The sequence below is a fragment of the Aythya marila genome, assembly GCF_965140915.1.
Source record: "Aythya marila genome assembly, chromosome: 25".
In the NCBI taxonomy this organism is placed as follows: domain Eukaryota; kingdom Metazoa; phylum Chordata; class Aves; order Anseriformes; family Anatidae; genus Aythya; species Aythya marila.
In genome coordinates, this window is record NC_139066.1 from 4,253,288 (window position 1) to 4,393,186 (window position 139,899).

Genomic DNA, 139,899 nt, shown 5'->3' on the forward strand with positions numbered 1-139,899 from the left:
GCCAGTGCTGGAAGGGGACAGGCCCAAGTTCTTCAGCCAAACCCACTCTTCCCCTTTCTCACGTCAGCCCAGTCACCACTACAACAGGAAACCCTAACAGCAATATGAAGATTTCCAGAGATACACAACACTGAAAACTAAGGAAGAAAAAAACCCTACAGTATTATTAGGACTGTTTAGACAATGGAGGCTGGAGAGCAGAACTAAGAGAGCCAAAATGGAGCACCAAGAGTGTCTGTATACGGATTTGCATTCCAAAGTCTGCATATAAAACAGTATGTTCTGGGCAGTCTTATATTCAAGAGTGAAGTTGCCATTGTACTCTTTCATACCTACTCATAAGGGACCTTCATAAAGAATTCTTGCTACCAGCTTTGCTTTGAAACAAGGTTCACAAAAGAAAGTGAAAATTTCAAAGAAAATGTAGATTTAAAATAAACAAAGTCCATCTCTACAACACAAAGCACTCTTACTGGCATGTTAAGACCAGTTCATGATCCCCCCCTTGTCCCTCCTTCCCCCACTCTCCACCCTTGTTGCACAAAGAGATCCCGAAAGCATTGAATGGATTACCTAATGGTTTCTTTAAATTGGGTAAAACTTGTAATACAGGACTGGTAACTCTTGGCTAATTAACAATGTCCTTCCTTATGGCTTACCAGATCCAACAAGCCAGACCTGGTGTTTGTAGCATCTGGACAAAATGTGCCTAGGTCTTGTATGATTTTCTGTGCTATTTAGAGATACATTTAGTTATCAAATGTACACAGCCTATCGGCATTGCTGTGATATAAATAATTATAAAAACTTCTAAGTGGTTCCTTACTTCTAAATCAAAGCAAAGGATCTGTCCTGCACTAGGTTTTGATTGTGCTAAACTACAAGGAATGAAGAAAGAAAACTCAGTAATTGCAGGCTTTTACAGAACAAGCCTGTTTTTATTTCACATTCTCGTGCAGTGCGTTGGCTTCGCTCTGCCCGAGCATCCTCCCATGCAGAAGCGAGAGATGCACTCCCTGCACGCCTGTGCTATGCTCAGCTGTGGTGCAAACAGCACTGGCAGAGGTGTAAAGCACAATTCCCCTTCCACCCCACTGCTCTGAAGATGTTAACCTTCTCTTGCAGCTGTGTCACTGCAGCCTGTAATGGTCAGAGCGGTGTGGCTCACTACGCTGGCCTCAAGATCATGCACTTTACCAACATCATCACACAGTGGTGGCTCTAATACCTCCATTCAGACTGCTTTTAATAATTTAAGTAAACCAATTAGTCCTGAAACATATAAATATTAGTCACACTACACTCAATTTTCTAAATGAAGGCAGGTATTTAATGACAAAAAATGCTTATTCTGGGCATTTCTCCTGTCTTCAGAACGCTGCGTTTCACTGCAGATTTCTTTTTGTTGGACAAGTAATGAACGATACTGTGTCACTGGCCACGTGCTGCCCTGTATCTGGTGGTTATCCATCATTTCTGAATTTTGGTTCTGTGCCCTGAATAATAACTAATGATTCTAATATCCACCTCTTACATGCACTGTTCACATTCTCACAACACAGAGAGATGAAGTTAGGGCGATAATGAGCGGGATAGTATTATCATTCCCATTTTATTGCTTGAGAAATTGGAAAAAGAGATGACACAACTTGCTCAAGGCTGCAAAGAAAGTCACTGATAGCGACTAAATTAGAATTCATCACTTCACAGCTTCTACTTAGCTCAGCTATTAGATAATTTGACTTCCGCAAAGAGCCACTCTCGGTTCCAGCAATCCCTTCAGTACCTGATCACGCTGGAGAGATAATCTGACTGTTTTGTTTCAAGGGTGCACTGCTGGTCAAGACCCTGCACCTAATTTGATCACGTTCTTCAATTTACATGAGTCAGTAGCGCTACTAAAATTAGTCATGTAAAAAACATTATGACAGTGTGGGTTTGCTGATTTTGTGGTATTTGGGACATTCTAAAAATGAGACGCCTTACGTGCCTCTTTCTCTAAGTCTCACATCAGTGTCCTGAATGAAATGAAATCCTCACGAGTGTGGTTCTGTATGACTTTATTTTATTATTTTAAATTATTTTGTAATTTTATTGTAGTTAAACTGTTTGAACAGTCTGCTAGCTGCAGTTTCTCAGTATTCGACATCCACAGAAGTGCTGTTTCAGTGTCAAGGAAGTGACTGACCCAGGCCCAAAAGAAATTGCAATTTTTTTGATTTGAAGTATCGTAAAAAATACCACACTCAAAATGAATGTCCACAGATAATATTCCATAGATGGAATAGGAGAGCAGAAAAATATCATTGGGAGATAATGTCATTTCTAAGTCTTAGTGAATGATGTAACAAAACTTCTGCAAACTGACAAGACAGAGGAACTTAGAGTCTATAAAAGGAGGCTGAAACCATCAGCATTCTCAAAACACTTCTTGTAGTTTCACCTGCCATTTAAGGAAGTCCTGCACTAAATAATCCTCCAACGTGATTTATAACAGACTTGAATGCACTCCAGAAGGTGTTATGACTCACAGCTCATTTCACTTGTAGAAATGTTAAAACTTATTAAGGTGTATTACAATATGCAGCTTTGGTAAGTGAATTGTTGATCCTCTGGAAGAAGTTTGCAATGAGGTAATGCAGTAATGGTTTGTGCTATTAATCACACATTCTTTCTGGTGATGTGGCCACACATTGGCAGGTTTGTTTCTTATTTATGAGCGAGAAACTTCTCTCGAATGCAAAATTTTGCTTTGTACCTGCCTTGTTAATACAGATGGAAAATTAAGCCAGTCATTTCAGTAAGAGAAGAAAACAAAATCTAGCATCTACAACACTGCTAAAAACACTGTTTGCATACTGTTATTGAAGCACGGAGAATAGGTGGAAGAGCCAGTAAAGCATTTCACAATGTCCACACCCTGACCTATAAAGGTGTCTAAAGTTTTGCTGTGAGATGCCTGTTCCTGTGTATGAATCACGTAGAAAAAGGAAGAATCTATGAACAGGAAAGCAAATAAGAATAATGCTGGAGAGGCTTGCACCCCCTGCCCTCCACACTTCCTGTACTATAAAGCAAAAGCATCTTAATTACCGACTCTAATGCACACTTGGCTTCGTGAAATCAGAAATAATCTGGGGCCTGTTTTACTACATACTGCTTCCTCTTCATTCCTTCCTCGGTATAGTTCGGCGTTTCTTTCCAAGTTACGTTTTAAAGATATCTTTAATTGTATAACTATGCTGAAATGACCTATTTGAGCCATACATCTAAGGGTTGGCATAAAGGAATTGTTTGCAAAAAAAAACACATTAAACACAAGTATCAATACGTTACAACTGTATTTTGGACTGTCCTTATGACAGAAACTTAGAGCTGACAAAGTACTAGACATGACCTCATGGTGAAACAGGTGCATGGCTGCTTCTTCTAGACATATTAAATTGCCTTTTGAATGTCTGAATATGCATCAGAAGCTTAAAGGCATAAAATCATAACATCAGCTGTGGTAAAGACGCTTTCAATAACTATCTAGACTTCAGGGGTAAATTTTTCTGCAGTGCAACGTCCTAAGGACAAGTCAAAAGGATTTAATTTGATAGGCTGTTATTAGGCTCTAATGAAAGCAACGAAAAGGAGGAATATAATTTAATTAAAGAAAACTTAATTTAATTTAGAGGAATAATTATTTGCAGCAGGCAGGGAAAAGAAGAAAGAAACAAGCCAACAAGTAGCTGACAAACTGTACAGTACTTCTTTAGTACTGATAGTTCCAGAGAAAAAGTACCCATTTTGGCTCAAATCTACACCTCCTGAATCATGCATGCAAGAAACTAAAGCATAAAAGGCATAACACAACTAAACTGGAAGCAACTCTTAGCAGAGCAATTTCAAAGCAGGAAATATGTAAATGCTCTTAGAAGCAGACAGAAAACTGTGATTTTAAAGTTACCAGTGCAGGAAAAAACACCACCACTTCTCTCCTTCCTTATTATAGAGACAAATAATATTTTTTTAAGCCATTTCAGTGTCCAAGCTCCATTTCTTTGTTAATCTTCCCACAGAACAGTTTCAGAGCGGTTACCTTACTGTGAATTATATGTTCCACTGGAAATAACATTGCCACAAAAACATAAAAACAGAAACAGACAGACAAACAAAAACCCAAAGGAACAACGAAAAAATCCTTTAATGTCTAGAGCTTTCAGCTCTCTAAAAATTAAGATATTCGAGTATCAGTCATGAAGAAAGGGGCATCATTCAGAGGGGTAATGAACACGCCTATCACCACAAATTCAGCTTTTGGGATTTAGAAAGATAGATAATCCTCATTGCCATTGCTTACAAGCTCCCTGCCATACACAACGCTAAACTCTTTGTAATTACAGCTTGTGGCTGTGAAGATAAACACAGCTTCACACATTTGGCCGCAAGAGCTATGCAAAACATTTTTCTTCTGGACATAGGAACAGAAAAGTGGGTAGTATGTGAACTTTTGTTATGTAATACGCCACTTGCATTAACTGTGCTCAGCTTCCAGCACGGCTTCTCCAGCTGTAGCAAATACTGCACGGCCTCGCACACGCAGCTCTTTTCAGAAGGCGTGTGGTGGCCTCTAGTGACAGCCAGCTATACACGCATTGCACCTCTGCTCCAAATGGCACGAAAATGGGACTGCTACGCCTACGGTATGACAGCAATCTGTGCCTTCTGTGCGATGCTTAAGGCTAATGGGGCATTTTTAACTGGACGTTTCTGTTGAAATATTGGTGTATTGCACATTCCTGAAACGACAAGGATTGCTTTCTTAAAAAAAGCTAGGGAAAAATTCTACACAAACGTGAATGCGTGCGATGCAGTGTGTTCATACACGGCTTTTATGGTGTACTATCAGTGTGTGTATATATTTGCACAGGGCCACGAAAATGGTATTTGCTTACTGAATCATACAGATAGGTTTGAGGTAGTCCTGTGTGGAGCCAGGAGTTGGACTCAGGGAGTGTTGTGGGGCTCTTCCAAGTCGGGATATTTCATGATCTGTGATCTCGGAATATCTGCTCATGGTTACTGAACTGTTCCAGCTTTATGCTAGCTGTAAATGGTTTGATATGACTGTATACAAACCACACATTCATGTTCACAGATGTTCAGTAAATGTTGCTATTGGCTGTTGCCACACCTAGGAAAAATGCAAAATTCACCGGCTTACTGCTTTTCTCAGTCCACCGTTGCACATGATTTTTACAAGGGAAAAATTCCTGCTGGTAGACTTTTAGATTATATTAGAACTGATATTCGTGATACTTTTAGGGGAGAAAAAGAAGAGAAGGCTCATTTGTATGGCCTGGAGCTGTTTTCCTTGGCACTGAAATCTGATTCTGCTCGAGGAGAGCAGCTAAGACAGGAAAGGCAGCTCCCAACTTTCATTTGCAACCTGTGGTTGGGGAAGGATGTATCCTACACACTGCCGTGCGCACCACTCCGAGATCTGGAATACTTCTACAAGTATCACACAATTTAAAGGGATGTTTTAAATTTACCTCTGCTCAAAAGCTCACCACAGAAAATAATAAGGTGAGGTGTTTTGATGATTAGGATATTTTCACTGGACAAAAGATAAAAAGGAGAGGGAAATAGGGAAAAACTATATATGTGAGGAAGACAGTGTAAGATCTTGGGCTGCAGACGTTCAGGGCTTATGTGCAGCTGGTTAATTAGTGACATCACCTGGTCCTTGCTCTCATCTGATTTGGTTACGGTGCTTTTGGAGCTTGTCCAAGCTCCATCCACTCGTTCTGTGGGAAAACCTCTATTCTTTCAAAAGACTAAGTAATGACAATAGTGAGAAATCTTTTTTTCTTCCCATGAACTTTAGTCAGACCCATACATTTCCCATTTAGTGGCTCCCAGGTAAAAGAGACCAGCATGGGACATATCCTAATAACAGGTGCAAAGGGAAATTTCCCGCAGACTGCAGGGATTATTGCTCCCTGTAACTTCAGCGATCAGGGAAATCATGCTTTCTCAATCTATATTGCTACACAGTGCTCCTGGATCACAGTCTGCAAAACACAAAACACCTCTGTTTACTGTTTGCGTTCTAGGGTGCAGCATTTGCATTAACAAATGGTGCAAATATACATTCAGGGTGGAGAATTGTCCTAAGAACTTTTTCAGTCTTTCAGGAAAAAATAAAAAGAAAGAATTCAAGATCTGCTATTGGTTCATATCTACATAAGAAAATTATTTAATTTTTTGCCCCGAAAGCTCATGTTACATGGTTTCCTTTGTTGTAAACTGGATGACATAAATCAGGAAGCAATGTCTTCTCGTAAGTAGGCTACGAAGAGAAGAAGGGGAAATTCTCAGTCACAGAAATACTGAATAGTGGAATATGGCCAGAATATTGAACATGGAATTCCTCTTCCTTGAATGCACTTTGTACAGTGGAAGTCTTTTTACGACATCATTATAAGAGATCTTCGGGAATCAAACTCTTATGGCACAAAACCCAAATGGAAATCAACAACGTAGTTACCAGGACTACTGAACAGGCACTGGATTTCACTGTGAAAATGGATCATCGCTAAAGCCCGAATTAAAAGGCTTTTCTTTAGTTAAATCCTCAAGTCAGCCAAAAGAAAAGCGTATGTTCCACCTAAAGGCTGCAGAGACACAGAACCAAAGCTGGGTGTGTCTTTTTTCCTTGAACTCTCATGACTGGTTACATATAACTTGTTAGTAACGGTGAGTAATACGAAATGGCATGCACACGTTATCAAAACCCTTCATGAGTTATCTTCATAGCTCTGTAATAGGCACTAAATGTCTGTCATATAGGCAAGAGATCTTCAGGACATCAAACAACTCACTGATGTTGCTATGGACATTTTGTTAGGACTCCACGCCAACCCTTCAGACTGACCACACCACCGCAGGCAGCGTTACGCAGGGTTATCCCCATGCTGTCCTCAACGGAAAGCGCACAGCGGAGTCTTGAGTTGGAAACTGCACTACCAAACTGAAGCACTAGCAAAGCATTAACAGCACCTCTTCCACTGATCAAAGCTGCAGATATCAGACAATATAATATTTTTGATGTTTCTCAACAGCTATTTAGATTATCTCCTGTTACAATCATTTCTGTGAATAAAAATAAGGCGGCCCCTATTCTTCCAGATAACACCTGGGCATAGTTCGAGTGGCAGCAGGAGCTATCAACCACTCCCAGCTGAGTGTAACTGTGCAGCTGTGAGCCATGACAAGTCAAATGCCCTCCAGCCAGCTGAGGGACACAGCCCACATTACATTTCTGGTACAGATACAGCCTTTCCTGTTCACTCTTGCAGTTTTCAGTGGTTTATATATTCAATGATTCATTCAACATATTCTGTGAAAATCTGGATTGAGGAAAAAAAAAAAAAGGAGTAAAACCCACCTGTGGTATGAATTATACCTATACCAAACCTCATTAATATTCTTACAGATATTCCAGGTTATTTTTTGGAAGGAGAAGCATATATAAACTGATAAGACCAGAGAAATTGTCAGTAAGCAAATTGGAGAAGAAAAGAAACAATGCTAGGGAAATTCAGCCTGGTATCTTTCAAAGCTATGTCAACTTGACACTATTGCTCTGTACATCCAGCTGGGTATGCCTTGAACACTTTTGCTTAAAATCAAGAGGATTTTGGAAGAAATAGGACTGCTGAAGGTTCAGCTCGACCTTAAAGAGCAGAGCCTGTGGCCAAGACAAAAGTCTGATCCAATCCTGTTGTCCATTTTTATTCAGGTCACTGTACAAGACGAAGTCAGAGCAAAGTTTATAAGGTTTTATGTATCGGTGAATTTTATTTTGCTATCAATCTGAAATGTATTTTTTTTATTATTCTTATGTTTCTAGATAGTCTCCAACTTCTATAAATTTCAAACATGTGACATTCATTTAACAACACATGCAGTTAGGGTTTTTTTTGATATTTAAACTCTGTATCTGCTTCCCCATATGGAAGTAAGGTAGCTGTGAATAGAAAGATTAAGAATTTGACCCACAAAAGCCAGTCTAGGCCTTTGATGACATCCTGCTGCATTTATACGCAAACATAAAAGTTAACAAATAGCCTTTGGCTTTTCCACAATGAAAGAAAGAATGAAACCTTCAAATGAGGTTTAGAAAAAATACCATCAAGGTAAATGGAAACTAATTTTAATGAATACTGAGAAGACAAAGCAGAATGTTTACTATCAAATAGGCTATCAGAAAATATTGTAAGAGATCCAGGCAGTGAAGTTCATAGCCAAGAGATGTAACCGTAGCAGGATATTTGCTGTATTCTTCTTACAGTTGTAAAGATGTAAGCTCTGCCCTGTCCTATCTAGTCTGAATGCTTTCAGTAAATAAAAGACCCACCTTGAGTTTCTATAGCAACAGCCCAAATGACTGGGCTAGTGTACTTTGATTTGAACTGTCATAAAAGTTTTTCAGACATTTATCCTTATCGGTTACACCCAAAGATGTTCAAGGTCCGAGACAATTCATACAGCTGAACAGCATCTTCATGCAAAAAAAAAAAAAAAAATCTGCCCTGCATGCTGATCACTGTGGTTTGGAGACATGTACTTTCAGAACAGCTAACGATGACACCTTAACTCTTGCCTTGCTACAGTACTGTTTAAACTGATCTGTTGCACTGTGATCTAAAAGCAATTTAGCAGAATTGGTTCTGCGATATCCCAGGCTTGGCTGTTCTCAGAAACCTAAGGATGCTTCCAAGATACAATCCAATGCCCCCAAGCTTTGTGTCTCACCCATTTCCTTGCCCCACGGTGGAAGACCACTGTGTTCAGCAGCTGCTTTCCACTAGCACAAAGAGCACTTGTTAACTGTTCTACGTGACTAGCTGTACATTAATAATACACTAAGTACAGCAAATGCAGTGCCCCAAGGAACTACACCTCTGCTTTGTCCTGGTGCACACCTGCTACAGGCTTTCCTGCAGCACTAATAACCCCCTCAGCAACCAGCTTTGTCCCTTGCCTTCCATTTCATCTCTGCATTGTGCATCTCAAAAGCACGCACCACCCTGGCTTTAGGAACTATTAGAAACACAGCCCGTTGGGTTTCTTCACGCACTGAACAGAGGCAGGTGGTTTCCTGGTAATGACTACAACACCTGTGTTTGTGGCAAAACAGCCAGCAGTGGAACAGGTCAGCTGGGGGTATCTTAGCCCAGCGCACTGACAGGGCAGAGGCACCCTTGCTTTGCTTTAACTCCAGCCATGCAGGAGGGCTGGGAGCTGTGCTGGGAACAGAATCTCAGGGCCTTTTATCACTCCATGGATGTCCGCATCTCACACGTAAAATGAAGTGGGCAACCATGATGATTTATGATACTCTGATTATTTTATCTCTCCACAAAGCCATACTCTGCTTAGTTTCAACTGCACTGAAACCCAGTTCAACTTGTAAGGGTCTTCTAATACTCAGTGACAATACATTCAATGCAAGCTAACTACAACGCTGTTCATTTTTAAAACTGAACACCACTTTGTGCTTACTAGGAAATGAATCAGCAGGGTAGGTACAGATGCCACCTTTCTAATAATTTATAGGCAGTTCCAAGCTGTCCTCAGGCCTAGACCATGGCTCACTCAAGAGAAATATATACTTGATTGAAGATATAAATATTTGAAGTCTCGTCACATATAGTCAACTCTTAATTTTATAAACTGCACATAGGGGTAAGAATTGACTTGGTTGTTCAAAAGGGCTATAGAGACAATGGGTGCAGATACACTGCTATAAATGATTCAGCAGTTAATTTGTTTTATCTTTTATTCAAAATGGTAACTAAGCAAGCCAAACTATCAAAAAAAAAAAAAAAAAAAACACCACCCATTGCATTACCCAGAGTGCGGGGACAATATGCTGTGGGTTATTTGCGCTGACACCAACTACTTTATGTGTCAATAGAGGTGGGGTTCATGACATTGTGCTTCCTCTTTGAGATACAGTATAAAGGTTTACGGAGCACACGCCGCTCTTCACTTCAGCTGCTCTGTGTGTGTGGAGATTTAGCCCTTTCATTTGAAGAGGAAGAAAATGGCATTCTCTAACCGAAGCTTCCAGATGGGTTCAAGCACCCGCTTCCAAACTTTTGCACCCAGTGTCAGTGGTTTATCTGTTAGGAGCTCAGCCATCCAGAAGCTCCAGGCACCCAGCGTCTATGGTGGAGCCGGGGGCTATGGCACCCGCATATCCACTGGCAGCAGCCTTGGACAGAACTTTGGCAGTAGCTTCCAGCTTAATGTTACTGGTAACGATGTGCTGCTCGCTGGCAATGAGAAATCGACCATGCAAAATCTAAATGACCGGCTGGCTTCCTATCTGGAGAGGGTGCGCTCTCTAGAAAAGGCAAACTCCTTGCTTGAAAAGCAGATCAAGGAGTGGTATGAGAAGAACGTCACACACGTAAGGCAGGACCACAGTGCTTACTTTAAAACAATTGAGGATCTTCAAAATAAGGTAAGATTTCATACAGCTATCTATAACAATATGAATTGCAATTTGGGTGGAGATGGGTAACAATCTGTTGTGTTAACCCTACTTGTTCAAATTGTAATTGTCTGACCAAGAACAATAAATGCTTTACTATGACCAGATACAAATTAGTGACAGATTATATATAGCTCATACATGCCTACAGATGTGAGTAATCTAATATGTGAAATACCTCAGAATGAATTAATTCTATTATATTTGCCTTAGGTGATTTTAATAGTTTTCTGACTATTAAAGTTTTCTGGTGATCAAGTGAGAAAGGGCTTTCATTTACATTAATTCATCTGCTGGATTTTGTCCTCCAGATACGATAAGTCCATTGGACTTACATCCAAAATCCAGACCCCTTTTATGCACTTTAAAGGGAATTTAGCTTAAACCCAGACGACTAACAGACTGCTAAAGTTTAGAGGATGAAGTCCGCATGCAGAATTAATTTCTAGGAATAGATGTGTCCGTTTATGTGCACAGATTCTCATCCTCTCCTTCTCCTGCCTCAGAACTTTTTTCTATTTTCAAGCAGATTTGCTTCTATCAGTACCATAATGTGCAGGAAAATATAATACATTGATAAAATAATGCATTTCTCAATACATCATCTAGATGCATTATATGCACTTCACTGAGATTATATATATATAATTTTCTTTTGAGATTAAAAATATTTTTGGTTGCTGATGCACATTCAGTTTCATAAATGCCAAACAAAGCTATCTTCTATAATATTTAAGAATCACTCGGTATCCATTGCAAGTCGTGCTGTCAATGCTTCATCCATTTCCAACCATTCCTTTCTAGATTAGTGCTGCACAGTTGGAAAATGCAAGGCTCGTCCTGCAGATTGACAATGCCAAACTGGCTGCTGATGATTTCAGACTGAAGTAAGTTGCATGAGCATTTCATACTTTCTCCTTTTTTCTGTTCATGAAAGCTTCTAGTTACATATATCAAAGCTGAGAAGTAAACCTTCTCTAATGCAAAGTTTAGTAAAAAGAAACATTTTAGGACTAAGGCAGTAGTAGTTATTGATTCTGTCATTTTCATCAGACAGCTGCGTTTTGGTGATGACAAGACAAGCCTTGTTTTCCAGGTTTGAGAATGAACTCCTTCTCAGGCAAAGTGTTGAGAATGACATCAATGGACTGCTGAGAGTTCGTGATGACTTGACTCTGACGAAATCTGATTTGGAGTCACAGATTGAAAATGTGAATGAAGAACTACTTTTCCTTAAGAGGAACCATGAGGAGGTGAGAGCAGCAGAACACTGTTGTGGAGAGCTTTTTTCGTCAGTGGCATACATAAACTCAGCCGCACTCGGAATAATGAAATCTTCATGAAGAATACGAAAGAATATTGCACTTACGGTGGGATTCAGCTCCAGATTAGCACATCAAAATTTAGGTGTCTATTCATATATTACCTATGTGAATGCTATTGCCTATGTTTCTGTTACAATCAACTGAGAGACCAACAAAATAGACATAACCTGGAGAATGACTCATCTCACCACAGAGCAAACACCCACAGGCTGCTCGGCTGAGATGCCCTCTGGTCTCTGCTGGTTGTAACAGGAGCTCGGCTCATGCAGAGGTAGCTGCGAGTCAGATATCTGTACTGGGTATCTCCTAGGTTAGAAACTAAGCAGTGAAGGTTTTCTTTAAGAATAATTTATGTTTTATGAGTTGCTACCACACAAAAGCATGCAAATGGGAACTATGACTTCTACACTCATTCCATGGATCTGGTCCTGAGGAAATCATCTTTTTATAATATGTTTATCTATTATATAACATGTATTGCTACAGAATAAATAACGTTTTATAACGTTTTCTAGCATGGCAGGTAGTAAACAGTATTTACAAGGCGATTAAGTTATCTTGCCCTGAGAAGCAATTTAATAATTACTTCTATTTCTGTAAATTTTGAATTTCCTTCCAATATTCAGGACTGAAAGTTCCCTTTAGCTGATGCTGATACCGTGCTCTGTGTTGTAGGAAGTGGGCAGACTGCAGAAACAAGTGGGAGGCTCAGTTAATGTAGAGGTGGATGCTGCTCCAAGTATTGATCTTGCAACTATTATGGAAAACATGAGACGGCAATATGAAGAAATGGCAGAAAAGAACCGTCAAGAAGCCAAAGAACGATTTGAGAAGCAGGTAAGGTCAATGACTTAAACATCAGCAAGAACCTCAGTCATGTTGAGTTCTAGCTTACAGTCCTTCTATTTCTGTATTTCAGACTGAAGAACTGAACCAGGAAGTCGCAATTAATATGGAACAACTGCAAGAGCAAAAGGGAGAGATCACAGAGCGGAGACAGATCTACCAGAGTCTGGAGCTAGAATTACAGTCTCATCTGAACATGGTAAATAATAAACAGTACTTAAATTTCACAGAATTTCACAGAATTTTCTAGGTTGGAAGAGACCTCAAGGTCATCGAGTCCAACCTCCAACCTAACGCTAACAGCCCTCCACTAAAAGCTTGTGTTAAGTAGATAGCTACAGAGAAAAATACAGAAACCAACACATTTTTCAATCAAAATGTAAGGACAAAATGTATCCTCTTGAATAATAATACATCTCTGTTCTTTTCACCAACTGTAGAAGAAGGCTTTAGAAGACACGCTGGATGACACTGAAGCACGTTATACTTATCAGCTAAATCAAATACAGGAAGCAGTTGCCAGATTAGAGGCTCAGTTGAGGCAACTCCGCTCTGACATGGAGGCTCAAAACAACGAGTACACCATACTGCTGGACATCAAGACTCGCCTGGAAATGGAGATTGCCACATACCGCCGCCTGCTGGAAGGAGAGGACAGCAGGTGAGGATACACGGGCACGCTGTCAGCTTCGGGCAGGGTGACAGCTGACAGCATTGCAAAGATGGTCTGTATTCATGGATGGTGAAAGTGGTACAGTCTGCTCCTTGGGAACTGGTTTCTGAAGGAAAAAAACTTTCTATTGCCCAGCTCCCAGCTGTAGATTCCAAGCAGGCTGCAGTTTGTGCTCGGTTTCAGAAGCTGCCGTGGAAGTTGGTTGAGTCTGTATCTGTCATCCTGTGCACAGGTACATAGTGTGACTCTTCCTGAGCTGAGCAGCTTGATAGCTGTTCATACTCCATAACGTCAGTGATGGGACTTGCGATTGACTTTTCCATGACTATAATGACTGTAACCCAGGCTAGATATTTTTTAAAACTCCTTTAGACACAACAGGCACCTGGTCACATTACAGCAAGGCACTCACCCTGACCTTCTGCAGCCTGCAATGGATTCTGTTCTGCTGTTCTTGTGTCACTAGCAGCCAAGCTACTAAAATATGTAAGAAGTGCAAGTGAGCCCACACTTAACATCTGGATGCTCCAGTATCCCATATTCCATAGTGGAAAGTGCAGAGATCTGTGAAAGAGCACAGAGCAAGACAGGCAGAGTGATGTTTCCCACAAAGACTCAGTTCAGCAGTTCTGGCTCAGGAACTAGTTGGGGCATATCTGCATGAGCTGAAGTTGTAGCACTGCAGGAACTGCTCTGCAGGTTAATTTCACCTACAGTTTATGCTTAACAAATTCTACTTTAACTGAGAAAACTCATTTAAACACATGGTTTCACATCCTGATGAAAGGGAATCACCTACCTGAACGTACAGGGAATGTACAAGGTTGCTTCTTTAATATATTAGGCACAATATATTTACATTTGTCAATTTATGATTTGAACAGGTCTGTCCAAGTGAATTTACCTGCAGAGGAGACTGAAAAAGGTACGTCACACAAACATACATATTTTTTGATGGCTTCGTGTTGAAATGTTATGGCATTAAGTAGCCTGATGTAAAACAACACAGTTTCAGAGCAAATTATTGACCAGTGAAATATTACGTAACATATAGCATGTTAGAAGGAAGATAAACCATAAACTGAATCTCCCAGAAGTTTACTTTTTAGTAACTGCATTGAAAAGATGCCTTTGTCTGTTTTCTCATTAGTGGAACTGCTGATAGCACTATTTTTCTGTTAATATAGACTGCATTTTATTAATTTAGTGTTCAATTTCATTAGCAGAATCAAATAAAATTAAGAAGATCAAAACAATTGTTGAAGAGGTGGTTGATGGCAAGGTCGTCTCCTCTGAGGTAAAAGAGATTGAAGAGAAGATATAAACAGCGCCAGCAGAAGCGAGACAGCCTCTGAGCTCTAATTACATCATTAAACTTTATACAGAGTCCAATCTAATTCTCCAATTCTCCCTGAAATCAGTGGTGGAAAAATGCCAAATTATCAAATCTCAAACATTTTTTTTTTGTTGGGGGTGTTAATAAAAATTATGTTTTGCATCAGGAAGTTATGAAGTGCAAGGTTTGGAGTTTACTTGTGCAGTGACTAAATATCTTGATGAAAGAAAACACAGATCAGCCTGTTACAAATGTGTTATTGTTTCCAAGACAAATAAAAGCTGAAGTGTTAGTCTTCATTTACATCAGAGTCTTAATATTACACTTAAAGAGTTGCTCAGTATAAATTTGAAAGTCAAATGTCCTGTAGTGTGAATTTACTACAGCTTTGAAAATCATAAAAATTGAATTTAGAAAAATATCGACACAAGTCTTCATTACTGAAGTTCCAAAGCACTGAACTGGTGCAAGCCATTAGATGAAGATATGGGACAAAATTTGTTCATGTGCTTGACAAACTGGAAGTTTTTAAAAGATACCTGTTATTTCTGAAACCTTAATGGACAACTTATCAAAACTTTAAAAGGAAGAATTAACTTGATAGGTATGATATGCCCCCTATCAAATGTGCTAGTTTAACTGCAATCCAGAGGTTAGCAATCTATTTTTCTCTAATGTGCTGGAACATTTAGAGTAGGTATTTTAAAAAATATATTAAAATGCTGATTCAGTGGATCTTTTCTGAACTTGAACTACCATCCAAACGCAATGCAGCCTCACTTCAGTAAAAAATGATTTTCCAATAAATAAATGTCCATTTACATTTCATAATGAAATAAAATGTAAAATTTAATAAGTCTTTTTATTATTTTCACTCTCTTTCATCAGGGACTATACCAAGCAAAGGTATTTCATCAAAATAATATATTTTGCCTTTCAGTTCAGAAATAAGGAGTACCATTTCTGTTGAACCCCTCTCTATCAAAACCCACATGAAGCTTTTCCCATGCAGTACAAGTCTCCTATGCCACACCCAGATCTTCAGTCCAAGGAGTCTACTTTTTCCTCTTCACAACATAAACACAAAAGCTCTTCCTTTTGAAATCTCACCTGTCCAGTACATTATTTACTGTACATATAAAGCTGCCAAACAAAATAATCTTCTGCTTTCACAATCATGAGTCACTGATACCAGGCTATCACATCATTTCTACACAAATGCTTTACTTAAACCTTTGATCTACTGCTCATAATACAGGTCTGCCAAAAAAAAAAAAAAAAAAAAAAAAAAAAAGCATCTGTACTTTTAGACGGAGGTTAATTAAAAATGAATAAATTTCTGTTGACAAATCCAGTGGTATAATGAAGCCAGGACAAAGAAAAAGCAATTTTCCGTTTATCAAAATAACTTCAAAAGGGAAGTATAATGATTTGGAAGGGTTTCCATGCCAAAACTTGTAACCTGCAAGAGCTATCTTTGATCTTTAGATTTACATTATAAAAGGCACAAAAAAAACCTAGTCAGGTGTTTCTGTGATGGTCTTTCATGTCCAACTGCATTAGACTTAAAAAACCATCAGTGACAAAAATGCAGTTGTAAACCATCGTGCTGTGAACTTACACAACACCCTCAACTGAGTTGTCCTGTGAACCCTAGGTAGAGGGCAGCAGGAAAAGACCTACGGTCAGATTGATTTGACAGCATTTATAATTTCTGCATGGACCACACATGGATCCATACATCATAAAGGCTGAGGAGCAGACATACTGTTGGAGCACCATGGATGAAAGGTGCAATCAGTGAGCCACTGCCAGACAGAAGTCTGATGGCTCCTTCTTCTCTCCCTGCACTTGAAAAGGTGTCTGGAGGTCCTTTCTATCTCTTTAAGCACAAAGAAGATGTTGTAAGAGAAACATTGGTTTCGGCATTAGACAGGTATTCCAGTGACTAAAGGTTTAGGGAAGAAAACAACTATAAATTATGTATAGTGTAATCAAGAATATTTTGTGTTTTCGTATTAATGACCAAGCTGAGGATCACTGCTTGTCCGCGTCTCCCCACATACAAAAAGTGTTGACCGCTTTTCTAACTTCTTATCAAACGCACCGAGAACACTAATCCGGCAGAGGTTCATGCCAGAGAAGTACTGTGAAGAGAAACACATTTCTGACACGCCAGGAAGTCTGATATGAAAGGCATCATTCTACTGCCTTAAGCATACTTCTACAATAATAGCCCCAAACCAAGAAAGCAAAGAATATGTAATGACAAAAAAAATTATTTAAGATGGATTTAAAAGTGAAAAGAAATTTCTGTGCTCCATTACACATGGCAAAACATTATCAGGATGTCTTAGCTCTACTCCACCCATTCCTCCTCATACAGCAAACACCTGGAGGGTGCCAGATTTCTGCTCCCATGGGCAATTTAGATTTGCACGCATTATTTAGCTTGGTCAGGGCATACTAAGCTTACCTCCTTCCCCCCTCCCCAAAGAAGAGAACAGGGAAAGAATGAAGGATTTTGGTAGGAGGTGGGGACTGCTGCTGCAACACCCACGACATTCCCTATATAAAGGCTTAACGGTTCCCCGCTCGGCGGTGTCTGCTGAGCAAACAGAGCATCTGGAGCACCATGGCCCTTTCCGTGCGCACCAGCGGCGGCTCCCGGCAGTTCTCCTCTCGGAGTGGCCTTGGCGGGGGAGCTCTGCGGATGTCCAACGCTAGCGGCGCGGGAGGCTTCGGTGGCAGCGGGCTTGGCTTTGGTGGAGGAGCCGGGGGAGGTTTTGGTGCCACTTCTCTGCTTGGTTATGGCTCCAGCTTCAGTGGGGGATTTGGGAGCAGCTTAGGTAGTGGTTTTGGTGGGGGGTTTGGCGGCGGTGGAGGTGGTGGCTACGGCAGTGGCTTAGGCGGTGGTTTTGGGGGAGGCTTAGGAAGCGGTTTTGGTAGCAGTTCAGGTGCTGGTTTTGGAGGTGGCTTCGGCGGTGGCTCAGGTGCTGGGTTTGGAAGTGGTTTTGGTGGTGGCTCAGGTGCTGGGTTTGGAGGTGGTTTTGGCACTGGTGGCGGGGGGGATGGCGGCCTTCTTTCCGGCTCCAAAAAAGAAACGATGCAGAACCTCAATGACCGTCTGGCTGCTTATCTGGACAAAGTACGATCTCTGGAGGATGCCAATACAGAGCTGGAGCGCAAAATCCGAGAGTGGTATGAGAAAAATGGCCCTGGAACTGGTGTTCCTGGGTCTGGGAACGACTACAGTAAATATTATCCAATAATTGAAGATCTTCGAAACAAGGTAGCAAAGCAATGTACTTAATGCATCTTTGCATTTGTAATTCACCTAATAATAATTGGAGACAAATAACAAATTTCTTTCAGAAACCAAGCACAAAATTCTTCTATGTTAACGACTCTTGTAATAATCCTCCGTCACACTGCACTAGTACGTGCTGAATTTGTCTTGTGTATTGACCGCAGTTCTGTAGCTGTATCACACAATGCTGTGACATGACTTGGTTTAACTGGAATAAAGGAGAAGGCAGTGATAGAATCCAGTTGTACTAGCTCTTGTTGATTGAAGTGTTTGCATTTTAGCAAGTTTCATGTTTTTTATATTACAAATTCAGTTCCTGAAGCTGAGAGACTACCTGGCAAGCTCTTCAGAGATTACAAACCACAGAACACAAACGTGTATTCTTCCATTAAATGAAACATTCTGATTTGCGAAGTTGAAAATCTGTCCTATATATTTTCATATTTAGCAAATTCTATGAGAGTCTAACAACTTCCTTTTATTACAGTCATATTTAAAATTACAGTTATGTAGAAAGCTCTATCGATCTGCAAAGCCACTAGGCTATAAAATCACTCTCTGGACATTGCTTGCATTCCAGATCATTAATGCAACTATCGACAACGCAAGAATCATTCTGCAGGTCGATAACGCCAGACTGGCTGCCGATGATTTCAGACTGAAGTAAGTGCATTGCAAACTTGTAATAAAAAAAATACAATACAAAATACAATTAAAAATATACAATAAAAATAAAAAAAATGTAATATTGCAAAACCTGTCACTATTATTTTAAGGGAAAAAATCCTATGTATTTAGAAGTATCTCATTGCAGAATATGTTAATTATTAATATTGTAATAGTTTTGTGTATTAAGATTTCATATTAAAAGCTATATAAGCACAGAGTAAGTTTGCATTTGACCTCATCAACCACATAAAAAGCACATTTAATTACTTTCTTCACAGATATGAGAATGAAGTGGCTCTTCGCCAGAGTGTGGAGGCTGACATCAATGGTCTGCGCAGAGTTCTCGATGAGCTGACCTTGACAAGAGCTGATTTGGAGATGCAGATTGAAAGTCTGAATGAAGAACTGGCTTATCTTAAGAAGAATCATGAAGAGGTACTTTTTTTATTTCTTTGTATATTCATAACAAGGTAGATGGAAGTGCGAAACATCAAATTATTCCCTTATTTATGCCAGTGGGAGTTTCTTGGTTCCATTATTTGGTTTGTTTGCTGTTCTGAGTTTGCTAAGAGAAGGAGGGAAAGAAATAGGCACCCAAGCTATGGGCTCTAGATGATGCAGGATTACTGTTCTTCTAAGTTCTGCCACTAGAAATACTGCCAGGCCATTTCTCTAAGAACGCAGAAGATATCTTCATGTACACTCAGGGCTTATGGAGTGCTGGCCCCAAAAAGTTGCTGTTCTCTTAGCTCCTGGCTTAGCAGAACTAAACTTTTCACATTTTCCTCTTGACAAATCAACTCAGATGCCAGTTGCTTGTTTTATTCTGCCTATACACTACCACCACAGCAGTCACTGTGTTGCAGAAAGTTGATACAAAATTTGCCATTAAAAATTATAAAGGAAATGGGAGCCAACTCAGATGCTTATCAGTCTTCCAGTTACTATTTTTACTCATAGCCTAGGTATACAGGCTAGAGAAGAATCAAAAAGTTAAATAACAAGACTATTGAGACAAATGGAACAGACAGGCAAGATCTATATTAATATTTCACTGTTTTATATTCTTCAGAGATGAAATAAAACTTAATTAGGAAGGATTCTTGTTGCAGAAGAATTTACATCACTCATATTTCTCTATACATATTTCTGGTAGAACTATTTTGCCTTTCATTAACAGAATCTTTTATTTCTAATCTCTCCAGGAGCTTCAGGGCTTCCAGAGCAATGCAGTTGGCCAAGTCAGCGTTGAAATGGATGCTGCTCCAGGAATTGACCTCACCAAGCTTTTGAATGACATGAGAGGACAGTATGAAGTCATCGCCGAGCAAAACCGTAAAGAGGCTGAAGCATGGTTCAATGAAAAAGTAACAGCCACATAAATAGCAAATGCAGCCAAATGCATGTAAAAGAGAATTGAGTATTCGAAACAGGAGAATTACAATCTGCTTCTTGCCATTTCAGAGTGGGGAGCTGAAAAGGGAAATCTCCACCAATACCGAGCAGCTTCAGTCAGGAAAGAGCGAGATCACAGATCTAAAACGGACTCTCCAGAGCTTGGAAATTGAACTACAATCCCAGCTTGCCATGGTAGGTTGAAAGGAAACTGCTAACTTGACAATTTTCCAACTTAAAAGCATTTTTTATATCTTGCACTATTCTACGGGATTAGTGACTTGCATTTATTTCCTATTAAAATCTACACTCTTTTAGTTCCTAAATAGTAGTCATATATATATAATTGGATTGCAAGTAGCATGTTATAAAACAAATGAGCTTTTATTTTCACATTCAGCAAAGTAGCAGCAAAGGCCAATTACCAAACTAGTATTTCAAGAAAAAAATAAATGTCTCTAAGTATTGAGGCCATAGTTACTCCCATAAACTGTTTCAGTTGTCTTTGCATTTGTAAAGAATCCTGGTTTCCTCAGTCAGATTATTTAAAATCCTTCTTACACAGAAAAAATCCCTTGAAGACACTTTAGCAGAAACGGAAGGAGGTTACTGCGCTCAGCTTTCACAAATGCAACTTCAGATTGGGAATCTGGAGTCTCAGCTGTTTCAGGTCAGGGCTGATATGGAACGGCAGAATGCAGAGTATCAACAACTTCTAGACATCAAGAGTCGTCTGGAAATGGAGATTGAAACCTACCGTCGTTTGATGGATGGCGAGTTTGTGTAAGTAAATAATTCATATAAAATATCTGTTTTACTTTCTGTAGCAATATCCTTTCCAGGAAAAGAGGGATAAATAAGTGCTACGTTCACCAAAAGACAGGAAAGCACATACAAAGATTCTGAATAATCAGCTCTTCTTTACAAATACAACAAATGAACCATTTTGCTCAGTGACTATATTAATCAATGAATGGCAGCATGAAAAGGGAGTAATACACATTCTCGTGCACCTGACAAACATTCTGCAATACAGCACGTCTCTCATTCATTTTTAGGAGTGGAGGACAAGGACTCACATTTGAAAGCTCATCTTTGACAGGGTCTAAATCACAAACACAATCACTGGATTCTTCTCAGGGTAGGTAGAACTCAACTGAATACATATTTATCTTACAGCTGTTATAATAGTTCTGACCATTACCATTCAAATAAATGTGTTCCCATGTTAATTATATGCACTGCTTTATATAACCATTAAAATTAGTAGATACAGAATCATTAAGTACTCATTTAGAATTCTCAATACTGTCTGAATGAGGGATGAAATGTCCCAATAATATTATTTCTAAAGTCATTATTGTAAGTAAAATAATGTATGCTATTCTGATTAACTACATCACAGAGTTCATCATAGCAAGTAGCCAACTTAAAAGGAAAGAGGATGTAATTGTTGATGCAAGGCATGTTAACAATTTCATAATACTTTCTTTTGTCTTGTTTATGCTGTTTAGATCCTACCAAAACTAGAAAGATCAAGACAATTGTTGAGGAAGTGGTAGATGGAAAGGTTGTTGCATCCCACGTTAAGGAAGTTGAAGAGAAGATATAAGGCACAGCCTGATATTGCAAAGGATCCATTCATTCCATGTTGCTTTCAAAGCAGAAGTGGATAAATAACTTTTTTCATTAGTATGAAGTAAAAAAATAGATTGGCTTTTTAACTAAGATTCTTTTACATAAAACATGCATTTTCATTCTTAGCAGGCATGCAATGTACTTTCTACTTCAGTCTATTGGTGTTACCTGCATTATTTTCACGGTGTTGTTTAATTCTATCATCAGTTCTTTGTTCAGTAACTAGAAATGTGATACAAACGTTAGGCATTCATTTAGATGTGCTTTTCTATATTTTTGAGCTAAAATAATTTCGCTATTCTAACCTAATTTTCCAGATTTCTTGGCTAATAAAAAAGGACTCAAAAAGCTTTAAGGTATTAGCCTCCTTTCATTCTTCATGTCATAATTTAAGACTGTAGATCCTGAGCTGTATTTGCCATTTTACTCTCATTTGCTCTACCATATATTGTGCCTACGGTACAGTGCACCCCATTTTAAGAAGTTAATCCAACAGTAGAAAAAGCACATGCTAAAAAAATACTGTTTACATGTGGGATTAAAGGAATACTTGATACCATACAAATTAAATATACCAATTTACAGCAATACAAAAGATTAAGAGGGAAGTTTTTTTGCAATCAGAACAACGTAACGTAGAGACCACAAGTTCAGTGGAAAAGAAGCTATATGCTGATTTCAAAGCAGCTACAAATGTTGGTTAGATGTCCCGGAGTGCCATCTGGTGGGAGCCCAATACAATATTTTGAATCCTACATTGGACCTCCGGTTGTCCAACTATTTAAAAGAACCTCTTATCCAGAACAAAATTAGGAACCAGAACACAATCCCTTTACAATATATGTCAGTCTTTTTTCTTGAGACAAAATGTTGACAATTTTTGTGTGAATACAGATACGAGTTACTGTGGCCTCTTACATGCATATCATTGTTTCTCTACAATACAAATGTTCTCGCATTCTATCACATTCCTTAAACAATTGATTCAAACTAAAATTTTTATGTGAGCACGGCTTTTGTACTGCACTTCCTTTTTCCCCTTTGCAAACCCAACCACTAGCATTTTTCTGCTTCCTGTTTGGAACCAATAAAAGGCAGGGTAGTTAAAACAATAATCAAAGAACTGGTAGAATCACATCTAAAATCCATTCAGTTAAATAAAAAACAGTGTGATAAATAACACAAAGAAATTAAATACAAGATTCTTCAATATATGTCAGTATGAAGAGGGAAAAATGTGAAACCCTCGAGTAAATGCACCATCTTCAGCAGTATGAGGAATTAGTTTTCTAAAAGCACGCAACTCAAATGTACCTCTTTCATTTCCCGTTAAAAAACAGTGCTGATAAATAAATGAAAAGAACGTAACTACAATCAATGTATTTCAATAACATTTTTCTTGCTGCAGGCTGTATTTTTATTATTAAATAAACACTACATAAAATATAATAGTGACAGCAGAAGTAGACAAATTGAAGTTGTTTATGTAGCTGCATTTGATTAATAAGAGTACCATTACAGACAACGTTTTTAAAATACAGACTAAAGGAAATTTTTTTCTCCTCCTAAAACAGGACAGCATTTGTCATCTTTCTTTCCTACCCTAAAATTTTCTCTTGTGTGGAAAAACTGAAACCACAGAATCTTCACCATTATTGACAGCATCTCCATTCTGAAGAGAAAAATGTGTCTCTTTTGTCTTCCTGCACAGACATATGTATTTTCATTATAACTGTTTATAAAGAAACATGAAATCTATCCACCCCTTATTCCGTACCATTTATGTCATGCTCAGGTTACACTCTTTTCCATACATTCTAATTAGTCACCTATAGTAGTCATGGTAGTGGTAACATACAGTATTATATAGTAATTAACATGGTACAATTCAGTTCATGGGCTATTCTCACCCAGTATTAAATCTCCTTGAGGTACACACCGGACCTCTCCGTTCTTTTGCATCACCCACCAAGTGTATCCAGGTCCCTGAGCAAAAACAATTCCACGAATAGGTTTGCCTTTTCCTGAGGCAGGATTAGCCCAGACTGTTTTACCCAGCATATTTCTTACATGCACTACAGGAACTTTATCCCCATCTACAGTACGTAATAGGTTTGATTGGGCAGGTCCAGCTCGGTTGGCAGATCCCCTAGTATTGACTAACCAGGTGGCCTTTGCCAAGTGCGTATCCCAATTTTTGAATGTCCCAGCGCCCATTGCTTTCAATGTAGTCTTTAACAGTCCATTGTATCGTTCAACTTTCCCGGAGGCTGGTGCATGATAGGGGATGTGATACACCCACTCAATACCATGTTCTTTGGCCCAAGTGTCTATAAGGTTGTTTCGGAAATGAGTTCCATTGTCTGACTCTATTCTTTCTGGGGTGCCATGTCACCATAGGACTTGCTTTTCAAGGCCCAGGATAGTGTTCCGGGCGGTGGCATGAGGCACAGGATATGTTTCCAGCCATCCGGTGGTTGCTTCCACCATTGTAAGTACGTGGCTCTTGCCATTGCGAGTTTGAGGGAGTGTGATGTAACCAATCTGCCAGGCCTCTCCATACCTCAGGGGCTGCGACTGTGATTGCTGTGAAAACTTTCGCATCATTAGGAATTCAAATTTCCAAATTTCAAACACGCATTTGTTTTAATGTAGATTATATTTACACTGAATAATCATGCACTTTACCTACATGCACAATCATCCTGAATTTAATATTATGATCTAAAAAATAATTTATATATTATTATATTATAAATTGCTTAGGATATGTAGAAACCACTCCAGCGATGGTCTTGTGTGAAACCAAAGCAGTTTGCAATCCCAGTAACATTATCACAGAATCCAAATAATTGACATATGATATCTAAACTACAAAGTTAACTCTCAGACAATACCTGTGATAAAATACAAACTTTGAGAGTAGCTAGGATTGAGAATTACATAAAACCTAGTGAAGATACAGTTGCTTACACCTACCTTAAGGCTTCAAGGATGTCGCAGCTGGATGTTCCCTTTACACCTGGAAAAAAAGAGGAAAAAGAAAGCATTGGTGCCAATTTATTTTTAAAAGCTTTTAGAAATGTTATCAACTGACAAAATTTTAGGTCCGGTAATAATAAGATTCATCCACAGACACTGATTGAAGCATAAATTTTGGTTTGTGTGAACAAATCCAGTATCCCTACAGAGCTCTGTATATTGTGTTTCAAACTGATACATTTCTGGGTTCATTTCTGGATGCTAGACAGCCCTGACTTTGTCTGATGGAAGCAGAAGTGATTCTGAGTCCCAGGGAACTGAAAACAAACTGCAAAGAATCAACATTGTGATGAAAAGAAAAAAGGAAGATTTTAAATTACATTTAAAAGTTCTTATTTACTTAGATACATAGGCTCTTCCTTTCAATGTTTGGATTCCTGTTTGTTTGTTTTTTTCCCTAATATGATTGTTCTCATACCATCAATGAAAAACACTGTTGATATTTTGTTTTTAGAACTATGGAAAATTAGAGTGATTAACACAGTTGTAGAAAATGTAGTGGACAACAAAATGTTCTCATCTCTACCCAGGCCAGCAGAAGAACAACCAGCTAAGAAAAATAAAATCAGTACACAGGATCCTTTTACACATGCCAGCAGAGAGAGTCAAGAACAAGGAAGCCTTATGCACACAAGGAGACTTTTAAGAGGTACAATGCTTCAACTTCTTAAAAGGAGTGTCTTGTGAAAGTTTACTGCCTTTTTTCCCTCATTTTACTGATGCACATTCTAACTTGGAGTCTAAAACTGCATTCTATTTAGCAATTTTTTTTTTACTGAAATTAGGACTTTTTACTGTCTCATACTCTATATTACTGAAAAAAAAAAAAAAAAAAAAAAAAACTTTGAAAAATTGGTAAGAGAAATACTTAGTAGACAAGATCATTGCAATTGTCAGTACACAGCAGTTAAAATAAGCCAGGAAATGGATAATTATTTGTAGGAATTACAGAACATCAGACAACCTTTGCTTTCTACCTCTCCCGTAGCTCTGAGGAAAGGCATGAGGAACCAACAAAATCCACCCATTCTGTGAACTGAGCCCCCTGACACAAGGCAGAGGTACTGTAAACACCTTCAGAGACGAACACACACCTTTTCTGACAGCAGTTAGCTACGTTTGAGGTATTCATTCACCAGAATTTCTTAGTGCTCTGCAGAAAGGGAGCCAAAGCCCCCTTGCCACAAGGTGTGAAAGCATTCCGTGCCGCTAGCGGCGCTGGCTTCTGTCCCTCCTGTGTTCCTGCCCACAGAAACACAGCAGTGTCGGGTGAGAGGACGCCAGGAGCCCAGCTTCTTCTTAAAGCAGGACAATGCCCAGCAGCACAGCAGGTCAACCACGCTTTGCCTCACTGAGCCTTCAAGGAGGGAAATTCTGCGTCATCCCCAGATATCTGGTGCCGATGCTTCACAACCGCCTGGCGAAGGCACGTTCCAGCAGTGCTGCCGCCAGCGCAGGGGTCCTGCTGGGAAGGTGTCCTCTTCCCTTTCCCTGTGCGACTGCACTCTCATTCTGTGCAGCTGCAATTTTGTCCTTTGTTTTGTATCTCTTAACCCCACAGGTTTTGGCATTATAAAAAAACTAGGTTACAGTGCAACAAAAGCATAAGGACACTGTATGAATTCATTTCAGTACATAATTTAGGTATCATCATTTCACTGCTGCAGAAGAGACATCTTTGCATTATTAAACATTTTCAGAAAGGACTGAAAGCCCCCGATCTTCCAGTGCTTCCTCAGAAATACAGCTCTGCAGCTTTAAAATTTGCCTGTACTTTCCCTCTCGTCTCACTGCAGGCAGGGAAGGCTCTGCAGCAGCCGCCTCACCCTATCAATAAGGTTCGGGCAGCCAAGGTGGAGGATGGGAGGGGAATGGAACTGTCCCAGCTCCTCCGTGAGATCAGGGCAAAGTATGAAACGCTCATCACCAGAAATCAGATAAAGACCATCATCTCAGCAAGGACCCAGGTAATGACTTCATGCAGACATACACCTTCCAGAGCAAGGAGACAAGCCTTGTCTGTACAATTCCTCCCTCGGCCTCTATGAGGTACAGTATTTCCTTTTCGATGCAGCGTATTTTTGGGGAAGGGATTTTGATTTTACTGCAGTAAGATTTGAACGAGAAGATACGGAAAAGGTTTTGTTTAGGGTATGAAATTCACACTAAAGGAGTGCTGTGTAATTCATCCGGATGCTTTTCTGTACCTGCAACAGTGATATTGCTGGGATTTAAAAATGACGACATATGCAGTAACACAGTAACCTCTAGCACCTTTCAGTTATCCCACAGGAACTGAGAATCTTGAAAATCAAAGGCGATGTAAAGAAGCCATGTATATAAAGAAAGCTTTACTGTTTTTAGCACCTATATTAAAGAAAACAGCACCTTTTCAGGAACTGTTTTATATTGTTCACAGTAAAGCTGTCATACTTTTAGCAAATATAATTTGTTCTTTCATACAGATTTATTAAATGCTATAAACACATAATGCTACTGTTTTAGATTTACACACAAAGCATCTCTAAAACCTAACTGAACTTTGAAATAAAATGGAAAAACAACTTACAGCCATCAAATGCCAAGAAATTCAGGCTGAAAATTAGGTATTATATCACCCTGTTGTACTTAGGCACTGCAGAAATTCTGGAGGGTTTTGTTTGTTTGTGTTGGTTTTTGTTTTTGTTTGTTTGTGTTTTGTTTTTTTTTTTTTAACCACAGGCCAGATTACTGCTGTAATCTGTCTGATCTACACTCTAATCCCGTGGCAACTATAAACCAGATGGTTAAACCGTGTCTGTGGTGATGTTTGGCACACAGGAGCCAATGTGGACCGATACGGTCTCATCACATAAACTCTGCAGTACTCAGGCACAAAAGGATAGCCAAAGATTACTGAGAACTCACTTGTGGATTAGTCAAATCTAGAGTTCCCACCACAATGATGTCATGACAAAATTACAGTAGGTTAGTATACTAAGGAGGGAGGGGGGAATTGATCTTATTTTACTTGCTTTGTAACACCTGAATTAAAGTTTATTTTCTTAGAGTTGATGGCATCGTGAGAACCTACATAAAGGTCTAAAATAGGCAAAAGAGCATGCAGAGTTTCAAGTGCTTATGGCACCTCCACCACTTGCAGTAAAACTCAAAACTGTAGAGGAAAAATAACTTCCATAAGATAACTAATTATTCTAGAAGTACAACGCAGTAACATACAATCGAAATCAAAGATGAGTTCAAATCTAAAATGACCCCACATATGCTTAGGGTTGGTTAAAAAAATTATTTGTAATAGGAAAAAAAAAAAAAAAAACACATTTACCTGTAAACACAACGCAGTGCTTAGTTGACTATTCACTTTTTTTGTTTTGTTTTGTTCTTAGAACAACTTTCAGGCTTAAGGATGACAAATTATCCCAAATAATGTTTTAGATTAAGATTAAGCCTAGGACAACGAAAAGTTATAGATTTGGATATTTGAATGAATGGAGGTGCTTGCTCCAGAACAATCTGAAATCTAGTCAATGACTACATTAGGCAAAACCATAATTACAGCTATTGTCAACTGGAATGCATCCATGCAAGCAATCAAAAGCATTCCCTTTCTACAAAGCTGTTCCTTGAAACCAAAAATACATTAAAACCAAAGAATGTCATTCAAACATGGAACTGTTTGCAGGAACTGACTGCAGTTCCTTTAACTAACTGCCATGAAGTTAAGTGCGCTTACTCTAGAGGAGGATGAGGTCTAAACACAAATGGTTAATTTGTACTGGCATATTTCTACAACAAAAAGTTAGGGTTCAAGATTTAGCCAGCTACCTCCCACCAAGCACAGCAGGATACGGACTTCTGCACTACATGGTACATAAAATATCAACTCACCACTGTTAGCTCTAACAAATGTATGTGAATCTTAAAAAAAAAAATCCCAGTTAGAGATTTTTGTCTATTTCATTTTAATATTTTTAAATTATCTTCTTTTTTGTGTATACATATATGTATATATATATATATATATATATATATATATATATCCTGTAGCTAGAAGCAGATACAGTTAAAAGAATGGACAAAGATGCAGAAGCGTTAAAGGCAGCCAGAGCAGAACTCTGCGAAGCCAGGCGGCAGTGGCACCATATGCAGATCGAAATTGAATCTCTCCATGCTGTGGTAAGAATCATAAAATGATAGTCAAAATCTCCTGGAAAAAACAACTATCTTTCTTGATGTAAACTATTCACAAACCAGTTTATGGAAGAAACATCCACTGTACAGCAGAAATACAACAAACACAAAAGGCAGAGCTTTGCTGGGGGTTTTCAGTTTGTCACACCGATCACTACCCCACAAGCAACAACCAAGTCAACTGCTCATGTTTTAGAGCACCATGCATCTTGATTCAAAATCTGTCATTTGATGGGTAACACAATTCATATTTCCACTTCTGCCAAGCATGTATTTGCATGGTATTCCCCCACCACGGTCCCAATTATTCTGCCTAGCAAACTCTGATCAGGTTTACTGTAAAAACTTTTTCTGAATGGGTGGACCAAATTCATCAATGGATTTGTGACAGAATACATCAGCCATGTCCTGAGTTCTGTAATATATTTAAGAGAACAGAGCACTCAGCTTTCATGCTGTACTTAGCTGGCTATCGTTCTAACCATACAGGTAAAACCAGCGATCTGCAAAATCAGTGATAGTGAACTGGTGGTACAACAGGTGGCTATTTTGTTTTATTCTATCTTAAATTATTACAAATGTTACTGGAAAATATCTCAGCAAAAGTTTTACCATAAAAACTATACCCTTGATCCTAAAGAATATTCTTAAAAGAACTGATATAAAAATACATTGTCTGATTGTTAAGTGTATATAGCATCCTTACAGGCACACTTCTCAAATCTTAAAATATGAGTTAAATTTAACAGGAAAAGGGTTTGGAGCGTTCATTACGTGCCACAGAGCAGCAGTACCACATGCAACTACAGAATTTAGAAGCTGAGATTGAATGTTTAGAGAAAGAGCTACAGGAAGTGAGAAGAGGTATTGAGAAGCAGCTTCGAGAGCATGAAATTCTCCTGAACACTAGGATGAAACTGGAGGAGGAAATAGCAACGTACCGCAGTCTGCTTGAACAGGAAGAGAGCAGGTACTTGTTGATTAGAGAAACTACTCAGATTTATCTTCCATTTCAGAATTTCCCATTGAACTAACCATCAGAACTGTAAATACATGAACCAATCATTAAAAAATTACAGCATAAAGTCCTTAGAAAGGTTTTCATTGTAACTCAGCTTTACCAATTCCATACTTTCTGGATGCCAGCAGCATGTTGCAGCTAGTAGCAAGCTTCCTGCATCCTCACCCAAGGCACTGCATGTTAACGTAGGCTTTGTATCACATCAGCTGCTTGACACGGGTTCCATTTGTCTCAGAGCAGAGATGAAGCAAGTCCGTGTGTGTGAAGTTCCTGGAGAGGAGTTCACATCTCGTCCCGTGATGGATGCCCATTTGCATGCTGAATTCATGTCACTCGGTGCCATTCCAAGTCTGTGAGGTCACACATTTGGAGAGCCTACACGTTAGGACGCTGCTTAAGAATAAGTCTTCTTGGGACATTTTCCAACTCGTTGTGCCTGCCCCTATCCCTGGTACACAAACACCAGTAATGAAATGTAGACTTGAGCGAGGCAGCTACACCTCCATCAACAACAGAGGATAAGGAAAGGGCAAAATACTGCACTCTGCATGGATATCTGAACTAAAGCAGGCACACTGTTCTGACACCTTTCAGTGGACACTGCCTCCCTTACTCATTTCTGCAGAAAACACAGGTTTTTAGTCCAGCAACCTCACACAGCTGCATAAGATTCCAGACAGGGGAGTCAGATTTAATGCTTCTAACTCTGAAAATATACACAATTCAGTATTAATAATATTAAATAGCTCTTCCTGGCACACAACCCACTCATGAAGAACTGCCAGAAAATAACAATGAAATGACACAAACATTTTCAGTAATTTTCTTTAGTTCTATGCTCAGAATAAGAAATCCTAACAAATAGTTGCTACAATCAGAGCTTCTCATCTTTCTCATATTCTAAAATTTTACACAGTTGCCTGTACAACAAGTTATAAGTTAAAGTAATTCAATATTATTTGATACTTGTAATAATTTTTTTTTTTTTGCAGGTATCGTTGCTCTATACCTAATCAAAAGGATGACAAAAAGCCTACCACTAGCAAGATTACCTTTATGCTGCCTTCAAGTGAGTTTTTTGATACTCCCCCCTTAGGGGATTATGGCCTTAAAGAGGTTTCTAACTACAGACAAATTAATGGATATTACAGAAGGAACTTCTTCCAATAAAGCAGGAAGAAAAACACCCCCAGGTCCTGTGCCCTGACCTTACTCTTCTGCATACATGGTATATTTGCATTTTCTTTTATAGATGGTGTAAAGAAGCATGAAACTGAGAAGGTGGAATTGATGACAAAACAAGCAGTCCTAGATGGAAATATTATGAAGGAGAGTGCTGAAGCTCATGGCACTATACAGTAAGACATACATGAATTTAACAAAATAACGATTAAATGTAAATTGTGGGCATTATACATCAGTATCTCTGACTTTTCTTTTACTTAGCATCTGTTCTATCATTCCTACACAGCAAGGAAGCTCCAGAGTAGCAGTGGTACTTCTTCACTTTATATTGAATGGAATGTTTTAATAATAAATTAAATTTTAAAGTTCTTTTTATTAGCATTTACTTCATGAGCTAACAATGTCATGATGATGCTTCTAATTGCTATTCCTGTCAAGAATGAAACTATTAATAATTCATTTAGTTAAGACTGAAAGTAAAAGAGTCCATGCCATGTTTGCAAAGTCCCTGTGGGGCATATTTATGCACATAGATTCAGGCTTGGCTGCTCTGACTTGCTACTTGGAACTCCTACGTTTTGCCAATTACCGTACTAGAGCTTGGCTCCTCAGTGGGCATGTGAACGTTTGTTGGTATGTTTTATTCTTCTTAATGTTGGTAGCACTACATTGCCTCATTCTTTTATTTTCTGCTACTCTTCAAACTCTTTTGTAGACTAGCATTTTACAAAACTTTTAAAACAAGCTGTAGCATACCCTGCCACTAACAATTAACTATAATGAGCTATTGAACACAGAAATTTAAAAATCGATGCTACCATATGGTCTACCGTACACATTCCACACTTGAAGCTTATTTCCATCTCACACTTTTATTCATCTTCCACTCAGTGTCTGACAGATCTGAATGTGGCTGCTTGGCCGGGCAGTTTACTGACCTGTGTAAGGCCCCCAGAATCAGACTTTTAGATTGAGATCCTGAAATAAATAGAGGATTACATCAATAGGATTTGGGTGTCGAAAGATTATTTGAATCAGATGGGTTTTCATTCTCCATATTTTACTTCTGTCCCCTTTTTTTTTCTTCCTTTTTAATTAATTGTAGATTTACATTCTGAGGTTTGGATCTGAACTAGATTTTTCTCCTCCCTGTTTTGAAGACTTTCAGATGCAGGAATTCAGTCCTGCCCGATATGGTACAGAGGTTTTGTACAAAGTATTTGAGGCTGGGTCCTAAACTTTCTCCTTGTAAGCAAACGCCCGATGGTCTCAGAGAAATGGTTTTGTATCAGAGGCTACATAAAAATACAACAGCAAGAATATAATGAAATACCCAGGGGAATGAAGCGGTTTAAAAAAAAAAAAAAAAGAAAAAGATTCAATCTGGTGCCTAGTTTCCAATATAACTTGACTGTTACATGGTTTCTCATCACATTTTAAAAGCAGACCCGAAGATACATCTTACGTACTGCCTAAAGGATCATAAACACATTTGCTTTTTTGTTTCAGAACAGAAAAAGTGGATGAAGTTATTAAAGAATGGGAAGGTTCCTTCTTTAAGGACAACCCACGCTTAAGGAAAAAATCAGTTTCACTGCGCTTTGATCTCCACCTAGCAGCAACCGATGAAGGATGTTTGCACACTAAACAGAAAACTCTTCCAGACATTGAAGTCAGGCTGGTAATGAGGAGGTCGTGTAGTATCCCTTCTATCAAACCTTAACCTACAGCAAACTAACCCAAAGTTCATCCTTAACGGGCTCTGGAAATAAACTGTAGATGGACTTATATGGCCTCCTTCTGTCTTGCCACAGCTATGAAATCTTACTAAGTACTTTAACACAACAAAAACATACAAGTCTCTTAAAAGAAAGGGAGAAGAGCAAGGGAGTTAAGATTCCAAGAAACCTAACTTCTACTAGTTTTATACTCTGGGTACAGTCCTTTCATTTTCTCATTATTGTTGTTGTTTTGTAGTATTTCTCCAAATATTAAAAAATTAAACTATGACTTTATACTTTGACATATTCTGTCTTTGTAAGAGAGAACTTGTTTTCTCCTTCTGGAAATGAGAACTGCATATTTCATTCTCTTACTCAATATTGCATATGTACAATGACTGATGAAACCTTGCAATAATTTATATCACAACTGTCATATTTGAAATATATTTTAAAACACTTTCTAATAGCAAAAAAATTACATGCAATGATGCTCTTAAACTATTCACAACATGTTCTTTTAAAAGTAGCTGGTATTTTAAAATATTTTTAGACAATAACTGAGCAAAAATTTCTTTCCCTTATCACACAGACATTTCTTAAAAGTGTTGTTGCAAACAAATATTTTAGCCATATTGTTCCACTGACTTTCAAGCAGTAATTTCTATCAAAAACCAATCATTATCTTATTGGTCCGTGCCCATCTGTACTACGACTTTCTTAACTATATCAAGTAAAATTATACCCCTTATCTGTTCAAAATTAAGGAGTCAAACAACTTTTTTTTTTTTTTAATACTGGTATTTCATTCATTTTTGTGTGCTACAACAACATGAATTAAAATATCTTCAACAAATTCCTGTTTGGAAAATCTTTTAGGTAAATTGTGCTTTTGATCTCGTACATATAGCAAATCAGTAATACACTGGGATACAACTATTATGGCTACAACTGAACGGACAAAGCAAGGGCTACTTATTCAAAGTAAAATTCTACCAAACCCATTAAGTATCCCCTACTACTACTCGAAGTAGCTAAGGACATGTACAAAGTGCAGTAGATGATCTTGCATCTGTACACAGAAAAAACAGAAATACAAACTCAAACATACCTTACGACGTTATGAGACAAATTTTATTAAAAATAAATAATGGTATTAATGTAAGAACATTTGTTTTCAAGGATTTGTAAGAGGTATGGACGTCACAAGCTCTCACTGACACCATTAGGATTGCAGGGGCTCAAAATCCACAAAAAACATATACAGTATTTGCAGGATCCACAGCATGTAAGATTTAATTTGTCAGTAATTGCCCTGTTACTTACGGCATGTGTTAAAAAACTGATACTGCAAATTCCTCCACTGTTAAGTTATGCTTCTATCTTCTGTTAATGGTAAGAACAATGCATTTATATTGTCCATGGTTCTATACCTACTGTATAAAGCTGGCTAATTATCATTAACCTTAAAACTAATCTGGTGTTGTTAATACTTGAGTATTTGGCATCCTGAATGTAACAGCCTGCCCTAGTACTTTCACTATGCAGCATTTTTTTTGTGCTTATAATATGTACATTTTACGATACTTGAATTTAAACTAAGTTTTAATTGCTTTCAGGCACTTTAAACAGGGATACAAATTTACCAAAGTAAATGATAGTAAAATAATACAAATAATAATAAAACTGAGTTTGCCCATGCATATTTTGTGAGTTTCCATGTGTCTATCTTTAAAGGGAATGAGTGAAAAAGAAATAGAAAATAAAAGTTGGAGATAAGAAAATCCGTAGCACTGCAACTGAGCATTTTTTAAAGCTCTCCTCTGCAGTTAGTAAGATCCAAATTCCCTAAGAGTCTTTATCAACACATGTAAGGTGAGCATCCTCCTGCTACAAAAATTTCTGGTAAATCCAGTAACCTCAACTAGATCTAAGGCCCTCTGCTGTGAGTGCTGCACAAGAAAGATCAGAAGATGGCAGCTGGCTTACAAAATTTATGATCTAAAAAAGAAGCTGACAGGCAAAGATAAATAGCACGTAAGTATGTAACAGAAACTTAGCTTAATACACACACCTTTAGAACTCCTTCGGCAGACTGCCTTGTGCAGCTAGAGCTTGCACAGGCACATAACAATTATCATATAAATACACGGAAGGCACTGCCAGCTCTGCAGTAAACAGTAACGGAATAATCTTACTCACAGACATGTTTTTTTCTTTAGCCAGTGGGTGTTTGGCTTATTGTCTGACCCATGGTACTTCTTGGTGTTCCCTCATCTCTAGCTTAACTCTATTTTTTTTCCCCTGATGATAGAAACTTCATTCAGCATAGTACGGAGCACTACTCTGGCCTTAACTTTGCAGTAAATCCTACACATTTTTTAGAGTTGAAAAATTATTGTGTATCTATAGTAGTCACTCTTATCTGGGAACTAAGCAACTAGAAAAAATTCACACATATTATTTCAACCATGCAATGGCCTGACCTTTCAGTTCCTGAAGCCATCTCCCTGACTCCACCGACAGCACAAACACATCCTGAGCTGTCCTGCAATGAGAAATGTATTCCATCAACATGAGGTTACCATGATTTAACACTCGATTCAACAGCTCGTAAAAATATACAGCTTCTGTTTGAAGTTTGAAACAACTGGCATAAACCCAGTTATCCTGTTTTATGATCGTGAAACCTGAGGCTAAAAGAAAAAAAAAAAAGACTACAGAACATTGTAATAGCTGGTTTCGTTAACACACAACATTCTGTAGGCAGCCCACTCTTACCTGTACAAAGGTTTTTTTCTTCACGTGGGACTTCCAGACACTGACTTTGTTAGCTACATTAAAATTTGTTTTTACTCTAAACCGGATTCAAGTGTGCATCCTGGCCCTAACTGTATTTTCTCCCTTTACAGTGCATATATAACTGGAGATCTTTTGCACTACTCACAAAATCCCTCTTTTCAAATTTCAAGAGCTAATGTTTTTCCTAATAAACTACTCAAACTACTCAAGCTTCCACTGGTGTCATCGTGAACCTCATGTGGGAGTAGGAAAAAGAAGCACTCATGGTAACATCTCACCCTCATCTTCTGTAACTTTGCAGAATTCAAGACTACAATACTGAGGACTCAATAACATGGCACAGAACTCTTCACTGCTGGGCTGCTAATTAAATCCAGACCAGCTCAGCTATTGCCACCTATTACCTGCAAATGTCTGAGGTAAAAATGAGTTTCATCGTCTCTAATGAATACATGTCCTCATTACAAAGCTTATGCAACTGTTGCTAATTAAAATAGTTGAATAAGAGTGAAATAGTTGGAGCCCCCTGATTAGAATGATAATGCATAAACAAACCTATTAAAGTACATATGCTATGCAGTATATTAAAATGTGTAAAGGCAAAAATTTATCACTGTCTCAACATGGATATTAGGCAAGTAGCAAAATAAAAAATGTAAAGTGCATATATGCGAAAACACATATAAAGATCCAGAATTATTAGTGTGGAAACTGAGAATCAGTAAAACTAAATGACCATATTCAATATTTAACTAACCTATGCCAAATTATAATGTAATGCTTTCAACATTAAATGCATTTTAATACTACTGTTATTAATAAATTAGAGATGAATGCATGAAGCAGTCAAAACAAGAAAACACTAGGCTATTTTTCACCTCTTGTAAGAATTTTCTCACCTTTTCTTTACAAATGTTCTGTCCACACAAAACTGGTACTCAGAAGATGCGTATTTGGCTTTCTGGAGATCTTTCCAATTTTTACATTCTTTCCTAATCAAATTGAAATCAGATCATTTTGCTGTATTTCAACAAACTGGCCACAGATAACATGCTGTAAGCTGATAGGGGTAGAGTTCCTGGCTCTTTATTTGTTCATAAAAGCGTGCTTATTTAAGACCAAAAGCAAGCTGGGCCAGCCAAACTGCAGGCATCAAGAAGAAATGGGCCTAATTTGCAGCAGCTTCATATCATACTCAGTTTCTTCTTTTCCTCTTTTACTGTCCTTTTGGATTAGGTAGGTATGATCTCTTTTTGTTGGAAAAAAATCAAAGAGATTTCTAGTATCTTTTCAAGAATCTTCGATGTTTGTCTTTCCTTCAGCTGCCACATTCACTAGGTGCACCAAATTCATCCCTTACGTGTCTGTAACTTGATCTTTCTAGCCATATGACAGTATTTCAGTCCTCAACTTCATTTTCATTCTACGTTCAGTCACTCTTTTACATTCAGAAACAGTGTTTTCACTGTACAAACGATTCCTATACTGGACACTGAGCTCTGCCATCCTTCACATTCCTCCATCATTCAGAGCTGCAGGCCTTTTATTTGCAAGCCTTTTACCTCATGGGATTCCTTCACGAGCCTTTTACCTCGTGTGATTCCTTCACGATGCCCACAAACCGTTCTGGATTACCCCAGCTCTCCTGGAATTATCTGTGCTGCAGCTCTCAATCTCCTGCGATTCAGCCCAAGCGTTTGAGGTGGCTGTGATGATTTAGTTCTGAAGCACAACCCACACAGGCTCAGAACCCACACAGCCCCAGAACCCGCAGTCCTTCCCACAGCCCTCCTCTAGGCCTTCCTCAGAGCACAACCTGGCGTCGAGGCACAGAAACCTCCCCGGGTGCCGCACCGGGCCGGGCCTCCCTCCACAGGGACACCCTTTCGGGGCCGAACCGCCCGTTTTGCGCACACAAACAGCTCCTAGGTGCTACCGGGCCGCCTCGCCTGCCCCTCGTTCACTCTTTGACGGGGTTTATCCAGGGCCAAGCCCCGCACTCGCTGCCCCGCACCGGAGCCGCCCGCGTCGCCTCAGGCGAGAGGCGCGAAATGGCGGCGGGCACGAGGCGCCGACCGCCCCTCCCCGCCCGCGCCGCAGATTCGCCATGGGGCAACGCGGCTCTTGCCTCTCCCTGCCCGGCCGCGGTGACAGCGGCGAGGGTGGTATAGAGCTGCCCGGCACGAAACGGGCTCGGTGCGAAGATGGAGGGAGGGCGGCCGGTTTCTCTGTCGAAAGTGCTGAGAGGAACGCGAAGGCGGGGCGTGCGGCCGGGCCCCGCCGTTACCGGCAGGGAGGCGCCGCCCCGCCTCAGCGCAGCGCCGTTGCTTTCCGCGCCCGCAGATTCACCACGGTCTTTCCGGGCCTCCGCTTAATCCCAGCGGGACGCGGCGAAGCCCGGGGCTTGGTGGGGGCTTAGGGACGAGCAGCGCAGCCCCAACGACCTTTTCCAACGCGGCTACCCGCGGGCTAGAGGAGGGCGGTGGCTCCGTGTCGAAAGTGCAGAGCGGAGCGCGCAGGCGCTGCCCTCGCCTGGTGGGGAACAAAGGGAGCGCGGCCGGCGGCGACCGGGTGAGTGGCGGCGGGGGGGGAGACTCGGGGTGGCCCCGCACGGCTCGGTAGGAGGCCGGCAAGGCCCGGGGAGCGGCTGAGGTGAGGGCGCTGAGGGGCCAGGTCCCGGCCTCCTTCCCGTTAGAGGCGGCTGGGGAGGCCTCAGCGCCCCGCACGAACCGGAGAGGGGCTGCCCGTCCTCAGGGGGCTCCTCCCCGGGGGGCTCCCCCTCACGGGGCTCCGTCGGTAGGCTCGGGGCCGCCGGTGCCTGGCGGGCCCTGGGAGCGGCTCTGTGGGGCCGGCTCCGTTCCTCAGGGCGCTGCCGGCCTGCTGCGGGCCGTCCCGGAGCCCCCGCGGAGCTTCAAGGCGGAGAACGGCGGCGGGTGCGAAGCTGAGGGGGTGCCGCCGGGCTGCTCGGAGAAACGCCGAAAAAACAGCATTTGGTCATAATACTTCATTCCTAGCCGCTGATGGGCTGGTTGCTAAAAGATTAAATACGGTCACCTCTCACGGTCTGCGCTGCTGGCCGGCGTGGTCATTATTTTTTGAACTGTTTGAAGGAGCTGCTATTTAATCTGGTTATTTATATATTTGTATCTGAAACTGGCTGTATAAAATGGCTGGGAGGGGGGAGAAGAGATGCTTAAAATCTCTTGGCATAGACAGGTTTTATTTTACAGCTCTTTAAGGCCAGATTCCTTTGAAAGTATATTCATTTTTCAGTGAATGCCTTAATTTTCAGAAGTTTTTTTGTCTTTATTTCAAAATTGGTCAACTTTTTTTTTTCTTTAGTAAAGATAAGGGAAGGCAAAGGTTTAATATGTAATAGCGTGGTGTTCTTTTGTTTTTCAGAATTACAAATATAATGTCAGGTGGCTGAAAATTTGCCTATCAAAATGTCAAGTAAGTTTTCAGATTTTTCTTCCTTTGGTGAACCTTTAGGTCTGGTTCAGTAGAACCTGTTCGTGAGATAATCCTGTTATTCCTTGAATGAAAGGGAATGATAGGAAATGTAGTTACTTCTGACCAGACTCATGGCCTCAAAGCTTGCTGTGGCTTGTTTCTGGTGCACCAGGTGTAACTAGAGCTTAGCTTGCTGCTGATTCTCTCTGAAGTCTACGTTAACACGCCAAAGACTGATCGAGTCCAAGTACTCGATTTCATAGAAATTGCAGTTATTGCAGCTTCTCCGAAATCCTGCTGTTTGCTTATTTTCTTTCAGTTTATGTGTACATAAATGCATTTCACAGTCTTTAATCTCCTGCCTAAATAAAAGACTGGCAATGGTGTGGTCTTAAATCTTTTAAATTCTTCTATCGCTTGCATTACACTCTGCGGTGACAGAATGCAAAGTGTTTGGGAGCAGACTCTCTGTTTTTTGTAAATCACTTAATGTTTACCACAGTGGATGCCTTATAAAAAAAAAAAAAAAATCATTCAAATTTTCAAGATTATTTTGCTTACATTTATATCTTAACAGAAAGGCCATCTTATGCTCCACCTCCTACCCCAGCTCCTGCAACCGTAAGTATAGTGATTTTTCTCATTAACACAGATACCTGGTAAAATAGCCCTTAGTAATTTCCAGAGCAGTAATGGTGGAGTTGCAGCACCTTCCTGTATCGGGAAACCGCACTAGTTGTATTTCATTATTAATGTGGTATGCACTATTTACATTCATCTCACTTTTTTGGGCACTTTCTGAAAGAAAAGCTGAATAAACTTATTTATCTTTATGGCCAGATCCTGCAGATACTTTTTTTTTATAAGCAGTTACTAGGATTACTTACACATGTAGCCATTTTAACTTAGGCAGATAACATTGGACTCTTGGTCTAAACTTATGTTTGCATCGGGTTGCAACAGTATACTAGAATAGTTAAAAACAAAGCGATATATTTAATTCTAAAATTTCCTGGTCAACTTGTGGCCAAACCATGAGCAAGCAGGGCATGCCTTTGTGCTTCTGTTGTACCTAACCCATTTTCAGCAGAATGCAGAAGTACACAAAATTCTGTTATATTGGCTTAGAATAACAAAACACAAGGGTCATCTTATTCAAGCTTCTTGAAGTCACTGATATTTTGGAGTCCAATGCATGAGAAATACCTTAATTTATAATAAAATAGTGTGGAATGCCAATTAGGAAAATGCGGGAAGTTTTGAGTCCTGCCCAGTTGCAGTCATGCATGTATGAAAACACACGGAAATAGCATGTTGTGGTTAGAAAAGCACCTGAGAGCACATGCATCTCTTGCATTTGTTTCTAAGCAGCTTGCATTTTAAGAGTAATACTTTCACATGGAAAAAATATTAATCTTTGGTACAGAGGAATAAGTTGCTACATTGAAATTCATTCTTACCAAAGAGAGTTTGGAAACTGTTGTCCAAGGGTGTCCCTGGTCTCTGCATCTGGGACAAGAACTGCAAGAAGGGATTTAGATTAAATGTGATGCTTTAAATTTACTGTGCTATACTTTAAAGGTAGTTGAAAATATCATGTATAAGTTATGTTCTTAAACACTTACAGAAATAAAACATTGTTTTGCATAGTTTGTTCAGAGTTTTCATTCTGCATACAACTTAATAGATTTGTGCCGCTGTTAGAAGGAATGTGATGACATCCACTCTTACAACTGGATTCCTGCATACATGTGTGATTCCTATGGGACACGGTGTGGATACAGATGTTAAATGGTGTATACTGACGTGGTACATCATTTAGTCGAGTTAGTAAGTCTTCAGGAGGATACATGAAACAAAAAATTCAAATCTTTGATTAGTGACATACATTGCTTGTCTTTCATATGTGTTTTGTATTACTTTAGTTGGATACAGTCCTTGAGATGATGGTCTGTGCTCTGTTAATGCAAGGTAGAAAGGAAAAGGAGACACACATTGCTTATTCCTCCACAGCCACTTTGAGATCCTGTAGTCAACAAAGTTTCAAGATTTCTCTTTAAGTAGCATTACATCTGAAGTAACAAATCTCCATGTAATGCACGATAGCTACCTTGTAATATTTAACTCCTATTTTGCTTAATTCTTTTTGTGCAAACGGAGACTACCATTGTCATTTTACTATGGGTCAGTGTTACTGTAACACTGTCTTTAACAAAATCAGATGACATCTTATTAAATAGTGAATGTGTATGTCGTCATCACAGGCATACAAACTGAGTAAATGTCAACTGCTGTGACTGAGATTCTGAAAGCTGGGTAATAAGGCATGTATTTGAAGGCTGACTGTTACAGGATGCTTTTATTTCGTACTTGTATTGTTAAGAAATAAAGTGACTACAGTATGTCTACATGCAGTTGAAAGCTTTGCAAGTTAATGTAGTTTAGCTTACAGGTTATTTTTGTTCCATGTTTGTATCTGTCATGCTGTAGTTCCCTGGAATACTGAACTTAATCATAGAATTTCCACAACTGTAATCTAGAATGGGTATGTGAGCAAATGAAATTAAGACTGCTGGAATGTTTCTTACTAGGGCTGAAGCGGGACTGAAGTGTGAGTCACGGTGTAGATAACACTCAAATTCTGAGCAACACTGGAGGATAAGTCATTATGGACTGGGATGAAAGGACCACCACAGTCAGGACCTAATCACAATCACTGTTCAATAGCTGATCCACTTTTTACAACAGAACTTGAATTGTGCATGACAGGAAAAACAAAATTAAAAGGCTGGAGCAAGATGTGTGAGAGAAGGCGAAGGACAGCGAACCTTCTGGTACTTGATTGTATGTAGATGACAGCTAACAAGGGATTGTAGAGAAATCACGTTTTTTTTTCTGCCTTACGGGATGTGAGAACAAACTGATCCACCTTCAAGAGTGGATAAAGATGTGTTGATTAACTCCTGAAATAATCTCTGATTCAGTGGTCAGTTAAGATCAGTTTGTAGCTTCTAACCTGTAGATTGTATTTCAGTGCTTCCTCAACTCTGCCAGTCTGCAGCCAACCTCACGAGAGGCGGACGTCTCAGTGAATCGTCATCTCTCTTGGTTTTTCTAATCCCACAGTTCTACAAAATATTTCAATTTGCAAATAGCCAGTGAAGTCTTCCAGTGCTGGTATTGCTGCACAGGTGGTGCTCAGAGATTTTCTTCCTGCCTATTGACAGCATCACGCTTGTTGGAAAGGTGGATGAAAAGCAGGCAGGGATTTTCAGTTACAGTAGATATTGACTTGGGATTTTTGCCCCATTCCTGTGTGCTGTGTTGCCTTATAAGTTTAACCCTTTGGATATGAGGATCTTCATGAACTTCTTGGTGCCTTATTATACGTTGGAAAGTTTTACTAGGCATGAGCAGGATTTATGGAATACTTGTTTAAACCAGTTGCACATCTAATAGAAATAAACCCACAACTTTGGACAAAAATTGTAGCAACGTATTTGCTTAAAATCCTGTTTCCTTAATAGGTTTGTATTGGAGTAAGTTCTGTGTGTTGAGAAGGTATCAACTGCTACACCTCATTTGCTTGTTTAAACTCTGATTGCTTTTGCATGCCATATTGCAGTTCACTTTCATTTCTGTGTTTTCCTCGTTTGAGCTCATTTCTCATTCGTGTTTTTGTCTCATTTGTTTCCATCAGCAAATGCCCAGCACACCAGGGTTTGTGGGATACAATCCATACAGCCATCTGGCCTACAACAACTACAGGCTGGGAGGGAACCCGGGCACCAACAGCCGGGTCACGGTAGGAGAATCAACTATTACATCATCCAGCAAACAACAGGAATTGACCAGAAATGGCTTTAGAGTTAGGTTCTTCTGAATCTTGGCTGCTGCCACGTTTTTCTAAAAACCAAAGTTTACCTCTGATTTTTACTCTTCACCCCTATCCCTTCCCATTCACTTTGAAACTTTTTACAGGAAATGGACTTCCATTTGAAGAGGGGGAAAGAATACGTGGTAATCATGTATGATGCAGAACTCCAAAGAGACAGACTTTGTGGTCTTCAGTGACCACTGCATGCTTAGGGAGAAGGTCTGTAGTGTGGGCACAGATTTTCCGTGGAGGGAACTGCTATTTTTTTCTTATTAAGGCTTATTGGCACAAAAGTAAGGAAGAATACTTTGCAAACTAGGGTTTGTTAATAGTATTGCATCATACTATTGAGCCGTGCAGGAGATGTAAGCCTTTATTTTTCTTTCCAGTCTTAGTCTGATATTAGCTGTGTAAAGTCCCTAGTTCAGAAAAAATTGTTTGAACAGAAGTGTGATGATCATCAAATAGAATCCTTTCAGATCTTCTGTTAATCTGTAGGTGTGTAGAAAAGGGATGCTAAAAACGTTTTTAATGGAGTAAATAGTTAGCTGGAGTCAGTTTGTGACAGGTGACAACTACTTTCTAATACAGGTAAAGTCTTGAGCATTAGGTGTAGTCAAGGAAAAAAAAAAGAAGACTGGAAGCACATGGTTTTCATAACTAACAACAGAAGAGTAAACCCCTGATATTAAAAAAAAAAAAAAGTTAATTAAAAGTTTCTTTAATTTTCCTAGTAAGATTTTTCATGTAAAAATTTCAATCTTAAAACATCTGCCTTGTTCAGAATATGGTATAAGGAAAGAGTTTTTAAAGGAACACGTATATGGTACCTTAAATGAAGTGTACTCTTAGAAACCTTCTTTCTAACTTCATATATGAAGTTCATCTGGTTTGTTGAAATGTTTATGGAAAAAGACCTTCCCCATACAAGCTGAAACTTGACTGAACATACTGTCTGAACATATTTTTCTTATACAAGAATAAGTTTTTTTCTGAGAACTTTCATTGTTTCTGTACGTCATAAGCATATACAGCCTTCTGTGCCATGCATATATCAGTATATGTATGGTGTCTTTAAATTCCTGTTAATTTAAAAGCATTAAACAGTTTCCGTTAATGTTTTTCAAACCCATTTGTGTGTGTATATATGTATACATTTTGGTAATGCATATACCTCATGTACATTATTTATATCTATATGCAGTTCCGTATGCATTGTTTCACAGATCTCCATAAATTCAGCAAAGCAAAATATCAAAAAGAAAAATCTGAAAGCCGAATACTGCACATTAGCCTATATGGCCAAACTCCCATTATTTGTTTAATCTGTGGCTGTAGTTCTGAAAAAGCTTGAAATTGCTTCATATTTTTTTTTTTTATAAAAATGGTCCCACTTAATAAAATGGAACTCCTTGCATGTCTAAGCTCTTGAAGAGCGGAGGTTTTCAGAACCTGTGGTTGGTAGGGACTACAAGCTCATTGCTTTAGGAGAAGAAAGCCCTGCCAGATGTTTTGTAGATTGAGGGGACAGAAACAGGTGGGTGCAGCAGCTTTCAGTCAGTAACAATTACTGCTCAGTGTCTTTTTATTTAGTGCAAGCAAGGTGCTTGATGTTGTACAAACCTAAAGGAAGATACAAGCACACAAAGATATTGCAGGCTAATTTGGACAACTACAGTACAGCTTGGATACTAATAATGCACACTGGTGGATCACTTGCATAGGGGTGTTTTTTTATAATGAGTAGTTTCTTTGGCTCTGAATTACCACTGGCATATTTTGTGGACAAACACATTGCTGAAATGATTTGCAAATGAAGACATCCAGATGTCATGATCCTATCTTCACTCTCTGCCCCTCATCCCACAGTAGACACATTAAATTTGTTAGAACAGGTACAATAAATTGCTAACCAGAAGTGAGAAAAGCAACCTGCTGGAACTGGTGTTTTAATGGAAATTTCTAAGTTGTGCTTTTCAGTTTTTAGAATGTGGAGCCGATTTAGATTTTTATCTAGTTGCTGTTCTGTAAGTTTACAGATAAAAGGACAAATTTAGATTGAAAAAATATTACAATGAGGACCAGTTGTAGTACCTGTTCAGTTCTTTTTTGTGATGTTGCTTGCTTCTTGGAATGGGGGCGGAGGGATGTTTGTTTCAACTGCACAAGAATGAATGATTTCCAAAAATAGTGTGTATGGAAACTGTCCAGTGAGTACATTAACAAATGGATTTATTCGGTTCTTTCATAGGCTTCCTCTGGTATTACCATTCCAAAGCCCCCCAAACCCCCAGACAAGCCCCTGATGCCCTACATGAGGTACAGCCGGAAGGTGGGTATACGGTATCGAACAAGTAATAATAAAAGTTAGCGTTTGTATGTGCTAACGATTTATTGCTATTATCTTAGTTTCAGCTTCTAAACTTTTACTTCTAACAGCCTGCACATTCTTTTAAGGGAATTGTAAAGTACAGATGCATTGCCCTTCAGAATAATGGCAGCAGTAGTCTGTTCACACAGTTGCCAGTTGCTGGGGGGAAAAGGTTTCTCTAAAATGATAATTTACTACCACTGTCTCTGCTGACAAGGATCCACCCTGCCACATTCAGAAGTTCCTGTGACTTACTGACAGAACTTTTTTTATAAAAAGGAGATATTCCTTGCGGTATACTGGGCTTGGTACAGTGCTGTAGCTGGACTGAAGAGTAGCAATGAGTGGACTTTGCATGTTCTCCTTCACCAACCTAGCCTGTGGCAACGTTTACTTCGCTATTCTGTGAACTGATTGACAGAAAGTAGGAGAGAGACTCTTGTGGAGTCTGGAATCTGATTGGGCATGGGGAGGGCATGCGAGCCTGTCTGAAGCGGGTGAGCCAGAAGGAAATTCTTCTACCTCTGGTAAAGTATCTTTACCAGCCTATCTGTCTTAGGCCAAAAAATCAACAACAAAAAATAAAAGTCAAGTGGCGCAGCAAGAAATAACACTGGCAGCTCTCTCCTTTTTTTTTTCCCTATAAAGTTAGAAACCTTTTTGGTGGAGTCAGAACTTGTTGGAACTCAAATTGATCAGCAAGACTGAAAAATAATGTTGCATTCTGATCTGAAAAGCTCAGTGCTCTTTATCATAATCTACTGCTGGATGTGTTTACTCAGTAGCACTTTTTTTTTTCCCAGAGATGCAGCGATGTGCGTTTGAGAAGAGAATTAAGAGGGTTAAAAGCAATGTTCTCATGAAACCAAAGCCATTTCAGCAATTGCCCGTTTCAGTGACTTCCTGCCCCAGAAAATAATCGAGATAGTTTAGCCAGACATTCCTAACTTAATCCTGTTTTTCATGGTGGTTCCAGAAAGAACACTGAGATGACAATATAAAATGTTTAATTTGGAAGTATTTAGATATCATTAGTAAAGCTCCAGCTGTTTCTGTTAAGGTCTGGGACCAAGTGAAGGCGTCCAATCCTGATTTGAAGTTATGGGAAATTGGCAAGATTATTGGAGGAATGTGGCGAGATCTCACTGATGAAGAGAAGCAAGAGTATTTGAATGAATATGAAGCTGAAAAGGTAAATGGAAGAAATCTGGGATGTTTATTACAGCTGATTCTTCTAGGAACTGGTCTGAGAAGAAAAATTCATCTTACCCATGCAGTGGTGTATGAGGCACTCACGAGACCCCCTATATGTAACTTAATGGAAGTATGTCCTGACACGTCTTTTAGATTTTTTTTAAATAACTGTACATCAACTGTGACTGGTCAGTTTTTAGACCTAATTCAAAATGAAGTATTTATAATTGAGTGTCGATTTTAACTGTTTAATGAATGGATTTGATTGTACAACATCAGTGTTGAAAAGATTGTCTCAACACCAAAATCCTCTTTCAAAACTGGTGCTCTGCAACTACTGCTATTGAGTCATGAACGTGTTCATAAAAGACTTCCAGTCACGTAGGGTCTGGTTTCCATGGTGTATAATCTGGTGTAACTCCATGGTATGGCATAGTGTTTTGTTTCCTAGTAGGAAAATGCTACCATTTTTAGGGTTTCTTGCATTTGTGTTGCTTTTTATTGATCTTCATGACAAAGATGACAGCTACATCATGTGTCTAGGTTGGTAAGTGTTGAGGACTTTTACAAGACTGTGATCCTAAGCTACAAGGGGAAACTTGTCCACCTGCTGTCTTGTGGTTAAGCCTGGTAGGCATCTGAGGTTGTGTACAACCTGGTCAAACCTGAGAAACTTGGAGCTGTTTTTATTCCAAGTCAATAGAGAAGTACTTCAAAGCTGGATGCTCTTAGTTGAAACAAAATCAAGGAATTCTTTTTCTTTTTTAACTTGGTAACAGCACTTAGATTGTAAGCTCCTTGGGGCAGGGGCCTTCTTGTTTATATTTTTCAACTGCCTAGATAGGTTTCCAGTCCTAATAATAAAGAAATTGACACCCTTAGGTACCTGCACCAATATCACAGATATATCTTATATTTCATTGGAAATACCTCAAATCTCTGTACAAAATCTAGACCAGGCAAATTTTAAATGACATAAAGCAATTCAAGGGGAAAATATTTCAAAGAAGGTGAAAATAGTGATGCAGTCCTGCTACCAGGAGACAGTAGTCTGGCTGCAGCATTCTGTATCATCCCAGTGCAGGGATGGATCAAAGAATACAAAAACATTAAGTGATTTTGAAAACTGGTTCATGGCATACTGGAATAAGGAAAGAGAAAAAAATTGAATCTATTATGTAGTTAGAAATACAAAGAATTAAGAATATTTTAAGTCAACTTATTTTTTTTATCAAAGTTCTGAAGTTTGATTTTGAACTTCAAAAACAAAACTCTTGTAAGACCTCTCAAGCTATTAAAACATGCCTAAAAGCCCAACTAGTGTTTTTAAAAACATGACTGTGGAAGAAGTTCTAATTGGTTAAAAAAAGAAATCAAGAGAATATGATCATTTGTGTATCCGCAAGATAGGTCCAAATAGATTTGTCTGTATATAACTACCTGTTGAGTTGCACCTAATTGTGTCAAGTCTGAAATTGCCATGTGGTGCAATCAAACAATATTGGTCACGTTTCAGATAGAGTACAATGAGTCCATGAAGGCCTACCATAACTCTCCTGCATACCTTGCCTACATCAATGCAAAAAGTCGTGCTGAGGCTGCGTTAGAAGAAGAAAGCCGACAAAGGCAGTCGCGCATGGAGAAAGGTGAACCTTACATGAGTATACAGCCAGCAGAAGATCCAGATGGTAAGCAGAAAGAAATCTGTATGCTCATCCAGTGAGACAGCCTTATTGCAAGGCCTACAGCATAGAGAAATAATTGCCAGATATGGAAAATTATCTCTGTATAGCCTTCACAGTGCTTAACATGACTTCCTTCCTATTTCAGTACCTTCAATACTAATTTTCATGATCACACTTTTATTTTGTAGAGCCAGCAGCTGACTTTGTCTTGTTTCCAAAAGCTAAGGTGGAAAGGCAATGATAGAAATTATTCTAGCCCTTGATTCGGTGTGAAGTAATGCTTACAGTTCAAAAGAAATCAGTCTGCTTAAAATTCTGCGATGGCTTTAACATGTAAATTACAAGATGATTAGATGCCTGATTTAATCCAGCCTGAATGCAATTTTGTGCTTTATTACCAGAAGTGCATACTTGTGATAAGTAGAGTTCTGGTATGATTAAGAACACCTGAACTCAAATGTCATTTGAGATTGTTTAGAAAAGAAGAGTTATCCTTGCTATTGACAAGTTGATGAGAAAATTCTGCAAGTTTATTTGACTGCAAGGAAATGTACTCCACCCAGTGGGAAAAATTAGATTCATATAGTTAACGTCTACTTCTAAATTCATGACCAGATACATACTTGTTGAAACCTGAGGGTGAAAAATCTACTCAGTTACACCCTCTTTTTTTTTCCTCCTTTTTGTAAAAGCACACCCTTGAGATAAAGCCTGTGACAAAGAGCACTTGCCTGTGTGAGGTAACTGCAAAATGTATGTAAATATATTTAGTGTTCCAGTAGCTGGCATTTTAGAACTTTGTTCTGTTCCATGCTGCCTGGGCCAAATTGAGTCAGGCAGAGCCAGCTGACCTAGCACTGAGCTGGATCTGCTCATACTTGGGATGAAATGGCAAATTCTTCCCCATGGCAGAAATGCTGCTGTTTGTGCTGCATGTCACTAGGATCAAGAGCTTGTAGTGTGAAAGGAATCTTGTTAAGAGGACAAAGATGTTTACTAAGGAGACTGATTTACTTAATATTTCTTTGTCTCTTGCAAATCTATTGTCTTCCCACTATTTTTTCTCATTTCACTTCATTTAATCAGGTATCTCAATGGGAAATTGAACGTAACACTTTAAAATAAAGCAGGTAACTAGTTTAATGAAAGCTTCTTCCTTGGTAATGTTTTCTGGCTTGATGTATTAAGATTGTCTTCAAGATCTCTGTGAGTAGTTGGAGAGTAAATTCCATTAGGAAAACTTCATGTGAAATAAATTCAGCTTCTGGACTTTACTAAATGACCTCATTCTGAAAGACAATTCAGTGAACCTGCCAGTTAATGGATTTTAACACTCAACTAAATGTGACTTGTATTTACAGAAGTTTCTTCTACGTTTATTCCCTCACCAATAGTTAATGCTGTTTAATTACTCTGCTTTAAATTCTACTAGTTAGACTTCAATTTCTAGAGCCCAAGATAGGTTCTTGATACCAAAACTGCAGATTCTGGTTTGACTTTTTTTTTTTTATTATATTGAAAAGCTTTACCTGCTCTCTGAACAAATACAGAAAGTCACAGCATAGCAAGCCCTCTGTCTTCTACATGCCAGAAGCTTTTGGGTGCTGCTAGGTACAGGAAGCATGCTTTATAGTTTCAGATGTTTTGTTCTGCTTTGTAGCATCAAACTTCATTTTACTTCTAAAATGATTACCTAGTATAATCCATAATGCCGTAGTTCACATTAAGTTCTGTATCTATTGTTCAAGTTTAGTATCTTGTCATTAATTGGAAACTCTTTTAATTTGGTCAGGGGAAAAAAAATTGACCTGTTAAATTCTTCTATCTTCTTGTATAGTTTATCCTCTAGATGCATGTCAAACAAGACTGTTTTTCCTGGGCTGACTTCAACTTCTTTTCTCTGCAAGAAGCTGATAAAACAACGAGCTCTTGACCTATGTGCATGTATATTTTTTCTCCTTGAAGTGTATTTTTTTTCACTAGCTGTTCTCAAAGGAAGTGCATTTGTACCCCCCAAAATGTAGAATACAGTTATTACATTAACTGAAAATTAAATGTTACATTGCTTCACGTTTTCATCCCTCAGCGTTTCAAAAAGTAAGCCATTTTGATCAGTGGTACAAAGCTCATTTATAGAGGAATGTCTCCTTTGTTAGTATTGTGACCTTTTATTTTTTAGTGGACTTTTTTTGGCATCATGATTAACCAGGAATGGCTTTTTTATTTAATGTATTAATAGCCCCTCTTACTCTGGAAGCAAGAAATAAGTTAATCTACATTTCAGACTTGTGGGAAGATGCATGTAAAATAGGTGCTGTAGCTGTGCCAGGGTGAATGGCGCTCAATCCTCAAACTCTTTTCTCATTACATGATGTTATTTAATCAAGTACTTGTTGGTATGAACTTTGTGACATGACAAACTGGTGTTAGGGTTTTTTTTGTGGTTAATTACTGGTGACATTGGTACAGTCAATTAGGCTTGACACTTGCTTTGTGGAATTAAAGCAATTGCACTTAAAACTCTTGTTTCAGATTACGACGATGGATTTTCTATGAAGCACACAGCTACAGCTCGTTTCCAAAGAAACCATCGTCTCATCAGTGAGATATTGAGTGAAAGTGTGGTTCCTGACGTCCGTTCTGTTGTCACTACAGCTAGAATGCAAGTTCTTAAACGCCAGGTTCAATCCTTAATGGTTCACCAGGTAAGGATAAATGATACAAAGGCAGCTAAAACTTAATGGGGTTAGGCTGTACTCCAAGTCTCAGATCATTTGATCATCTACATGACTATTCTTGTTGGGTGTCAATGTTCTGTATGCTCTAAGAGCTAATCTCTGGGTTTTGTTGGGAGTGGCAAGATGTGAGGCTTCACCTTTTGTGCTGTTTTGTTAGTCAGAATTATGTTAAACTTGTCCTTTAGGCCATCTTAAGTACTAAATCCATAGCTCTTCATTATTAGAACCTTCTCTGTATAAAGTAAATCTTCAGTTTAATAGGTTCTGATAGTTGTGGCTTTCAGTTGGCTTATTACTGTAATCTTGGTTGTTACAATCTTGTATCACAGTAAATCCTATTGAAACATTATTCCTTGAAAAGTAAATGTATGCAAAGAACTCTAGTGAGATCACATTTGTACATTCCAGCTAGCTTTGAATGGGCATACGCCCATATTTTCCAAACAAAAGAACTTTGTCAGTATAGTAAGTATACGTGTAGGCAAAGAAAACTGGAGTTTGACCAGAATAAGATAGAGATTTGTCACTTTTTTTTTTTTTTTTAAATCACAAGATGGGGTAGAGCTTCCTATTTCTTTGAATTGTGGTCTTTCTGCATTAGAGGATGTAACTGAAGTGTCACGTGTGTACTATAGGGTGTATAAAATGAAAGAAAGTATGTAGATTTAGATGATAAACTGTTCACCTTGACTCCATAATGTTTAAAATTTTATAAGAGGTCTAACAATTGTGAATTATTATACAGACCCATTTGTTGTTCATGCCTTTTTTATATGAACTTCTTAGCTATTGGGTGTTAGATCTAGGAAAACATTTTGGGATTAAGGGTGTTTAAAGCATGGGTACATGTTAAAACATTGGTCTAAATGTTTTTGTCCAGTTCTTCAGATGACTGCATAGTAAGCTTCTTACCATTTATTTATTTCCAGCGTAAACTGGAAGCTGAGCTTCTGCAAATTGAGGAGCGCCACCAGGAGAAGAAGAGGAAATTCTTGGAAAGCACAGAATCCTTCAATAATGAGCTCAAAAGGGTACAACTCTCACTTTTCTCCACTTATTTTGAGGAATCTATTAGTCAACCATTTATACAAATACTCTGACTACTTCTGTTTAGTTCTGTATTGAATTATTTATAATTAGATGGCTGCAGTGTCCTAGGCCTGGTGAAGTATGTGGGTGTTAATGCACGGCATTTTTATTATTGCATGTTCCTTCGTTGACCTTTAGTAGTTATATTCAGCCAGTACAGTTTAAAAGTGCCTTCAGGCTTGACTGGTTGAGTTTACTAGGGAGCAGCTCAACGAAAGTGGCCTAAAGCCACTAAAGAACATATTTCTCTGTCCTTGTTTGCATTCAAAAACAGGGCTTAGGTTGTTTCTTTAGCCCCTTTAGCCCCCCCCCCCTTTTTTGATAATAAGCTTATTTCTCCCTGTGTGGTTAGTGAAGGTTTTAGTATAAACTTTTATCAAATCAAAATAGTTATGCTGCATGTAGAAATACTGAACTAATAATAATTGGGTATTCCTGATACTTCGTTTTTCATTGTAACTGGGGTAGTAAAAGAGCTTTTTTTGTTTGTTTTTATTTGCTAGTTATGCAGTTTGAAGGTAGAAGTGGATATGGAAAAAATTGCAGCTGAAATTGCTCAAGCTGAGGAACAGGCTCGCAAGAGACAGGAGGAAAGGGAAAAAGAAGCAGCTGAGCAAGCTGAACGCAGTCAAAACAACATAGCAGCTGAGGAAGAACAGGCAACTAACAAGATGGAGGAGAAGAAAGAAGAGGAGAGTGCTCCAATGGAGACAGGTAACTGTATTTAAAGAGCAGTTTAAGAATCCTGAAAGGATTGGCTTTAAAGTATCTCTGTAGAGGCTCAGCATAGCCAGGGAGGCCCTACACTTCTGTTGTTAGTCGGAAGGCTTCTTCAGAAGAATACTCAGAAGAGTCAACTTCATCTTGGTGAACACAGGTGTTTGCTTTCTTCTCGTTAAGTTGTTCCTTTTTAAAAGGGTAGAGGATATCACAAAGCCAGTATGTAATGCTTGGTGTTTAAATGTACCCAAGAAAAAAAAACAAAACAACAAACACATGATTTCTGAATGCCTTCTAAACCTAACTCATCTCTTAAACATGTTAGCTAGGAACGACTGAGAGTGTTTCCTTGTCCTACTGTCAACATCTAGCAAGGATGCTAGGTGACAGTGAATCATTGCTGAAACAGCATAAAGGAAAGTGGAAGAGTTGAATTCTAGTTTAATGAGGTGCAATGCTTGGTGTCTGGACTTCTGAGGTCGGGCTGCATGTGACTTTCAGGATGCCATGTGGCAGGACCGTGTACATTCTGAGTACTGAGTGGTCTTTCAGAGCAGTGCCTCTACTGTACATTCTAAGTAATAAATAGGTGTTATGAAATACTTGGATTTACTACAGATTCTTTTTCTTCCTAAATTGTAATCACACTACCTAAATATATAGGTATATAAATGACACTGAGAAATATTTTATTACAGAAGAGCCTCACCCAGAAGAGAGCACAGAAAACCAGCAGAATGGTGAAGAAGGAACATCTACCCCAGATGATAAGGAGAGCGGCCAAGAAGGGGTTGATAGCACTGCAGAGGAAGGAACCAGTGACAGCAACACTGGTTCAGAGAGCAATAGTGCAACAGTTGAAGAGCCTCCTGCAGACCCTATCACTGAGGATAGTGAGAAGAAAGAATAAACATTGACTTGTTTCATGTGTCTCTTTTTAATGAAGTACTGTTTTGATTTCAAAATGTGCTAAGCAGCTTTTGTATCTTCCTTGCTTGTATCACTTGTCTCCAAAAGATATTGGGTTTTAGTAACACTTCGTATTATCAGCATAGAGACTTGAAGGGCCCTTTAGGGGCAAAGGGTATCTTACAACAGGCAGAAAACACCTCGTATAAATACAGTGATAAAATATGAAGAGATACTACTGTTTGGAATTTCTTCCCCAGAAAGATAACTGGTTTTGTTTGTAATATTAGAAATCAGGATTTTTCCCCTCTTTCTAATTACATGCCCACAGTGGAAATGCAGTTTTCCTTCAAGGCCCTTCTTGTTCAGTTGTGGCTGAATGAGATGCAGATGGGCATCACCTCTCTGCTGGGTTCCTCTTGATCTGGCTTTGCTGGTGGACTAACAGCCCCCACGCATCTCTTGATTAGGGTAAGGGAATGTTACACTGGGAGCTGGGAAGCTTGTACCACGATCACAGGCTGATGAAGCAGCGCAATTGAGAAACATGCGGTTAATTGTACTTGCCTTCTAGACAGGGTCAATGTTACTGAGGCATCTTAAAGTTGACCTTAGTATTAAGTGATGATGCATAACCCGTGTACTTTCTGTGTATAACCTAACAAAACAAAAACCACAGCAGCCTAGCACAAGTTACCACAACTATTTCTGTTCTTGCCACCAGTGATGTCTACTGTAGCTCCCCAGTTCAACAGTTGTAAAGAAAGCTTTCATTACTCCTAAATAAGGCTGCTGCAACACTTGGACTTGTGTTTTTTTTTTTTTTTTTTAATATAATCTTTATTGTATGAATAGAGTAGCTATGCAACACGGAAGGAATCTTGCTCGTGTTACGCATGCGATACATCTGGGGATACATTTCCAAATGATTTAAGAGTGCAGTTGTCTTGAAGTATAAGAAATCTAGAGGATTTTTTTTTCTGTGATACAGGATTATTTTCAACAACAGTCTTTGCTCTTCTCCACTATTTAACTCTTATTTGCTACTGAGATATCATAATAGGACCTCAGCCAGAGATCTGGCAAAATACAAAGCAGGAGAATTGAAACATGTTATCTGCTCTCAGAGAAAGTAGTCATGAATGCAACGCAAACAGTAGAAAACAGTAGTTCTGCTTGCCATGACCTTTCAAAACTTCTAGGAACTCTACAAAAGTATTGAAAATGCTACATTTTGCCCTGTACAAACAGAAGTCCTAACTGAAAAAAAAAAAAATACAATAGATACAAGCTGTTCTGTCAGTTTCCTACTGTAAGAGGACACATGACGCATATGCTTCAATAGTGTGTTTTTATGGCTGTTTTATAAATTTCCAACTGTAAGAGAACATATGATGCATATGCTTCAATGAACTAGCGTGTTTTTATGGAATAGTGGGTATATGAGATGGTATTGTTTTTTTAAATCCTTTTTTTTAATGGTCTAAAAATAATAAAATCCAACTTTTTTTTTAAATTTACAGTGGTCTGGTTCTTGTTTCCTAAGGCAGTGCCTGTATTTTATGTATGGCTTTTATCAGATGCCCTCCATCTTAAGGCCAGAAGAATGAAAACATGGAACTCATTATTGAAATATGTTAAATATGAAAAGCTATGCTGCGGGAGCACTTTGAAAATCAAAGCAAAAAAACTGCTGAGTTGCTGTAAGCTTTTGTTTAAATGCTAGCTAAGTCTAGAAGGAACTCTGGTGACAGCTTTTGACTTTAAGAGCCAGTGAATAGGGGAATTTGTGGAGGAAATAATACAAGTAGTGATGAACTTGTGATCTTTTTTCCTGTTAGCTTTTAACTGCCACAGTCCAAGTTGACAAAGCATTTTCACATTACTTTAAACAAAGTGAAATTTCCACCCCAAAGGGCTGTAAGGCTTATATGTACAAAAGGAATGATATGAGGAGTAAGATGCACTTATGGTCCTAATACTTAATAGCCCATTTTTATGACTATCTGCCATGCATTCTTCCTGACTTCACAAGATTACATGAACTGATTTGCACGTTTCTGCTTGGAAGTGGTTATTGAACAGGCATTACAGTGCAGTCTCATGTACATATTAAAGAGGCTCTTCAGAGACACTGCCTCATAGTTTACAATTTTGTTTCATACTCCCAAGAGACGTGCACCTTTCAGCAGCTGGTGCTGAGTCGAAGTTCTTTGTTCAGTTGCCTCCAGTAGTTCTTTTTGTGTTGGTTCTTCTGTGAAATTGTATAATTTAGTGCAGTTCTACAGAACGGATTTAAATCTTACTGTAGATGTCAGGACAACCCTGCAAACAAATGTGTCAGTCTCAGGCACTGCACCCTGTGGGCGAATCTGAACATGCTTGTTCAAGTGCTGAGGGAGAATGTGTATATGAACAGTCAAATCAATTCCTATAGACAGCATTGCAGCTTACTGAAATGTGCAAGCATGCGAGCTCTTTTATCTACCAGCGACAGCTGCAGAGAAGATGGTTGCAAAGCACAACTGGAAACAAAAGCAGAGAACTCAGCAGTGGAAGCCTTCCCCTTAGGAGCAGTCACACAATGAGCTACTCAAGCAAGAAATCTTGTATTTATCATCACTTTTTAAGGAAAAAATAGGAGTTCTAATAGTAGTGTGTTTGAAAAAAGGTTTTACCTTGGCTATGCGGTTTGGCTTCAGTTTCTTACGAGGAAACCGAAACCATGGATGCTCCTTAATTTGGTTTATAAAAGAATTAAAACAGCGAAACCTGCCTAAAAAATTAAGTAATTTTTAGTTCAAAATCCCAGTCTCTCAGAACAGGCAAGTTGTTCTCATCATTATCCTTAATGTGACCACGAAGGGGTTCACGTGGAATCCGTTGGTACAGAAGTAGCAGGAGACTCCACACCTCAGGTGATGCGAACGCATGTTGTGCAACAGCTTTTATCTGTGCAACTGCCTTGTTTTTTGAAGACTGTTTGTGTTTTTCATCTGCTCCATATTCTCAAGGTATATGTAAATAACAGTAATTATTGGCAAAGACAGGGTGTGTTACAGCTAAGGGTGTGTACCCAAATGAGTAGGTGTCATCTTCAAGGGTAAAATAACTTTTCCAAGCACACGAAAACCTGAACAAATGCCCAGTGTGTAGTGTTTGAAGCACTGACCAACCCCAGTGGTGGCTGGCAGAGGTGCAGAACTCCCAAAACCAGGAGGTGCCTGCGAGGGACATGAGCATCAAGGACCAGGTGCGGAAGAGGGGCCCAAATCTCTGCCTCTGATCACTGCCAGCTGCTGATGAAACACAGCACAGCATCCCAGCACCGCCTCCTGTCTGGCTCACAGGCCAGGAAAAGGGAAAGACTGAAAAGCACAGGGAGCTGCACAGGGAGGGAATTAGGAGCACCAAGAGGAGACAGCACAAGAGAGCTGGGGGAGGCGATGGAGTACGGGGAAGACCTAGGAGAGCTGCAGCCAAGGCTATGGCACCGACCCCACAAGAAACCTGGTTCCGCTGCTGCGCTCCTGCAGTAGCCCTGTCTCACCCCACACTCCTTGGGCTACCACTGGGGTCAGCTCCTAGGAGAGCCTGACGCCTGCTTCCTATCTCCAGTTTGCTGGCTACCAGGGGCTTGAATGGAGAGCAGCCAACTGGAACTCCTGATGGGCCAACACACCCACCTGGAGGTCCTCAGGTGGAGGACACCAAACCCTCCCATGAGGAAGACAGAATAGGTAAAGCCCACCAGCTTGTTGTGCTGCTTCTGCTGTTGAGCTTGCTGGAATTAGCTGCCTGCCTGCCTGCCTGCCTCCTCCTTCCTCTGTTTTTTTTCCTGTGCTTTGTTTGGAAAGTGGGTGCAAGCTCATTGAGTGCTGGGGTTCCTTCTTCCTGCAGCTGTGGTGAGTGTCCCCAACTCCTCCCAGGTGGGGGCAGATGTGGGTGCAGGCAGCAGTGTGTCTGTGTGCCCTTGGAGGTGTGGGCTGAAGTCGCCTGCAGTGGGCCTGAGCCATCTCCTGTGAGATGTCTGAGAGATGGCAAGTCTTTCACACCCACATGGGCCTGACAAGGAAATGAAGAGGCAAATCCAAAACATTGCATCATGGTGAGGGTGTTATTTTCTTTAGTTTGTTTTTCACTTCAAGAAAAAACAGGCTTTTTTTGAGAGTGACTCATGCTTTTTGACCTCTGACATCGCTGCTGCTGCTCTACATTTTGCTGTTTGGTTTGTTCTATAGGTAAAATCAAGTAGGCAAAGGTTCTCTTTTGTATTTGGCAGTTTTCAAAAATATGCTTTTATCTCACCACACACACACAAAAAAACCTACTTAAGAAGCCTTTAAAAAAAAAAAAAAAAAAACTTTTTCTTTCTTTTCCCTGTGTTAATGTAATTATCAGATTTTTATCACCCCCAAAACATTCAGACCTACAAAACTGACCTATAACGGTTACATAGCATGGAGCGGGCCCTAAAGGATAAATGTTGAAATGTATTTAGATACTGAAAATCTTTTGAGGTGCCTTTTGAGTTTGTTTATTTTCCAAAAGCAATTCAACAGGTAAAATACCTTGTTCCTATTGAAATCCATGTGACTTAGTATCTCCAGAACTTTGTGCACCTAAATACCATTTTGAAGCATTAATTTGCATATGTGGTTGAGGTTAGATCCCCAAGAAAGACAGAAGTCTCATGTTTGTTCAGCAGTTAAATATAAATAAATGGCAAAACTAAGCAAGAGTTTAAAACATTACCTGTATCACAGGGGATAGTCTTGCAAAGCTAATCTCCTTCAAGCAAAATGAGGACTTCAGTTGTAGGAGCTCTGCTTACATAAAGGATTATCCCTATGACAGAAAGGAATAAAACGGATTAATAGAGCTTTAGATGGATAAAATATCAAAGTAAACCAAACTGGCACAGACAGAGGCCAGGGCAGCTTGCTGCACGTAAGGAAATTGAGCTGCCATTCAAAGCATGATGTTGTGGTGATGCACAGCAGCTTAGAGGAAGCAGAAAAACAGTTTCCCCCTTAAGCCAAGGGGGCAGGTTAGGGGAACTGATTCCAGAGCTTTTTGACAGTGAGGTTAACCCTGAGACAAGCACACTCTTGTTGCAGTCCAATCTGGGTTGTGGGGAGATCTCAGCTGGCAGTAGTGGAGCTTCTGGGAGGAGGGGGATATGCTGACAAGGAGCAAGCTTTTCTGGGCTAAGGGGGAACAGGTTCTGACCATCTCTGCTCAATTCAAAGTGGGCACTCAATGAGATCTCTTATCTGTCCTGTGCTGTTTTCTCAGTTCCTGCCAGCTGTCAGTGTTCCACTCACAGCTTCTGTGTTTGCCTTGTGTCAAGGACTCATTGATGCCTCTTTTCTTCTCTTCTTGCTCTCAAGTTCTGTCCTAAATCCCCACCTACACAGGCTTTGTTTTTAGTTTTTGGATTTTTTTTCCAACCAATTTATCAAAAGTTACTTAAAGCAAATGCCTTCAGATTGCCCATCAATCTAAAAACCCTGTGCTGACACAGTGCCATTAAAACTGCACTGCCTTTGCTCCTTTGCTTGCTTCTTTTCTGTCCTTTTAACTCTAGGTGTTATTGGTCCTGCTGACAGCTGGAGGATTGAGAAAAATACTCCTTGTAGATTCAAAGAACTGGTGCCGATTATGTGCATGTCAAAGTACATGGGCTAGAACAAGCGTTGCCACCAGGTGTCTCCCTTAACTTCCCTGTGACCTCTCTGCCTGGAGATGGATTAAGAGGAAAAAGTCTAGTGCTAGTAATTATTACTGTATTTTGTATAATATCCAGCAAGTGTCAGCCAGCTCTAAAGCAGCAGTAGGTATTGCAGGATACACTTTTTTTTGTTTGTTTGTTTATTTCACTGTCATCAGGGCATCCAACACAACTACCTAGGCTGTGAATTTAACTTCCCTCCACCTTGTAAGTCTGCTGGTTATACTGACACATAAGAAAATGCATGCAAACACATTTACTTGCATGCCTCTGCTTGTGTCTGAGCGGCAGTTACGGATTTCTAGCTTCATATAGATTACAGCAAATAGAAATGAAACCCATTAAAAAGAAATTAGAATCCATCATCTCTTTCTAACAAGAAAGAGCTGTAATGAAAAATGTTTTATCTGTAACAAAGGGATGCCTTGGGAGGCATTGAAAGAGGTTGTTCAAAGACAAGGTAGCCCACAAGCACACGGAGTAAAATCCTTTACGGGGCTGTGTAGCTGAAGCTTTAGAGGGTACCTGTCAAGAGAGAGGCTCAGTCTTCCAGCACTGCCTTCATGAAAGGACTGGCAGTTTGAACCTCTCAGTGTCTGCAGAAATTCAAAGATTGGCACTTTTAAGTTGCTCTTGGATAAATGTGATCAAAGTGAAGAGGAAAAAAAATTTCCTCAGCATCAGCAAAAGGTTTGGATGGGCTGATCACAAGAAAAAGCCCCATTAACAATCCTGCAGCCTAGCATGTGTTGTCTGCTGCTTGGGAAGGATTTAAAGGAAAAAAAGGCATCCTCTTATTGCAAGGATGACTTGTTCTCCTACAGATACTGACATAAATTCCATTTTGTTCTTGGATAACTTGACATGATCCTGCTCAGTAATTCTGCCATTGTTGATTCAACTAGTCAACAGAGGTAACTTACAGTTACACTGATTTAACTTCCAGTGTGAATCAAGGTCACCTTAATTCTGGATATAATTGTCTTTATGTGGGCTTAATGCAGTTTAACTAATCCACTTTAGTTCAAGCACATTAATTTATCAATACATCCTTGTACACCAAAAAAATAATCGAAAATCAATCCAAAGCATAAGGTTTTTTAGTAACAGTTTCAGGGACTTCCAAGCGCAAACATTAAGTAAGTGTGAAAGTTCTTATCAGTGCTTTGTACCACAACCTGCCTGTTCTGCTGAGGAAGAGCAAGATCTCGAAGCAAAGTAACAAGCATGTTCTAGCAGGGCTGCAGACATGAGATGTAGGTGGAATAGTGAAAACATCTGGGTTTGTTGTCACTTAATCGTAGTGTATTTACAACTACAGAGCTGGGCTCTTATTTTTCAGCAAGGCTGCTGCTGTGTGTGAGTAACCTGCAGCATCCTGTGAGCAGCAGATGAAGCCGCCTGCCATCACCCAACCTCAGTTTCTCCCTTTGGTAATCTATTGCGCTTGGAGTCACGTCAAACTGCAAACCGCTCTCATCATCTTACAGACATTGCACTCAGATGCAAACTTGCAGCGAGCTAGAACGTGGTTTTTGTCACTGGCTTGGATTTCAGCTTGAGCAGGAACAATCTTCAGACTGCTGTCATCGTCTCATGGTTGCTTCTCTACTGAACTGGGTGCGATGCTCCACGTCTGTAATTCAGCACTTACATAACAGACAAGACACCACTTCTGCTAAGTTGCTTCCATTTTGGAAAGGGGACAGGGAAGTGTGGTGTTTAATAAGCCCACCGCTGTCAGAATTGTTTCTTCTAATGGTTAGAGATTGAGAACAGGGAATTCCGGATTCGAAACCTGTCTCTGCTGTCTGTCCTCAGTGACGCATTCTTCATACCTGACAGAGCAATGCAGGTGTGAACGTTGTAGGTGATGCTGTACAACTGTGGCAGAGGCAGCTTTAAGCCCTCTAGGCAGCTTGGACATAAATTGTGATTGGTATGCTGCAGAAGTGCAGTGTTTGATCATATTGGAGAGAGGAAAAGAGCTGTAATTGCACTCCCTTCTCCCAGGCAGAAACGAAGCAAGTCCGTTTCACGTTAGGCTGACTGCAGCCAGAACTGTTTGTGCCTTGAAGGACCTTGCAACAGCTGATCAGGGTATCAAGGTTTTAAATAGTTAATCAAGTGCTTTTGATTCCTGGGTTTGAAGTCTGCTCTATGCATGCAGTGTCATGGATGGTGGGTTTTTATGGAGGGGGCTGCTGATAACCAAACGGAGATAGCTGCAAGATTACACGCTTGAAAGCATGGATGCTAGTTCTGGTTTAGGTCTGTCTCTCACTGTTTTTGTTCTTGGTTCCCTTCTTTCACTTTGATGCTTTTTTTCACAGTCCTCAGTTTTTTTCTTTGCTTTTTTTTTTTGAAGTGGTTTTGCAGTTATTGGGCTGCTGTCTTATTTTGTTGTTAAATTATCACATACCGCTTCACTTCTGAGTTATAAAAGTCTAGAATTGCTGTAAACAGCTAGTTTCATCTTACATTTTGCAACTCAGCTCTATTTAAAAAAAAAAAAAAAAAAGCGAAGAAAAAGACATTTTAAACGTGGCACCAATTCTGGAGTTTAAAAAAAAAAAAAAAAAAAGGCCAAATGAGGTAGAGGGACTGTAGCAAGAGACACCACGTGAAACATCAGCACATTAGGTTTTTTGTTTGTTTTGTTTTTAACACCAGGGATGAAGAATGTCAGATATCTGTGACAGAAGACTGGACGAGCTCTTCTTGGAGAAACTGGCAGGATTGTTCCACGTTTCCATATGCAGTCATCTTCCAAAGGCTGCAGGGGACTGGTGTTAAATCTCCTGCCTTTTGAGCATGGTGATGCAGGCTCCCGGGAAGGATGCTTTCCATATGGCCAGCTGACATTTCAGTTCTTTTGGGAGGCCTAATTACATCTCTACCCTCTCTTACATCTCTTTATCTCCCTGAACAATTCAGTGGTCACTAGTGCTTGATATCCCTTAGGAACTTACTGGCAGTTTGCACAATGGAGTGGGAACAAAGTATAGGGAAGGCTTGAAAACCCCAGGCATAACCAGTGGTCATGCACCTTCTCTGACATCTTCCTATTGTGCCCCAGGAGTTTTTCTTCCTGTTTCTTGTCTCTTTGCCTTTTCTCTCCTGTCATTCTCGCACAACCACTGCCTCTGTTTCATGTTACTGCAGGCCCCTAAATATAAAAATGGACCTGGTAATGTGGGCAAGCAAAACAGAGCAGATCTTGCAGGAAGGCACCCAGCAATGACCTACAGGGTTTAGGACCAGCAGCATATGGGGCAGTGACTACCCTTCATTTTCTTTGCACCTCAGCTTCAGCAGCCAGAGGTGCCTGTGCTGCTGACAGCTTCACCTCTCCCCTTTTGCTTGCATCTCTAGGTACTTTTGCCTTGTCACAGCTCAATTCCTTGACTGCAAGGTGAGGAAGTAGTTTTAGTGCAGAGCAGATGCTAAACTGGTCAAAACGTGTTTTTCTTGAGTGGAAAGAAATGCCACCACCGTGACCTGATGCAGGCGTGGAGGAGGTGAATTCCCAGTGACGCCAAGCATGTGCCCTTCCCTCCTGTGGCTGACCAACTGGCAGCAGGGGCAATGGTGTGTCCCTGACACAAGCCTTCCTGCTGCGCAGATTGCTTCCTCTGCTGGCTGAAAAAGAATCTGATAATAACCTCATAGTGAGATTATAATCATGAGATTTTTTCTTTCAGGGCATCCCCTAAAACCACTCTAAGAACTCCTCTTGGTGATGAATCCCAGCTCGGTACTGCTCTTAATGTCAGGAATTTACTTACAATTTCACTTCTGCTATTTTGTTTGCTTGCAGAACAACTGTGTTAAAGCCCCCCCCCCCCCAGAGTAAACCTACTGACTTCAACACATGAACTTTCCCCGCATGCCTCATGAACGTCAGCTCAGCAGCTCGAGAGTTGAAAGAGGTTTTTGGACAGGAGGCAAAACACGAGGTGGGAGATCCCAGGGCTCTTGCTTTTGCGCTGCTGGGCACAGCAGAACAACAGAGAGGTCAAGGTCCCTTCTCAGCGTAAGAGGGATGTTACTGGGAAGTGGGCACTTGAGCGACATTCACCCTTAACTCACCAACTTCTGCCTGGGTGACCCTGGCTTCCTACAGCAATGGGGAGAAACTCTCCTGGTGCAGATCAGCAGAAGAACAGATCAACAGAGCTGAGAGCAGGGGGAGCACGCTGGCGTATTTTGTTCAGTGCACCACGCTGTCTTTTCCCGTGGCAAGTTGTGGGGATGAGGGACAGGTCAGCAGCTGGCAAGGGACCTATAGTACCCGAATTCAACCTGTAATGCTTTGACTGGTATGCAAAACCTTCTAATGCTCAGCCTGGAGCTGGACTACAGTAGTGTTGGTTTGCTTACCTGGAATTGCCAGCAGTTCTTGCGCAGCTCCGTGAGCCAGTACATGAAATACGGTGTGGGTGATATCTTGTGCGGCCACGGGCAGAGCTGGATGAAGCTGCTTGGAGTCCCATCTGCTGAGAAATTCTGATGTCACCAAGTCAGGTTTCATTACAATTCGCTTAAAACCAGATTAATGAAAAATACATCAAGGCTTTGAACTGGGGATGTAAAAACATGGTGCTTTATGCTTTTTTCAGAATGAATTATGAGTGCTGTAGAACCTTATGAGTCCTGCTTTCTAATACCATGCCCCTGTTACTCTGCACAGCCTGTGTGTGCCGGCCAGGCACCATGCTCTGTGAGGCACTGGGATCCTTTTGGTCTTGGGTTGTTCATATGACATAGTTAGAGGAGAGACAGCAAGGAGACCAATTTTATAACCAAGAGGTAAGCGTGAAATACAGGAGCTAGTATCTCCATTTCATTGCAGAAGGAGTTGCAATTTAATGTCAGGTAAATTCAAGATGACATTTCAATTCAGCTCAGCAAATTCACTGTTTCGGTTCATGTGGAACCAACCTGAAATGAAATCTCCTTCTGAGATAATTTCCTGTGGAATTTATTAGGAACTTCATTTTCTTTTGAGAACTTCATTTTCTTTCTCTTTTGAGAATCGTTCATATTGATGAACGATTTCGATGTAGCTCTAGTACTGTGGCCTGGGTGACAAATTTTATTACAAATTTCCACTCTTTTTCCATCAGAGGCGACAAGAGTGATCTAGATCCTAACATAAGACTGAGAACACCTAACTATCTTTTGATTATTTTTTTTGTTTTGTTTTTAAATAGTTGATTTTTACTGTAACAAATGTATTTTGGTGAGCAGATAGCATAGTGTGACTATCTGTGCGTGGATGAGGGCCTGAGAAGTGTAATATTTGTTCAAGCAGAATCACACGTTTGTAAGAGATAGCTCATGGGGTGCACATATTAAAGGGTATATGTCAGAAACAGAGTCACAAAGGCATGAAATAGACTGCAAGTATACCCAGTCAAATTAAGCAGGCTTTAATAAATGCTTTGGGAACTCCCTAGGTATAAAACATGACTGTACAAGAAGATTCAGTGTCATAAAGACATAGCAAATTGTTTATTTTAAAATTTTCCAGTTCTGTCTTAAAGGAAACAATTTACTTGGACTGGCTCTGACAACACACAACTTAGCACATACTAGAACTTTGAAGCTAATGCCTGGGAATATGCACAAAAAACAAACTGCAAGCCATCTGCCTGCCTCCTTCTTCTCATTGTATTTGACTTCAGCCACTGTGGATCTGGAGGCACGTTTGATAAGACAGCCTGGTTCCCCTCTCATGTAGCTGTGTAAGTAGAGTAAATCTAGATGATCGTCTCTATCTTTACACAACCACCACTCCCACAGAGAGCGCTGAGACTGTTTAAAGGCTTTACACCCACCATTTCTGAGTATTCTGCCTGTACCTGAGAGAAGTCTTTCATCTCTTATCCTTCTTGGCGGAAGTGGTTAGAAGACATAACTCTCAAAGGCAGCGTACCTGCTTGGATAACTGATGAACAAAAGGAAAATAGAGCAATAAATAGGCACAGAGATGTGAACTGCACCTGCCTACACAGATAAGTCAAAAGCAAGAGTATTGAAAAGCCAGTGATGCATGCTTAGACAGAGCTAAGGGAAGTGCAGGTCACCTTCTGTGAAGCCAAATAAATGTTGATAATCTTCAGGTACCTGACCTTGGGTGCGTCTGTGGGGATCCAACACCCTGCATGGTGTGGAGGGCACGTTAAGGACCCCAGAATGGAATCAGGACCACGGTGGCACTCGCTTCCTAAGAGGGAAGCAGTGAGATGGTATTTAAGTGAAAGCTGGGCTGGCATAATGTTTTAGGGGGACTAAACTGCAGAAGGATGTCTGGGTATGTTCAGAGACCACCCACAGGATCAGTGACTTCAGATATATTTAATTTGGCATTGAAAGCTGGGAAGTGACAGGTTCTGCTTCAAGTTGAAGTAATTAGTTAAAGGCAAGGCAGCAAATCATCAGTAGTTTCAGGAGCAGACTCAAATTTTTATGTACTCAGATTCTAATCAAGTCCTGTTTTAGCTCTGATTAACCATCACACTATCTTAATATACGTACTTCCCACGGTATTTTAAACACAACCTTCAGATCTTGCAGTGCTTAACTATGCTAGAGAAAATCAAATCTGCTCCCCTTAGCACCACATAATGTTTAATTTTCTCAAGAGCCACAGACTGCCAGACTTTCAGGGGTCATGGTGTTTTAATGTTTAGGAGAAGAATCCTTCACTGAAGAATTGCAGCTTGGCTGGCTAAGGGTACTTGCAGAGAGCAGGATTCTGCCGTGGGAAGTTTTAAGAGCAGTAACACTGCAGTGCTGCTGCTGATGTAACCAATCAGTTCACCTAATGCAACTCATCTGCTCCTTGGAACACATATCCCATATAATGATCAGATTATTTGGTAAGACACTGATCAGATTCTCTTGAAAAGCACAGGCATTCATGAGAGCCAGACACTGGCTGCCCAGCACAGATGCATCTTATGATAGCTACCCAATTACACGATTATTTGTCTGATGCAGGGTAAACATTATCTCTAGATCAGTCAAGAGGTAACATAGCTACAATAGGGTTTCTTTTTTCTACTCTTCTGGTTACGCTTCTACCTGTTAGAAGAATCAGTTCCAAGAACAGGCATCCACCTTGTACAGCCACAAACCAAAAGCCACTGATTCATATTGAAGATGATCCATTTATGAAGAGGAATAGACAAATCAACCCCCTGGCAAAGCAGGGACCAGAACTGCCAGTGCTGCAGGTCCTCCCAGGGCTGTACGCTGAGGTTTGAAACTTCTGCAGTAACGTGATGCTGAGGAAGGCACAGGACCACAACTGTGCAAAACCTTTTTGAGGAAGATGGTGTGTGCTGATACTTAGCAGATGGTAGCGCGAAAACACCAAAAAGCAGAAAGAGGTGGGGAAGTCCACTTGCTTGGGAGCTGTTGATTGTCTAAAAAAGGGTGCTGCAAGCATGTGAGAGACGGGAAAAGGGATGCCTGCTGCTGGCAGTTAGAGAGATTTGTTACATGGTAGGTGAGCACCTTCCCTAGGAAGGGTCTAGCAGAAAAGATGGAAACTTCCCCCTTTCCTACAGCATCAAGCTCTGACAGATGAAACAGGATCTATTGTGGGGAGAGAACAATAAAGGAGACTCTTTCCTCTTGTCCGCTTACCACAAATTCTCATATTCAGGTGCAAAAGCAGAGTCTGCTTCATTTTATTGAGTTCTCAGTAAAAAAGTGTGTGTGCTGGTGTGCGTGTGCACAGCCCTCAGCTGGAGGCACTGAGGAAGCACCTGAACACATCGTGTGTCTGAAGGGAGCACAACTTTCCTCTGCTGGTGAGAGCCCGAGGAGAAGGAGGAGGGTCTTCTAAATGTCACTGACAGCAGGGCACGTCACTGGCTTCTTGCAGAGCCGCAGGAAGTATAAAAGGCAGAGCTTCCCAAAGAGGGTCTCTGGCAGGAGCTGCTGCATGCCGAGGCTGCGCCGGGACGTACGATGCTCTCACTAACCTTGTGACTTCGTTTCTGTTTGAAACAAGACCATGGACAGTGGTGAGTACCCCTGCTGCAGCCTCTGGCTTTGCCTTCAGCCTTAGTAATGAGGACGATGCCCAAATTCATGCGCTATGACACAGGGATGAAGCACTTTTAACCGAGTAATCAATACAAAAAGTTTTATTCTTCCTCGCGTGTACTATGAACACAAAAAAATCTACTCAAAACTGTCTTTTTCACAGGCTCAGCAAACTCAAGTCAATTACTTCAGAAAAATTAAAAAAAAAAAAGGCTTGGAGGGAATTTCAAGGGGGCTTCTCTGACCCAAAGCAAGTGAGCTCTTCTCATATCATTCCTATTTTTTCCATGTTCCTTTAAATAAAAAAACCTGCCATCTCCTTGGTAATATTTTAATTCTGTGAATAAATCAAGGGATTGAGTTTATTCTTCGCTAAACTTGTCCAATCTAAGGCAAACTGTCTATAAATTAATATCTTTAAAGCAACCACAAAACTTTGAACTGTTCTAAAATCTGTGGCTTTGCTGGAGCTGGGGTCTGCATTCCAACAGAGTGCTCCATCACCAAGCGCACAGAGCAGAGCAAGTAATCGAGAACCATCAGCTCTTTGGCACAGGACATCTCCATTAGCCCAGCATGCACAAGACTCATTTCTGTCTCTTGCAGAAAGTTTTCAACATTTTGTTATTTGTTATCGTCACTTCACATCCAGTGCTCTGCAGGCACCGACTTCACAGAGCGTGAGTGGGTGGTGGGCTGTAGGCGGCAAACACTGTGGGTCAGAGATGTGGAGATGTGATACAAGCTCTTTTCTTTAAGACTGTATGATTTATTCCTTTGTTTTATTTTGTTTTCATATTTGCAAACACTAATTCCAGGGTGAATGATGGAGGTGCAGGGAAGAGGGACAAATGTAATAATACCTCATGAGGGTGAATTAAACTAGATCAACCAAAAGGGGTTTATAACACAACTAATGCCAGGCAACGTGGGCAAGAGTTGTAATAAGGATGGTGAGAGGGACAGGATGGTAGCCACAGAGTTCATTCCAGTAAAGCCCTACTCCACATGCAATGAATGGTCCTTTGCCATAATACGGAACAGGAGGGGTCTGCCTTTCTTCTGGGATATTTTCAAATCAAAGCTTTGAATTAATTGGGATGCGAGAGGATTCTCCATACATTTCAACACTGCAGCAAGCAGTATGAAGGCAGGTGCAGATGTCCTGTGTCAAGCACTGCAGACACAACCAGACAGCCTGTGAATGCTGAGGTTTGAGTGCCCAATTCCCTGCATGTGCCTTGGGCTGTAGCACAAGAGTAAGGAATATTGGACTCCCCATTTTCTGAAGAACTTGTGAAGTGGAGATGCAAAACTTTAACTCATGCGGTATCACGGAGAAAGCTAGCCTCGTACGGTCAGGGAAAATAACCACTTCTGGTATCTTTGTCCGATGTTTCAGCCCCCAAACTATTCCTCATCTTCCAGGCAGGGCTTTCTCCTCTTGGAAGGTCTGCAGTGATCTCTGGATTAAGCAGAGGGGGTTCCACTTGCAGTATCCAAATGTAAAGCAACAAACCTGAGTGCTGAGTTAGGTAGGGGAGCTCATGGCTCTCAACCTGACAGTGATGAAAAGCAGCTGGGGGGTGCAGTATGCTCCTGCTTGGTGCAAAATGGGGTACTGGACCCCACGGGATCCACGAGGCAGGAGCAGGGAATGGGAAGAGGGAGTCTTCTCATGGATGCATCCTCAGAGCTTCTAGCAATCAGTGGTTTAGGAAATTCCTGAGCCAGAGGCTGCATACAAACCAACGTGTCATAACCCAACTGGAGCTGTTGGCCATATATCACAATTTGTGATCTCGTTTAAACTTTTGGCCCTGTAACACCATGAAGTTGTGTTGTAGGTCTCCTGTTTAATGGGGGACGGCTGTTAGTCTGACCTTACTTAATTAGTAAAGGCTATCTATGACAGAAAGATGAAAAAGAATTAGTGAGAACCTGATTAAGAGTATGGCAATTTTCATGCTTCAGGTTCTCTGTCCTATTATTGTGTTTCAAAAGGATAGTCCAAAAGAAATATTTATCAGTGTTGGAATATGAACAACATTGCTGTTAGACAGTTGTATATGAAAGATCAGCTCACCTGACGACTTTTTAAAATTTGCTTATCTCTGTTTATCTTAGCTTTTGATTCACAGTTTCTTAAAGGAGGTGGAGACAGATAACCAACTTCTACACAAATGTATGAATGTAGGAAATAGAAGTAGTTCTGTTATGCTCATTTCAGCAGTGAAAATGCTCATCTTTCCTTTGTCAGTTGTGAGAAACACAGGGGAAAGAAGGGGGGTAGCAGGCACTGAGCAGTTAACTGCCAGAAGTCATTATATTATTTAACTATGATTAATTCTTCTCAGAAATATCCGGTTCTTTCCCCAAAAGCCTGATGGTGAAAAGGCATCAGAAACTGGTGTATGGGTACAGCTATCAATAGTGCATTACTCACTGCCTACACGTGTGCTAAGATACTTGAGACTCAAACTTTTACTTTGCAGTCCTGGCCAACATCAAAAACAAATAAATAACCACAGCAGGTTTGCCTAGCTTTGCAGTACTCACAAAAGCATTTCTGACTCTTGATTTTCACATTGCACATCCCTCAGCACCAACAGAGGTGAGCAGCTGCTTCCCCACAGTTAGAGCTGAATCCGTTTGGGAAGAGCTGACCTGCAGAACAAGAGGGAGTCCCTCGTGCAGAAGGAGCCCCAGTGATTCCCTCTGCAGGATTGCTTGTCCTGTTTAAAACATCCTACTTGGTTGTGTTTCTGCTCCTCCTTCCACCTCTGGGGAGACTTTCCACCAAATCCTTCTTGCTGTCAGAAGTTCTTCTGCTGTTACTTAGCAATCATTTCTCTTTTTTCCTAATTCCATGCTTGAATCTCTAATTCTGGGCCTATCTGTGGGGATTTGCTGCTACTACTGCTTATTTTATCTTGCTTAAGATTGGCTCCTGATGCTGACTGAGATTCAGATAAACTGCATGGGATTCATATGTCCAAACCTACAAGCCCACGCTTCTGCCACAGCGTGAAATGAACCGTACCATGACTGCCTTAAAAGCATTTTCATTCCCTTTGCTATCAAGGGAGCCTAAGCAATTAAGCAGATGCTGATGGCTAAAATAAAGTAAGATGAATCCCAGTCTTTGTGCTTACTCCACGGACCAAGATTTCCAAATGTGACCTGCTGCTGCCTGATCTCTCTGAGCACTTCCATCATCAGTGTCCATCTGTGAGCGAAGAGGTGCAGACACAGGGCAGTTTTAAGCAGCATTCAGAACTGCTGTCACAGGAGTGAGCTGGTGGAAGTCATCTCCTCACCGTCCATCTGACAAAAGCTGTGCTGGGATATTCCCGGAGAGCAGAACCCCTTCCCTCTTTCTCTTGCTCTAAGCAGTTCTCCTTTCCACCGTGTTTTCCCAGGACGGGAGCGTGCTTTTGAGAAGTGCAGCAGATCAGTGCACCACCAGGGCTGGGGGCTTACTCAGGGCTTTACAGCATGCATTGACTCATAAACTGTAATTTTTTGTTGTTGTCTTTTTGTAAGTAAGGTTGTTAGTTCAACTGTTTGCGGGGACTTTTGAGAGGGTTTTTTCTCCATATTTTGAGGAACGAAACTTTACGAAAATACCCGCAGCCGAGAACTGCCAGAGGCAAGAAAAAGTAAAGCTACCTAAAATTGCCCATTTAACGCCAAAGCGGGTCTCGTTTCCTCTCTACAACCCATTTGCTTCTGCTCCCCTCTCCCTTCCCCCACCGCCCTGGACTCCTAAGAGCAAGAAGTGAGTTTCATTCAGTTGACCTGAAACCAGTGACTCAAGGACCTGCTCAACAAAGTAGTGCGGGAGACCACGAGGCTGAACTGCATCACCAGTTGTGCCTCTGCAAATGCGTAAGCTGAGGTGGGGGGGCCAGAAAGAGAGGAAGGAACAGTGCAAGCTCTTTTTATATTGAAAATAGTTTGACATTTAAGATACCTAAAACAGCAACCGAGGGAAAAAAAGATTGTGAAGTTCTTCAAAGGAATGATACTTAGCTGAACTGTTTCAGAATCGTTAGTTGAGTCACTCTGTTATCAGTCCCGTTTCGTTAGACACTTCAAAGTGTGCTTAAGAAACACCTCACTGCTGCTAGGCATTCAAGATTTTTCAGTTTAAGCAGGGGCTGGACTGGTCCTGGGAGGTGAAAGGAGATGCAACAACCAACAGAAAATAGTACTGCACTTGGAGGGCAAGAGCCTGGGGATGGCCGTGTTGGTGCATCAGCCTGGCACTAGGAGGCACCGTGGTTGTGCTCTTTGTGTGGAAAAACTGAGCAGAGTACGGTTGAAGTTGATGTCCTTCCCGTGGGGGCTCAGGGTGGCTCTCCTTTGCATCCTCTTTATACAAATTCTCAGGACTTAACTATTTTTGAGGCCTCAGCCCATGACAAACGGGGCTGACAGTGGCCAGTAGGGGTAACAATTAGTAGACCACGCTAATAAGACAGTGGTAAAGATCATTTAGGCTCCAACAGTTGTTTTCTTTTGCAGGGGTCAGAGACCCCATGCCGGTGTCCCAGGTAGGGAAGGCTACAACATCTTAGGCTTTCTTTAATGTGCTGGGTAAATTTAAGTGGTTTGGGCTTTTGGTGCATTTCCTGTGTGTGATATGCAAAAGTTCAATAAGCATCTTTAAGGGAGAGATGGCTACATCAGGTGCTCACTGAAGCTCTTCCTGCAGTCTAGGACTGGTCAGACCGCAAGACACTGGACAGACAGAAGCATTTAGCCAAGTCTCCTCCTTTCCCCTCAAGCTTAATCTTGGCCAAGCTACCTTGACATACCCTCCTCCTGCACTAATGAGGCACTTCTACATGTTTTAGATTCCCCCAGGAGGATTCAGAGGTGAGGGGTCTAGTAACATAACTAAGCACCCAGGAGCGCGAGGATACATGAGGAATTTAAGAGGTGGGGAGGAGGGTAACAAGGCACAAACTTCTACAAGGCCTAATGGGAAGCTCACGTACAGGCCCTAGGGAATGAGAAATACGAGTTTTTGCACATTTCACCCATGCATTGCCCCTCACGTGTAATCAAGCATCTGCAATCACAGATGCTGATGTAACTACTGCTGTTCTTACGATGCTTTTATGGTGGGCGGTTACTTGAAGTAGTACAAATTCATTCTCCTGGTCCAGTTCAGTACCCCAACAGGAGACTGGCAGAGCAGGGAAGGGTGCGAAGGAGCTCTGCAAAGAAACAGCAGGCAGCAATCCAGACCAGAGCTGCGTACAACAGGCTGCTGAACACCAGAAGGGCAAAGGATTCAGTGCAGTTTATGAACAAACAGGCTTATCTGTAGGAGGAAGGCATGCTCATTAGGGGAAACAGGCAGCCAAGAGCCAAAGGGATCTCCTGCCTCTGCCCCAGCCTTGCTCAGCACTCCTGGACCAGATCATCCATGGGGAAACACAGGGCTGCTGTGCAGGGAACTAGCTGGTGCTGAGAGGGCATCTTAGGATGAGCAGCACAGAATCGCAGAACACCCTGACTTGGAAGGGACCCAAAAAGATCATTGAGTCCAGTTCCTGGCTCCACCCAGGACCACCCAAAAATCAAACCATATTTCTGAGAGCACTGTCCAAACGCCTCTTGAGTTCCACCAGACTTGGTGCTGTGACCACTTCTCTGGGGGGAATCACAAGCACGATGCTCAAAACAGGAGATGCCAACTCTCCTCAAGGAGGGACACGTTCTGCTCAGGCCAGAGCAGACAGTGAGGGCTTTCTCACAGCTGCCAACTCACCTTCTAGCTTGGGCAACTTTCAGTCACAACTGCCTGAGGTAGATGCTGGCATGTGCTTTAAATAGAGAGAAGAGAAAGCTTTCACTGGCCTCTCCGTCTCTGCTAACCACAGCAGGAAGAGCTGTTTGTCTGAGATTGCTCTCACCATTATCACATCTGGCTCTGAATTTAATTTTTCCCCCAGCTGTCAGCGTGCTGTGTCTCCACATCCAAAGGCAGTGCAAGCCAGCTCTGACATTTAGACAAGCAATAAATTTCAGCCAGCTTCAGTTATGTATATCCTGCAGGGAGATGAGCTTTCCTGTTCTGCAGTCCAGTCACCTCTCTGTCAGGGAACAGCTGGGCCAAATTTATTGCACTCACAGCTGTATGTTTTTACATGTGTGTTGGGTATGCTACACCCTCAGCTCAGATGGCAGCACAGGAGACTGGCTGCTGATTGTGCCTTGTAAAAGCATGAAGCTGGAGGGGGAGGGAACGACAACTAATTGAGGAAAAAAAAGTCTAAAATACGATTTGTTACACTATGTGCGAGTTAACTGTCTTTTGTTATCAGCCTTTATAGATGAGACTGGAGGGGCCGGATTTCTGAGACTTAATCTATGCTTGACAGTGACTTGTTACATGACCCTGGGCTATCCTGTTAGCATCTTCATTGCTTTTTTGTTTATGCAGCTGTGGAGAGCTTTGCAGGGTTGAGAATGCCGCGGTCAAGTATGCTACCACCGCTTTTTCAAAACAAGCATCGTGTGGAAATCCCTACTTAAGTGCTGATACTAACACAGTGTCTCCTTCTTCTATAGGTAAACAGTTAAAGGTCACCCTTGTTTTCAGCCTTCCTCTAATATTTCAGGTAAGATGTTGAAAACAACGTTGTTGAAATCCAGCCACATTTGTGTTGTGGGTAAAGAGAGATCTCAAAAACTTTGACACGCAAAACAGCAGCCACCCACAGCCTGGAGAGATCCGCAGGGGACAGGGCTGCTCATGATTAGAGCCCAGCACGTTTGGAGGCGGGTGGTGAGAAAGCAGAGAGCATTGCTAAAGCATGAAGAAAAACAAACTAAAGAAATGCAAACAAAGAACGAACAGAGACAACTACCCAGACCGATTCTAAGGTGGTGTTTTCTGTTAGAACCTGTTTCCATTATAGCAACAACGTGAGCATTTTCAGGAAAGATAAAAATATCACACGAAGAGCACTTGTGAAAAGTCAGCTCGGTGCTCTTCAGAAGTACCTGCTCACAGTGCTGGGCTGTACCTGCTCTAAGTACTGAAGAGCTGACATGCCCAAGGGGGAAGAGTGCAGCTGCCTCAAATGTGACATTCATCTTCTGCCTGTTCCTGCTCAGAGTAAATCTGAAGCAGGAAGGAGAAGCCCAAGCACCGAGCTCTGCTGTGACCTGCTCCTGAACCACAGGCCTGGCCCCCAGCACTCGCGCTCCTGCAACCACAGGAGCAGCCTCAACCACGCCATGGTCCCCCGCTTGGGCTCTCTGAGAGGCTCAGCAAGGCAGGGAGGGTTTTGCAGCCTGCTTCTTTTCCCTTTCACTTCTGGTGGCATGCCTCCAGATAGCAGGCAGGATGTGGTAAAAGCCAAGCCTACCTGAGATGGAGAGTGTGCTGAGATATTCGGTGATAACATGCAGAGGTATCCAGGGGAAACCTTTCATCTCCCTGCAATGGAGAGAAGGTACTGGAGACTAATAAGTCTCAAAAAAAGCAGGGCACAGATACCACAAGCTCAGTCTGCCCTGTAGATTATGTCAGTGTAGGAAGATGAAACGAGAATAATCAGAGCTTAAATCAGGGGCAGAGGCCTGTGAATGAGACACCAGCAACTCGTCCGTGTCAGCACGGTAACAATTTCCTGCTTCACTCACCGTGTTTCCTCACGGTTTCATTGACACCTCTATAATTTAGCAGGGAAATAAAAAAATAAAAAATAAAAAAACAGCCAAGGGAGGCTCCGGCTTTGTCTTCCCACAGAGCCCTTTGTTCACACCACTGGGTTAGTTATTTTGCAGGCTCACCCCTAGCTGGGAGGGAGGGAGGAGAAGGCAGAAGGACAAGGAAGCCCATGAGAACACCGGTGCCAGGTTGCTGCTGGTTACAAAACCAACAGTTGCACCCCTCTCGTAGCACTTTCACAAGTGAGAAGTGTGTGTGAGCACCGGGAGTATCTCAGATGGGGAAGGGAAGAGAAACTGAACTTAGAGAACACCTAACGAGTAGGCTCGGTCAAGAGGAAATTTTGCCCCTTGTGAGAGAAGAACACCAAAGGACATGTTATTTTTCCTATTTTACCTGACAACCTTGTACAACCAGCTGTATTTGGGTCCCGAAACATTCTGGAAAACAGCCACGCGTTTGAATGTCCTCAGGTGTTGTTTTGGCTGAGCGCTAACATTTCTCACTGAATTCCTGTAACGAGCCCCAAAAAAACCCCAAGCCCTACATACTAATCCAGAAAGCTCTCAGCCACGAGACCCTGCCAACTCCAATCACCAAGGGAACTCCCTGGGACTTCTCTGCTGGCCATGGCTGGGCACTCCTGCTGCTTTATCAGCCGGCATCAGGCCCTCGGCCTGACACCACACACAGCAGGGCAGCGGCCGTGCACCCACAGTACCTGTCTCAATGCGCCCTTTTCTCCCCCCCTTTCTCTGTTCTAGTTCTGTTCTGGGAACAACGTCACTGATGACTATGACTCCAACACCACCATCGACTACACCATGTTTGAGACCGTGTGTGAGAAGGAAGAAGTCCGTAACTTCCGCGCTGCCTTCCTCCCAGCCATGTACTCCCTCATCTGCTTCACGGGGCTGCTGGGGAACGGGCTGGTCATGGTCACCTACATCTACTTCAAGAGGCTGAAGACCATGACAGACATCTACCTGCTGAACCTGGCCCTGGCAGACATCCTCTTCCTGCTCACCCTCCCGTTTTGGGCCACGAGTGCAGCCACGTACTGGTGTTTTGGGGAACTTGCCTGCAAAGCGGTCTATTGCATCTGCAAAATGAGTTTCTTCAGCGGGATGCTGCTCCTCCTGTCCATCAGCATCGACAGGTACTTTGCCATTGTTCAGGCTGCCTCAGCCCACCGCTTCCGTCCCCAGATGATATTCATTAGCAAGATCACGTGCGTTGTCATCTGGCTCCTGGCCTTCATCCTCTCAATCCCCGAGCTGGTTCACAGCGGTGTAAATAACCCAGACAACCATCCCCGCTGCTCCATCATTGCTAACGACCTGCAGACTTTCAACACTGGCATCAAAGTATCCCAAATGGTCTTTGGCTTCTTATTTCCCCTGGTGGTCATGTCTGTCTGCTACCTCATCATTATCAAAACATTACTCCAGGCCCGCAACTTTGAGAAGAACAAAGCCATCAAGGTGATCATTGCCGTGGTTATCGTCTTCATTGTCTTCCAGCTGCCCTACAACAGCGTCATGCTGGCCAAGACCATCTCAGCCTTCAACCACACCACCTCGTGTGAGGAGAGCAAGAAGCTCGACATGGCAGACGACGTGACCTACACGCTGGCCTGCTTCCGATGCTGCCTCAATCCCTTCCTCTACGCCTTCATCGGCGTCAAGTTCCGCAACGACCTCTTCAAGCTTCTGAAGGAGCTGGGCTGCCTGAGCCAGAAGCGCCTCTGGCAGCTGTCTGCCTGCCGTGAGAGCAAGAGGTTTTCCTTTGCCATGGAGACAGAGACAACCACCACCTTCTCCCCGTGAGGAGAGCTCCAGGGAGGCTTTAACCAAGCTGAAGGCTGGCGCGGTTTTGTACACTGCTTCTATTTTGAATTACTGATAGAGGAAGACCTGCCACTACTTTAAGAAAGGCAGCTGTAAGAGGGAAACCAAGGAACCTCCCCGTATTCCCCTCAACGATCATTGCTCCATCCATTGCTCCTGTGGATGGAGAGACTTTGATAAAGCTATGACTAATAGTAAAACAGCGGAAAGGGAGACCAGTGAGTCTTGAATTTCTCATGCCATTTCACCTTTATTTTACTCTTTCCTAGTCTAAATCAGAAATGCTCAAAATAGAATATTTTCCTTAAAAGCAACCAATAGCAAGAGAGACAGACATGCAACAGAACTGTTTTAGAGCTGAACTTCCAAGAGCATTGTCCTTGCTTTGAATGCTGCATTTATTAAGACCACCTAGTACTCTCCATACATACAAAAATGATGCACTGATTCAGCATTCATGACAAAACAGCACCAACGGACTCAGCCTCCAAGCATAACACAATATGCAATATAAGCTGTGAAGTGTCCTAGCACGCAACTCTCAGCCCTGCCTTCCCTATGAAAAGTGAGAAATTTGCTTAACTAACACCTAATCCATATTTGGCATGATATGCATAATTTCAATAGGTATGCATACGATTGTGGCATCTCAGGTTTGTCAGGAAAAGAACAGCCACTTCGCTTTTGCCTGTAGCAATGATATCTGGTGTTTCACCTACAAGGAAGGTGCATCCTAACAAGCACAAGTTATTGCATCCCAACACTGACTCGTATTCTTTAGAAAAGCTGCTTCACTTTAGCAATAAAGCCTCCTTCAGCTTCTGAAAAGACATCTGCTTGCACAAGGGCTGACACAGGGTTAGCTATCAAAGTTTAGATTCAAACTTCTTGCACAAAGACAAGTTACAAGAACCAAGTAACTGGTGCCTCCCCAGCCACCAAAGGTACAAACTTGAACTAAGAAACAGATACTTCTGCACCGATCCAGTCAGGTACTCAAAACATTATTTTTTACCGCCTAGCCATTCAGCCCATCCAAATGTCATCGTTACTACTGACACGATGAGCAAGTCTTTACTCACATGGTTGATATTAAAACATGTGTTTTGGCAGACTGGTGCAGGAATGCTCAGCATTTTTACAGATTCTAGCCCGGGACAAGTTTGTATCTGTTTCTTAAGGAAAGACTTAAATTCAGGATACAGTTGTGCCTATGGTCCTACCACTGCTATTTGTCAGTATCTGGAGCTCACTTTTATCTAGCTTAATCAGCTCCTGTGGACGCAGTCTGCTGATTTTCACATACGTGTGGGGGCTCTCTGTGCTGTTGCTTGCTGACCTCAAGAGATAAAAAACACAAATGTGGGTTTTCTTCTCCCTTCCCAACCAATGTGTCTTTCTAGAAGGACTTTTGCAGCTGTCTTTTTATAAGTCAGATACGTATTTCACTTATAAGCTACTGAAAATGTGTTTTGCATTCATACTGGCACTTGTAATAAAGAAGGCATTCACTGCAGTTTGATTTAATGCAAAGGATGGTCATAGCATTGAAGATTACTGCCAGGGTCATGTACTTGAAAGGAACATGGCAGCTGAACAACAGATTATTGTCATGTAAAACAAGACCTTGAAAAGAAACCCTGAATGTTATGCCAGTTGATGCATTTACTAGAAGAATGAAGATTCCTATGGACAGACAATACCCTGGGAACTGCTGTTACAGGACATCTGAATGTCAACTGGGGAGGAGTTGCTGCAATTGTTTGTGCATCTGTTATTGACTAGCACGCTCTAATCCCCACGGCACACAGCACTCCCCAGAGTCAGACATCAATGGCAAAAGGTCTTGGCCATGAACTGCTCTCGGTGCTGGGCAGGAACCTAACTCAGTGGACATAGCATGCTCACCTTCCAGAGCAGCAGTTGAACAGTTTTGATTTGGGGAACCTGTGAGGAACATTCCAGTGGACATACAGAGCCATGCAGAGCAAAAGAGACGCCTGCTAAACAGACACACTTCTTTCAATACAACTCATGGAACCATTAGGAGACATGCAGGGAACTTGCTGGATCATAGGTCAAAAACCAGAGATTTTGTTCTAAAGAAACAACAAGATCAGCCTTCAAAGAGAGATTACAGTTAGCTGGTTTTGAGATAATGCTGCCACTTACACAGCTGTCTGACAATCATCTTTAAATAAATTCTCCTTCCTAAACCCTTTGGCTCAGGGATGTGGGATATTCATTCTGCTCTGAGTTACCTATGTTGAGTGACAATCCCATCCAGTTGTTTCAAGCATTTTCTTTTATAATGGCCACGTAATAAATACATATGCAAGTGCTGCTTCTCTGACATATAAAAGGGGACGGTTAAGACTGACACACTGAATAGTCATTTGTTCTTGTTTTTCCCCTATAGTCCTTGCACAGACAAGGCGCTTGGCTAATAAGAAGTTTGCCAGAGTAAGGAATGCCTATAATACAGAGTCTTTTTAGTTTTCTTCATCAGTAACAATATACTCTTGATATGTATTCATACATGTAAAGCTGCTTTTCATAAAAAAAGTTAAATATGTACACGAATGTACCCTGAAAATACACTGCTTTAACTGAACCTTTTATAAAAAATACACTCACCTAAATTATTCTAGCAAGGAAAACTGCTCCAACAGAAAATGCAATTGTACCCAACTCCTGTTTAATAAAAGCCATTCCCCTTCTACAAGCTGAGAATTTTCTACGTTTTTGTCAACCAGATGTATTCTAAATAGGAAAACATGCAGCTGCCTTTACAAGAATGAGAAACTAAAGCAGCATGTGGGACAGCTGCATCTGGTGCCCTCTCAACAAGACAGCAGTGACTTCAGAGTGCATGGCTCATCTTAAAGTTTAACAGAGAAAACAAGTCTGCCACTTGATGAAACATATTAATGTTAACCTAAGATCCTAACTTGAGATTCTCTACTTACGTCTGAAAACTGACTGTATTTTGCTACTTGTGGAAAATAAATTATAACAATTTAAAAAATACCTTTGGTTTTTCCCTTGTATTTCCTGCACAGGATGTATCTTGTGTGTATCGTAACAGTTCATATCATATCCTTCTGATCCTGCCAAGAGCTGTTTGTTGATCACCCTAGCTTCAAATCAGTACTGCCCTGCAGGGGAAAAAAAAGTGTAAAACATTCTAATTTTAAAAAAATGTTAGTGTTCCTAATTATACAGTAAACAAGTCACCAATAGATTTAGTAGTGGTGTTTGTCTTTATTTTTACTCTCAAGTTGATTGCCTTAACACTGCCCCAGCATTGAATATACCTGATGATTTTACCATTCTCTTTTAATTTAAAAACTCAGTAACAAAAACACCACATTATTGTGCAAATTGCTCACAGGGAGAGGCTGTAACCACAGCTTAAAAACCTCCGTACACAGGCATAGTAGCAACTGACTCATTAGTTGAGATGAGCTGCCCATCTAACCCAACTCCACATCTCAAACTGGCCGATGCTGCATGATGAACGCACACAGACCATTTCTTCCTGACCTCCCCTGCTAATATAGCCCCCAAGGTACACAGGGATGGTCCTTACCCTTTACAAAACCGTCTTATAACTGCAACCATGGAATTAAAGAGAACAGAAAACGAACCTCAGAGAAAACCAAAGATGTGACAAACGTCTAGCTTAACGTTTGAGTGCCAGAAGTAAGGATCATTTCTGCTCTCACTATACAATGCACATTTCTCCCTAGAGAGAAAGTATTCGGCTAGTTTCAGCATCTGGTCCAGAGGTTCAAGTAGTGATAAGAAGCATCTCAAGATCACTGCACCGCAATACCACTCTAGATAATAGGTCTAAACCCAAGGCTCCTTAAATAAACATCAGGTCTCGCTCACCACAACTAGGTCAGAAGGCTCCACTGCTCTGGAATCCAGGGAACTTATCTATACAAGAGACACAGCCTGCTGAAGCAGGAGCTCTGAACCAGACCACACAAACCATGAAACAGGACTGGAGTTGTGAGAACGCTGCTGCGCTTACAGCAACTCCCTAACAACTCCCTACGCTTCTCAAAAGTGACTGTAAATCAGACCTTTAAACAGGAAAGTTCCTGAATTTTAAGAAAGCAGATTAGAGCTTACAACCCTGATTTAAACTAGTAAAACCCAGCCCACCAGGCAAGCACCCAACATCACACCTTAAACTATAAATGCCCCAGCCAAACCAGGCAGAATCTGTTCTGCACAGAAAAAGTACATTTCCAGGATGGATTTAACCCATTTTTGTAACTTTCACCAGCAAGACAGAAAAATAAACTCTTCACTGCAGGGAATGGACCAACCTCAGTCTGAAATCTTTACAAATTCAATTAAAAAAGCCTGGTCCTCGTTACAGAAGGGGGCCATGGTCTGTAATAACCTAGCTCAAAGAGTCCCACAGAGTCGTGTGGACTCCTGGTGGTTCTTCTGACACCTTCCTGCTCTACGTAAAGCATCACTGCTTCTCCTTTCTTGCCAGTTCATTGTCACTTTTTTTTTTCCACTTGCTGGAGAATGAACTGATGAACACGATGGTGAAGGGGAACATTCTCCAGGCACAGCTGTGGTTGCTGATGTGCCACCTGGGTAGCTGCGGGAGGGAAGTACTCGTAACCCTAAGAAAGAATGAGCTGAGGCAAACAAACCCTAAAAATAATGTACGTGGGTGATGAGGAAGGGTGGCGTCACTCTGCAACAATCAGGGTAGCTGAGGGTGGGCTACAGTTTCCTCTCCCCACATCTTCTTTTATATGGAAAAATAAATCAAGCTCCTGTTCTTGGGGTGGAGGTGTCAGTTCTCAGGGGAGAACTTTTTTCATGGCCAACGATTTTTCCCCCCCAGGTGTCTCCTCACCCACCGAGGCAGTGACCCTTCTTCCCCAAGGCTACTACTGATGGGTTCCCATTCCACACCAGGGTATTTCTCCTTTCAAGCTGAGCCATCACAGGATGGTTCTGGGGAAACTGAAATCAGCTGAGGTCTCAGCTGCCCCTTGTTCATCCCATCACAAGCAGCTTCGTGACCTCCAAGTGGGTAAATCCTGAGGAGACTGAAAAGCAATGACCTTTTTTATGGATTAAATCAAGGCAGGACCACCTCAGAGCCTACTGTTGTGCAGCTGACATAGGGGGAAAAAATGACTAGATAAACTGCATCATGTGGCATTTAATGACAGCAGCACAAACCACTGCCAGACCACCTTACTACAGCTCCTGGGGTGGTGAGAGTATGCTTTGGAGGGCTGGAGAAGAGAATTATCCTTTTACACAATGAACTCTCTAGCACTGGATGTGAAAGACCAGAAAGACAAAAGGCACACAATGGGATGGGACCTTAACAGGGTTTTGTCGATTTTTTTCTTACACACTCCCCGAAACTGTCAGCTTATTCCTTGTTTTAGTAGCTGAATGCACCATACCAAATGACAAGAATGAGAAAGGAGTAAGAAGATGAAAAGAAGGAGGTGGCTGACTAGAGAAATAAAGATTACCTAGCAGTATTTGCTCTCTGCCTTTTTCTGCTTGAGTGCCTGAACCTCCAGCCTGGCACTGAGCTATTCGACTCCAAGCAAATACAACCAAGGTAGCTTCCATTTTTTGTGTGTTTCCAGGAGTGGTACAGCAAAGGGAGAGGACTTTGGGGTCTGATCCAACGGTCAAAACTTTGGACGAGAGCTAGGAAATGTAGGTCCTCTCCCTGGCTCTGCTACTCAGTGACGTGAGTCAGTCCTGTACCTCTTCCCCAAGCACTGAAGCAGAGATGGTAACGTCACTTTGCCGAAGCAGCAATAGGAGAACTTAGCTCTATTACTAGTGCCACAGATAGGAGCCTTCCCACTCCCTTCTTGAAACAGAAAAGCAGTCCCAACACGCTCAGGTTTTGCAGAAACTGCAAGTTTTCAAGTGCGCACATGCAGGGTTGTGAGTAGCGGGCTAGCCTATTTTCAAACTGCACGGGAAGTTAGTTTTCACTTTCACCTTCCCGTAAGACCCCAGTCCTTCACAGAGCTGAGACCATTACCGGAGCAGGGAGTGAAATCTTGGTAGCGAACAGCACCTGTCATTGCCACAGCTCGTTACAAAAACCTTATGCAGGTCTTGGCAAGTACAGAGGCTTTTGGTTCATCTCCACCACATGCGTGGCAGGTTCAGAGCCAATCTAGGCATGATCTCATGTATTTGTCATTGCTGAACCCATGCAAATCTTCAGCTTGCAGGAACTGAAACTCTAACTTCCCTTCTGCTGCTTTGTTTTTTTAATTCAATTGTCTAAAATAAGATAGCGAGCAGATATTTACTTTCTTTACTGACAAGCCCTGTTGCACAAAACCCTGATTTCTGAGAGATTAAACGCTTGACTGGGAAATTTCTGTGACTGATGACCAATTCTAATGCCTAAAATCATCCTCCAAGCAAAGAAAAACCTAAATCATCTCCAGTGCCATAAATAGTCCAAGAAGCATTCCAGGATTCAAAGCCTGCGCACATCATCCTTTAACGAAACCAGAGCTTCTCCCACGTATTCTCGTTCTTTCTTCTTTAACGTGGCCTAAAATGCACCGAAAGCAACAGAAACCTTCGTGAAAAGTCTTTGCATTACCTTGGGAGCTGGCACGCATTTTTCATGCTATGCAACATGAGAGGAGGAGAGGCAAAATCCCAGTGGATATATACATGCAACCAAGCGTACTTCTGAAAAAGCACAGGAAAGAGAAGCTACTTACTGTGTTTTTCCCTATGTGCTGACAGTTTCATTGGCTTTGCAGCCAGAGCAGATGGATTTCGTATGTCTGTTAAGGCTTGAAGAATCCTAAAACTGCTGCAGAAGCCCCGGGTAGTGGCAGGACCGTGACAAATTCACTGACCTCAGCAGTCTGTGCCTGTCCTGGAGGTCACGCAGCAGTGTAAGCCTCAAGAGCTGTGCTCCTCTGGGACAACATCCTAATTTGTACCACTCTAACCGACAACTTCAAGTGGCCAAGTGCTTCCAGAAACAGAAAAAGGCTTTTAAAAAAGGCTCTTAACCTGCCACGTAATAAAAAACAAAATCTTCACAAGTGACTCACGAGTTAAAGCACCTTTTCCAAAGACCCCTTCAAGCCTTCATTTCCAAGAAACACGAGTCCTTTTACATGTTTCACACACCCAGCAAAGGCAACCCATTTCCTACCCAACCATCTGAAAATGAAGGTGCTGAGTTGGACCTAGAAAAATCTCTGTCTGACCAAGGTTATCACTGGTTACTTCCTCAGATTTTGATCCTGCGGGCCTCGTGCGGTCTAGAAATTAAAGTTCGGCATTCTGGTTTACCAACTTTAATTACAAGGAAAGTCAACGTGCCCGTACCCTGCTGAAAATGGTGACTGGTGGCTGCAGAGGCCTCCCGTGCTCCAGTTCCTTCGTGTCAGCAGGTAGTCAGCACAACCCGAGACTTCTGCAGTACCCACACCGTTTTGCATCTTATTATCAGGGAATCAGCCATCTACATGTGAACGTTAATGTGGAAGGAGGTGTGAACACACACACGTGTTCAGGTTTGCATGTCTCCCAGCAGAACTGGTTTCAGATTCTGGGGGCTATGGCAGCAAAATTCAACACCCCGCTAAATCTCGCTGCCAGAGCTGCACAAATAAAAGCTTATGTTTTTTAGGGGAGAGTTGACTGATTCCCTTGATGATAACACATTTCTTCTTCTAACTTTTGGCCACACCAAGCAGTGAGAAAGAATCTCTACCCCCGTGCCAGGGCGGGGAGGGGGAGAGGGAAAAACAAGTCTCTTTCTGGATGACTAACACAGCCAGCAGCTCTTGCCACTCTGCTCTCAGCCCTGCTCTTCAACGGGGAGTTGCACAAGGCTCCTTTGAAGAGGTTAACACCTTCTCAGTCGATTCTCTTCTGCATTGCCAGAGGGTCACAGGTAGCTCTAATGCTTGTGCTCAAACTTGACAACCCGACCGCACATGGAGGTGAGCTTCCGCAAGAGTCACGGAGCTGTACTCCAGCAGACACAGCTCACACCAGGTGCAAGGTGGCAAATAACCAGATCTTCACAAGAGTCATCAAAATGTCTTCGCTGCCAGCAAACCCAACACACCCATCTACCAGCAAGCAAGCCCTCACTGCCTGGACCAGCTAACAGAGCCACGAGGCGTGCTGTCGGAGACCTGGAGGCTGTTTGAAAGCACGCTGCAGGCAAGAAACATCAGAGGAGGTCTTCGAGCCATCAGAAACAAGACCTGAAGTGCTGTCAGAGCCTGCCTCCCCAGCTAGGCATCCTGTTTGGGGCACAACGAGGGCTGCAGCCGTGGATGTGCACCCGCCTGCTGCTGGTGGGGCACGGCCTGTCATCCTGCAGCCCTGCACGCAGCTCTGCTGCCATGCACGACACCTCCAGCAGCAGAGCCAGCTCTGCTCCTACCCGAGGGTGGTGAGACGATGCACCAGCGAGGCATCGGGGCTGCAGAAAAGCTGCCCCACTCTGGGGGTTTAGGGCTTCTGGTACCTGCCCGCCTTGGAAATCTGCTCCTGAGCCACTGTGGGAAGCAGGCGATGCAATGCGACGTGGTCTGAGCCAACACTTCCCAAGCAGACACGTCCCTGAGCCACAGCCCTCGGGCTGGCACCACAGCAGGATCTTCTCCCTGGGGAGGTTGTGTCTCTGTCCCACGGGATCGCAGTTTAAGCAGCCTGCTAGGCGCAGTCAGACCGTGGTGTGTCTCGGATGTGTTGCACGTGAGGCATACCACACGTTCCCACCTGCCATGCAAAATGTTTTTGGGTGGAAAAGTTCAGGGAGAAGTGGAAAAAGAGAGCTTGGATGTGTCCGGTCATTAGACCTGATGGCTCTAATGACTGGCCATGCCTTACAGATCCAATACAGCACTCTGGAAAGAAGGGAGCAATCTCCTTGCCAAGCAGTAACAGTGATTTTCAGCTTGGAAATTAATTTCCTTTATTATCAGTAACACAAAAGGAGTCTTTCCTTACAAGGCTTTTCCCCCTGCACATGAAGTTTGTCAGGCATGGCACGTGCCCTGAAACACACTACAAACTGAAGCCTCAGTGACCAGCAACCAAGATGAAAACAATTCCTCCTCCTTCCCTCAAGGGGAAGCTATCTGAAGAGAAAAAATACAGATTATATGCAAAGTCAGGTAATAGAAGGCACTCTGACAACCTCCCCAGGCACTAGAAGATAACCTCTAGAAAGCCACGACAGCACAGCTGGGCTCCAAGCAACCCACATCACACGTGGAGCAAGTCCACAGGTCCCAGTCTGTTTCTGGTTCTGGTCACCATACAGTACTGGTATCTGTCTCAGCTCCCTGTCAGTAAGCTGTGATTTATTTATATTTCAAATAAATTAAAAAAAAGGGCTGCATGGACATTATCTCCCCCACAACCCTCCCTCCAAGTTGCTCCTCTCCCCTCTTGCTTCCAGTAACCCAAAAATAAAAAAGCATACTGTTCTTGGAAGAAGCCTTCCAGCCAAACCTCTGATCTCTGCGTGAGCAAGCAAAGACAACCAGAAAAAGCTGACTCTTTGAGAGATGCTGCCACCGCGTGGGAAAGGCTGAGAAACGACTGCTCCATCACAGCCAGCACCATGCTGCTCCCAAGGCAGCCAGGGACTCCTGGAGTAAAAATCTCGGGAAAAGTTATCCTCTAAAACAAAGGCGGGGCTTCAACAAGTACTAGGGAAATCAAATCGGAGTCCTCTGTGGGCCAGGCTAAAAATTTTAGCTTGGTTTAAATTAAATATACTGGAAGTGCTTTTAAAATGGCCCTGATCAACTCTCAATCAGACTGCATGTCTTTTCTACAAGATTTCAATAATCCTCTTTAAATTCTGTGCTCCCTCACCTAACCTGTAGAGAGCTCAACTTCTTTTCTGTTATCACATGTGGCTCCAAAACCTGCACTTTGGCAGCAGCCCTTTGAAAAACAGTTGCCTTGAACATAACAGCAACTTCTACAAACTCCCAGAATCAGCCAAACCCCTTGAGCCCTGCACTGCTCCCACATCCACTACCAAACTCAGCTTCAGCTTCTGAGCTCTTCTACATGACCCAAGGAGTACAAGTCATCATTTAAGCCAAGACTTCAACTAGCTCTTTGAGTCATCAGGTGTTTTTATGCAGCAGCTGAGAACAAACTTACCGGGGCATAAATTTTACAACGTTAAAAAAGCCACAGCAGTAGAACAGAAATTTCTACATTAGATGGTGTGTTAACTGCTAGTGAGTTTCCAGCTTCCCTAAAATTCCACCATTTTAACAGATTGTTGAGTTTATGGCACAGGCGATTTTCAATATTTTTTCAGCAAAAATGCATGTGAAAGCTTACAGAATTAGGCTGTTTCTTACACAGTGGGGAATATTTTTAATTCAGACACTGGTGGCCAAACCCCTTAAACACTGCTTCCATGAAGCCTACACTTGCAATACGGATGGGACATAATTTACCTTTGTACACTATTTTTTAATGTGGTCTGATATGGGGACAATTGCTACTTTCAACACATTTAAAAACCCCTCCATCACGATACATTAACTGTGCTCAAAACCAGAAGAGGCCCTGCGATACTCCATCCTTCTCATCCACGCCATCCACCACTGTGGAGGGACTCCAACACCCAAAAAAACATCGCAGGGTGCATCACAGGGCTCTGAAACATAGCTCATTACCTCCATTTCACCTTCAAACATGCTAATTGCAAACTGAAACCTTCCTGGCTCCATGTGGGTTGGCCTTGGTAGTGCCTCTTTCCTTTGTCTGCATAGAAAATCAGTCCTTTCTTTGCGGCTTTCTGTAGAAGTTACATGAACAAAAACAACTAAGATTGCTCCACCTATGCAGCTGGCTTTTACCTGAAAGGGATACAGCCCACAGTCCACACTCCACCCACAAAAACCTTAAAGAAATAAACATACAGTGACATAAAATCTGTTATCAAGGAAAGTTTCTCCACACCCCCATACAAAAACACTTCAGTATTTTGTTCTCCGAGATGCTGCCAACCTCCTCCCCACGCAAACCAGAACGGGTGCAAGAGATAAAGCGTCAGACATCCCCTTTAAGGCTCAACACTAGACGTTATCCAAATACCATTAAAATCTAGGAGACGTGCAAGAGGCAAGGAATTCCTGCTGTTTTCTAAAAGATGCCCAAGCAGACCGAAAAACAAAATTAGCAATGCAATGATAAATGGAATTAATAGCATGTTTGTGCATGACACTGTTACAGCAGGAAAGATTAGCTTGGAGTAATTGAGCAAGAACTGTCCTTTAATTACACCAGAACTGCCAGTAGAATAGCCAAGGTCACATTTTGAGCGTGAGTCTCTTCCCACTGCTCAGAAAATGTGGATTTTATCACTGATGGCAAACAGCTAGGTGCAGGGCCAGGCACTGCAGGGTAAGCTGCTGAGACAACAGGGCTTGAGTGGGTTGGCAGCAGGGAGCAGTGTGACTGTTTGCTGTGCTGCTGGTCCAGCTGCAGAGGCTCCAACCTCCTCCCACAGCTTTTAGCAAAGTTCCTCAGCCCGTGAACAAATGCCAGAGGACTTGAGAAGGTTGCTTCCCCTCTTACCTGCCACAGTGCTGTTTTCTGGGGTCTCTTCTCCTGGCTGAAGCTCTCTCCACTGCTGTGGTGCTCCTGGACACTGTGCATCCCCCGGCTTTCCCTGCAAAGTAAATGTGCAAGAGCATTGGTTCCAGGTTTGACAGGCTCTGGACAACAGTGCAAAGCCACTCTGTAGTACCAGGGCTTCTGTTAAGCCTCCCCATCCTGCCATTTCAGCTTTCTAGGCACTTCGGTGCTCTTCTAAGCATGCCCATGGTTGACTGCACAGAAAAGGCTACCCAGCACCTGCAAGTAGGTGGACAACGCACCAAAGCGATACAGAAACCTCTCAATTCCAGCTTTAACTTTCTAACACTTGCTCTATGCTCTGTCTCTGCCCTGGTGGTTCACTTTGCTGAGCAGAGCACTTGGCGTGCCCTGGCTTTGTGAATCAACTCCTCCTGATTTCAATGAGACCCGATCACATCTTCACCACGGGCTCTGAAGACACAGCAGCCTGAGGGACGACAAATGCCTCAGCGCAGAGCCTGGCCCTTCTGAGATCTGTTTCTGTGAGATCTGGTTCCCTTCCCAGCTTGCCTACACATTCCCTGCGTGATCCTAGACCAAACACTGTGGAACAGCAGGTCTCAATCCCATGCTATAAAATGGAGCCATTAACACTTAATTTCTCTCATCCACCGTCTGCCTAGATTGTAAGCTCAGTAGGGAAGACTCTGCTCGTACCGCGCCTAGCATGAAAGGGCCTCCAGATGTAAATGAAATACAAAATAATAAAAATAATTTAAAATCCCCAGTAGGCAGCTGTGGAAGTAGCAGGACAGAAGAGAAACACATGCTCGCCTTTTAACAACAAAAATAAACACCCTCCAGGCAGCGAGGAGACTGCTGAGCCCCACGGCTGTGAGGTTTCTCATTGCTTTTCTGGGATGGGCTTGCAAACCCCCAGCTCCAGATCCCACCAGGCAGGTCGAGATCCCATTAAATGCGGTCTTAAATTAAAAGAGGACTGAATTAGACCAGGTATTAGGAGGAATTCTTCACTGTGGGGGTGTGAGGCACCGGGACAGGCTGTGGCTGCCCCATCCCTGGAAGGGCTCAAGGCCAGGCTGGATGGGCCTTGGCCAACCTGGTCTGGGGGTGGTGTCCCTGCCATGGCAGGGTTGGAGTTAGATGGTTTTTGGTCCCTTCCCACCCAAACCATTCCGTGGTTCTGTGATTTAGGGGAAGAGCGGGGACGGTCACCACTGCCTGTGCGACAGCATCCCACAAAGACCTTGCAGCCAAACCACACGGGGACAAAACGGCACTGCCAGAACTGGTCCCCAGCCCCAAAGACACCCCACTTTGGGAGCCCCCATGGCCCCAGAAGCCCCCAGCCCCAAAGACACCCCGGGACTCCCCAGCCTGGTCCCACAGCAGCCACAGGCCCAGCCCCAAAGCTCTGAAGACCCCTGAGCCCCTCAGCTGGGCCCCGGAGGTGCTGCAGCCCCCAGCCCCTGAGCCCCCACGACCCCCACAACCCCCTAAGACCCCATGGCCCTGCAAGACCCCATAGCCCCCATAAACCCCAGGGTCCCCCAAGACCCCACAGCCTCTCCAGCCCCCTTCCCAGCCCCCCAAAGCCCCCCTCAGGCCCCTCCCGAGCCCAGCCCCGACCCCCCCCTCACCTCAGGGCCGCCCCCCCCCCCCGCCACGCCTCCCGCCTTTTTCTCCCGCCGGGCGCCACACGCGCGTGCAAGCACGCGCCCCCCGTGCACACACGCAGCTGTGCCCGCGCTTGCGCGCTCGTGCAACAACAGCACGTGCACGCGCACAGGTGTGATTGCACGCGCAGGCGTGCAAAAGAAGCACGCGCAGCACGGTGCACGCCCGTGCAACGCCACGTGCACCCCCGTGCAACCACACGTGCACGCCCTTGCACGCACGCACGCGGTCGCGCGCGCCCCGCGTGCGCGCGCCTCGCCCCTTCCCGCCACCGCCGCGTGGCGCCCCCTGGCGGGAAGCGCCGCCAGCACCGCGCTCCCCGGGCACGTGACTGGGCGTCACCATTCCCTCCGCACCGGGGGGGGGGTCACGCGGCCCTGCGCCGTCCGCCTGCGCTCGGGGAGCTGCGAGGGGCCGCGCGTTCCCCCCCCTTCCCTTCGCAGTTTGGAGTATCCCGAGGCTTTAAAGGGCCGGGCCGGGCGGGCCCACTGGCACTGCTCAGGGTGGAGCTGGTGGGGTTGGGTCTTGTACTCTGAGGCCTGTCTGGGCTCCTTTTCAGGGAACTACGGCAAAAAAAAAAAAAAAAAAAAGCGGTTCTAAGATAGGCTCTTGTTGGTCACAATCAGTCTGTGGGGCTGTACTGAGGTGGTCACAAGCACTTTGTGGGGCTGTACTTGGGGCTTGGGCGGCGAATGCCCTGTAACAGAGAGGTTGTAGGTGACAGGAGCAATGAGAAGCGGTCAGAAGGAGCTGGAAAGGAAAGGGGCAGCGCTGCAGGCACTTCCTCGGGGCTGGTGTAGGGAGAGCTGAGCTCTGAGACCCCTCAATGTGCTGGGTTGGGTCACTGCTGTGCCTGTAGTAATATAGTTGTAATAATCTATAAAATGTCTGTAGTAACATAGCTGTACTGAGTCACTGCTCAATCTGTAGTAATATAACTGTCTGAGGTGAGTCACTGGTTAAGTTGTAGTTATAAAACTGTGGTGGGTCACTCCTTGTTCTGTAGTAATAAAACTGTGGTGGGTCACTACTTGTTCTGTAGTAATAAAACTGTGGTGGGTCACTGCTGGACTTGTAATAACGTAATGGTCTGTGCTGGGTTATTGCTGAACCTGTAGTAATATAACTGGCTGTAGTAAGCCACTCAACCTGTAGTAACAACAATCTGTAGTGCATTGCTCCTGGACCTGTAGTAATGTAACATAACTGGATCACTACTGGACCTGTAGTAACATAACAGGCTGTGCTTCTTCACTGCTGGACCTGTAGTAACATAATGGGGTCGCTGCTGGACCTGTAGTAACTGCTGGGTCTCAGGGATCGAGCCCGTTGTAGGCAGAGCTGCCAGGTAAGGCTTATCCAGGTCTCTGTCATCTCAGAGCCTGCTGGTGAGAAAAGCACAAAGTAAAGTGCTGCAACTTGGTGTTACAGCCATGCTTCCTGGGTGCTGAGGGGCAGCAGCTGCTGGGGTTGTGTCTGATTTTTTTGTGCTGTGGTTGCACCTACGATGCTATCAGAGCACAAATACAGAGCTCTGATAAATGGGGAGAGCCTTATTGCATGTGCACCCCCGGTCATGCAGCACGGGGCTGAATAAAATGAGAGAAAAAGCTTTAAATAGGAGAAAAAAATATATTTTTTAACGGGCTGTTCCCTTTCTGCGATGCAAACCGCTGTCGGGTGCTCTCCCGAGTTGCATGCAGGGGGTGTCCGGGAGGCTGTACCTACACCTGCGCTTAATTGGGGCGGTTCATTAGCCACGAACCGGCCGCCAGGGGGAAATCCCGGCCGGGTGAGAGCCGTGACAGCCCCCCCGGGGCGGGGACCAGCCGTCCCCGACCCCGCTCCCTTCCTCCTGCAGCCGCCGGGGGGCGGCCCCGGCCCGCGGCGAGCACCGGGCGGCCGCGATCGTTCCCCGCTGCTGAGCCCCAGGGGGCCGGTGGGGTGCTAAAGGGACCGAGCCCCAGCTGGTTCTGTGTTTTCCCCCCTTTCTCTTTCCCACAACACTTCTAAATCCTTCTCCGAGCTGCTTCTCGTGTTCTGGGTGAAGTGGAACAGCTTGGTAACCATTTTCTTTTTTTTTTTTTTTTCTATTTTAAAGGGTCCAAAAAGCTCAGTCTGATGCCTGGGTGCTTCGCGAGCTGGTGCTGCTGCCTCCCCCCGTCTTGGTGCAGGCAGTCAGATAATGCACAAGAAATCCAGGAACGAGTCATTCTTGGCAGCAGTCGGTGTCTTCTCTTAAATGCAGGCTTGCACCATATAAATCCTGGCTCTGTGTCCTGTCAGTGGCCACTGAGGCATGATTTCCATTTCGGCAAACAGCACAGAAACAGCGAGAAAGCCCAGCTGGGGAACAAGGTGGGGGAGCCACGCTTCACATTTCTCCGGTGCCTTCCACCCAAGGCTCTCACAGCCCCTTAAAAACGAGGGCCAAGCTGCAAGTGTGTGTTACGGGACAGGAGCAAGTCGGTGATGCTCGGGTGTGTGTGCAGGGCCTGGAGCTGGGCATGCACTTCACTTCCCATGGCATGAGCTCATCCTCGTGCCTGTCGTGCTGGCACGCAACCGTGGCCCTTAAATTAACAGGGAAGGAAGTAGTAATGCAGCATTTCTGCTGTTAAAGTGAATAAATAGACCATGACCCGCATTCGGGGCGCTAGAAGGGCACTGTAGCTTGAGCCATTTGTTTCTTGGCGGAGGGCTAGGAGCTGATTCTTGTGCTGTGAGCTGTAACATCGTGGGTAATCCGCAGCTACAGGCAGGAGAGAGAAGAAAGCAGGGGCAAGCAAGTGCTAATTCACAAACATGCAAGGGAACAAAACCAGAGGCAGTCGGTCTTGTCCTTGTAAATGCTGAGCATCCTTTTGGCTTGTTTTGTTTATCCGTGACACATTTTTTTTGTCAGCGCCATGAGAAAAGCGCTGAAATTCCCGATGGCAAAATGCAAACTGCAGAGGCCAGCACGTTGTGCCTGGCATGTGGGTCAGGCCCGTTCCCTGCTGCCAGGGCACAGGGCGAGATACGGGCAGTTCTCCGGGCTGGTGGCACCGACCGCCAGGTTTCCCATCCTCCCTCCTTTGGCGGTCACGCGTGGAATTGCAAATCTTCCTTTCCTTGAAGCTGTGACCCCAGGGGATGCCTGAGAGCGACAGCGAGAACAACCGTGGAAGTGCTAGTGAGCTGCTTGCTGCTTTTCCTCTCCTCAAGGCAGCTTATCTCCCTCCCAGGAGGATGCTGCAGCTCCATTAGAGTCCATTAGCAGCTTCCTCTCCTTTCGCCTTGGGGTGAATTTAGGGCAGGTGTTGTCGTGGCAGCCCCAGAGGCTGGAGCTGCTGCTCGTAGCACAGCTCGGGTGTGCAGAGGAGCTGGGCTCTGCCACCAAACGTGCCCTGCATGTATCGGGGCCGTGTCTGTGCAGGAAGGAACCGTGGGGGCCTCTTCTTCCTTTTCCTGCAGGCTCGGATGATAACAGATGCAACTAATTGAAAGAGAAGCAGCGATGGGCTTCCCCACATCAAAACCAAGAGGTTTTGCCCCAAATGGTGTGCCTGGTGTTTGCCTGCCCTGCAGCAGTGGGCTCAGGACACGAGAGCTGTGCTGTTGTCTGTGCCACCAAGTTATTAGGGAGCTCCCATGGAGCGTGAGAGCCTTTGGCATCACTGTGCCGAGGGCAAAGCATGAAAAGAAAGAAGTGTTGTGCCCTGTGGGACAAAGGGGACTGTCCTCGTGCTGAGGGCTTCACCCAGAGCAGGGAGATGCCTGTCCCTGAGAAGTGTCACGGGCAGGAGCGATGCTGGTCCGTGAGCACCGGGGCCGTGCAGCCTCTGGAAGGGGCACGATGGAGGCACGGAGAAGGCACGCGGAGCATTTGGCCCTGCTCTGCGGATGTGAGTAGCCTGCCATAAATATCAAAATGCTTTCAGTGTGACAAGTGTCAGCAGCTGTGAGTCAGCCCATTGCCGTGCTTCCAGGCAGGCAGACCATGGTTTCATTGTCTCTGGGTCCCCTGGAATGTGAGCCACACGGGAGCCCACCCGGGCTGCAGACAGAGGCAGAGCAAGCACCTCCTGAGGTCCCGGCACGGCACCGCTGTGTGCCCGGGCTGCAGGGGATCCGGGTGGGAAATGTCACCTCCAGGTAGCCCCTGAGCCCTTTGAGGGTGACCAGCACAAGGCTCCACGTGGAGGACGGATCCCCAGAGCATCCATCCTGCTGGGAAGATGTGGGACCAGCTGCCGAGGGAGCGCCCGGTGGCTGCTGCGGATTTCAGTGGGTGAAATCCACCAAAAGCAGACAGAAAACACACGACGTGCCCCTTGGTGCACAGCTGCAGAGAGGTAGCTGCCTGCCCTCAGCACGGCCCCCGCAGCCTTCCAGCACTGAATGCTTCCCACTGTCTCACCGTCCTTGCCCACTTTATCCCAGTAAGCCCACAATAATCAGCCTATTCTTCTCTGGCTCCGCTGCTGCACCCATCCGGAGGCCCTCCGCACGTTTTGGCTCTACCTTTCCCCTTCCTATGCCGTCACCTCTTTCATTCTTGCTCACCTGCGCTATTATCAATAGCAGCTGCAATTAACGTCGCAGGCTGTGCCCGGAATCCTCTCCCTATCCCAAGCTGCAGTAGGGCTTATAGGTTTTTCCGTTGAGCAAATATGGGTGCAATTCACTCGAATTGCCAGTTCCTATCAGTCACTGGCTTGGGGCACTGCAGCAAAAGCAAACAGAGCTGATTACAGAGAGGAAAAGCAAGTGTGGAAAGCAATTGTTCTCGTTGATATCACCTTGATAACGAAGACGCCAGCTCCAAGACAAAAGCTGTTTCAATTTTTTTTTTTTTTTTTTTTTTTTTTTTTTTTTTGCCTTGGGGTTGCTGTGGTGTCATTCCTGGAAAAGGGAAAATTGGTGGTATTAGCTGAAAAGGCAGCTCTCAAAGGCAGTCCTCTGGTCAGGCAGAGTGGGAAGAGAGGTTTAATTTCCTTCTCTCCTTCCACCCACCACGAGACCTCAGGCAAATGTCTCACCCCAGAGAAGAAAACTGTTCTGTGATTATTTAGTTGAAAGCTGTCAACAGCTCTAGCTCCGAGGCTGGTGTTTCTCCTCTTGCAGCGCTGGCTGTGTGCAGAAACGGGAGGCTGCTGGAGCACAAATACACGCAGACAAGCGCGATGCCTTCGTCTCCTCTCCGCGCACCACCTGCAGGCTCTGGGCACGGCCCTGCAGCAGGTCCCGTGGGGTGAGCAGCCCAAATGACCACCTCTCCCAAAATCTTGGGGCTGAGAGCTGTTGACCCTGAGCCCACCAAACTGACCACAGGTTTTGCCCTGATCCCTCATGGCTGGCCGTGCTCTGATTTCTCCAGCGGCTCGTGTTGGCATCTTCTCTGCTCCATAGCTCTGGGAATCGCAGTGGAATATCCACAGGTCTGAAGGGCCAGCCAGCTGAGGGTTGGAACCTGATTATATTTTAATGATGAATCTCCCCCTGCCGTACAGGAGCAGGCCACGACCAGCTCAGTCTTCTCTGGAAAGCCCTGGGATTTAGTGCTGATAGCTACTGGAATGGCTTCAGGTGGATTATTTTTTTCAGGCAGCATCTCCACAACCCTTTGAGCACGCACAGGACTGTGGAAGCACCTCCTGAGCGCTGCTAACGTGCACCTTGGAGGTGTTCTTGGTGTTTTTTGCACCAGCCTCTCATAAAGGAGATCCCCAGCTTGCAAGAGCCACCTCGGGCAGCCCAAGGGTCCCGAAGGACTCCGATGGCAGAGGTGGGCTCTGGGACCAGCACGGGTCGAGGTCGGTGGTGCTGAGCGGCGAGGAGGTGGCGCTTGGTGCAGCACCAGGCAGTGGGCATCCAGCCCCGTGATTCACACCACGTCTCACATCGCTGCGGGATTGTTCACTGTGGTATCCGGGGTGGGTCCCAGCAGCATCTTTCTAAGGAAAATTTTAGATGCTGACATCGCTTCTGACGGGTGGGTGCTGCCACGTGGGGCACCTTCCCGGAGCATCACACGCCGCAGCAAGATGGAGACATTCATTCCCATTTCCCTCATTTTAATGAGCTGAAAGCTGCCTCGGGAAACGAGCCTGCTGCTGAGAAAAGAAGGATCCGGCCTCTAACGCTTTGCATTTCAGAGAGCAAAATGCAAGCAGCAGTCGCATGCTGTGGGGAGCTTCCCTGTGCACTTTTGCTGCCTTTATTTTCCCCAACCTCTGAGAATACACCCCTGAGAAATCAAAAATGTGTATCCTGGATGGCAGCAGGTGAGATGTGCTGAGCAGCATCTGTCTGAAATCCTCAATGCCCTTTGGGGCAGCAAGCCTGTGGATGCCAGTTCTGTTTGGGGCTTCCCCATCGCTGTTTGGTGCGTGGTGAGCTACCAGCGAGACCCAGGGCTGGACAAAAAAGGCTTTTCCTCTATGCTCAGCCCCCAGGGAGGCAATTCCCCGAAGGATGCCAGTGGGAGCCACCCACTGCTGCAGGGCACCACAGGACTTCGTCTTCCTCTGCTGGTGTCAGTGGTTTTCCCCACCTGGCACCACCGGCGTGCGGAGGCAGATGCGGGGAGCTCCCCTACAACCCAGCCCGTGCCTGTGGCTGCTCCTCATCTTCCTCCTGCATATGCATCCGCTGGGTTGGGGACCACAAAGAGTGTGGCTGGTGCACGGGACAGAGAGATCTGGTCCTGCCCTTTTGGGTTTAGGGGTACCCCTGACCTTTGCTGATGCTCCTCGGCATGGCGTAGGCTTGGGTGTTCGGTCTGAGGTGTAGAAAACAAAAAGTCCTTTTTCAGTAAAAGGCGGCTGATTAACGCACCCTGCGGGGATGCGCGGGGCTGCGTCACTCTTCTGAGTAAAGGCGTCGTGGTGTGCCAAGAAGGAGCTGACTCACCTGCCCGAGGCTTAGGAAGCAGCCGGGGCTCGGCACCACCGTGCACGTGGCTGCTGGAAGCAGCCCTGCGGCGCTGGGTTTGGTGGTGGTGCGAGGGGCTGCCCCCCACCAGGCTGGGGTCCCCCCGTGGCCATCACAAATACCATCCAACGCCCTGTGCTCGGTGCTCCTGGGGCCTTCTTCGGCGGGTGGTTCAGTGCTCCTTGTTGTTTTCTTCAATTCTGGAGGCCCCGGGGAGCAGCAGGTGGTTTCCTGCCCAGATTTCCCTCTCCATCGACTTCTGACGCACTGGGCTTGGTGCTACAGCACTTCTCGAAGGGTTGGTGAGGAGAGGATGGAGCCAGGCTCTTGTCTGTGGTGCCCCACCACGACGGGAGGCACTGGGCACAAACTGGAGCACGGGAGGCTCTGTCTAAACACCAAGAAGCATGTCTGTGCTGTGCGAGTGCCCAGAGGTGTTGGGGTCTCCTTGGAGGTCTCCAAAAGGTGGTGTACCCAGAGGGACCCAGCCTCAGTCAGTCTGAGATTGTGGGGCTCTGCTCATCAGAGTTTTTTTTCTCTGAAGCCCATAGAGGGAGATGCTCTCAGCACCAGGACACAGAGAGGAGCCTCCCCAAAAAGCAGGCTGGGGGCTGCGAGGGGCATTCCTGGGGTGAAGGGCACCTGGAGGAGAGCCCCCTGTTCCCCTCCTCCTGCACAACCTGAGCGTTTCGGCCCCAGGCCTCCCCCATTTGGCTCCCCTGACCCTCAGAGCAGCTTTTTGGCTTCTTATTAGGCAGGAAAAACCTTCAGCTCCAAGCAGAGGTGGCAGACGGTGAGACTTTTTTTAACCTTTTCCCCACATTTGCACGTGGGAATTCCAGGGAAGCATTCTCAAGTCTTATTCATAACCAATATTTGTTCCTTTGAAACGGCTCCTTTCGGCGCGGTCAGCTCATTGATACGGGGATGTTTGGTTTGGTCAAATGCCAGGAAGATGTAACCGCGCATTTATAAAACCTACAGGACCCTGAGCACGTGGCTGTCTGCCTCTTGTTACCGAGACAAACTCCCAGTGTCTTCACAGCCTCCTTCTGCTGGGGAGGCCAATCTGTGGTTCTCTCATGGGCATTCATGCTTAAGGACAAAACACCCCGAGTAAATTCACCTTAACCTGGCTTGTCATAAGGATAAGAGCCCTAAATCGAGCAGGTTTTTACACCTGTGCAACAGGGGGTGCTTGGTCTGGCAGGGACAGCACAAGTCACCTCCCCGAGCACTCTGCCCACCTCGTTAGTTCTTTCCTGTTGCTCTTCCCCGCACACAGAGAGTGCAGAGAAGATGGAAAGGCTTGGCCAAGGAGCCACGGAACGTCTTGGCTTCGCTGCAAAACCAGCGAAATCAAAGCCAGAGGAAAATGTTTGCTTTTTTTTTTTTTTTTTTTGCTTTTTTCTTTTTTCTTTTCCTGAGGGGTCTTGCAATATCTCCACGCTCGTGTTTGCTTCAGCGCTCAGGGAGGAGTTTGCAAGTGCTGCGGCAAAACAAGCCCTTTCTATAGCAACTGGCCCCTCCAGGCCATCTCGGGGCGCCTTGCACAATGGGGATGGAAAGGCACCGAGAGTCGCGAGTGTTTGTGTTGCAGCCTGAAAGCAACATGAAAAAAAAGCAACACGGGATTTCAATTTGGCTTTAAGAGTGCCAAGAGCTGTAACAACCCACTGCCCAGCGAGGAGGAATTGCATCACTCCGGGACTGGGAGGCCTGGGGCAAACAGACGGGAGCTTAAAGCACAGAAAAGGGGCTTTGCTTTTATTTATTGCTGAGCAGTAGGGAAAGGTGTCAGGGAGATGGAAGGGGGCTGTTTTGGGGGCGTCCTCCCAGCACTGGCAGCTCCTCGCCGATGCTGGGCGCAGTCGGACAGGGCAGGGTTGCTCCTGGATTTTCACAGCCCCGTCCCATTTTCCCAAAGGAGCTGTTTAACCCCGAACACGGCATTTCAGGCTGCTTAACCTGGGTCGCAGGCTGCAAAAATATACCACCAAAACCCAGCGCGGGCTGCAAGCCACGGATCAGAGCGTAAGGGCGCCTTGATCCACGGCCAGAGCCCTTCCTCTGCCCCCACCGCTGCCGTGGCAGAGTCCGGAGCTCCTGCCAACACCACGGTCTCCAGAGGTGCAAAGAAGAAGAAGAAAGGCTCCAGGAAGAAGGAAAGCGGCCGGGGGGCTGCTGCTGGTGCAATCCAGCAGCCGTTACGGGAGGAAGGGGCTGGGCTGGCAGTGAGGAGCTCTGTTTACCCAGGGACGTAAAAGGACGGGAAAAAACAACTGATAATAAAGGAAAAGCTGGAAAGGCTGTGAAGTGAGTTCAGGGAGTGAAAAGGGTGGGAGTTTTTATGGTGTGTTTCCTGATAAAATCGGACATTTCAAAGGGTCCCTCAGCGGTGTGGCAATGCTGTGGCATGCCGAAAGCATTTATAGAATGGTTTGGGTTGGAAGGGACCCTAAAAATCATCCAGTTCCCACCCCCTGCCACGGGCAGGGACACCCCAGACCAGGCAGCTTTATGGGCAGCAGAATAGGCAGTTTCCTTGAAGAAGGGTATTTTGGAAATCGGAGTTTAAAGGTTGCTGTGTGGCTCCGTGCCCACTGAAACTGGAAGAAACCTTTGAGCCAAAATGCACAGCGATCCAAAAAGACCCTTGGGGATTGTTTATCATCATCCATCCCATTGCAGGAATGCTAAATGCAGCAGTCACGCCTGACTACTTTGGACTGGACGCTGTGCAAACACCAGTTGGAGACACGGTTGCCTTTATATATATATATATATGTGTATATTTTTAATCTGCTCCCTGCAAGTCTGATAATTGCTCGGAGGGTGTGGGCAGACCTGGCCTTTTTTTAGATTAGGCAGCCCCAGAAGTTTACTGCCACCCTTTCGCCAGACGTGATGGGAGATCGCCCGCTCCCCTTTGCACCAAATTGGATGTGTCTCGCCCATAAACACGGCACCTTTGCCACAGAGGTGGTAAAACGGGGCCAGGGCATCGCCTCTTCCACCTCTCCCACCTCTCCCACCAGCAGCCACCCTGGGGGTGCCCGGGGCAGGAGTGGAGCAGAGGGGACCCCAGCCAGGCTACAGGCCCCTTGCCTTTGGCCTCCCGGTGCTGCTGCCTTGTGCCCTGCGTCTTCCCTCTCGCACCACACCTGGCCCCCGCCGTGCCGCACCCTGCAAAGCTCAGCCCAGGTGGGAGGGACCCAGATCCCTTAAATCCAGGGCTCCCGGGGGAGCGGGGCTGTTGCAGGCTCACCCTCAGGCTGCTTTCATGAGATCGAGGTGCTGCAGCAGGAGCTGCGAGCAGGAGAGGGGACAAGCATCTGCAGCACAGGTACCCACCGAGAGCTGGCTTCTGCCTTTTGCACTTTTTTTTTTTCTTTTTTTTTTCTTCCGAAGCCCTTTGTTTCCTTCAGCCCTCCATGCCGATGTTGTTTGTGGTTGTATTGGCTCCTCTCTTCCCTTCCATCCCTTCTCTTCCTCCCGCTGCTGCTTTGCGTTTAGCTGGTGATGATCCTTATGCCTTTGGAGAAATTTGGTGCCGAGGTGGTAAATAAGCCCAGAAATGGTGCTGCCCCAGCCAACAGGGACCAGGGGGTGCTCATCCTGGCCAGGAGAGCTGCTGGCCCTCGTGTTGGTGCTTAGTGCTCAGGATGGGGTTTTGGACCCTTATCGGCGATCTGTGGCTTGATTTCATTGGCAAATCCCTCCCTATTCACCTTGAGTTGAAAGCCTATTTGGGATTTCCAGCGACGTTTCTCGGCCGTGCCTCTGTACGAGGGGTGGAGGTAGCTCGCTCCCCCTGCCTGGAGCCGCCGCAGCCTGCAGGATCGTGTGCGTGCATGTGTGCACCAGGAGAGGCTGCAGCACGGTGCTGGTGAGGCTTCGGGGCAATAAAAACGTGGGAAGAAGCCTGCCTGGCTGGAGGCAGCGTTTTGTGTTGGGCTCAGGAGGAAATTCACCATATGCCTGAGTCACGGGGAGACCCGGCTGTGCTTCCGTAACCGCTGGAACTCAGCGAGGCCGAAGCATCGCAGCTCAGCTCGGTCCTGAGATGCTGTTAAACCAAATCCGGCATCCTGGGGGTCCGTCCTCGCACGAGAGGGGAGCGTGGGGCTGGCTGCAGGGACGCCGTACACGCGGGCACGGCGGTGAGGGAGCAGCACGGCAGCCCGCGTAGGCGGTGGGTGCGAGGCGTGACGCAGGGAGGGCGTCCCGGCCCACCCCGGGGTGTGGGTGCTCTTTGGCCCTTGGGCCCAGGAGAGCAGCACGGAGCTTCACGGAGGCTGCAGGCGCTGGGATGAGCGGGAGCCCAGGGCAAAGCACAGGGTGGTGCGATTCAGAGCGTGGCTGTGCCTCCAGGCCAGGGGATGCAGGGCTGGATGCTTCCTGGGATGCCCCTGGGGATCTCAGGCACGCAGCATCCTTATGAAGTGCTCTGCAGAGCCCACCGTGCGTCAGCTGCTGCCCTGCCCCTTCCCGTAGCACCTCCGAAATGCAGGGAAACAGCCTCCCAAATGCTGCAGCTTTCATCGAAATAACGCTGCTTAAAGCAGCCCCACCAGGGGACTGCAGGGAGGCTGCCTGTGGGCTCAGGGGGGGAAAAATCCTTGTTGGTGTGTCTAGAAAGTCTCATGTTCCTGTAACACATCACAGGCATTCCTAGGATTAGCTAACCCAGCCTATTCTGGGACAGACCCCTCCTCCAGAGATGCTGTCCCTGCTGCTCCGAGCCTCCCGTGCCCACCGAGAGCTGGGGGCAAACGCCCCTGGGGAGGGGGAGCAGCTCTGTGGCTCCTTCACCCCACCCTGAGCCCCTGCCAAGGGGAAGGAGCCCCCCTGGGAGGGGAGAAAGGAGCCTGGCTGCAGGGGGGGAGTTACTGCAGCAGCAATTTCGACACTGCTAGCAACCCTCCTCACCCCAGAGACCCCTCCACAAGCCCAAAATGTTGCTGAAGCAGCAGTGGGCTCGGGTGGTTGGCAGGAGGGTGCTGGGGGGGTCGCTTTGGAGCGAGACCCCCTGCGTTGGCCAAGGCCACCCAGATGCTGTCCCCATCGTGGGGCTGCAGGGCTGATCCTTCACCAGGCGCTGCTTGGGCTTCGGGGAGGCTTTTTCTATTATTTTTTTTTTCTTTCTTTTTGCTGCGGAACTTCCCAATCCTGCTTGTTTGAGCAAGGAAGGAGGAGGGCGTTGTTTGGCAGCTGCCCCAGCTCCCTCCTGGACGGAGCGAGCTGCCCCAGCGCGGGCACCAGTTGCCTCCCGCACCCGGCTGCTGGCCCCCCCTGCGGCTGGGGGGGTGCTCGTATTTGCTACGTGATACCTCTGCTCCCTCTGCCACACAAGCAAAACACTCCATAACCATGGCGACTGTTTTCCTTGACCTCATCAGCACGCCCTGCTCATCTAGGCAAGCCGGCAGCAGCCCTCGTAATGAATGATTAAGCCGGGTGTAATGAGCTCCGCAGATCCTGGGTGTCCTTTCCACTCCTCCTGGTGGAGCAGCCTGGTCATCGGGAGGCTCCCAGGGCTTGCCACGTCAAGGAAAACCACCCCGACCTGGCAGCTGGCGTGCTCTTTTGGGGTCTCTGCTCAGACAGAGACCGGCTCGTATGTCTCGGCTCTAAATAACCACGCTGGGACATCCAGGGCCCTGCTGCGGGGCTGGGATGGAGGCGGTGGCGCTGGGTGTCCCCACGGAGCTCTGCACGGAGGGACCTTGCTCCACGCAGGGCACACGGGGCCCTGCTCCACGTGGTGGCCGCAGCCTGGCCGGGTGGGTTTGGGGAGCAGCAGCTGCTGCGTTGCCTGTGCACGATGTGCTGGCCACGTGTAGGACCTTATCTCACAGCCGGGTTGTGCCCAGAGCAGCCCTGCTTGGCTGCTCCTTCCAAACCCAGCCCCACGGGTGCCCCCGCTCCGGTCCCCGTCCCCAAACCCTGAGCTCGGCTCCTTTTTAGGTCTGGGAGATCGGTGTTTGCCCAGGCTCCAGGAGCTTCCCGGGCTGGGGGCGATGGCAGGATGGGGTCCCCCAGTGCCAAGGAGCGTGTCCGTCTGCACCCAAACCCAAACCCCGTGGCTTGTCCCTTTGATCACCAGGGGAATTCTGTTCCCAGGAGTGGAAGCTCTGCCATTTCCCTTCTAGCTGTGCTCGTGGCCAGCTTATTTCCCTACCCTTGCTGTCCTGGTCCTAGCCCTGCCAGCAGCGCTCCTTCCCCGGCGGTTCTGCGCTGCCAGCAACCCTGCGCTGGGGCTGTGCCAGCTCCCCCCAGGGATTTCGGGTTCCTCCTGGAAATTCCCGGTGCCTGTGGGCAGCTCTGGCTTCTTGGTGGCCACCGGCAGCCGACCTCCCTCACCCCAGCCTCTCTCCTCCTTCGTTCCTCCCGGCCGAGCAGCCGGCAGCAGAGGCTCCGGGTTCTTGCGAGGAGCCTGGGCAACCTCTCACTTTAAACAAGGGAAGGGGAAGGAGGAGAAATGTGGTTTGGAGGTTAATTCTGGCAGCGTCAGGCACGAGGAAGATCAAAAACACAGGGCAGGAGTACAAGAGAGGAGGGAAGCTGTTGCGTGCATGCTCCTGGAACCCCCTGAGAGTCCTGGTTCATGCACGCTGCACGTTATTTCTGTACCTACTTAAATTAAAACCAGCCTTGTCTTGCGGACGCTGACTGGAGCCAGGCAGCTCTTCTCCCCAGGGGAGAATCCAATTTTCGCTCCACCGAGCTCATGTTTTTGACCTGGAATGACTCTTCCTTTTTTTATTTAACCAACTCTCCCTCCCAGCCCTGCGCTGCGCCGTGCTCCTCGTGCCCACGGTGTCGCAGCAAATGGAAAGGAGGAGGGGGCAGGCTGCTGACCACCCCTAAACCCAATGCGCAGGGCAGAAAAAAAACAGATGGAGGGGACGGGGGACTCTGTCCCCAGCCCCTTTTGCACCCTCTGTGCCTCCAGGTTTGAGCCCAGGACTGCTGAGGAAGAGAAATTTGTGGGTGCTGGCAACGGGGCAGCTGTCCGGGAAGTCTGTAGCATTAGCACACTGTCGGTTAAAGTTCAGAGATGCTATGTGCCTAATTGGCAATTAAAGGCACAACAGCAGCCTCCCGGGGTGCTCTGCCTGCTGCAGCACAGCTCCCGTTGCAGCACACATCATCGCTCCTCACCTTTCTCCTCACCAGCCTCCCGGTCCCGCAAATCCAACCCGCCAGAGGCTCAGGGCGCACCGTGGGTGCTTTCTGGGAGGAGGCTAGGTGGCTTCGAAGCACTCTCCCTTTCCACACCCGTCAAAAACCTCTCCCTGCTCTTCGCAGAGCAGTCATGGGCATGACTCACGGTGGCTGCCCCGCGTGCCCGGCGCTGCCGGCAGCAGCGTTTTGCTCCTTGTCCCCTGCCCTCGGCGAGCTCCCGCTGCTCGGGGTGCCCCCGTTCGCGGCGAGCAGAGGCTCCCGCGGGGCCGTGCAACCCACGGAGGGCAAAGCCAGCACCAGCCCCGTCTGCGTGAGAGCGCTCAGCACCGTGCTCAGCAATTAGTCACCGCTTGGCAGGCGTGCAGGAGCGGGTGAGCGCCGCGTCCGCCGCCCACGAGCTGCCCGGCAGCGATGTGTCTCGCTCCTAATCCTCTGACTCCATCCTTAATCGATGCGAGATAACCGGGCGGATTAGTCAGCCTTTCAAGACTGGAAAGGGCAAATATTGGAAGAGGTATAGCCCACTGTTTGCGTGCGTTACGCAGCAGATCTGTGTGGGATACGAAGGGGAGAGCCCCGAGCTGTAGGGTTAGCTCGTTTCTGGGATGGTTGGTCAGCAGCTCTGGACATCCCCCTGGTGCTGCCCTTTCCAGGGATCACCGAGGCCAAGCAGAACCTGGAGGCACAGAGAATGTGCTCAGCTTTTGTCACTGAGCACCGTTGTGCTGTGTTTTGGCTGCCATGGTGGGGACGGAGGAGGCTGGATGGGTTTTCTCAGCCCGAGACAAAAGCGTGAGGTTCCCCCAGCACACTTGGCGGCAGCGAGTTTTCGCAGGAGGGGGAATTAAAAATACATTCAATCTAAAACGAGGCCAGAGAGCATTCAAAACATGATAGCAAACACTCCCAGAGCAGCTCCCTGACTGAGGAAGCCCCACACGCAGCCCTGGGGGGCTCGGCTCGTGGCGTCCCAGCAAAGAAAACCGCAGCCTCGATTCACGCCCACCCGCGGAGCATCGCTTCAGCAGGCAGCGCCATCCTGCCGGCCTGCTGTAAGCCTCCCCGGCGTGGCTGGGGGTTCCCTCCTTGCCCTCGCCTCTTTGGGTGGCTTCTGAGAGCCAGGACCCCTTGCCGGGGCTGTCGGGCTGATGCTGAGCTTCGTTGCTTGCCACGAAAACAAGCGCCGCGCCACTAAAGCAGAAGGCGTTTAGTTTTTCAGGCTGCTGAATCCTGAAAAGCTGTTGCGAATTAAACCTCCTTGCACTTGCCCGAATGTGCCGTGACACCGCAAGCGGAGGGCTGGAAGGGAGTGGGAAAGCGAGACCAGCATGGCTTGGTTTTCCTCCGAGCGGGATTCCAGGTTCACGCTCCAAATCCCCGCTTTTATAGACTTTTCCACTGAAGTCGGCTCCTGCCCTGGGCATGCCTTGTGTAACCGCTCCTCTCTCCGCATTCCTCAGATTCTTCTGCTGCTGGAGACGCTGGGCTGAGGGAGAGCCCCGAGGTCCCTGGGGGAGACGGGCACGTGGAAGCGCACCCCGAGCTCGGAGACGCAGAGGAGGAGGAGGAGGATTTGGGAGAGGCTTCCCCTGGACTCCAAGCTGCCAAACCACAGCGCCGAGCCATGTCACAGGTCATCCAAAACCACGTGCTGCGCGTTGGCCAGACCGTGCACATCCCCTCGCGGGAGGACAGCAAGTGCCTGCACGCGGCGGGGTACGCGGGCTGCTCCGCGCTGCCAGCGTCCTACTGCTACTACTCCACGGGCAGCTGGGCTGACCCCAAGGCTGTGGGGTGCCCCAAGGGATGCCTGGTGCCTGGCGGGGGGCTGTATGGAGCCCACCCTGTGCTGGAGCACTCAGCTGGAGCTCAGGGGCAGCAGGAGGCCTCCCCGGAGCGAGCCGGGGTCCCTCGCCAGCCGCCGCAGCAGCAGCAGGGGGACGCCGGCACGGAGCCTGACGCGCACCTCGGCTCTCCTACCTTGGACATTTCGATAGAGAGCCTCAACAAGCTGATCCTCGAGATCGATCCGACCTTCCAGCCGCTCATGTGCAAGCCGGTGAAGGACACGGCCCAGCCCGCTTCCCAAGGGGATGTCACGGCCACCAAGAAGCACGAGCCGGAGGTGATAGGTGAGGCAAGAGGCGCTGCTGGCGCGGCGGGGCCACCAGGGCTCAGACCTTGTGAGAGCTGCTCACGAGAGGTCCGTGGGGCATGGTAACATCCCCCTGTCCCCAGAGGGTTTGGTGTTGTGTGGGTGTGCTGCGTCCTGGCATCGGGGCTTGGTGTCAAAAACAGGCTTTGGGTACCCAGCTTCAGTCTGGTTGCTTCTGCAAGGTCTCTTGTCCAGCTAGCTCAACAGGAGCCAAAAGAACAGCCTTTAATCCAACCTGATATTTCTTTCCCTGCATTTGGAGAAAACACTTCTCATGAATAATGGGGCTCTCAGAAAGCTCCTGGTCCACGTTGATGCCATCGGGGACCAGAGACGGGCCCTGACCACAGGAGCTGGTGTCCATACGTGCCCGACCTCACAGCAGAGCCCTGCTTCTATGGAAGGGCAGCGGAGCCTTTCCCTGGGTCACAGCGGACCCGTGGGACATGAGGATTTGAAGCCAGATTTCCAAAGCCCCGGGCTAAGCTACCGATGGTTACACAACCATCCTAGTTAAATGTTCCCCGTCCTTTTGCCAGGGAAATTCTTTCTCCAGGGCTTGTGCACTCCTCCGGCAGCACGCCTGGCATGCAAAACGCAGAATGGCAGCAGCACAGGCACCCACCTCTTGCTGCTCTCACGCCTGGGTGCTTTGGGAACGCTTCTGCATCGCTGCCATCCCCACATCCCGAGCTGTGCCGAGTGCTGCGGCTCCTGCTGTGCCTCCCCTGCAGTGTGTGAGCCACTCGGCGTGCTGTGCACAAGGTGACACAGGCAGACAGGGAGCTGCATGCTGATGCTCACGTTCCGGTGTACCGGCTGCCGGAGCACACATCTGGGATGTGTTTCAGTGCCTAAAGATGCCGTCTGGCTGCCTCTGGAAGGCCTGATTGCCCAGCCGCGTCTTTAGACGCCAAAATACCTTGAGAATCTGTCTGCAGCCCTCGTTCCGGAGAAAGGTCAAATGAGAGGATGTTACAGACAGGGAAAAAAAAAAAAAAAAATTCTGTTCTCCCTGATCCCTCGTGGCTACTCCTGCCCAAGGAATGTGGGGTTGGGGGAGGACAAGGTGCATGACATCGGGCGCGGTGAACTCCAGCTCGGGGCAGCCGATAAGCCGGAGCCTGGCGGTGCGAGCGCGGTGCGGGGCTTTGGGCGTTGCTGAAGCAGCTGCAGACTGTGCCTCCTGCTCCGCCGAGACACAAGGGCTGGCCTTGCAGATAAAGTGCGGTGACAAAGTGCAAGTTCAGCCCTTTGCTCCTCCAACGAGCACTTGGAGGAGACCTGGATGCGTCTCCGCGACGCATCGCGCTCGGGGGCTGCCGCCCGAGCAGCTCAGCAGGTAGCGTGCTGGTGGTTTTCAAAACCTGGCTCCGAGTGTGGGACTGAACATCTGGAACTCTGGCCCTGAACTCGGTGGGAAAAGCCTCCCTTCAGCTTTCATTTTCTTTTTTATGTGGACTTCCTGGTGCTGCATTGCATCCCTGGCAGCCGGGGGAGCGCCCACGGTGCCCAAGCGTGCGCTGCCGTCCCCTTCCAGCCTGGCAGAGGGGAGCACAGAACTCAATCAGTTGATGCGAGGGCTGGAAGGAGGTTGATGGTGCCCAAGGATATAGGAGAGGGGTTTGTTCTTCTCTGCTGTTTCCATAACAGACACTGCAGCAATTCCCAACAGCTGTCAGTTGCCTCTGGTGCTCACCCTTCGCTGGAGAACCAGGGAGCAGTCCTCCTGGCTCGCGTGACAGCCAGCCTTGGTGCTTCTGGTGCTTTTTGCCACTCCCTGATGCTGAAAAACTTGCCAAGATCCTGATCAAATATTTGAGGTTTAGCCACACCTGATAAGCAGGAGCCTCGGCAGGAGGCACAGGGCCCCGCGAGCCCAGCGCGGAGGCGTTTCAGTTTTTATTTCTTTAAAGCGCAATGAAAAGCCTCATTTATTTTCCCCTTTTGAGGGAGGCTTTGACAAAAAGTGTCCGGCCAGGAGCCTGCCGTACATGCTTGCAGTACGTATGCTATGTATACTATGCATATATACGATGCTTTTCCTGCTTTTTTTGGGTGCTCCTCGCATCACGCAGCGGCGGCAGCGCTGGGCGAGCAGGAGCGCAGGGCAGCAGCGAGGCACGGAAACTCCGCTGCCGGGAGCAGCTCTTGGGTGCTGCGGCAAAATGGATTTTCCCTCTCCAAGAAAGGGCGCGGGGAGCCTTCCCGAGCCCCACGGCGGAGCAGGATTTGGGAGCTGCAAACAAAGCCGGGCACGTTCAGACCAGACGCGAGGCGCGCGCCGCGAGCGGGGAATGTGACGCACCCGGGAGCACCCTCCCTGGGCGGGCGGCGCGCTCGCCATCACTGCGAGCCCCTAGAGCACGGCTGCCTGTGTCTCTTGCTAAAAGCCCCCTCCGAGCTCAGCCAGAAGGTTTCTCTTGTTCAGGGAATCCCAGGTGGACAGCCCTGCGCAGGGAGCCCTGAAACATTTATGACGTTTCCCTCTTGGCTTAAAAGCAACGAGCCTGAGCGCAGCCTGAAGGGCCTGGGGGGACCCCAAGCCCTTCGAACCACGTCACCCTCGACAAGCAGCCCCTTGCTGGGGGGCTGCTGCTGTTATATGCCTTAGTTTAGCTTCTCTCCTTTGTACTCTGTGCACCATTGGCAAAAACAAAGCAGTTTGAAGTCCTGGCAATGGATGGAGGTGTTGGGGGGAGGGGAGCATGTGCCAAAATAGCGTGGTTCAGGGCTCTGCTCACCCTAGGGCTCAGCGTATCCATGGCTGCTGTGCACCAGGGTGCTGGAGTTGGGCTTCCCCTTCTGGCTGTGAGTTTTGCTGAAGGTCTTGGAGCACGTGGAGCTCCATCAGAGGCATTATTTTTAAACAAAGGCAAGCAAAGGGGCTCGGAGACGCGCTGCCAGCCCGGCCAGCCAGCCCACCCCGTCTCCTCCACACAGCGAAGCTTTGGAGCTTTCCACGGGTGAGCAGGGCCAGGCGGGACGGGCACCCCCGAGCCTGATGTCACCCCGGGGAGCAGCCAGATGTTTTTCCCTTGAGTCAGGTACAAACGGAGCGGCTGCTGGAGGAAACACCCGCCGCCCACGGCAGGTCTCGGCAAGCGCCGGCGTGCGCACCCGGTGAGGGGGGAGCTGCACGGGCAGACGTGGCCGCACGTAACCCCTCCTGCAGCCCGCCAGCACCTGGGTGGGACACCACGGTTGGGTGTCGGGGCAGAGATCGGCCCTCATCGGGTCTCCACGAAGGCCGGCGTTGGTCTGTGCCTCCCGTAGAGGCAGCCCTGTGGTGTGCGGGGAGGGGGCAGCACCTCGGCACCCCCTGGGGATTGTGAACCGGAGCCAAAACGGACAGGGAGGTGAACAGAGAGGTGTGTAACGAACCTTGCTCGGGCACTGAATCATTAACAGCCTCCTCTTTCTGCCTGCAGACATTAAGTACATCGAGATGACGCCGGCCAGAGCCAAGTGTACCGAGGTGCTGCAGGGCTCCTCCAGCCCCTTCTCCAGGTCCCCCCAGAGCCACGGCTTCCTGCCCCCGAAAGGAGCACCCAGAGGCAACTACACGAATGGCAGCGTCGTTTTCTCCAGCCCAGCAGGGCCCGAGAGCCCCAGGTTGGCCCCCCCGGGCTGGGCTGGCTTCCAGAGCTGCAGCAAAGCCTCGGAGAGCATCGCCGTGCCCCTGCACTGCGCGGCCGGCCAGCAGGACAGCATCTCCTACGGCCCCGGCGCACTCGGCACCTCGCCGGGCTTTGACAACTTGCTGAAGCCCGTGCACGTGGTGAGGGCTCAGCAGAGGACCAGCGGAGTCTCGCAGCTCTCCATGAGCCCCAGCTCGGACACCAGCTACGTCTTTGGGAGGTGAGCACAGCCCCACAGTCCTGTCCTGGGCTGGTGATGGGGGTGGAAGGGGGCATGAAGCTGGTACCTGAGTAGTTTCCTGAGACCTTTTCCCACCTCGGGGTGGGAGCTGACACCCAGCAGGGCTGGCGTGTGGTCTCTGGACTGCTCCATGCATCACACCCCAGCCCAGCAGCCCCCCCTGATCACCTTCGCTCTGTCTCCCCCCTGCAGCAACACCCACTCGCTCCACAACGACGACTCCGATGCCGCCTGCCCGTCCCCTGCCGGCTCCATGGGCAGCCCCCAGCCGCCTTCCCCGGGCATCAGGTCCCCCTCCGGAGAACCTTTCACCCTGGCTTCCCACCAGCCCAGGGCAGCCTGCTCCACCAAAACCAACGCCAGCCTGTCCCAGAAGGGGCAGGCCAGCAGCTGCCCCCCCTCCATCCTCAACTCGGCGGCCGACATCCCGGTGCTGCTGGTGAACGGGTGCCGGGAGCAAGGAGATGCGTCCCCCCGGTTGACCTCAGCCTCTCCAGCCTCTACCAAGCAGAGCTCTCCTCCCAGCCTCAGCCCAGTTTCGGGGCTCGGTGGCATGAACAACGCGCTCTCAGCACCAGCTCTCTCCTGCGTCGCCGACAGTAAGTCCCCTCCTGCCATGGGGCAGCTCCTGGGGAGGGGGAAGGAGCCCTAAAGCTGCTGGGAAAGGGGGATAAATGCTGATTTCTGCTCTGCGGGTGATGGATATAAAGGACACGAGGTCCTTGCTGGAGCTGGAGAGCCTCAAAGTATCCCCATGGTGTTGCCGGGCTCTGTGGGGGTCTCCAGCTCTTTGGTGACCCTGCACCAGCCATGGGGTTCCTCCCGTTGGCATCGTGGGGCAGGATCTGGTCAGCTGGAGGCGATGCGGATGCTCTTATTCATAACAGCTGAGAGCAAGGACCATAATTCTGTCATTTTGTACTCATTTGTGGGCCTGGAAGGGGCGGGGAGGAGGGGTCAGGGTTCCAGTTCGCTCTGGAGGACATCTGAAGATACCGAGGTTTATAAGGTCCCCCATTCAGGGGCAGACAATAGGGCTATTGTGCTCCGGAGGAGATTAGCAGAGGCAGCTCTCGGGGCAGAGGGTTTTAATTGGGATTCTCATGGGAAAAGCAGAAGAGCTTTGTGGGTCAGATCCTCCGTGGGTGTAAATCCTCATGGTCCAGCGGACTTCTGGGCAGCCTGGTATGGCCGGGAGGGTCATCTGCTGCCTCTCCGTGCTCCACCACGGCCTGCCAAGGATAATTACGTGGAAATGAATCATTGCGAGGAGTGGGGAGGAAGCTCTGAGCAAAAGGATTGAAAATCCGCTTCAGCCCTGGCCGGCTCGAGGGAGAAATCCCTCTGCCAGGGCTCGTCCCTTCTCGGCAGCGTCCGCTGCGAAGGTCCTCGTGTCCCCAGCTCTGCCTCCCGTCCCTTGCAGGTCCCCACGGGGCTGGCCAGCCGACCATGAAGTTTGTGATGGACACGTCGAAATACTGGTTCAAGCCGAGCATAAGCAGGGACCGAGGTGAGGCGGCGAGCACGGGGCAGCCCCGCACCCAGAGCTCCCCGGAGGAGCTCGGCTGTCACCCCACAGTGACTCGGGGAGGAACCCCAAGGGCCCTGGGAGGTGCTGGGTGTGGAGAGAGCCAGGATGGGTCTGGGGGGCTCAGAACTCCCCTGCGTGCCCCTAAAATCTAGAGAAAGCTGCCTGGCCCTCCTGTTTGTTTCTGGCACTGCCGGAGAGCATCAGCAGGGCGCACAGAGCAGAACGTGGGGGTCCCATTCTGCTCCGCTGAGCCCCTTTTGGTGCTTTGACAGCAATCCAGCTGCTGAAGGACAAAGAGCCAGGCACGTTCGTTGTGCGGGACAGCACGTCGTACCGGGGCTCCTTCGGGCTGGCCATGAAGGTTCCCGGCTCTCCATCCGGCACCCAGACAGGTACAGGGGCTCGCTCGGGAAGGTGGGGTTGGCTACGGGGGTTGAACCAAAATAAGCCCAGCTCCACGGTGCTGAAACAAGCCCAAAAGGTTCAGAACATGCCTGGGTGGGAGATGCAGGCAGCACGATCTGTGCCTGCCCATCTCCTCCCTGTGCCAGCACCGGCTGTGGGCACCCTGGGGACCCCGGGGTGGGCAGGGGCGCAGCGGCCACGCTCACAGTGGTGCTGACACTCTCCTCGATGTCACTTGAAGGTGAGGACAGCAGTGAGCTCGTCCGGCACTTCCTCATCGAGTCATCGGCCAAAGGGGTGCACTTGAAAGGAGCCAGCGAGGAGCTGTATTTCGGTAAGGACAAGGAGCTGTATTTCGGTAAGGACGGGGCCGTCACCAGGAGCGGGGCTGTGCCGCAAGCCAAGCCCACAGGGGTGGGGGAGAGCCCTCGCCCTTCACCACGATGCCCCCAGACAGCTCTCCTGCACCCTGCTCCCTTCTCCTGCGGTCATGGGGATGCTGCTGCCAGAGTTTGCATGGGTGGGGGGATCGGTGGCGCACGGCCCCGCTGACGGGCAGCTCTGTGCTGTTGCAGGGAGCCTCTCCGCCTTCGTGTACCAGCACGCCATCACCCCGCTGGCACTGCCCTGCAAGCTCTGCATCCCCACCCGAGGTAAGCCACCGAGGCGCAGGGTGCTGCGGGAAGAGGGGGGGCGACCCTCCGGTGATTGCTTTAAGCGGCGCGAGGTTCCTGAGTCCCTTGTGTCAGAAGGAATTTCGGCAATGCAGCTTTGGCCCGTGGATGTCAGAGCTCCCGTTTGTTGTCCGTGCAGATCTCGCTGATGAAGACAGCCCTGACTGCGCCCCGGAGCCCGCGCTGTCCCTGCTGAAGAAATCTGCTGGTGAGGAAAGGAGCAGGCACGGGATGGTTGAGCTGGCAGTAGTTCGAGCTCTGGGCACTCACACATTGGGTTTAGTCCCCACGTATCGAACACCGCCCTTGATTTTTGGGCATCAGCTCTGACACTGCTCCCAGCTGGAGCTGAAAAGCTGTCGCTGCAAACGTGCCAGCACCCCAGTGCCCTGTTACAATGCTGCTCTCCTGGCTTCATCACCAGGCTGGGGGTGCTGCGGCTTTTCTTCACGTCCTCAGATCGTGAGCCCACAAGGCAACATGATCTTCCTAAACAAAGGACAATTTTTGTCCTCATGACAGTGAAGCAAAGCTTGCAAAGGCAGTTCTCGAGCTCCCGAGGCTCATAAAAGACCCCAAAGTCTTTTAAATTAGCCCAGTTTTAAGCAGCTTCTGATTTCTAAGCCTCTCTCCTGATTCCCTTCAATCAGGGCACTGAACATCTGGAGTTTCTCAGGGAGGGACCGGGCATTTCGGGGCTGCTGAGAGCCACTGTGGGGTTACGTTGATGTGGGACCTGGTGGGAGAGGTGCTGGGGGAAGAGGTCTGGGGTCTCTGCTGCCCTGGGGTGTGCAGAGCCCGGCTGGGGGGGCTGCAGGTGAGGACAGAGCCACGGGGAGGATGCAGTGCCGACGGGTCATGGCGCAGTCACGGGAATCGGCAACGGCTTTGTTTTGCTGGAAATTCTGGAAAATCAGTTGGCAAGCTGCAAAGTTTAGCTTGACCCAGAACGGGGCCTTTCAGCAGCGCAATCAGCCCGAAATGTCATGTTTTAGGTTGGCCTTAAGCTGTTAGCTGGCTTGGGGTACTTCTGCTTTTCATTAAAGGAAATATGTAATAAACAGAAAAAGAAAAAAAAGAAAAAAAGAAAAAAAAGAAAAAAGAAAAAAGCCAAATCTGACATTTAGAAACCAGAAATTAAATGCTCTGACTTTTAAAACAATTAGTACAAAGGATTAGAGTAAACCAGAATAAACTCGCGAAGAATTTCTGAGTCACCCCATCTTTCGTTTGCATCGCAACAAATCTGACCCGGGGACGTCAGCCCCGCTCTGCGGGACGGTGCCTCCGTGCTGGGCATGGGGAAGTGCTCGGGGGGGATGTGGGGGGATGTGGGGGGACACGGCCCCGTGCTGAGCCCCCTCCTCGCTGTCCCTGCAGAGTGCAACGTCCTGTACCTCAGCTCGGTGAGCATGGAGACGCTGGCAGGGGCGCCGGCCATCCAGAAAGCCATCTCCTCCACCTTCGAGCTGGAGACGCTGCCCACGCCAACCCTGGTCCACTTCAAAGTGACGGAGCAGGGCATCACGCTGACGGACATCCAGAGGAAGTAAGGGCTGCGGCGGCGAGGAGCAAGGGGCAGGGGCTGGCGGCGCACGGCACCGCGGCTCCCTCTGGGCGCACGCCGCCGCCGAGCCGCCAGCTCGCAGCGTGCCCGGAAAATCTGGCCCGCGAGGACAAACCCGTGTTGCAATCGTGGGCTGGATTGGCCCCCGTGTTTGTAGCAGGGAGCACCAAGCTGCTCCAAATGCAGCTGGTGGCGCTGGTCCAGGGGTCCAGGGGCTGCGCCCCAGATGCTTTCTTCCAGCCTCCCCCCCCCCGTGGAGAAGCGCTTGGATGTGCACGTGCCCGCTTCCCCCCCCGGCTTTGCTGGGCCCTTCCCTAACGCCACGCTCTCCTCTGTCCCCGCAGGGTGTTTTTTAGGAGGCACTACCCCTTGGCCACCGTCAGGTTTTGCGGGATGGATCCGGAGAACAGAAAGTGAGTGTCTGAGAGGGGCAGAGCGGGGCGAGCCCCCCCGGCGGGCACAGCCCTGCAGCCCCCCGTGTGGGTGGAAATGAGTGAAGTGTCACTTTTCTGAGCAAACCCCGTTCTCTCCTCCCTCCAGGTGGCAGAAGTACTGCAAGGCCTCCAGGTAAGCGCTGCTTGGTGCAAGGCTGAATGGGGGCACCCAACCTGGGCGGCCCCAGGACCCGCGCTTACAAACCGGGGGGGGGGCGATGAAATGTGGTGGAGGGCTGAGATTTGGGACGGGGGGGAGGCTTTGGCTTTGCTCTGCGGGGTGAGGTGGGGAGCTCAGCCACACCGCTGGGCTCTGCGCCCCCTGAATGGGACCCCCCACCCAAGCCCCCTGCCCTAACCAGCGGCTCGCTTGCTCCGGGCTGAGGAAGTGAGCTGATATCTGGCTTTACCTTGCGCTCGAGCAATGTTTCACAGCTGGGGAAGCCTTGCCAGAAAAGCTTCTCCCAGCTGTTTTTCTTCCAAGCAAACGTGATTGGGGAGCAGGCCAAGGTGGAATTGCTGGAGCCGGGATCCGCGCGGCGGCCGGGGCCGCTCGGAGCGCATGCCTCTGGATCCCTGGATGCGAGCTAAAGGCATCTCCCTCTCCTTTCCCCCAGGATCTTCGGGTTCGTGGCCAAAAACCAGACGGATTCGGAGAACCTGTGCCACCTGTTTGCAGAGTACGACCCCGTGCAGCCGGCGTCGCTCGTCATCGACCTGGTCAGCAGGCTGCTGCCGGGCCTGTAGGGGACGGAAAGAGGGGACACTGCGGGCTGGCTGTGCCCCCACACTGCTGCAAGGCTGCTTCCTCGCCTTGTGCCGCCTGCAGGCTGCATTTCACTGTTATTTATACATTTGGTCACGTTGAGATCTCGGGTAAAGACTTTGTCCTGCGTTGGGCATGGACATTTTTCCCCAGTCCCCCCCCCTCCCCAAGGCATCCAACGGGAGCAGCGCGCGGAGCCGTGCCCTCCGGGAGCGAGCGGTGAAGCAGGCAGCAGCGATCGCCCTCCCAAAATTATGCCACCAAAGGGGGACAGGGGACACCAGGACAGCACCAGCAGCATCCCCAGATGGAGCTGAGCTCCCAGTGCAGCACACTCAGTCTTCATGTCCCCTCCCCATGGCGAGGGGAGGTCTGCGGGGCCCCCCTCATGACAGCAGAGCAGCGTCAGGAGGCAGCTCTGCAAGACGAAGTGCATGAAATCACCGGGCCCAGCCAAAAAATCCTGCTTCCCTCAAAGACCCAGCAGCATTGATGGGCAGGAACGTCAGCCCAGCAGGGGTTTGCCTGCTGCTGGTAAATTCTCTTTGCTCTTTTTTTTTTTTTTTTTTTTTTTTTTTTTTTTTTGCAAAAACAAGAGCTTCCAGGCCACCTCAGCACCGCGGCCGGGCTGAGAAGTAAATGTTGACATTTTCATGACAGTAAAACATTGGGGTTTTTGGAAGTGACCTGCCTGAATTCGGGCCAGATCCTCGGATGACGTAAATTGGCGTCGGGCTGTGGAAGTCGGTGCTGCTGTGATTTACACCAGCTGAGGCTCCGGCTCCTGCCACGGCGGTGGAGCGGGGTGGCTCCAAGCCCACCACGTAATCGTCTCCCCCCCAGCACTTGCTTCCCCGGTACCTCTTCCCTGTGCTAATTTCAGAGCGTGTGCTCAGCGACCCCGCTCGGGGTGGTGTCAATAAACCAGAGGTTCATTTATCTGACCGCAGTCGCTGCAGTGACTTTGGCAGCCGAGGGCTGCGTTCGGCTGCCTTACGCTGCCCAGCCCATGTGCGTATTGCTCAGAAAAAGAGCCTGCCATCCTCCAGCAGGACTTTGAAACAGCACCCAGCTGAAGGGGCAGAGGTGAACGTAGCTGTAGGAGTGATGAGAGCTGCAGCGTGGGGCAAGGGGGAGCACACCAAAGGCTTTGGCACCCCCGGCTGTGCGTGTGGCTGAGCCCTGAGCTCTCCGTTCAGCCCCCAAAAATGTGCAAATATCAACGTCAAGGCTTAAGGGCAATAGCCCCGGGATGCTCAGTGCTGTTGTGCATCCCTCAGCCCCTCTGAACACAGCCCCTGCCCTCGCCACCCCCCCCCCCAAAACTCCAGCACCCCCAGGAAGGGCTCAGCAGCGCAGGATGGGACCCGCTGCAGTGCGGGCAGCTGCCAGCAAGGGGCCCCAGCACGATTCTGTCCATCCATCTGTCCGTCCGTCCGTCCTGCCCATCAGCCAGGAGCCATAAAGAAGGGCCGAGCCGCCGCTTCTTGCCGAGCTGTTCTCATTAAGCTGCTCTTAATTACGGCGGTGACTGCTCACCCCCGGGACCCCGCGCTCGGTTATGCAACCTGCGAGCGAGCACCGCGCAACTCCCCGTATTTATGGCCGTGCGGCTCGCCATGGCAGCGATAAGCACAAGGGGAACGGGGAAATTCAGAGGCTTTGGCTTGAATTTCAATGCGTGTGAGCTCTGCTGCTCCGTCGCCGCCAAGCCGGGCCCCCTCCGCTCCCCTTTCATCCCAAATCCCAAATCCCAGCTGCGCACGACTCCGGTAACAGACCTGCGGGGTTTATCGGCTTTCTTGGGGAAGGGGGCACGGGTTGCTTTGCCCCATTCAAACCCAGATCGCTCGGGGACAGGAGCAGGCCTGGTTCCAGGCACCGTCTTCCACATGTGGAATTTTTCCTTCGCCGAAAACCCTTTTCCAGGGAAGCGCAGCGGGAGCACGGGGCCGGGCGCTGCGGGGGGGAGTTCAGCCAAAACCACCTGGATTTAGGGGAAAAAAACAAACAATTCTCTGAGCTCCTCATGGTTTCCAAAGTTTGTCCCAGGCTTCCTGGAAGCGCAGCTCTGGGTTTTGGATCCTGGGTCCGGTTCCAGCCGTTTTGTAACAAATCCAGACCCCGTCCTGGCTGCGGCTGCAGGTTTCTACCAGCGGTCCCTGGCGCACGATGCTCAGCGCGTGGCTGGGCTGCCCCCAGCAGTGGGGACAGGATCGCCCCGTGCCCACGTGGGGGTGACGCTCGGAGCCCTGATGCAGCTTCGTGGTGGCAGCGGGGCAGCTGCTGGGGATTTCTGTGCAGAAACATCCTCGCCCTGTGCGGGTTGGGAGCGGGGAGCAGGAGCCAGGGTCTGGATGGGGCCAGGCTCGGGGTGTAATCTGCAAAGGACGGCGAGGCTTTTGATTTCTAACAAAAGTCCATGTGCTCCCAGCTGGGCCGATTCCTTTTTCCCCTCTTATTGCTCAAAACAAGGATTTAAGTGAGGGAACAGCCTAACAAAGCTTTGGAGATGGAGCCGCTGGCACGGGGACGGGGCAGGAGGCTCCCCAGCGCCCCGCGGCCGCCGCCAGCTCTGTCCCAGGGGTGTCCGTCGGGCTGTCCATCCGTCCAGATGTGAGGGGAAGGGGAAGGAGACTGCCTCCAGCTGCTGCAGGCAGAGAATGGCTGCACCCCGGGGGTCCCCAACACTCGTGGAGGGCGCAGGAGCATTCAGGAAGGGGCAAAGCTGCAGGGCACGGATAAGCCCCAAAGGAGAGCCGTGGCCGCAGCCGTGCCGGCGCTGGGCTGGGGCGCTGGGCCGAGCTCCAGGAGCGCTGGCGTCCTCCCTGGTCCGGCTGCCGATCTGCTGCGCCAGCAAATTGCAGCGCTCGCTCGTCCGCCTTGGCTGCAGACAGCCCCAGGGCTCCGGTGTTTGCACAACCCGAGCACCGCGGCCACGCAGCCCCGGCAGGCAGCAGCTCCGGCTTGGCACCGGCCCCGCTCCACACCTCCAAGCCCCCGGGGGAGCGGCGACGCCGGGTTCGCAGCCGTCCCCACGCGACGTGACCGCCGGCATCGCCGCCCGTTTGCTGCAGACACCGTCAGGAAGCTGGAGGTGCTGAGCAGCCAGGCAGCGTGCGGCCACCAGCGTCCTGCACCCAGCCTCCGGGTACCCCAAAACCCTCCCCAGCCGCCGTCTGGCTGCGCAGAGCCGGCGATGCTCGGTGTGTCCTCGCTGTGGCTCAGCGTGCTGCCTGGCCCCGAGCACGTCGCCCGCTGTCCCTGTCCTCCCCTGAACTTCGGAGGCCGCCCAGTGCCCGGTCCCAGCCTGGCACCGTCTCAAGGCACGGCCGCTGCTCCGTGGGGTGACGCTCGTCACGTCGCGCGTGGTGCCACCGAGTGCTTTGTGCGGAGCTGTTTCCCTCCCACCCCGTCCCTGCTCAGCGGTGCCGGGGTATTGTGGGGTCCTGGGTTTTGGGGGGTGCTGACCACGCAGGACCCTGCATGCTCCCGTGTCCCCCTGGCTGAGCGAGGCCAGCGCTGGGGCTGGTGGCTGCAGCCACCACAAGTGTCCCCTGGGTGCCAGCTCTGCTCCCGCAGCCCCGTCCCAGCAAGGACAAAGCCAGAGCTCCCTGCTCAGGAGATTTTTCCGTTCCCAAGGCACTGGGAGAAAGATCCCAGCCCCTAAAAGAGGGCACAAATGGGACCTCCGATGCCCCCATCCCAGTCTGAGCATTCAGCAAAGCCCCGATGCACTTGGTAGAAGCACATTAAATAACAGGGAAAATCAAATACAGCAATTACCTTTCCTTTTTTTTTTTTTTTTTTGTTCTCTTTAACAATACAAAGCTTCAAGTTTACTGTAACAGAGGGACGGTGCTACACACAGGAGTCTGAAGGGATGGGCTTGTCCGAAGAGGAAATGACAAAAAAAATAAAATAAAATAAATCACATCGGCGTGGAAAAAAGACGACAGGGTTAGGTAGCCTTACGCTGGTATATGATCATGTGTAAATACAGCCTTAAACTACAGGAGAGACGATATAAAATGCTGGAGCCCTGTGCCAAAGACAAATCCCGACGCTCTCACGAGCACCAAAAACATCTCGCTCCGATTTGGGCAGCGCCTCGGAGCGGGGAGCTGCAGAAGCCCCCCCGCCTTCGGCGAGCTTTCCATTGCAGCCCACACGGCAGTTTCTTACCTAAAAGGACATTTAGAGGAAAAGTTTCCAACCCAACCGGCTCCTGCAGAAGAGCTTCAAAATAATAATAATTAAAAAAAAAAAAAAAAAAAAACATGCTACAAAAATAGTGAAATTCTTTTCAGCTGAAAAGTTCTGTGCTGGCAAAAGCCGCGGGTCTCGTGGCTCCGAAAGGTTTCAGAAACTTCATCCGGGTTTTGTCGCGTTGGCCAAGTTGGAAGGCGAGGAGACAAAACCCCCTTCCTGGAGGGGTCCCGTTTGGAGAGATGAAGGATTTCAGCCCAAGGGGGTTGACAAATCCCACCAACGCTGGCCCTTAAATATTAAAACTCTTTGGGGGAGAACAAAGACCCCAAAGGAGCCCTTCCTGCTGAGGAGGCGTTTCCTGGCCGGCCCTCATCTCCCACCTCCCCCTGGACCCCAGTGCCCGCAGGGGACGCATTGCACGCCCGGGGATGCCCGACCCCTTCACCCTCTGACCCTGGGGACAGGGCAGGAGGGAAGGGGAGGACGAGAGGAAAAAAACGCCGCGGCCACCAGTGCTGTCCCTGCGCAGAGCAGTGGGACAGGGATGGGACCCAGACTATGGGGTCGGAGGGACCCACAGGCTTTAGGGCTGCATCAGGAAGAGCTGACATCGCTGGTGCCCCATCCCGGGGTGAAGGTCCCTTATTGCTCCCTGTGGCTGCGATCCCCATCCCCACGCACACTCGTTGGGTGCACTGGAGCCAGGGCAGGGCGATAGCGGAGCGCTCCTTTGGGTCCCCCCCCAGCGGCACAAGCTCCCTCCTGTCCCTGCCCACGCGGCTTGGGGGGTGCTGAGGCACTTCTCGTCCTGCCACACTCGGGTTTGGTGTGGAGGGAAGGCACTGTGGCAGGGGGGCTGCCGTGCACCCCACGAGGTGCTCGCATGGTCACAGCCACAGGACCCCAGATGCACCGAGCGCACGCAGGCGGCAGCGAGGGGTGCAGCAGCGCGTTTTGGGTGCTCTCTTTCACACACCTCCACCAAAGCAGCCTGGAACCAGCCCACGCCAAGTGTCCGTGCAGGACGTGGGTGCCACCAGCATGTGCCGGGGACCCCGGGGATCCCCCCTCATAGGGTGGGCGGGCAGTGGCCACAGTGCAGGTCGCGGCGCCGTGCCCCGTGCCATGGGCAGCTCGTGGCGCAGAGCAGAGCGGGGATGGAGGGGGCGCGGGTGGGGGTCCCCCAGCCCCAGGAGCTGCTCGACGGCCGTGTCCTTTCTCCTCCAGTCCTACGCAGCCCCGGCGGGCGTCCCAGCCACGGCACGAAGCGGGGCAGCCGCGGTGAGGCTCACATGCTGTCCGCCAGCTGGTGACAGTCCAAGTCCCCCTTCAGCTCCAGGAAGCCCGGCAGCTTCACCCCCGTCTTGCGGTCCACGCACCAGCACTTGCCCCGCTGCCCGTCCAGCGCCGGGTGACACTAGAGGGGACACCTTCGGTGAGGGGCGCCCAGCCTGGCCCCGTGTGTCCCCATCCCCATGGGCTGCCTGCTCAGGGCTGGATGTGGCAAACCAGGAGCCCTCGTGGTGGCTTTGGCACCCGTGTCCCACCACCCTGGGAGCTTTTGCAAAGAGCCCTGCAGCACCCCAATGGTAACTCCCAGTGAAGCCCCAGCACCCAGCCACCTCTCCCGGCTCTGCAGAACCCCCCCAGAGGAGCACCCCCCGGCCCTGCCTACCTGCTTGGGGTGGAAGTTGCCGTTGCGGTCGCAGTTGGGGATGGGGATGACGTACAGGTCCTCGTGCGTCCGCGTCTGCGAGGCCGCCAGCCTCTCCAGCGCCCGGTGCAGCTCGCTCTGGCACGAGCCCTGCGCCTGTAGGAAACCAGGGCTGAGCTGAGCCACCCCACAGCCCTGGGGCCACCCCATAAAAACCAACTTCAAGCCTCCCTCATGCCCTGGACACCAACACGTGGCTCAGAGTGCCCGGTGCCCACCCTGTGCCCCCCACCCCAGCTCCCCGCCGCGCTCACTATGGGCCTGGTCTCCTCGCGGTGGTAGGGGCTCCCGCTGTTGCGCATCTTGTTGCCGTTGTTGACCCGCTTCGCCTGCTGCTTCTGCAGGCATTTGCGGTCGTGGATGCTGCAGGGGCTGAAGCTGTTGTTGGGGTGCTCGATCTCCTCCTTCTCTGCAAGGACACAGACCGCACGGGGCTCAGCACCGCGGGGCAGGTGTGGGCACAGCACATGGACGGCACACATCACCCCCAGCCCTGGGTCCCAACCCACACAGTGCAAGGAAAGGCTCTTGGGAACGTTTATGCCCCGTTCACAGGTTTGTTTCCACATTTCTGTTATTGTAGGTTTGCAAATCCACACCGCGGCGGTGCCAGACTGCGCTGCATGGCACAAGGGCGCAGCATGGCACAAGGGTGCAGAGCCACCAGCCCCACACCACCCGGTGCTGGGGACAGGAAAGTGACCCCAGGATGCACGAGAGCACCAGTGAGACCCCGTGCCCCCCGCAAGCTGCCTCTGAAAAGTGGTAGCAGAAACAGGACCGCAGCCCGGCCGGCGCTGAGCACCCGCCAAGCTGGAGGCGGCACCCGGCCACACTCTGCCCGGGGCGCACGGCCCCGGCTCCCCCCTTTGCTGGGACATGAAAGCAAAAATTCCAGGAATAAGACAGTTCACCTCCCGCTGGCCAGCTCGGAAAGGCGGCGCTTGGCATCCTCGCCTGCGCCACGAGCGGAGCCAAACGACAATCCCAGATGTTGGCAGCTGGGAGGGGAGCGTCATGAGACCCGCGCTGCTCGGCGCGGCTGCTCTTTAAAAAGCTGCAGGTTCCCCCGCTCCCAGGCCCGGTAACGCTGTGTGTTTGCACCGAGCACCACTTTTCCTGTTGTGTGGGGGGTCCCACATCACATTCTTGGTGCCTGCTGGAAAAGGACGGCGCAGCGGGGGCGCACGGAGCTCGGTGGGGAGCGCTGCACGGGGCACAGCCCGAGGAGCTCTCGGTCCCAACCAGCTCAGGCTGCAGGAGGAGCGAGGAGAGAACACCCTGCCCGGTTTTATCCCGGCTGATCAATACCTTGCCCCTGCTGATTGATACAGCAGCTTCCCAAAAAAGGCTGGGTCACGGCACAACGTGGGCGAACCCATCCAGGGGCTGCAAACCTGCGAAGGTTCGTGGCTCCCGCTGGCCTGGTTAAAGTTCACAGCCAGAGAAGCCCGGATGACAAGCCCTTCTCCGCTGGTCGTGTTATTTGCTTTTTGTCTAATCTGTCATTTTTTTCCAGGAAGTGGCTCATGCCCTTGACATTTGAAACACAAACCCAGCACCCCGCTGCGGCGCGGCTCCAGGACCCCCGCGCGGAGCGGTGCCAGCGCGGTGCCAGCCCCGGTGGCTCCGTGTCGCAATGCTGCAGGCTCGGGGGGCTCGGCGGGGGATGCTCCTCCCCAACTGCCCCCTCCTGCAGCATTTCGGGGATGTTTGGCCCCACCGAGGCCACCGCACTGAAACCCCAGAGCTGCTCCTGTATCACGGAGCTGGCAGGGAAGGGCATGGCACCGGGAGGCACCACCAGGCTTGGGTGCTTCCCGCTCCGCACCGGGATCTGGCTGAGTGCTGGGAACCCCTCGCCCAACCCAGCCCAGCTCCCCTCCTCCCCGCCAGCCGCCGTCAGTGTCAAATCTCTCGGCTTAAATAAAACCAGATGCCAATAACGTTTTCATAAGGTCCCGTGGAACGCGCGGTGCCTCCGGGCAGCGAGGCGGCTCTCAGCCGGCACCCGGCGAGGGGATGGGCTCGGAGCTTGGTCCCCACCCGCGGCCCCCGACCCAGGACCCCTCCCTGCCGCAGGGACGGCCGCGGTTCGGGGGGGAGCTTCCCACCCGGCGTGCAGCAGCCCAAGGAGCCTCTCGCTTTCCTGGCGCTTGGCAGTGCTCCTGCACCGAGCTGGATGGGAAAACTCCTTCCAGTCGAGCACAAAGCCGTGGAAAAAAGCCCCTCCTTGGAGCCTGCCCCCCTAATCCCCCAGCAGCCTGGGCTGTGGCTGCAGGGCAGCCCACGCACTGGCCACCAGCACCCTTGGGTGCTGCTGGGCACGGTGTCAGAGCCACGGAGGGGGCAGGAGAGCGGGGTGCACGCTTGGCCAAGGCCTCGGCTGGGTTTGGGAAGGACTCGAGGGCTGAGCGCTGCCCTCGCCCCATCTCTCGAGGACAACATTTTCTCTTGGCCCCAGGACAGGAGGAGACACAAGCGAGTCACTGAGCGTCGCCTTCAATTAACGGGAGCTACTAACGAGGTCGGTCACGTGCTGAGCTCGTGACTCACGGCGCCGAGCCCCTGAGCGAGCAGTGACGGACGCCGGGCTCCACGTGGGAGGGGAGCTCAGAGGCGGTGAGCGAAGCCTCAGAGACGGTGTCTGGGGGACAGGGACAAGATTTGGGGACCCCCAGCATGCGTCCAGGTGGTCCCAGCGCCGGCTCTCTTGGCTGCTGGGACTCTCCACTTTGCAGACACCAGCACGGGGAAGCTGCACTCATCCTGCCGAACGCTGGCCCCAGGGGAGTGCAGGGAGCCCGGGGAGCCACAGCCAGGGCCGTGCGTGCCTCCCCCAGCCCCACCTGCTTGCTGTCCCCCCGTGCACCCCTCATGCTGCTGTGCCCCATGCAAGCCCCTAAATGCCCAACCCCACGCGGAGCCTGGGGAGATCTTGGAGACCCCGTCCAGTCTCTGCCGGCCCCGTGGCACAGCTGGGACAGGGCAGTAGCCCTGCTCGACCTCCTCACTGGGAGGAAAGAGATGGGGATGAGGCATGTGGGGTGCAGAGCTGGGTGCTGCAGCCCGGGCTGCTGAGGTGCTCCTCCCTGCGTGGCGAAGGGAGCAGGATCCGTCCCACCCGCTGCTGCAGCAAGCACCGGGATGCTCGCAGCTTCCCAGACGCTTTTCCTAGGTCACTTTTTCCCCAGACATAATTATTTACCCAGCATTAAATCACTCCTAATGCGTGTTGGGGAGAATGTCCTCACCTCTTCCCGGATGCCACCCACAGGTCCAGCCACCCGCACCTCCCCGAAGCAGCGGCACCGACAGCCCCAGAGGGGGACACGCAATGGGGCTGAGCCCATGCCACGAGCCAGCCTGGTCCTAAAGGAGCTGGACAGGACAGGACAGGCAGATCCCCATGAGACCAGGACCTCGCTCTGCAGCAAAAAGCCGTGGCTGTCACCTCCAGGGGCACGGCTCCCAGCGGGATGTCCTGTGGGCAAGCCCGGAGCTGGGGGATGGATGCAGGTACCAGGGTCCTGCACAGGTCCCCAAACTCACAGCCATGGGAGAGGGCTGTGGGATAGGAGAGTGGCCTGCTGTCTTTTCCCCTAAAGTCTTCGGCCCTTCAGGTGCTGCTGGTCCCAGGAGAGGCGATGGAGCAAGGAGCTGACCCCATCCCAGTCCCCACGGGACCCAAAGCCTGGAATGCAGCACCCCCAGCCCAGCACCCCAAAAGCATTCACAGGAGCAGCCCCACGCCCCCAAATCATGGCCCACACCCCCTGCAGCCTCAGCATCCACGCAGGCACCAGGGAGCATTGCTCCTGGTGGCTCCTGCACCTAAAGAAGCATTTAATTCCTTCTGCTTAACCAGAGGGGACCCGCTGGATGCACCAGCTGTGCCATGGCGCACGGGCAGGGCTGTGCTGCTGCTCGTGCCCCGGGGAGAAATGGAGCTGCAGTCTCCAACCCTGCTGCTCTGCTGGGACTGGGACTGGGACCCGTGGCTCTGCCGTCCCACCAGGATCTTCCCACAAGGATGCCCCGGGGAAAGGGGCTCACTGCTGCCCCGTCCTGCCACCTGCAACGCCGCCGGCGAGGTGCCCGTGGGGAGAGCCCGGCTCCCACGGCCACCCACCCGTCCCCAGAGCGGCCAAAACAGCACAGGAAGAAAGGGAAAATACTGCAAGGCTGTTTCCTAAAGGCTCTGGGAAAAAATGCTGCGTTACACGGGGCAAAGCCAAAACCAACAGGCTTTGGCAGCCCGACGCAGCCCCGGGCCAGGGAGCCCAGACAGCTCCTGCAGGATGTGGGATGAGGACAAGCAGGCAGGGCAGGGGGTCCCGCAGCAGACCCCGTGCTGAGCGCTCATGGCCAAATCCTGCCCCCGGAGAGGGGCAGCCAGGGGGACCCTCTGCAAAGGGCCCTCGTCACTGGTATGGAGGAGAGAGGGGCTGGGATCCGGCCCTTAGGGAGCTGGAACAGCCACACCGGGGAGCCCCGGGTGACCTGCGTGGGGACACAGGGCCAGGGCACCTTGTGGGCTGTCCCCTGGTGGGTGCTGCTGCCCCCAATCCTGGGGACGTGGTCCCAGTCACAGCCCAAGGGATGGGGAAGGGGGCAGCGTGGGCATCCAGAGCCCCAAATGGGCTGGATCTCAGCCCCCAGGAGTGGGTCCGTTTGCTCTGCCAAACCACATGAGAAGCTCTGGGGCACTGCCCATGACCCTCAGACCCTGCCCGAGGACCACGGGGGTGGCAGGGGGTCACGATCGACCCCAATGACAGGGCAGTGGGGTGGACAAGCAGAGCCTGCAGGCAGCGGGGCTGCAGCCCATGGGGTCCCCCGACTTGGCACTGCCCTGCCTGGCCGTGGGGCTGGAGGAGGAAGGACACGGAGCCCCTGTGCGGGACACGACCTGTTTGCGAGGGAAGCAGGTGCCCCGCGGCCTCTTTCCTGTTTCCTCCCGGCCGTGCCGGCAGCATCCCGGGGAAGGGAGAGCTCAGGGGTCACCACACAACGGGAGCTGCCCTGGCAGCGGGACCCCGAGCATGGTGCCCCACAGCACCGCATGCAGCCGGTCCCTGCCCGACCCCGGGGCTGTGCGGTGCCACCAGCCACAACCACAGCACTGTGGGTGACAACAGCACGGATGTGACCCAGCCGTGGGATCGGGACAAACCTCCTTGTGCTTCCCCATCCCCAAAATCCCCCCAACCCATCCCCTTCCAACCCACCAAGCGGTGCCACCGGAGACCCCCCCTCCGCACCCCAATTTGCGCATCCCCCCAGGGCCTTACCTGGCGGCTGGAGGCTCTCCTGGATGGCTTCGACGTCGGCCAGGTCGGTGCAGATGCCCTGGCCGTGCATGAGGGTGTGCAGGGGTCGGGGCACACCTCGGGGGGGGTAACAGCGCAGCCCGGCCCCGCAGCGCGCCGTGTACACCCCGCACGCCGTGCCGCGCCCGAGCGCGCAGGTGGCGCAGCACCCGCAGCCCGGCTCCCGCACCAGCTCGGCGCAGCCCTGCGGAGCTTTGCAACGAGCCAAGCGCTCTTCCGAGCACGGCGGGCACTGGATCGCTTCCTCCCCTCCTTGCCCTTGTCCCGGAGCAGCTCCCGGAGCCGCCGCCAACACCGGGACCAGCACCGGGACCAGCACCACCGCCAACACCGGCGGCAGCAACCGCGCCGCGCCCCCGCGCATGGCGGCCCCGCGCTGCAGCGCTCGGGCTGGCGGCGGGCGCGGGGGGCAGGCGGCGGGGGCTTTATGCCGCCCCGTGGCCACACCTCCCGCCGGCACCGGGGCCACCGGCGGGGCCGCCCCCGCCGGCACCGTCGCCCCCCTCCCCGCCTCGCCCCGGGCAGAGCCGCTGCGCGCCGCCGGTGCCGCCTTGGGTACCCGCTGGGTTCGGCGCTGCGGTTGCCGGAGGGGGCAGCGCCGGTACCGGGAGGGGAGGGGAGGGTCGTCCCCCCCACCTCCCGGATCGGTGTCGGTCCCCGAGGGTCCCCGCTGGTAGCCCCCGTTCTGATCTGCCCGGGGGTCTTCGTTAGGGTTGACCCCGGGGGTGTGCGCGGCTCGGTGCTGAGCTGCTGGGGGGTGCGGGGGGAATGGGATGGGGTGGGGTGGGGTGGGGTGGGGTAGACTGGGATGGGGTGGGATAGACTGGGATGGGGATAGGGATAAGGGATGGGATAGCGGTGGGATGGGGGTAGGGATGGGAATAGGGACAGGGACAGGGACAGGGACAGGGACAGGGACGGGATGGGATGGGATGGGATGGGATGGGATGGGATGGGATGGGATGGGATGGGATGGGATGGGATGGGATGGGATGGGATGGGATGGGGGCACCACGCAGGGCAGCAGCAGCACCACAGGGGGCTGCATCTGGAACCAAGGTCCCCGTGTGGGGCGAGCCCTGCCCCACACCACACCCCACACCCCCCAGCCTTGGACCATCCCAGTCCCAAGCGCAGAGACCCCAGGGCGGCCGGCAGAGCCCCGCGATGCCCGGAGGCTGCCCCGGCTCCCCAGCGCCCCACATCCCCCCCTGCACCCCCACCCCCCTGCACCCCCCCCCCGGGCCCGATCCCCGCGCAGGCACCGCGCCGGGGCCGATAAGTTGCAAGGTGCCGGCACCTAGCGGAGAAAAGCGGCAGGAAAACGGGCCGGGGAGCCCCGAGGATGGGGATTGTGCCCGGAGGGAAGCGGCTGAGCCCCCGGGGGCTGCTCTGCCCCTGCCCCGGCCCCCCCTGCAGCCCCGGAGCCCTGCGGTGGGCTGCACGGCGGAGCGGGGACACCTCGTACCATGGGGAGCAGCAGCCTGGGATGGGGGCTTGGAGATCCACGGGATGTCCCGAGTGGGAAGGGACCCTCAGGGGGTCACTGGGTCCAGCTCCTGGCCCTACACAGGGCCACCCCCAAATCAGACCCCATGTCCGAAAGCATTGTCCGAGTGCTTCTTGAACCCTGCAGGCTCGGGGTCCCTGGGGAGCCCATCCCCTGTGCCCGGCCACCCCTGGGTGCAGAACCTTTCCCTGAGCAGGGCGAGCCAGCGGGTTTGGGACTGCTCCACGCCACCTTTGAGGCAATTAACGGTAATTAAGGACTTGGACATCAGCTGAGGCTTCACCGCAGGGCTGAGCCGGGCTGCTGCAGGCATCAGAGGGAGGAGTGAGGGGCGTAATGCGGCCCCATGTCGTCCCCCCCCCGGCCCTCCTTGTGCCACTTTGGTGTGCTCAGAGGGGCAGCAGCAGGCACAGGACCCTGTGCACGCCGTCGGTGCAATCTGCCTCATTTACCCTCAGCAAGGGGACAGCGGGGAGGAAGGTGGGGAGCAGCAAGGGGACAAAAGCCACCCCTGCACCATGCCCACAGCCTGGGCACGCTCGGGAAGGGCTGAGCCCATCGCAGCCCCCACGAGGGGAGCAGAGCCAGCCCGTAACGCTGAGAACCCCACACTCATCTCACAGCTGAGCACACCCCAATTTTGGGGCTTTGGTGAGCAGGAGCACTCTGCCCCGTGCAGAAACCCTGAGCCTGGGGGCTGGGGCTGCTGCGGGCAGGATGCAAGCAGGGGCCGTGTCCCCCACACTCCCCCTCCCCGTCCCCCTTCTCCCCTCCCAGCCAAAGCGGGGACCCTGCAGAACATCAGCACCCGGCGGTGCCCCCGAGCCCCCCTGCCCTGCCTGGCACAGCCACGTGCGGCCGTGACACGGGGCAGAGGCGCCAGCCTTGACACGGTGTCCGAGCCAGGGCCAAACCCAAACAGGTGCCCAGCCCCACTGGGAACGCGGCACCTTATCAGGCCTTGGCAGTGCCGAGCGCCTGCCGGGGAGGCTGTTGTGTCTGCGGGGCCAGAGGGAGCAGGCAGAGCGCCGGCAGGGAACGGGGACGTGCTCTGGTTGGGCAAGGGTCCACCACGTCCCCCAGCCCAGCACCGTCCTGCGAGATGGAGAGGGGGTGCTGGTGCACCCCACTGCCACACTGCCCCCACCCCGAGGTGCTCAGCGCAGCCCCGCTCGCCTGTGGGTGATGGGGAGCCCCCGTGCTGCCAGGTCTGGGGCTCTTCGGGCTCCCAAATTCTGTTTTTTTGGGGTTCCTGGGGCTGGGGGGGGCCGGCTGGGTGCTGCCTCCTTGCGACACCCCAACAGTCCCTAAGACACCCCAGCCCTGCAGAGGGGCTGCAGGTCCCAGCAGTGCCGGGGCGGACGGGGATCTGGGAGCTCGGGGGCTGCAGCCCCCTGCCCGGGGTGAAGCAGAGGGGCTGGGGACCACACGTACCCACGTTGGGGTGCTGCAGCCACCCACACTGCCAGCCCCCGATGCCTCCCTCGTGCTCTTGCAGCCCCCTCCCCACAGCTCAGCACAGCTCAGAGCCAGGCACCCATGGCCAGGCAGACCCCACGGAGCACCCAGACCCCATGGAGCACCCAAACCCCTGGAGCACCCAGACCCCACGGAGCACCCAGACCCCACGGAGCACCCAGACCCCATAGAGCACCCAGACCCCACGGAGCACCCAGACCCCATAGAGCACCCAGACCCCATGGAGCACCCAAACCCCTGGAGCACCCAGACCCCATGGAGCACCCAAACCCCACGGAGCACCCAGACCCCATGGAGCACCCATCTGCTCCTTGCCACTTCTGGTGCCCCCTGCTCCCAGCCAGCCCTTTCCCGCACTCGCAGTGCTTTTTACTCCCCATTTCCAGGCAGCATCTCCTCCCCCAGCTCCCTCTTCAGCAGCTCCCTCCACCAGCCCAGCCCTGACTCCCCCATCCCTAGGGTTCCTCCGCCTGCCCCCCCACCCCGTCCCTGGCCGGGGCACGCAGTGGCTCAGCTCTGAGCGCTCAGCCCCGTGCTGGATGAGACCCGTGGGGTGCGGATGCCGGGGCGGGCAAGGGGGCGTGTCGGGGGCCACCGTGATAACAGCGGGGGCCACGTCGGGGCCGCGGGAGCAGACGGCGTGGGCGAAGGGCATGAGCCAGGCCCCCCCGTCCTTGGCACCCTGAAGCAGCAGCATGGGGTCCGGGGACCCCCGGAGTCTCCTCCGCATCTTCTGTATCCTTTGGGTGCTGGCCGGGCACCTGCCCCCCGGTACAGCCCAGTGGTTTTACCCCCTGGGCTCTGAGGAAACCACCCCGGAGCCAGGCAGCAGCCCCGCGACCCCCACGCTGCCCACCCTGGATGGGGAGGAAGGTAGGTATGGCCGGGCTGGGGGGGGCACGGCACGAACTCCGGCACCCCGGTGAGGAGGGGACAGCTCGGGGGGGGGGCGCACAGCGGTGGCCACCCTTGGTCCCCGTCCAGCCCAGCCCAGCACCCTCACGTTTTGGCCCCGCAGATGGAGAGGTTGGCGAGGTGGAGCCCACCAGGAAGGTGCTGCTGAGCAAACCCCCGCTGCCCGCGGGCTCCAGGAGACGGGAGCCCCCCTCCAGGGGCGCAGCCAAGGGTCCGGGCCATGCCCCATCGCGTGCACGAACCCAGGTGCCTGTCCCCGGGGGGGGCACCCCGAGCAGCACCCCGACCCCCCCAGGGTCTCCAGATCTCCCCAGCTCCTCTCCGTGTCCTTCCCCTTATCTGCACCCGGCCGGGCTCAGCCACAACAGCCCGGGCAGGGCAGTAGGGGCCGGGCTCGTAGGGGCCGGGACCCCCGGTGTGTCCCCCCCCCTAAGACCCCCGTGCTGAGCTCTCTCCGTCTGCCCTAGCACAACCGCCCCACGGCCGCCCCGCGGATCTTCGAGGGGAGCGCGGAGGAAGAGGAGTTCCTGCAGATCAAGGTGTGGGGGGGGGGGTCCTGAATTTGGGGGAGGGGGGGGCTGCGAGGAGCAGCTGGGGATGGGGGTCTCACGCTCAGTCCCCCCTCTTTACGCAGAGCACAGCGAAGGGGCTGCCCCCGCGGGTGCCCCCGGCCGCCAAAATGGACACAGCTCTCCAGGTGAGGGGGGGGCGCAGGGTGCTCGCGCCCCTTCCCCAGCCCCCCCAGCCCCCCCCCAGCTCACGGCTCGCCCCCTCTCCAGATTCACAACGGCTCCAGCTGCGTCTGCCCCGTGCGCCCCGGCCCCCCCGGCCCCCCCGGCCCTCCCGGCCTGAAGGTACCCAGCGTGGGGGGGCTCCTGGGGGGATATGGGGGGGGCTCAGGGACCCTCTGGGAGAGACCCTGCGGCTCCTCTGGCTGTGCAGACCCTTTTCTGCTCCGGGTTTGCATTCTCGCTGCGGGGTCTGCGTTATGGGACGGTTCAGCTGCCCCCTGGCAAGGGGCGGGGGGGGCACGGGACCCAGGCTCTGATTTTCTCCTGACAGGGGGAAAAAGGAGACCGGGGGTCCCCAGGAGACAGAGGCCAGCCGGGGCTTTCTGGGGAGAGAGGGAAGACGGGCAACCCCGGGCAGCCAGGTCACCAGGGACCCCGGGGCCCCCCTGGTCCTCCGGGACCACCGGGGCCACCGGGACCACCAGGTGCTTGGGGAGCCAGGAGCCCCCCTGCCTCCGCTGCCCTCCCCAAGGGATCAGAGAACGAGGTGAGGGCTGGGGCTGGGGGTGCTGGGGCTGGGGGGCGCAGGGGGTGATGCCGGCGCTGGCCGTGGGGTCTGTCCCCAGTTGGACCCGCAGGAATGGGACACTGGGGGGGGACCAGGGGATGTGACACTTTCACCGCCCCCTGCTCTCTCCTCTCTCCCCCCAAACCATCGAGCAGCTGGGAGCATCCAGCCCCGCAGGGAACCCAGGACCCCCAGGCCCCCCAGGGCCGCCTGGCCCCCCCGGCCCCCCCGGTTACCCAGGCCACGAAGGCTCCCAAGGGCTCCCCGGGCGGGAGGGGCAGCCGGGCCCCCCCGGCCCTCCGGGGGCTGTGGGACCACCGGGATTTCCAGGGGCCGAAGGAGCTCCGGGGTCCCCAGGCTCAGCTGGACCCGATGGACCCCCGGGGGCACCGGGACTCCCAGGCCCACAAGGCCCCCCCGGGGTCCCTGGGCACGAGGGACCCCCCGGCTCTCCAGGACCCGCGGCGCTCCCTGGCAAACCAGGGCTCCGAGGGGAGCCAGGATTCCCCGGATTAAAGGTAAGGGGATCCCACTTCTTCCACCCACGGACCCCAGGGACGGAGCAGGGGGCTGCCCCAAGCCCCACACCCTGCCCCTGTGGGATTTGGGGTGCCGTGAGCCCCCCCATCACCTCCCCACGTGCAGGGTGAGAAGGGCGAGCACGGGCTGCCGGGCATGCCGGGGAGCCCCGGCCGGCCTGGAGACATGGGCTCCCCGGGAATGCCCGGTCCCATGGGGCCACCGGGACCACCGGGGGACTACAGGGTGAGTAGGACCCGAGGGCTGGGGGTGCTCGGGGTGGTGCTGAGCCCGGTATTCACCCCGGGATATCCCCTCCTGGCAGTGTGAGTCGCGGCACGCAGGGCACCACGGATCCGCCGGGCCGCCGGGCCCCAAGGTGAGGGGGGGAATTGGGCAGTGTGGGTTTGGGGGGGGGGTTTCAGGGGCTGGGATTGCCCCAGGAGCTCACAGGACCTCTCTGCTTTCTTCCAGGGTGAAAAGGGAGACCCAGGAGAGCGGGTTTGTACCGGGGGGGCTGCAAAGGGGGAGCTGGGGGGGGGGGGGGTTTCCTTCACGCCCCAAGAGCGAAACCCGTGCACTGCCCCACATGTGGCCAGAGGGACCGGTCAGAGCCCCCAAACCGGGCTGGGACATGGGGGGGCAGCGAATCACACCGCCTGTGTCACATCCAGATGCACAGCACACACCAGTACACACCAGCACACACCAGTGCACGCCCCCTACCCCCCTTGCAGGCTCTAACCCTGACCCTCTCTCTGCCCACCCAGGGGTGCTGCTACGGGGAACACGGGTGCAAACCGGGCCACCTCCCCTTCCCCGGCACCGGCAGCCAGTCCAGCTCCTGGGTGCCCATCAGCGGGTACCAAACGGTGAGTCCTGGGGGGCTTACGGGGCGCGGGGACCCCCGCCCGGCCACGGGGGGGCTGAGCCCAGGTATCGGCACGACCCACACCACCCCGGCTGCCCCACGGGGCTCAGGGCTGGGACGGAGAGGGGGCAGGTGGAGACCGGCCTCGATCTTCTCTCTCTTTTTTTACAGCCCAGCAAAGAGGAGACGGAGGTTTACGGAGCGATCATCCCCCACGTGAGAGCCCGCGTCTGCGCGACGGGGGTGTCTTGCAGCTGCCCCCCAAAAGGCAGCCCCGAAACACCCCAACCCCATCTCCGCACTGCTCGTCACCGCAGGGTCCTCGAGGTCCCCCTGGGAACCCCGGTCCCCCCGGCCCGCCCGGCCCCCCAGGAGCCCCAGGTCTCCTCTACCTCAACGTAAGGCTCAGCAGGGGCAGCGCACGCGGCCGTGGGGGTGCCCGGAGCCGGGGGGCCCCCTGCACCTCAGCCTTTTCTTTGCTTCCAGAGGGTGTACCCCATCCGCTCCCAGCCGCCCTGCAAGGAGCCGGTAAGCGTGGCATCGCTGTCCCCGTCCCCTCCCGGGGCACTGTCACCGCCGTGCCGTGCCCCAGTGTCCCCAAGCAGCAGTAATGTCCCTGTTTGCACCCGCAGGCAGCGGCTGATGCAGCCTGGGCAGCAGGTAAGGGATTTTTTGAGGTGTTTCAGGTGCGCTCCAGCCCCTTTGGGAACACTTTTGGGAACACCTCGTGTCCCTGCGTGGGTGCACTCCCCGCATGGCACACCCAGGGCTGCGGGGGTGTCCCGGCATCCCCGACCCCACCGACACCGTGTCCCCGTGGTGCCGGGGTGCTTTGTGACCCCAAATCCTCCCCGGCTTCTCCAGATGCTGACGCCTCTCGGACGGAGCCGCCGGAGCCCCGTGCTGACCTCCGGGTGCGTGCCGGGCTGCGCCCACGGGGTCGGGGTGGCCCCGGGGGTGGCAGCTCGGCCTCGAACCTCTCGGTCCCTTCGCAGCGCCAGACGTGGGTCTTCAGGTCCAAGGAGCTGATGCTGAAGTCGGGCAGCGCCGTCCCCGAGGGGAGCCTGGTCTACGTGCGAGAAGGGAGCAGCGCCTTCCTGCGCACCCCCAGGGGCTGGAGCAGGCTCCTGGTAGGGTGCACACGAGGGGGTGGGCAGGGAGAGGGGCAGGTTCCAGCCCTGGCAGGCGGCTCCGGGCTGGATTTGGCTCCTGGGGAAGGGGCGAGGTGGTTCCCCCATAATCTGTCCCCCGCATGGAGCAGCTGGAGGACTCGGAGTCGCTCTTTGCCGGTGACGACCCCTCTGCCTCCACGCCGCAGTACCAGGTGAGTACCAGGGCTGGAGCCCTTCTTGGCATGCCATGGGGGGGGGGGGACACAAACCCCCTGGGACTGTCCCCTCCTTCTTAATCCAGGAGGTGAAGGGGGTACAGACGCGGGGTCCCAACACGGAGCCCCCCGCGGGAGCCCAGACAGACTCACTGGTAAGCACTGACGGTGATGGGGGGAACAGGGATGGCACAGGCAGCCCCCGCGGTGGGCACCGGGCTGGGTGGGGAGGGGGCTGCACCCCTGGCACCGGGGTCGGTGCCCCCCAAGCTGCCCCGAGTCCTGTTATCACAGGTCCCGAAGGAGGAGGGAGCGGGGCCACCCAGGATCCTGCCCACAACCGTCGCCCCCAGGATGCCTTCTGTAAGCACAGCCCCACGGGGGGGCTGCTCGGCCATGGGGAGGGGGGTGACAGCGGTGCCTGGGGACCCCCCATATCCATGGGTCTGCACCCTCCTGGGACGGGGAGAGGAGACCTGGGGGCTGCGGTCCCGTTACCCCTGGCTGCCAGGGGTAATGGGACCGCGGGCCGTGCCCCCCGGAGCCCCCATCCCCATTGTGTCCCCATCTCCCTGCCACCCCCTCCCCGTGTCCCCAGCTCCGCCTGGTGGCCCTGAACGTGCCCCTCTCCGGGGACATGAGCGGCATCCGCGGCGCCGACCTGCAGTGCTACCGGCAGTCGCAGGAGGCTGGGCTCTACGGCACTTTTCGGGCTTTCCTCTCGGCCCCCACGCAGGACCTGGCCTCCATCGTCAAGAGGACGGACAGGGCCCTCCCTGTGGTCAACCTGAAGGCAAGTGTCCCCGTCCCCATCATGGGGCGCTCCCCCCCACCACCCCAAAACCCTGCGGCGGTGCAGGGGACATCGGTCGGGGCGTCCCCCTGGGTGGAGGGGGGGGCATGGGTTCGTGGAGTTTTCACTCAAAAGGGGGAAAAATGTGTTCAAAGAGGTGGGAGGCAGGATTTTGGGGAGGGTCCCGGGGTGGGGGGGGTCTCAGGGACAGTCCCACTGCCACCGCACGCGGGTTTTGGGGAAGCTGAGAGGAGCCAAAAACAATTTGTCACCGACGTGAGGTGGGGACGGGGGGCTTCAGGCAGCCAAGAGGGTCCCCCCCCCAAAACCCGTGTCCCCCCCCCAAGCTGAGTGCCACCAACTGTGTCCTCAGGGCCAGCTGCTGGCCAGGTCCTGGAGCTCCCTTTTTGAGGGGACCCCACGGGGTCCCATCTACAGCTTCAACGGCCGCAACGTCCTGACCGATGCCCTCTGGTGAGTCCGGCGGCGGGGGTGGGCGCCACAAGGACACCCCCAACCCCACGCCCCCACACCACAAACCACGGACGGCTCCCATCCGTGTCCCCCCCCCCCATCACTCCACAGGCCCCGAAAACTGGCATGGCACGGATCCACGGCCCGGGGTAGCCAAGCCCGCAGGCGGGACTGCCAAGGATGGAGAAGCTCCGGCCCCGGGGAGGGTTTGGCGGCCCCGCTGGGCGAGGGCAAGTTGCTGGCGGGGCAGAGGCACAACTGCTCCGAGGAGCTGGTGGTGCTGTGCGTGGAGGTGGCCTTCCCCTACCGCCACATGTGGTGACGGGCACGCCATGGGGGCACTGCCCCGGGAGAGAACCGCAGCGTCGGGGCTGTGCGAGCACTGGGAGGATGGCGCCATCCCAGTCCCGGGCACTGGGAGCACTGGGAGGACGTTGCCGTCCCCATCCCGGGTTGTGCTTGGTCCCCAGGCTGTGCCCGGCCACCTCCGTTACCTCGAGCAATGCTAATGCTGCATCTTCCCCAGAAATAAAGATGTGGAAAAGTTGGTGTTTTGGACAACGTCCAGCTTGCCGTTACTGGGGATGGGGGGTTATTACTGGGACAGCGGTGAGGGGCTGGGGACGGGGGGAGCAGTGTGGGGACATGGGGACACTGCAGGGACTGGGGGGAGCAATGTGGGGACTGGGGGGAGCAGTGTGGGGACATGGGGACACTGCAGGGACTGGGGGGGTGCAATGTGGGGACTGGGGGGAGCAGTGTGGGGACATGGGGACACTGCAGGGACTGGGGGGGTGCAGTGTGGGGACTGGGGGGAGCAGTGTGGGGACTTGGGGGGGTGACACCACAAGGACCATGAAGTCACAGCCCATGGCTCTGCTTCCACAGCCACCAGCCTGCCATCGACTGTCACCACCAGGGCCACCCGGCAGGCTGTCCCGACAAAATGGGGGTTGGAAGGGGGGCTTCAGCCCCAGCCTGGCCCCCCGCCCTGCTCACTGGGTCCCAGATCCTCCCCCAGGCCCTGCCCACTGGGTTCCACTGGGTCCCAGTTGCCTCCAGTTCCTACCCACTGGTTCCCAGTTCCTGCTCACTGGGTCCCATTTACTCACAGACCCTGCTTACTGGTTCCCAGTTACCCCAGACCCCGCTCCCTGGCTCCCAGTTACCCCCCAGACCCTGCTCACTAGTTCCCAGTTGCCCCCAGTCCCCGCTCACTGGGTCCCAGTTGCCCCTAGACCCCTCTCACTGCTTCCCAGTTCCCCCAGTCCCTTCCCACTGGTTCCCAGTCCCCCCAGCCCCCGCCCACTGGGCCCCCCCCGCCAACAACGACGACTGAGCATGCGCAGAACCCATCCGCGCACGGATCCAGCCGCTCAGCACCCTCCCCCCTCCCCCTCCCACTGGCCAACCTCCCTGCCCATCAAACCCTTTCTCCCCTTCGATTGGCTACATTTGAAAACGCGGCACGCCTTGTGACTGGCGGCCAGGCGGGAGGCGGGCACTCCTTGTGTCCCCGCCCTCCAGCTCCTATTGGCGGAGAGCAGGGGACGGCGCGCGGCGATTGGCGGAGCGTTGTGGCGGGCTGGGCGCGGGTTTGAACCGCGCGGGGCCGTTGGCTCCCCTCAGTGCTGCCGCCGCCATGGAGCTCGCGGAGTCCCCGGCGCCGCTCCGGGTGCGTGAGCGCCCCCCCGGCCTCCCTCAGAGCCCCCCCGGCCCCCCTCATCCCCCCCGGGTCCCTCAGGGTGTCCCCGGGTCCCCTCAGGGTGTCCCCGGCCCCCCCCCGCCGCTCCCCGGCCCCTCACAGCCGCCCCCCCCCGGTTCCTCTGGGCCTCCCCCTTCCTGTTAGGGCCCCCCCCCGGCTCGCAACCGCCCCCCCCCCCAAGCTCCCATTGCCCTCAGGGCCCTCTCCCCAAAATCCCCTCCCCCCCGCCATTCGGAGACCCCCAAATTCCCCCTCAAGCTCTCGTCCTGTCAGTCCCATCCCCTCCCCAAATTCCGTCCCCCCCCCAAGGCTCGGAGCACCCCCACACACATTCTCCTCACATCAGGCCCCCCCCAAATTCTCCTCCTGTCAGGTGTCCCCGACTCAGCCTCCCCAAACTCCCCTCCTGTTAAAGGCCCCCCCCCCCCCAAACTCCCCTCCCATCAGGGCCCCCCAAACTCCCCCCAGGCTTGGAGCCCCCCCCACCCCCAAATCCCCTCCCATCAGGGCTCCCCCTGCCTCAGATCCCCCCCCAAATTCCCCCTCTGGCTCAGAGCCCTCCTTTCTGTCATGTCCCCCCAGCTCAAGGCCCCCCAAACTCCCCTCCTGCTCCCCCCTCACCACCTCTCTCCCCTTCCTCAGCCCACAGATGAGAACCCCCGGCTGCCCAAGGGCGATGGCGCCAAGAAGCGGCTCTCGGTGGAGCGCATCTACCAGAAGAAAACGCAGCTGGAGCACATCCTGCTCCGGCCTGACACCTACATCGGCTCCGTGGAGACCGTGACCCAGGTACGGCGGGGCCAGGACCACCCTCTGCGCCCTCCAAACCCGCAGCACGGAGCTAAACCAGGGGGGGGCTAAACGTTTCTTGTCTTTTTTTTTTTCAGCAAATGTGGGTTTTTGATGAGGACGTGGGCCTGAACTGCAGAGATGTGACCTTTGTGCCTGGCTTGTACAAAATCTTTGATGAGATTCTGGGTAAGATGACGCTGTTCTTGTATTGCTGCTTGACTCTCAGGGTGTTTCTGAACCTCCAGGAGGAAACAGAGTTAAACTTGAGAACTCGTCAAGTGTGCTCTTATCTAGTTGCACTGTTGACCGACTAACACAAGCTGTTTGTGGGACGATGGCATTCGTTATTCTAAACCCATTTAATTCAGTCCCAAATTCTCCTTTCTGTAGCACTTGTAGTGCTCTTCCTTTTAACTTACAAAATAGTTGCATTCCAATTTTTTTTTTAATTCATTCTACTGAAAATACTTCATATTTTGTCTTGATTGCTAGTTGAATATAATAAAATTTGTCTTTCTCTTCTAGTCAATGCTGCGGACAACAAGCAGAGGGATAAAAACATGTCGTGCATTAAAGTTACCATTGATCCGTAAGTTCTGCTTTGTTTTTTTTCAGTGCCTTCCCAACTCAGCTGTGTTTTATTTTTCTCATTCAGATACTTTTCTGATAAGTTGATGTTTGTATTAGAGAGCTCTATGTTAAGGACCTGTTCAAGTTAGATCATCAAATGTAATTTACCTGTTGTAAAAGCCTTTTTCTTTGTTTTCTTGGTCTGTTGCAGAGTGCTGAGTTGTGAAGTGACTGCTTTTCGTTGTGTTGTTTTTTCTGTTGTGGTCACTTTCCCTTTCTCGATGTTCTTACTCTGTCATTGAGAATCACCACACAATTTTTGTGTGGTGATCCATTTCGTAGATGGTATCTGTAGACCTGAGACTGGAGGATTTTTTTGTTGTTGTTGACTTGTCCTCCCTCTGCTGGCTGCTTCTGCACTTGCTGAATAGAAATTTGTTCT

At 48.9% G+C, this 139,899-nt stretch overlaps 8 protein-coding genes across 9 annotated transcripts in view; 7 read left to right on the forward strand and 1 right to left on the reverse strand.

The window, feature by feature from the left end:
* Positions 1–10,129: 10,129 nt before the first annotated feature.
* LOC309887368 (uncharacterized protein) lies at positions 10,130–21,721 on the forward strand (the record flags this gene model as incomplete). The annotated part of the gene is made up of 14 exons (XM_082778991.1): positions 10,130–10,525; positions 11,360–11,442; positions 11,652–11,808; positions 12,556–12,717; positions 12,800–12,925; positions 13,167–13,387; positions 17,349–18,027; positions 18,626–18,708; positions 18,993–19,149; positions 19,920–20,081; positions 20,179–20,304; positions 20,675–20,892; positions 21,168–21,250; positions 21,624–21,721. 14 exons carry the CDS (start codon positions 10,130–10,132, stop codon positions 21,719–21,721), a joined length of 2,751 nt encoding a protein of 916 aa, XP_082635117.1.
* Positions 21,722–26,642: 4,921 nt separating this feature from the next.
* On the forward strand, positions 26,643–32,909 carry KRT222 (keratin 222; the record flags this gene model as incomplete). The annotated part of the gene is made up of 6 exons (XM_082778833.1): positions 26,643–26,756; positions 28,837–28,965; positions 29,730–29,950; positions 30,994–31,070; positions 31,254–31,359; positions 32,696–32,909. The coding sequence occupies exons 1-6, from the start codon at positions 26,661–26,663 to the stop codon at positions 32,907–32,909; spliced, it is 843 nt and encodes a 280-aa protein (XP_082634959.1). The 5' UTR covers positions 26,643–26,660.
* Positions 32,910–38,039: 5,130 nt separating this feature from the next.
* SMARCE1 (SWI/SNF related BAF chromatin remodeling complex subunit E1) lies at positions 38,040–55,265 on the forward strand. Its single transcript, XM_082778830.1, has 11 exons — positions 38,040–38,280; positions 39,112–39,162; positions 39,740–39,783; positions 42,863–42,967; positions 45,291–45,371; positions 46,471–46,602; positions 48,121–48,292; positions 50,822–50,994; positions 51,957–52,058; positions 52,620–52,830; positions 53,535–55,265. Exons 2-11 carry the CDS (start codon positions 39,156–39,158, stop codon positions 53,744–53,746), a joined length of 1,239 nt encoding a protein of 412 aa, XP_082634956.1. The 5' UTR covers positions 38,040–38,280; positions 39,112–39,155; the 3' UTR covers positions 53,747–55,265.
* A 12,169-nt stretch (positions 55,266–67,434) lies between these two features.
* CCR7 (C-C motif chemokine receptor 7) lies at positions 67,435–80,109 on the forward strand. Its single transcript, XM_082778831.1, has 3 exons — positions 67,435–67,521; positions 74,132–74,181; positions 76,004–80,109. Exons 1-3 carry the CDS (start codon positions 67,512–67,514, stop codon positions 77,066–77,068), a joined length of 1,125 nt encoding a protein of 374 aa, XP_082634957.1. The 5' UTR covers positions 67,435–67,511; the 3' UTR covers positions 77,069–80,109.
* A 25,993-nt stretch (positions 80,110–106,102) lies between these two features.
* On the forward strand, positions 106,103–116,512 carry TNS4 (tensin 4). The gene is made up of 12 exons (XM_082778824.1): positions 106,103–106,662; positions 110,117–110,546; positions 110,760–111,166; positions 111,991–112,077; positions 112,371–112,490; positions 112,745–112,837; positions 113,079–113,156; positions 113,317–113,385; positions 114,558–114,726; positions 115,089–115,157; positions 115,285–115,311; positions 115,796–116,512. The coding sequence occupies exons 1-12, from the start codon at positions 106,155–106,157 to the stop codon at positions 115,923–115,925; spliced, it is 2,187 nt and encodes a 728-aa protein (XP_082634950.1). The 5' UTR covers positions 106,103–106,154; the 3' UTR covers positions 115,926–116,512.
* Positions 116,513–119,754: 3,242 nt separating this feature from the next.
* On the reverse strand, positions 119,755–127,573 carry IGFBP4 (insulin like growth factor binding protein 4). Its single transcript, XM_082778832.1, has 4 exons — positions 127,165–127,573; positions 122,125–122,279; positions 121,832–121,966; positions 119,755–121,573 (listed from the first exon to the last, which is right to left on the reverse strand). Exons 1-4 carry the CDS (start codon positions 127,565–127,567, stop codon positions 121,445–121,447), a joined length of 822 nt encoding a protein of 273 aa, XP_082634958.1. The 5' UTR covers positions 127,568–127,573; the 3' UTR covers positions 119,755–121,444.
* A 3,217-nt stretch (positions 127,574–130,790) lies between these two features.
* LOC309887252 (uncharacterized protein) lies at positions 130,791–136,940 on the forward strand. 2 transcript variants are annotated; one of them, XM_082778822.1, is made up of 23 exons: positions 130,791–131,065; positions 131,211–131,353; positions 131,575–131,646; positions 131,742–131,804; positions 131,887–131,961; positions 132,170–132,385; positions 132,562–132,924; positions 133,052–133,171; positions 133,251–133,304; positions 133,400–133,426; positions 133,696–133,797; positions 133,968–134,012; positions 134,114–134,194; positions 134,283–134,324; positions 134,429–134,456; positions 134,661–134,710; positions 134,792–134,926; positions 135,058–135,120; positions 135,210–135,278; positions 135,418–135,486; positions 135,722–135,916; positions 136,290–136,390; positions 136,502–136,940. In XM_082778822.1, the coding sequence occupies exons 1-23, from the start codon at positions 130,888–130,890 to the stop codon at positions 136,710–136,712; spliced, it is 2,502 nt and encodes an 833-aa protein (XP_082634948.1). In that variant the 5' UTR covers positions 130,791–130,887; the 3' UTR covers positions 136,713–136,940. The 2 variants fall into 2 exon arrangements, with proteins under 2 accessions (XP_082634948.1, XP_082634949.1); XM_082778823.1 differs by lacking the exon at positions 131,211–131,353 and having other exon boundaries at positions 130,923–131,065.
* Positions 136,941–137,954: 1,014 nt separating this feature from the next.
* The window catches only part of TOP2A (DNA topoisomerase II alpha), a 20,567-nt gene continuing 18,622 nt past the window's right edge, over positions 137,955–139,899 (forward strand). The window contains exons 1-4 of the mRNA XM_082778821.1: positions 137,955–138,065; positions 138,738–138,884; positions 138,983–139,073; positions 139,413–139,476. Coding sequence (XP_082634947.1) covers positions 138,033–138,065; positions 138,738–138,884; positions 138,983–139,073; positions 139,413–139,476 — 335 coding nt within the window. The 5' untranslated portion in view covers positions 137,955–138,032. The remainder of the gene's footprint in view (positions 138,066–138,737; positions 138,885–138,982; positions 139,074–139,412; positions 139,477–139,899) is intronic.

What these genes read in the sequence shown, in the direction of transcription:
- SMARCE1 (XM_082778830.1), top strand. An exon ending in CTACCCCAGCTCCTGCAACC is followed by an intron (nt 39,784 to 42,862) that starts GTAAGTATAGTG and finishes TGTTTCCATCAG; the next exon opens with CAAATGCCCAGCACACCAGG. An exon ending in TCAATAATGAGCTCAAAAGG is followed by an intron (nt 52,059 to 52,619) that starts GTACAACTCTCA and finishes TTTATTTGCTAG; the next exon opens with TTATGCAGTTTGAAGGTAGA.
- LOC309887252 (XM_082778822.1), top strand. Translation starts at nt 130,888, where the DNA reads ATGGGGTCCGGGGACCCCCGGAGTCTCCTCCGCATCTTCTGTATCCTT. An exon ending in CCATCAGCGGGTACCAAACG is followed by an intron (nt 133,798 to 133,967) that starts GTGAGTCCTGGG and finishes CTTTTTTTACAG; the next exon opens with CCCAGCAAAGAGGAGACGGA. An exon ending in GGGGCTGGAGCAGGCTCCTG is followed by an intron (nt 134,927 to 135,057) that starts GTAGGGTGCACA and finishes CGCATGGAGCAG; the next exon opens with CTGGAGGACTCGGAGTCGCT.
- CCR7 (XM_082778831.1), top strand. An exon ending in GCCTTCCTCTAATATTTCAG is followed by an intron (nt 74,182 to 76,003) that starts GTAAGATGTTGA and finishes TCTCTGTTCTAG; the next exon opens with TTCTGTTCTGGGAACAACGT.
- IGFBP4 (XM_082778832.1), bottom strand. Translation starts at nt 127,567, where the DNA reads ATGCGCGGGGGCGCGGCGCGGTTGCTGCCGCCGGTGTTGGCGGTGGTG. An exon ending in GGAGAGCCTCCAGCCGCCAG is followed by an intron (nt 122,280 to 127,164) that starts GTAAGGCCCTGG and finishes GTGTCCTTGCAG; the next exon opens with AGAAGGAGGAGATCGAGCAC. An exon ending in GCGAGGAGACCAGGCCCATA is followed by an intron (nt 121,967 to 122,124) that starts GTGAGCGCGGCG and finishes GGTTTCCTACAG; the next exon opens with GCGCAGGGCTCGTGCCAGAG.
- TNS4 (XM_082778824.1), top strand. Translation starts at nt 106,155, where the DNA reads ATGTCACAGGTCATCCAAAACCACGTGCTGCGCGTTGGCCAGACCGTG. An exon ending in TCCATCCGGCACCCAGACAG is followed by an intron (nt 112,491 to 112,744) that starts GTACAGGGGCTC and finishes TGTCACTTGAAG; the next exon opens with GTGAGGACAGCAGTGAGCTC. An exon ending in CTGACGGACATCCAGAGGAA is followed by an intron (nt 114,727 to 115,088) that starts GTAAGGGCTGCG and finishes CTGTCCCCGCAG; the next exon opens with GGTGTTTTTTAGGAGGCACT.